The 111,630-nt window shown below is 30.7% G+C and overlaps 6 protein-coding genes and 2 pseudogenes across 12 annotated transcripts; 6 read left to right on the top strand and 2 right to left on the bottom strand.

Moving 5' to 3' along the window:
* The first annotated feature begins 12,610 nt into the window (after positions 1-12,610).
* Positions 12,611-15,102, top strand: LOC111280069 (peroxiredoxin-2F, mitochondrial-like; annotated as a pseudogene). Its single transcript, XR_016334714.1, has 5 exons — positions 12,611-12,970; positions 13,059-13,088; positions 13,912-14,068; positions 14,359-14,435; positions 14,674-15,102. The product of XR_016334714.1 is annotated as a peroxiredoxin-2F, mitochondrial-like (transcript).
* A 3,199-nt stretch (positions 15,103-18,301) lies between these two features.
* On the top strand, positions 18,302-28,914 carry LOC149511074 (uncharacterized). The gene is made up of 4 exons (XM_089756388.1): positions 18,302-18,884; positions 19,306-19,455; positions 28,563-28,654; positions 28,855-28,914. The coding sequence occupies exons 1-4, from the start codon at positions 18,302-18,304 to the stop codon at positions 28,912-28,914; spliced, it is 885 nt and encodes a 294-aa protein (XP_089612514.1).
* A 1,040-nt stretch (positions 28,915-29,954) lies between these two features.
* LOC111279549 (uncharacterized) lies at positions 29,955-55,608 on the top strand. Its single transcript, XM_022866493.2, has 7 exons — positions 29,955-30,183; positions 30,437-30,532; positions 30,609-30,689; positions 53,087-53,212; positions 53,351-53,578; positions 54,376-54,731; positions 54,815-55,608. The coding sequence occupies exons 1-7, from the start codon at positions 30,072-30,074 to the stop codon at positions 55,397-55,399; spliced, it is 1,584 nt and encodes a 527-aa protein (XP_022722228.2). The 5' UTR covers positions 29,955-30,071; the 3' UTR covers positions 55,400-55,608.
* An 18,398-nt stretch (positions 55,609-74,006) lies between these two features.
* On the top strand, positions 74,007-80,873 carry LOC111279548 (uncharacterized). Its single transcript, XM_089756387.1, has 7 exons — positions 74,007-74,694; positions 75,122-75,271; positions 77,067-77,147; positions 78,839-78,964; positions 79,104-79,352; positions 79,513-79,976; positions 80,065-80,873. The coding sequence occupies exons 1-7, from the start codon at positions 74,109-74,111 to the stop codon at positions 80,674-80,676; spliced, it is 2,268 nt and encodes a 755-aa protein (XP_089612513.1). The 5' UTR covers positions 74,007-74,108; the 3' UTR covers positions 80,677-80,873.
* Positions 80,874-81,805: 932 nt separating this feature from the next.
* LOC111279603 (zein-binding protein (Protein of unknown function, DUF593)) lies at positions 81,806-85,873 on the top strand. Its single transcript, XM_022866561.2, has 3 exons — positions 81,806-82,707; positions 83,326-84,860; positions 85,487-85,873. Exons 1-3 carry the CDS (start codon positions 82,038-82,040, stop codon positions 85,544-85,546), a joined length of 2,265 nt encoding a protein of 754 aa, XP_022722296.2. The 5' UTR covers positions 81,806-82,037; the 3' UTR covers positions 85,547-85,873.
* Positions 85,874-86,614: 741 nt separating this feature from the next.
* LOC111279890 (cytochrome P450 CYP749A22-like) lies at positions 86,615-89,537 on the bottom strand. The gene is made up of 5 exons (XM_022866952.2): positions 88,887-89,537; positions 88,520-88,743; positions 88,025-88,257; positions 87,384-87,762; positions 86,615-87,137 (listed from the first exon to the last, which is right to left on the bottom strand). Exons 1-5 carry the CDS (start codon positions 89,167-89,169, stop codon positions 86,697-86,699), a joined length of 1,560 nt encoding a protein of 519 aa, XP_022722687.2. The 5' UTR covers positions 89,170-89,537; the 3' UTR covers positions 86,615-86,696.
* Positions 89,538-98,189: 8,652 nt separating this feature from the next.
* On the top strand, positions 98,190-104,091 carry LOC111279733 (high mobility group B protein 15-like). Of its 6 annotated transcripts, none has more exons than XR_016334789.1 (8): positions 98,392-98,545; positions 99,527-99,738; positions 100,905-100,983; positions 101,720-101,882; positions 101,954-102,073; positions 102,668-103,068; positions 103,188-103,750; positions 103,853-104,091. XR_016334789.1 is itself a non-coding variant. In XM_089756572.1 (7 exons), exons 2-7 carry the CDS (start codon positions 99,569-99,571, stop codon positions 103,656-103,658), a joined length of 1,404 nt encoding a protein of 467 aa, XP_089612698.1. In that variant the 5' UTR covers positions 98,190-98,228; positions 99,527-99,568; the 3' UTR covers positions 103,659-104,091. The 6 variants fall into 6 exon arrangements, 3 of the variants coding, with proteins under 3 accessions (XP_089612698.1, XP_089612696.1, XP_089612697.1); XR_016334791.1 differs by having other exon boundaries at positions 103,835-104,091; XR_016334790.1 differs by lacking the exon at positions 98,392-98,545 and adding an exon at positions 99,479-99,497 and having other exon boundaries at positions 99,553-99,738.
* A 726-nt stretch (positions 104,092-104,817) lies between these two features.
* LOC111280096 (ethylene-responsive transcription factor ERF062-like) lies at positions 104,818-106,749 on the bottom strand (annotated as a pseudogene).
* Between the last annotated feature and the right edge of the window lie 4,881 nt (positions 106,750-111,630).

Raw genomic sequence — 111,630 nt, 5'->3', positions numbered from 1 at the left:
CAAATTTAAATGTTTGTGGGGTATTCCAAACTGTTGTGATTTTTGACTTTTGGCCACGGTTTTGGCATGGTCCCCACAAAAAATTTAATTGCAATTAATGTGATTTAAATTCTTTTTGTTTATCCTATCTCAAAAATATAATAATTTTTACATTCCACAAAAAAAAAAAAGTAGGATTAATTTTTAAGATTAAAATCAAATTTATCATTATATTACGAGTTAATGTTAAATTTTGTTATTATATTTTAATTTTTATTGATTTTTAGATAAAAGTAATTGAGAAATTTTGCACATACATCAACAGAATATTTCATTTCTGTTTTTTTTTTTTTTTTGTTAAAAAACAACAAAAAAAAATGATAGGTAAAAAATTTAGTACATTTATTATAAAAATTTTAAATATATTTCAACTAATTAAAAAAAATCACATTAGAATCACATTCAAACATTGTGATATGATACCCAATAGGCTTAAGCCTTCCTTGTAAAAAAAATGTACTTGAATATGTGGATAATGTGTGTATGATTAATAGTTCTACAATTAGATTTATATTGGTAAATTTTTTTTTTAAATACATTGGAATTAAATATTAAAAAATTGTGTAAGATTAGATAAAATAAAACCTTAGTTTGGATAAAGAAAGAAAAAAGATAAAATATAGTGATAAAAGGTTGACTTCTTGGCAACTGCAATACCATTTAAAAAATGGAAACGGTGGATAAAGGTAACTTTTAAGATTATTATAATTTAGAAGTAATCAAAAATTAATTCAATTGATTTATTTAATTATTTTTAAAAAATAATAATTAATATTTTAAAATTTAAATTTTAGTACCTTTAACTGTTTTTTTCAACCTATGGTTTTCTTAAAATATTATTTATAGATATATAGAGTTTGAAGGCATGACTTTTTTATATAATATATATATATATATATATATATATGAGATGGGACCAATTTATATAGTATAAACTTAAACAAGTTTTACATATCTTTTTAATTATTAATTTCAATAAATTTAAAAGATAAGAGAGATAAATAAAAATTAAAAAAATAATAATTTAATCTCATTTATTAGATATATTGAAATTAATAAATATATGAAAAGAGATCAGCTAAAAAAGTATCTCATCTTTTGGATGTATTGAATTCAAATATTAGAAAAATATATAATTTTTTTTAATTTTATGCTGTATAAATTAATTTCTTCTAATATATATTATGTCTAATTATTTTTTAATTTTGAAAATTACTTATCAAGAAATTTAAATTTAAAGTACTATTGAAATTAATGTCAATTTATAAAAAAAAAATCAAATAATTAGAGATTGCAATTGAGTGAATGCTTCTTTTTTCTTCTTTGTTTGACTTGATATCATTTAATTATTTCTAATAGTCGTAATAATAAGCAATTAATCTCAGCATCTGTACTAAAATACTTCATTAGTTTGAAACTTGAATTTTTAGCTTAAAATCCCACAAAACTTTAAGCTTTTAGAAATTCAATAAGAAAGACTTCAAATTCAAGGTTCTAGGCTTTACCATTTACCAACAAAATCATTTGTTGGTTATACAAAAATATCTGCAATTAAATCTCACTTGCACCAAAGATTAGGGAGTTAGAAGGGGGATATTGAGACAAAATTGCAATTTTTTTAAAGAAAAAAATTAGGGTTTAGTTAAAATTAATGACAAAGTTCTTAGATCATTAAGTTGTGGCTGATAATTGTGTGATCTGTTAGATATGTGTTAAACTCTTAATTATAATGATTAAAATTCAATTTTTGATAATTTTAAATGTATAAAAAAAATTAAGATGTGATATGTAATTGAGAATTGCTATAAAACGGTGTGGATTATAATCTTATACAAAACATCTCGTGTGATTGTTTAGATTGGGATGCTTAATTTTATTAAGTACTGTCGCAAAAATTAAGGATTATAGAAGATAATTATTTTTTTGTACTTATGATCATCAAAAATTAAATTTTAAAAATTAAAATTAAGTTTTTTATATTTTAAATCATAGTTATCAAAATCAGACCAGATATTAAACCGTTCAAGGTTTTGGATAATCAGATTAATGATTCAATTACTGGGCTAATGAGTCAATTGTTGGTTTAATAAAAAATATTATAAAAAGTATAAATATTCTAAAAATTCAAACTTTTAATTAAAGTTCTAGTTTAATAATTCAATCATAAAACTATAAATTTTAAGGTATATCATAAACTACAAATTTTAAAATATAAATTCATAAAATAATTAATTACTAAATTATTTAACATTTTATTAAATCATATTTTATATTTTAATAGTTAGAAATAATATTTATATTTTAATAAATATAATAAATAATAAGTAATAAATAATTATAATAATAATAATTTATATTTATTAAAATATAAATATTATTTATTAATATATAATAATTAATCTTTATGTAATAAAAAAGAAATATATATAAAATTAATAAAAAGCAAATTTTTATATTTATTTCAAAATTAGTAAAAAGGAAATTAAAATCATTTTTATATTTTTTATATGAATGTAGATTTTTTTTTTTATTAATTTTACATATATACGTTTTCTTTTATTAATTATTTTCGATCATGGTCAAATAATTAATCATTTTTATTAATATTTTATTTTTTATTAATTTTATAATTATTTTTAATTATGGTATTAATTAATAAAATTTTTTGTTAGATCATCTTTTTCTGAAGATTGCTTATTTTTATACATGTATAAGTTTTTTTTATAATATTATTATCCACATGTCAAAATATGCTAATATATCATTAATATAAGGATGTAATAGTTTTGATAGTATAAAATAAGAATTGAGGGTTATTTGGATGAAACAGTAATATAAAAGTTTAATTAGATTATTTTGAATATTTAAAAGATTTTTTTCACACTTTACCTAAATTTATTAGTAAGTATTGAATTAGTACGCTTAAAAAAAAAACCATTCAATTTACTGATTTATTATGTAAACCATTGATTTATTATGTAAACTGTCAATTCACAACAGTTTTAAGTAGTTTAATTATAAAATTGATCTAACTACAAAATTAAATTAGTTTCAGCATCGATTCATTGGTTCACCCGATCAAACTGGCAATCCAGTCTGATTCTAATAATAATGTTTCAAAAAATTATCATATTATCAAATTATTATGTATTTTAATGAATCTTAATTTGTTTAAAAAAATTGTTTAAAAGTCAATTGAGTATTAATTTAAATAACATATACATTGATCAAGTTCTTAAGAATTGCAATTTTAAAAAGATTTAAATGCATAATGTCCCGATCAAGATAGGAAATTACAAAATATTGATGAGGTTAAGTTGATAAGGCAATTCTACCAAACCCTTGAAAACCTTGGAAATATTTTTTAACAACAATTTTATGATTACGAAGATGATGCTGATGATTAATGACGGCAATGCTATTTTCATTCTCTTCCAACCCTCTTTGTTACAAAATAAATAATTATTTTAAGAAACAAAATAAATAAATAAATAAATCTCAACAACTACACACTCACCAATCGAAGTTAGAAGATATATATGGGAGGGATCACATTTAAACATCAATCAAAGGAAAAAAAGGTTACCTAACCCCATCCTCACCAAAAATAGAATTATATGTAATTCATTCTAAATATTAATGCCAAAAACATTATTTTTGGTTCAATTCTTTTTAAAATGACTTATGATAAGACTAGTCATTATTATAAACATTATGATAGTGAAATTAAACTAAAAAATAAATTATAAAATTATTTATAAATTTGATTATTTGTAGATTTGATAATTTATGTATTTGTATTATATTTATTTTATCAAATACATGTAAAATATAAAAAATTATTGTATTAAAATTGGTGTTGATTCATCAAATAAAAAATATAATTTTTTATTTTTATTAAACTCACATATCAATTTTATTAAAATTTTAAATTATATATTTTTTATATTTTTTTTATATCGTGTCATTAATTATATTTAAAATTGTTAAGTTTGAAAAAATTTTATGAAAGTTTGGATTTGTATAATAAAAGCCAAAAAATTGGCAGCCGGCAGGCTATAAATCGACTGGTTTTGTTGTCTACCTTTCGTGACATATTCCTGTCACATTTATGGTCCAAGGCTTATTAAAACTTGTGCCATCGCCCATCTCAATCTAAATTACATTCTTAATTGAAATTGCCTAACTTCCCAGCTAATTGAAATCAACCCAAGAGAGCATCAGTCCATGCCCCACTCATGAATTGAAATTAATAAGACAAAAACTAAAAACAGCACAAAAAATTATAATCTTATGGATTAAAGATTTGATTTGATAAATCCAAATTTTAATTCAATTAATTTATAAAATTACTTTTAAGAAGTGATATCTAATAATTTTGAAATTTAAATTCTATCATTTGTAGGCTATGACTTTCTTTGTTAAAAAAAAAAAGATTTGATTTGGTAAATATGAAATTTAACTCAATCAATTTATAAAATTATTTTTAAGAGAAGGTATCTAAAAATTTTAAAATTCAAATCTTAATATCTGTAAGTTAGACTTTTTTTTTATAAAAATAAAATATTTGACTTGGTGACAAACAATTTTCTTGAATAAATGTCAAATATAAGGTATATTAAAATAAAGATAATGGCAAAAGCCAAAAGTTGGTTTTGCCAACTTGTTTGGGTTTGTGATTTATTCAACTATGAGTGTAACATTTGTTGAATTTTGGGATGATTTTGGCCAACATAAGCCAACTCCCCTGATTAATTTTCTACCTGTTTTAAACTTTAATTCTTGTTTCAGGAAAAAAAATTATTTTTAGTTCAAATCCAACCAACAAGTTTTGTTTTATTGTAAGGAATTGTATCCCTAAGAAGATGGTTTACATTTTTGAAAGGCTCCCTTTAGTTGTCACTTGTATTTATTTATTTATCTTTTTCTTTTTATAAAGTCCTGTATGAATGTTCAAAGATTAAAGTTAAAATTTTGGTTGTCATGAATTACATTTATTTAATGTGAATTCATCATTATTAGATTATAATTCTAGCTTTTTATATTTATTTTGGTGGGATATTCTAATTCTTGAGTCCAATAGAGAAATAGGCAAATAACTAGCTAGAGTCTCCATTACATAGGAATGGAATATAATACTTTTCTTTAAACCCAAATGTTGCTGTAGATTATCATATAATTTTTTATATGAAATATTATAATACACTTTTCCTATAATACAATAATTATTAAAAAATTATACAAAGTTAGTTAATGCCTTCAAAACTTCATTTTTCAAGTAACAAGTGTGGTTGCCAAGATAAAGCACTGTATTTTTAAAAATGTAATAGTCTTCTTTGTTTTAAAAAAGGCTCTTGATAGATAATTAGGGTTGATAATTTGTATTAATATATTTGTTTTTATGTTGGGTAAAACTAAAGAAAAATAATTAGGATGTCAATTTGTGTTGATATATATATATTTTTTTTCTTCTGTAAAATTAAAGCAAAAGGAGAAAATCTATTTGTGTTGACACAACTATTACAAAAAATATAGTGTTAAAAACTCAAATTATGAACATATAATATAAACTAATTATTGCTAATGAAGGGATTTGTTATATTGGTATAATTTACCTATATAATTACATATAGTGACGATTCATCTTGTGTCTATAGACATCTCAAAATTAAAAAATAAAAAAATTAATAAAAAAATTTCATGGGATACCTTTAAAATTTTTCTTTGGACACCCTTAAAGAAGGAAAAAATATTTAGAAAATTTTCCCTCAACACCATAAAATTAATAAATTAATTAATAATTTTTTTTATATATTTTAAATAAACATCCAAAAAACCTTGAATCCACCACTAACCATATATAAAAAATAAGTGATAACAGATTTGAGTCTTACTAGTACTCCAATAGATTAAATAACTTAGTTCACTTTAATTAAGTTACCTTTATGTTTTAAGTAAAAATTATTCTGTCATTTTTTAACAATTATTATCTGTAAAATATATATATATATATATAATGGGTGCATTTCATTTGTAATTTTTTTTTTATAATTTTGCAATTATTTAATCAAAATAAAAAATTGTGTAAGAATCTATTATTTATAAGTACAAACTCTATATTAATATTTGATGGATCTTACATAATTTTAAGTTTTAATTAATTAATTGTAATACAGTTATTGTAAGTGATATGTTATCATATAAAATCATATATCTCTTTCACAAAAAGTTAATTAAAATTTATCTAAGTATTAAATTTTTTGCATACTTGATTAAGGATAATTAAAATACTATTTAAGAAAAGTCTTTTTTTTTTTTTTTTTGCATTTGATGCAATGTTTTCACTAAATTCAAGGGCATATAATATATTAATCAATTGTGTATTTCTTTTTTAAATATCGCCTTACTTAACATCATTAGATATTGCCAAGATCTCTTTGTTGATCAATATCATATTGATTAACATTTTTCATATTAAATTAATATGTGGTTAATTTCTCTTAGTTGGTCTTCTTAATAAAGATAGGTCAAAGCATGGGAGAGTCAAGGCAAATTAAATAGCATATTTTATGGGCTGACATAGCATCAAATTTTTTGTCTTTTGTTTGTTATGACAAGTCTATAATCTAACATTTAGAAAATTATAAAATAATCATGCCAATATTTGTCTAAGAAAACCAAAAAAAAAAAAAAGTTATCAGCAATGTATATCCGGAAAAAGAAGCCAATTTAATTTTGAAAATTAATTTGCAAATCAAACTTTTTAATGATATATGAATTGAGTTTTGAATCTTCATTTTCTTCTTTTCTTTTAGCTTATATCACGTAAATATGATCTTTCTAATAGATTCTAAAATGGTTTAAAAAAACAAATGAAAAAAATTGTTGCTTTCTAGGTAGTGGGTCAAAATCGAGAGGAACTGGATCCATCCTTTTGCATTTGACTGTGTCAAGGTAGATTATTTACTTTTTTAAAAAGATAGCAAAGAAAAATGAACATTGGATACCTTTGGAAAGGAGGCAAAAGTTTGTATTTCTCTTGAAAGATTTATAAGAAGTTTTTTTATGTGAAATTTATGAAGTTTTTTGTTAAAATTAATTAAATTAAAATTAAAATAAAAAATTAAAATCAATAAATCGAAAGTTTTTATTATATAAATCAAGTATGTAAATTAAAAAAAATTTTTAATAACTTTAGATATGTTTTTTAGATATACATTTTTAATAAAACTTTTAATATAATTTTTATCATTAAATAAGTATTGATTAAATTTTAATTATAAATAATATTTTTAATTTTTTACGTATTATTGATTTTTTCTTTAACTCTATCAATATATCGATTTAGATTTTTTATTAAGATTTTATGAAATCATTTTTAATAAACATCTTTACAAACTTATCTATAAATTTTGATACAAGTTCTTTCCTTTACCTTGACCTAGATCAAATAATTAATCATGGAAGTACTGATTATCAACCAATAATTAATTATTTATGAGTAAGTTTAAGATAGAAGGGTTTGAAATTTCAAACTTTAATCAAAGAGATAATAATTATTTCACAAAAGCTTGTAATCATGAGTTTGATAAGCTATCTTGAATATATTTACAAATTAATTAAAAATGTTTTAAGATATTAATATGTTTTTTGATTATGGTAATAGGGATAACCATGGTTTGATCTTTCTATATATCATTTATGTTATTCTTTTTGATGGACAATTACAAGTTTAATGTAAATTTTTGTTAAAGTTTGCAGCATATTTTGATCCTAAAATAGGGTGGTTCCACTGAAGCCAAAATTTTTTTCACAAAAAAACAAAAAAAAATGTTAATCATAAAACTATAACTAGGTAACATTTGTTGAATTATTAAGAAAATACCAAGTCAACAAAAGTCAATTCCTCCTCATATAATCATTGATTGTCCTTTTCTTCAACATTCAACATTCTATATTTGGAAGAAAACTGCATGTTTTGATCAATTCACACCATGGATTGCTACATATACCGCTACATATATCAGTATCACACCATCTTATAACTTCAAAATACATATATAAAAATATAAATTTAAAATTTAATTTGATTCATACAATAAATTTGAAGTTTAAATTTTAATACTTATAATTTTTTTTTAATTTTTAAGTTGTGATTTTTTTTAAATAGAGTTATTTTTTCGGATGACGTGAAAATATTATAAATGTATTAATAGTTCAAACAAATTTATGAAAATTTTATTTTTTGTAAGTAATTGGATGGTCAGGAAATCAAATCCTTTAACATTTTGTTTATAAAAATATATGAATCACTATATATAAAAGAAGAGATATTGTATATAATTGAAAAATAAGCAAAATTCAGTTAAAATAAAATAAAATAAAATACTTATTTGTAATCCCAAAAAAAATAAAATAAAATATTAAACAAACTAGTTACATTTAATGACTTAAAATTTATAAATTCTTATTAAAAAATCATAAATTTCTTAAAATTGTGAAATTAAACAAAAAGAAATTGACAAATGAAACCAAAAATTTGAAAAGCACAAGACTAAATGCAATGTAACTTTCTGGGGTACTGTCAGTCGTGATCCATCATTGTGGACATTAAATTCAAATATCTGAAACAGAAATGGACCATGTTTTGATCTGTTTTCTGACGTTTGAAATGCGTCCATATGTTTTCACGTGGTGCAGTTTTAATTTTAGCATGCAAAACAATTGTAATTTAACAATGGAAAACAAAAGATTTGAAGGATCATTCCACTCATAAAACTTTATAATTATTTTTTGATAAGAAATAAAAATTATCAAGAATTAAGATTTCATTTTTTATATATGGTAGGTGAAAATTTTAATTTTTTTAATAATTTTAAAGAAAATCACAAATCTCATTATATTTTATATAAATTTATTATTCCTTCCGTTTTAAAATGATTGTTTTCTATGGACCTTTTTTTTTTTTTTAATCAAAATAACTCTATTTTGATCTTTATTTTTTGAAATATTATATTAAATTGAAAATTTTTAAAAATATATTTTGAAAATTTTAAAACTTGAAGTTTAAAAATTTTATTTTAATTTTATAATTTTGTTAAAAAATATGATAAAGTTACATTCTTTTAGATAAAAAAAAAACAAGGGGCAATAATTTTTAGACAGAGCAAGTAATTTTAAAAAATATAGTCTAAGATGACATGCCACAATCTTTTAAGTTTAGTAAGAAAATTTTAAATTTTATTAATAGTGAATAAGATAAATTTTTTAAAGATTTAATATTACAAAAGATTTTAAATTATTTATGAGTAAGTTTAAGATAGAAGGATTTGAAATTTCAAACTTTAATCAAAGATATAATAATTATTGGACAAAAGCTTGTAATCATGATTTTGACAAGTTATCTTGAATATATTTACAAATTAATTAAACATGCTTTAAGATATTAATATGTTTTTTAATTATGGTAATAGGGATAACCATGCTTTGATCTTTAAAAATCATGATTACAAGTAATAACATAAATGATATATAGAAAGATCAAAGCATGGTTATCCCTATTACTTTTGATGGACAATTATAAGTTTAATGTAAATTTTTGTTAAAGTTTAGGGCATATCTTCTTCCTAAAATAGGGTAGTCTCACTGAAGCCAAAATTTTTTTCACAAAAAATAAAGTAATTTATGTTAATCATAAAAGTATAACTAGGTAACACTTGTTGAATCATTAAGAAAATACCAAGTCAACAAAAGTCAATTCCTCCTCATATAACCATTGATTGTCCTTTTCTTCAACATTCAACATTCTATATTTGGAAGAAAACTGCATGTTTTGATCAATTCAAACCATGAATTGTTACATATTCAGCTACATATATCAGTATCACACCATCTTATAAATTCAGAATACATATATAGAGATATAAATCTGAAATTTAATTTTACCAATTCATACAATAAATTTAAAATTTAAATTTTAATACTTATAATTTTTTTAATTTTTAAATTACGATTTTTTTTGTAAAAAAAAAAGATCTATTTTTTTTGGATGGCTCGAAAATATTATAAATGTAATAATAGTTCAAACAAATATATGAAAATTTTATTTTTTGTAAGTAATTGGAAGGTCAGGAAATCAAATCCTTTCACATTTTGTTTATAAAAATATATGAATCACTATATATGGAAGAAGAGATATTGTATATAATTGAAAAATAAGCAAAATTCAGTTAAAATAAAATAAAATAAAACACATATTTGTAATTAATCCCAAGAAAATAAAATAAAATCTCAAACAAGCTGGTTACGTTTGATGACTTAAAATTTATAAATTCTTATTAAAAAAAACTCATAAATTCTTTAAATTTGTGAAATTAAGTAAAAAGTAAATGATAAATGAAAGCAAAATTTTGAAAAGGACAAGACTAAATGCAATGTAACTTTCTGGAGAACTGTCGGTCGTGATCCATCATTGTGGACATTAAATTCAGATTTCTGAGACAGATCTGGACCTTCCTAAAATAGGGTGGTCTCACTGAAGCCAAAAAATTTTTCACAAAAAAATAAAGTAATTTATGTTAATCATAAAAGTATAACTAGGTAACATTTGTTGAATTATTAAGAAAATACAGAGTCATCATCGATTGTTCTTTTCTTCAACATTCAACATTCTATATTTGGAAGAAAGCTGCATGTTTTGATAAATTCATACAATGAATTGTTACATATTCAACTACTTATATCAATATAACACCAACTTATAAATTCAGAATACATAAATTTATATATTTATATTTGATGCATCTGTGTATAAATTTTATACATTGTTAGTTAATAAGATGATATTATCTTATAAATAAAATATATCAGATGATATCATCTCATTAATGAGTAAATTTTTTTTAAAAATATTACTTTTTATATATTTATTTTAAGGGCTGATATTTGTTTATTAATGATATGATCTGTTTTACTAATAGTATAGATTATAAATCTATACAATGACAGTGTATCAAATATAAATATATATATAATTATTTTAGAGTTATATTTAATATATTGTCAGTGTATAGATTTTATATTCTATTAGTAAATTAGATAATAATAATTCATTAATAAGATAAATCAAATAATAATATCTCATTAATGAGTAAGTTATTTTAATTTGTATACATTTATTTTAAGAGTTGATATTTACTCATTAATGAGTTGTCATCGTCTAATTCACTGAGAGTATTATATACTGATAATGTATCAAATATAAATTCATTATTTTATGATATATTAGAGTAACTAAAAATATAAATCTGAAGTTTAACTCAGCCAGTTCATGTAATAAATCTGAAGTTTAAATTTTAATATTTATAATATTTTTTTTATGTTTAGGCTGTGACTTTTTTTATAAAAAAAAAAAATTGAGTTGAGCTATTTTTTTCCAATGACTGAAAAATATTATAAATATAATAATAATACGAACAAATTTTTAAAATTTTATTTGTTGTAAGTAATTGGATGGTCGGGACTTTAACATTTTTTTTTTTTATAAAAATATATTGATCACTATATATAGAAGAAACGATGTATAAAATTTAAAAAAAAAGCAAAATTCAGTTAAAATAAAATAAAATAAAATAAAATACTTATTTGTAATTAATCCTAAAAAATAAAATAAAATCTTAAACAAGCTAGTTAAATTTGATGAGTTAAAATTTATAAATTCTTATTTAAAAAATCATACATATTTTAAAATTGTGAAATTAAGCAAAAAGAAATTGACAAATGAAAGCAAAAATTTGAAAAAGACAACACTGAATGCTATGTAACTTTCTGGAGAACTGTCAATCGTGATCGATCATTGTTGACATTAAGATTTCTGAGACAGATATGGACCATGTTTTCATCTGTTTTTTGACGTTTAAAATGCCACCATATGTTTTTACGTGGTGCAGTTTTAACTTTAGCATGCAAAACAATTGCAATTTAACAATCTTCCGACCGGAAAACAAATTGTCAGATTTGAATCATTCCACTCATAAAACTTTATTATTTTTTTTCGATAAGAAATAAAAATGAACAAGAATTAAGATTCCAGTTTTTATATATCATAGGTAAAATTTTTAATTTTTTAAATAATATAGTCTAATATGATATGACACAATCTTTTAAGTTTAGTAATGAAAATTTTAAATTTTATTAACAGTGAATAAAATAAATTTTTTAAATATTAATGTTAAGAAATAATTTTTAAATTATAATAAAATATTTAATGTGATTTGAATTTAAATTTTTTTTAATACTACAATCAAATTATAAAATTTTAAATTAATATTATATTTGAAAAATTATTTATTTATTATGTGTTATTATTTTAAATTAATTATTTTAAATATTATATTAAAAATTTTTAAAATTTAAATATCATATGATATATTTTATTATAATTTAATTGCTTGTAACTTATTTTTTAATTAATTTGCTAATATATACTTGACACACCATTCCAAATGAAATACCAAAATTTTTTTTTGATAAGATTGTAATTACCAAAAATTAGGCCAAGAATCAAGCTTTAGGCCCAACGAATTTGCGAGGCCATTATGGAAAATCTTGCACAAACGGCATTTCCGGCAGAACCTGTGAAGGAAACAAGCCGAACCAAACCAGAGCTAGAGCGAGCGAGCAAAGAATCCCATACCAACAACGGCAGCGTAAGCCGATGGCGTCAACAATTCTAAAGAGAGCAACCTCATCTGTTCTGAAATCAAGGGTGGAAAGTCTCCTAATCGGACCGTCAAGAAGAAGCTTCGCGTCGGTTGCAGTGGGGACAGACATAGTGTCTGCAGCACCCGATGTCAGTCTCCAGAAAGCTAGAAGCTGGGATGAAGGCGTCTCTTCCAATTTCTCTACTACTTCCCTCAAAGATATTTTCAAGGTTTGACTCTACATTTTATAATTAAAAATTATTGAAAAAATTTTATTTAATTCAATATATTAATTTTTTTTTGAATTTTGCATTTCAGGGCAAGAAAGTAGTAATCTTTGGACTGCCTGTAAGTTTTTTTATTGTTATTTTATTACGTTTTTTTTTCTCTTTATATCACTTGTTTTTGGCAATTGAGAAATGTAATTTGATTTTATGGGATTTTGTTCGAAAAATCAGAACTTGACATGTTGATTTCTATTTTTTTGGATTGTATATGAATTAATTCTGAAGGATTGTTATATAATTATTTTAAATGAGATGATAATAAGATTGGTTGGTCGCAGTACTATATACATAATTTAAATATATAATGTGATGAATTCTTACAATGAAGAAAAAATGCGGTGAGGTGAGTGACTAGTTTATGTTAAGAAGAGGAACGAAAAAAAATTTGAATGGTTTTCAGCGAAGATTTTACTAAATAGTTAATCAAAGACTGTTTACTAATTTCGAAAGTGGAATATAGATGAACTTGAGCATTTGGCTTTATGGTTGGTGCATAATCCTTCTATCTCAAAGAGCACTTGTGGACCTAGCAATTCATTTATTTGTATCATGTAAAATATTGGAAATTCCTATATTCATATCGTAATTTACACGAAAATTATATGTTACAGTTTGTGTTAATCTGAAAAATACAAAATATATTTTTTAGTTTTTGTTAAACTCTTATATGGTTTTTTTTTTTTAATTTTAACCTGAGTCATCTTTGTAATTTTTTTCATATAAATTTTGTGTCGTATTTTAATTTGTTAGGTCAAAGCCCCTATCCCAAATTAAAAAAAAAAAGAAAAGTGGAATGTGGATCTATTTGGTTTGCTATTTCTGATGTTATTGTTTAGAACCTAATTAGATGAAGTTTGGATTTATAGTGTTTTGGGATTTTATAGGGAGCATACACAGGCGTTTGTTCACAGCAGCATGTACCTAGTTACACAAAGAACGTTGATAAGTTCAAGGCTAAAGGAATTGATTCTGTCATTTGTGTTGCTGTTAATGATCCCTATGTCATGAATGCCTGGGCAGACAAACTGCAAGCTAAAGATGTGGTAAGTCATTTCAAGTAACGAACCTAATTTTAAATTATTGCATTTCCTGCAAATTTGATAGTGTAATTTTGTAAATTAAACAGACTAGTCTCCTGGTGATTAATATAATTTGAACTTGATGCTATGTTGCAAAGATTTCAGCATCAATGTTATTTGGTGTTTTTTTGCCCCTTTTTTTCTCCATTGAAGCTCATTAATGTGGCTGCAAGCAACATCTCCCAACTCGCCCCTCCCGCTTTCCAATTGCCCTTTTTTTCTCCTTCTCTGAACACTCTAAAATCTCTTTATTGATTGAATTTTATGGGGACCTTGATGGAAGCTTCCACAAGAGCCTAGAATTGGGAGCTTGGGCCTCGTTCTGAAAGGTACTTCTAGGAATATGCATTTGTCATTAGAATTTTATATAAATCAAAAGAAAAAGCTTTGGCGTTCAACTCCTAGTACAAACTAAGGAGATGCCTTGGACCAAGTTGATCTATGACTTTCTATAGGGCTTTGGTTTAGAATTTCTCTTTGTTTTTTATAATCTTCAAGACAGTGAATCCATTTCTCTATGTTTTGGATTTTTATCTGCGGCTAAGTATGTTGTTGGGTTTTATGTAGATGGTCAGCATACGTAGTTGATGGAAAGGTGAAAGCTCTTAATGTGGAGGGTGCCCCATCTGACTTCAAGGTTTCTGGTGCAGAACACATTTTGGAACAGATATAAAGAGGTTATAGAATCATTTTGCTAGTGCGCACCAGCACTTTCATAAATAATTTATATATTGGGGGATGGGGGGATTTGAACCGAGCTCTTTGAGCCGGGAAAACATGCACCATTGATTGAATCAAATGCTTGAGTGCACCGCTCCAGTACTTAATAAGTTGATATTATGCTTGTTACTTGTTGGTTTAACAATTATGTTGCTGCTACTTTCCTGAAGTTTTCAATGTTTATTCTGCTTGGGAACAAATTCTCGCTGCACATATTGTGAGAAAATTTTATTCCATTTGGTTGAGAGATCAACAAGATACATCCTCTCTTTTTGATGCTAGTTGTTATATTTGTTTAAATTCTATTCCCAAACATTTCCCTGTTCATATTTCCTACATACAATATCATATTTTTGTCCAAAGGATGATAGTTTAGGATAAGGAAAGGATTGCAGATGTTGAGATTTGAATTCTAAATCTACTAAATGTCACATCTTATGGGTGACTATAGGAACTAACTAGGTTAAGCCTCGAGTTTATATTATATGACCATTTTGAATCCTTTCAATCTTGGTACGCATGAATTTTGCTGTTAATAGTTTCATTATTGCTGCTGTTGTAGAAATGAATTGTCTTGTTCTATCTTGATATGAATGAAATTTTTATTTATTTTTGGTACATTTGAGAAAGTTCAAAGAAAAAGTTAATCTGAACAATTTGGTGTCAGCCTTTGGCAAAATAGGGTAAATGACTTGTGGAATAGAGTGGGTGAGTGACCTGAAATCTCTTTGATTTTTGTGTGTAAAAGGGAGTGAGACATGAAATGATCAATCATGGTTTGACACCCTCGGACAGGGTCGGATTTTGGGCGCAAGAAAAACTTGAATTTAACAAATTTTCTATGTTATTCCATTTTTTAACAGTCATAAAAAGTTTTCGTAATTAGAAGTTCAAGTACAAACTTAAACAAAATGATGAGTTAATATTAGATTTTGTTTTTCATTTTTTGATTTGGATTACCGATTATTTATATTTTTTTGCAATTGTAATATTTGATTTGCGATTATTTATTGATTTGTGCATGAATTTTTATCTTCCTTATTTAATCTATATATAAATTTTTTGTGGTATAAGGGATGGATGAAGATTTTAGTCTATTGATATTTCTTTTCTTTTTTTTTTGAATTCCATGTTGAATCTGCAATTATATATGAGATCAGTTTCTTTTTTTTTTTTTTTTTTTTAATTTCATATGATTGAATTTAGTTAGATCTGACCTATTAAAATATAACAAGGTAATATAATATAAAATTGAAACAAAAAAAGATGTAAATGTGATACAATTTAAAATTTTAATAAAAATTATATGTAAGTTTAAAAATAAAAAATATATTTTTTATTTTTGTATTGAGATGAATTATTATATAATTTGTGTAAAACAAAATACGAATATATAAATTATTTTTATTTTATAAGATACAAATGCACGAATTGTCAATTTTTTTAGTTGTCTTTTTTGGTTTTTTATTCCAATGAATTAGCATTAGATTTTTTAAATAAAATCTTTATTAAAATTTTACTAAAAATTATATATAAATTTAAAAATAAAAAATATATTTTTTGTTTTCGTATTGACATGAATTATGACATAATTTTTATGTAAAACATAGTACAAATATATGAATTATTTTTATTTTATATGATACAAATGCAAGAATTATCAATTTTTTTAGTTGGTGTCATTTTTTAGTTTTTTATTCCAATGCATTAGCATGAGATTTTTTTAATAAAATCTTTATTAAAATTTTAATAAAAATTATATATAAATTTAAAAATAAAAATGTATTTTTTGTTTTCAATTGACATAACTTATGACATAAGTTTTGTATAAAACATAATATAAATGTATGAATTATTTTTATTTTATATGATATAAATGCACAAATTATTAAATTTTTGTTTTTGTTTTTGTCATTGTTTAGTTTTTTATTCCAATGAATTAGCATGAGAATTTTTTTTTCAAAGACAACAGGTCACTTATTAAAAATCATGGTAATTTTAACAAATGTATATAATTAATAGTCACGAACCAGAATTCTCCCATTTCCTCTCCCATTTCGTCTTATGTAAAACCAAATTCTATAAAAGAAACAGCATTTTTCATCCTATGTATTAGATCCACAACAAATAACAATTTTCTTTCATGTATTACCAAGTTTTGAAAAAAAATTGTACAAAAAAGTCATAGTTTGGAGATAAATAAAGAAATTGTAGTTGTTATAATTTTATCTTTAGATTGTTGAATATTATTTTTAAAAATGACTGTATGAATAAATTGAAATTAAAAAAAAATTTCTATCACAATTCAAAAAGAAAAGTAAAAAGGAAAAATATGACTTTGCTGAGTTAGAGTGGTGTAGACGAGATTAATCATATAATCGAATTGCTTCTTTTGGAGGTTATCTAATAGAAAAGATTGTCTTCCTCGTTCCTAATTGGCTAATTGGTTCATCAAAGCTAGTCCATCCTTTATCATTGGATCAAATATTTGGGTTATATATATATCAAACTCGACCAAACCACAAAAAAAATTTTTTTAAATTTTAAAGTTGAGCATCTAAGGTTGCTTCTGATGTTCAGGATTTGGACAAGCTTCTTTAGCATCCATTAAATTTAAAGTGAAATTAGTTTAAAGTACTAACTAAAGACGAGCAAAGTTAAGTAGTCAAAAAGTAATTTATAATTTAGAGGTAGTCAAAAAGTACTTTCTTTTGTTGGAATATCTGGCTTACCTATCTTCTACTTGAAGTAGCAACATGCACCCTTTCACTTCATTAATATCCAACCCTTTCCATGTGTCTCTCTTCATTTACTGTGTTCATTCCATGGAAAAAACTCTTAAAATCAACTCATTTTTCCTCCCAGTGAGGGTTTAAAAAAAAATTGTAGTTGGAGAAAGAGGAAAATGGTTACAAGTATTCTAATTTAAAATTTAAATTTATTGAATGTTTCTTTTTTAAAAATTAGATGAATCAAAATTTTCATTAAAAAAAAAGCATATTTTGAATTTATAGTTAACGATGATGATACTAAAAAGAGTTAATGTGATCAATGAATTTAAATTAAAGTGAAATGTTTAATGTGTTAAATAAATTTTAAAAATTTTTAATATGATATTTAAATTAAAAATCTGTTAATTAATATATTATTTAAAAATTTATTTGTTTATAATATGTCATCATTTAAAATTAATTATATTAGAATTGAGTATCACATTAATTAACAAAATTTATAATTTAGATATCAATGTGAAAATTTTTAAAAGTAATGTATTATATTAAATATTTTACTATAGTTTAAAGACCATTAGTGACATTAACCATATTGAAAATAAAATAAATAAATATAGTAAGTGGAAGAAATATATTGGATTAAAAAAAAAAAAGAAATTAGACACTTGTAAATAAAAACGAAACACATCGACAATCATAACTCATCATTGATCAAAATAATAAGACCAAAGGAAGTTTCGGTGATGGAGCAAACGCAAAAGAACGAGATGATAGAGGAAGTTTCAGAGATGCAACCTTCAGCATACCGAAACAAAGAGAAAGAAGAAGCTTCTGCTGCTGCACTCATGGAGCTAACCGAAAGACTGTTCGCGTATGCCATGAAAGACCAGTGGGATGAAGTGTTGGCTGCCTATAAGGAGAAGCCTGAGAGTCACATGGTCAAGATCACTGCAGCTGAAGACACTGCTTTGCATTTAGCAGTCTCCGGTGGGAAGATAGATTTGGTAAATAAAATGGTGGATATCTTGGTAGAAAATGATTCAAATGCTTTGAAAGCAAAGGATAAGAGAGGGAATACACCACTTCACACAGCAGCAGCACTGGGAAAAGCAGGCATGTGCTTTTGTATAGCTTCAAAAGATCCTAATCTCATTGCTGAAGGAAACGAAAAGAACGAAACCCCATTTCACTTGGCAGCTAAATATGGCCATAAAGATGCTTTCTTTTGCCTCTGTTCTTGCTACAAAGGAAACCCCTCGGATATGTGCAGAAGGGATGCAGATGGTAATACCATTCTTCTTGCGGCCATTGCTAGAGAACACTTTGGTAAGTTCCATTGATTACTGATCTCTTTTGGATTATTTTTTTAATTTGAGAAAGGTCAGAAACAAAATCATGTTCTTTAAGCTAGAGTCGTGCACTAACTAATTGAGCCAATTGCTTAGGTGAAACGGATCTATCTTTAGAATTAGAGTATCTATAAACACCTCAAAATTTGAAAAATTAAAAATTTGAAATAATTTTTCTTTGATACTTTTGAAAATTTTTCGTAGATCCTTTTCATCAACAATTGGTAAATACATCTGGTAATTTTTTTATATATTATAAATAGACACCCTAAAAAAATTGATAAGTCCATCAGGTGTATACTCGTTTTGGATTTAATTACAATATTTTACCATCGTCTTGTTGTCTTTTTTGATGAAACTTAGTTCTTATAAGAAAATCTGTTTTTTTTCTTTGACAGATTTGGCATTTCAAATCATATGCAAATACCCTGAGCTCGTGAATTATTTCAATGCAAATGGTTTATCTCCTCTCCATATTCTAGCCACGATGACGAATGCATTTAAAAGTGGTAGTCCTCCTGGGTTTTTTGATTGGATCCTCTACCGCTGTAAGCAAATTTTTTTTCTACCAAATTTAGTTACTATTTTTAATTGGACGAAGGAGGATTTTAATTATATTTTTTAAAAATTATAATCTATTACATCAATCACTGAATAATCAAGTAAAGTTGAACCAATCAATAAATAGTGAAACTTGAGGCTAGAATCACAAAGTCCATTTTATAGCATTGATATGTCCTACCTTCAAATGCAATTCAATTAATTAGGAACTTGTATACGCTAAAGTACTTAAAAAATTATACATGAAGTGCTACAAGCAATATTACTTGCATTAGATTTTTATCTTATTCAATCTAGATGGAGTGCAAATTGCAAAAACTTAGATTATACATACTTTTACTTATATCTATTTAATAAAAAAGATATATATTTATATATTTGACATACGAAAAATATCTAAAAGAAATAAGGGGCATCGAACCATAGATTTACCACTCTTACCAAAGGTAATTTAACCAAATTTGATTTGTAAATATTTAATAACTAGTTTTTTTACCCGTGCCATGCAAGGAATTTTTCATAATTTAAAATTTTAATTCATACTAATTTTTATATTATATATAGATAAAGAAAAATATTCTTAATCATCTATATTTTATACTTTATAATTATAAAAGCTATATACATATAAATTATTATAAAAGAATTTAAATAAGCATTATAAAAGTTTTGAATTATAAAAATAAAATTACATACAAATTTCAATGAGAAAATCAATCTCTTGTTTACAATTATATATATTTTTAAAAGTATATATTATTTTAGTATGAAAACTAAAATTTACACATGTGATATGTCATGAAAGACTTTTTCATGTTTGACTTTGAAACTTTATCATTTCAAACTTTTGTAATGAAAATCTAATTATTCTATATTTTATAAAGAAAAAACTATTAATTGTGAGAAGAAATCATAAATATATATTTGATAATTATTTAATTTTAAAAAATTCTAAATTTTTAAAAATATATTTTATCCAAGTGTAATTTTTAATTAAGATAAAAGAGATTTGTATAATTTTAAATTTAGATATGTGTGTAATTTTAAATTGAGATAAAATATATTTCTCTTTTATTTTAAATTATAGAAAAATAATATTTCCAAAAAAATCATAGGAAAATAAAGAAAAAAAAATAGTAAACAATAGTGATTCAACCACAAATTTTATTTATTTAAATTTATGTGAATATTGATTTAGATAGTGTAGGATTTTTTATGATTCCTAAGATTTAGGGATTTAACCTTAAAAAATTATTTAAAATTTGTATTTCATAGATAGGGGTAAGAGTAAGGTATAAGATATGTTTTTTTAGATTTAAATTAGGATAAAATTTATATACTTTGAAAGATTTGGATAAATGTAAATTGTGAAACTTTAAAATTTTAAAAAATTGAATAAAGTTATGTAGAACTATCCTATGTGTTATTACTATGGGTTATTCAACTATGCGTCCACGTAAACAAATCTTATTAAGTTTTTATGTATGTTATAATATAATATTATATATGATATAATATCATATGATAAGTTTAAGCATTTGATTTAATGGTAAGTACAAGTATCTCTTGTTCAAAGATCTAATTTTGCTTACATTCATGTGATATGTTTAAAAAGTATTAGACTTTTAGTTTCAATGATTAGGGTTCAAAATTTGTCAATCTCAAATATATATATAAAAAAAAAGCTGGAATTTTCTTTTTCTCAAATAAAAAAAAACTTGAATATTAAAAATTTTTTGAATTAAAATTCAATTATCATCCAAAATTTTATCATTTTATTATCAAATGAACCTTTAATTGAACAAAAATTGATTAGTGGCTATCACCATCACGTGACCAATTTTCATTCAATCTAAAACTTAATTAAATAAAAATAAATATAAGAGGATCCACTTGAATAAAAATTAATACTTGAGGGTTGAATTAATTATAATAAAATAGTTAACTTAAATGATAATTTGATTTTAATTCAAAAGTTTTTATATTAAAAAAAAGAATTACATATACATCTTTTTGATAAAAAAGAAGTGAAGGCTAAAAATTAAAGAAAAATTTGTGAGTTGTGCAAATTGAAGCTCATTTAAAAGAACCTATCTTTTAAAATAAATAGATATATGATAATTAGTTTTCTTAAATAAATAAATTAAAAATACATGAATCACTTAAGATAAAATAGTACACTTTTATTTGTACTAAGCTCTGATTTTAGAGTGATCCTAGAAAGAAGAAAAGAAGGGCAGTTAGAGACAAAAGTAAGGAATGTTTCATTTATTTGCACTTCAATACACAAGTTAGAATGAATAAGGTTGGAAGGAGAGTAAAAATGAGAAATAAGAATAGTATGAACTTGCCTTAATGGTGTTTGGACCTTTATATTTATAGATAAGCAATGAGAGACCATTAGGGGATAATAAGGACCTTATTAAGCTAATGTGGCACTGGATATGTCAAATCGATTTGACATGTTAGATCAATACAAATGTCAGAATTACCCTTGGTTGTTAGCTGAAAGGTTCTAACAGGAAAAAAAATCACTATACCTTTTTGACAACTAAATGTCCCCAACATTCTCTCCCCTCATCGGACAATTTGAATATTAGACTGTTGGATGTATAATTGATGCACTTGGTGTAAGATAGGTTGGCAAAAAAGTATGACATGAAATTTGATTTTTCGAAGCCAACATCATAGAAGAGGTCGATATTAGGGGACAACTAGCCTTGAGGCATGGTCCGATCTTGTTAGGGTCTAATCTTATGCATATGTCTTAGGTTGAGTGCATAGCTTGCTTGAAAGTTGTTAAGATATTAATTGTTTGGAATGGTCTGAGATTAGTGGTGGAGTTCATTTGTAGATGTGAAACTTGTGTTTTATTTCATGAGTTTGGATTCAAGTCTCTACTTTAAACTCTGATGAACTCGGTGTTTGGTCTATCCCAAAAGGTTATCTGGTCTGGTCAATCTGACTTGAGATTTAACTAGTTTAGTCGATTTGATAGTATTATATGAGGAAAAAGGTAGTCTGACCATTAAAATTTAAAGAAAGAAGACAAAAAGATATCTTTCCATCTTTGTTTTAATACATGGCATGGTTTATATCATTCATCTGATCTGCAGTGTGGCTATGTGAAAGGCTGTTGGGGCTTTCATTTTTCACCTTTTTACTTTTTTTGCTCTTAGTTTGATCTAAATTTTTTAATCTCAAAAGATTTTTGGCCTTAAAGTTTTTTTCCACCTTCTTTAGTATGTATTTTTAACCATGTCTTTTTAATATAAGTTCTAGAGAGGTCGGGAGTTTCAGGATAGAACCTGGGGGATCAGCTTAGGTAAAATGACGATGATCTGATTCCACTAGTCATCGAGAGTCATAATTGTGAGAAAATGGCCTTTTTGGTTCAACTCAATATCTAAGAAAGGGCAATGACAAAATGAAAAAAATGCTCAAACGATAAGGAATGGGTCGTAAGCACAGAGGAATTGTGTGATCAAATAGACGTTGACCTAAAAAATCCATCATTTTTTTTCATCTTTTAGTTGGGTCTATCTTCTATCATTAATCTTCTTTCATCTTCGGTTATTCCCTTTTTTAAGGTTTAGTCTTATCAATTTGCGTCTACTTCTGCTCTTTCACCTAATGATATTCTTGTTGTCACTTTTATTTCCTGTCGGTCAATTCTTGTTGAGATCACTTCCTCTTTTAAAAGGTCTCTACTTCATTTTTCTTTCTTCGAAGTTGAGTTGTTCTCAGCCACAATTTAGCCTTGGAATCTTACTCCTGTTCAAGAGTTAGAGTCTTCTAGCAGTGAAGATTCTAGTGATGAGGAAGGTTTCAGAAAAGAATAGAAGAAAATAATGCCTCGACTGAGGAAAGTGACAATGAAAAGGGAAATCTTATGGAGCAAAACGAATTGACCGAGGTCCTTATATATATTTTCTATGACATCGATATGATCTTCAAGAATGTGTAAGTGAACTAAATGGTAGGACAAATCTTGAAAACTATCTTAATATGTGTTTAGTTTATTACATCTGCGCTTTGGTGATAACTTTTTTTCCTAAAGAGGGGTACAATATAACAATGTCAAACTCCTCAAACTAGTTCATTGATAAACTAGAGCTACATTGGCTCTATGTATATTGTGATTCCTTCGTGGTCGGTCTGAGGTTTCCATTTCATTCTTTATTTATTTCAATTTTTAATTTTTACAATTTGACTATCACTCAGGCCACTTCTAATTCTATATGGTACATAGTTGTTTTCATCATTCTTTATCAGCATCTAAATATTCTTCATTTTCTCCCTCTATTTAGAAAATTTTTTATATTAAAATGCACCCTAATGATAAGAGGTGGTATTATGTAATAGCTTGACCCAATCTGAGCTAAATAAAAAATTAAAAGTTGCCCTTCCTTTGTTTTCAAAAATAAAAATAAATAAAGATAGTACGACCAAGGTCGAGGCATAGGTAATAATAAATGTGCCTAATGCTTTTATGGATGCACCAATGGCTTTTTTTGTCTTGGATTTATTAGATCGAGATAAGATAATGGAGTACAACCGTAGGGGGGCTCGTTATTGATGCCATAGGTTGACCTGCCCTAAAGTAATAAATGGGATGAAGTACTAGGATATGTTTAAGGTAACCTCATAGGATTTTATTTTAACCTAACTTTTATCTAATTTTTAGCTCAATTTTGCAAAAATGTCCGCCAATGATGACTTTGAATTAAATTAACTTGAGAATCCATCTAAGTTTTAGGACAAATTTTTTTAGATTAGTTGGAGCATAACCTCAATGAGCATAATTTGATTCTTATATTCAAGTATAAATTACAACTTTGAGATTAGTTTATTCCAAGCTATTGATAATAAACCTTTAAATTATTCATATTTCACATCTTTCGGATGACATTGCCTTTGATATCTTATAGTTTGTAAGTCACATCATGGATAAGCTCTTTAACTACATATGGTCTCTCATAAGTTGGAGCTAATTTGCCATCTCGGTAGTCTATTCCTGAAGCTTTAACTTTTTTAAGCACCAAGTCACCTTTTTCAATGTGTTTATGTCAAACCTTTTTAGGGCTATGTCTCTCTATTCTTTGATGAGGTTAAGGTTAGCCCTAAGTGCTTTTTTATTTTTGTTTTTTGAACTTAATTTGATCCTTAAGCTCAGAAGGTCGATATCGATAAATACCATAACTTCTATTCTAAATGCCAAATGAATAGGGTTTCACCTGTTGGTATTTTTATGGTTGTCCTCAAGGCCCATAGCACTTTTGGTAGCTCGTCGACCCACTTCCTCTTGGCTACATCTAATCTTTTTTTTTAGAGTTTTTAATATTGTCTTGTTCATTGTTTCAACCTGTCTATTGGACTAAGAGTGGGCGATTGACGTGAATCTTAGGTCAATGTGAAAGTTTGAACACCACTTTTTGAGCTTCGAGTTCTTAAATTGCTTGCCATTATCTGTTATTATAGATCGAGGTGAATTGAATCTACATATTATATTCTTCCATACAAATTTCTCCATTTGGGCCTTTATGGTAGTGGCTAAGGCCTTGACTTCAAGCCATTTCATGAAGTGGTCTACTACTACTAAGATAAATCTTTTTTTACTTGTGGTCAGGGTGAACAATCCGAGGATATCCATTCTTCACTACATGAAGGCCACAGGCTAATGATAGGGGTGAGCTCGATTGAGGGGAAATATTGCACGTAAATAAACCTTTAACACTTATCACTTTTTTTTACTAGTTTGGTTGCATCCTTTTTGATGGTAGGCCAATAATACCTTTACCTAAGTATTTTGTAGGCTAATGGTCAAGGTACAAGGTGGTTTTTACATATTTTTATATAGATTTCTCTCAGGATATAGTATTCTTCTTTCTCATCAACACATCTTTAAAAAGGTAAACTAAAGGATCTTCTGTATAGCTTTCTTTGATTATTGTGTACCAAAGAGCTTTTTCATCAATGTTTTAACTTAGGTCCTATCTTCGAGTAGTGTTCCCATGGTTAGATACATTTTGATAGGTGTAATCGAGGTTTTTTTTCATGATCTATCTTACGAGCTTTTTCTCAAAACTTTTGTGTGCTAATTTCTCTACCAAGACTTAGTCTAGACTTTTCGTTATTATTCCTGAAGCCAGTTTAGATAAAGAATCTATCAGCAAGTTCGTTTATCTTAATTTTTTTTTTACCTCAGCCTTAGTAAAATCAACCACCAGGGCCAATACTTTATCAAGATATTTTTGTATTCCTTCTTTCTAAGCTTTGAACTCCCTATTAATTCGATCAACCACTAACTAAGAGTCATTATACATAGTTATATATTGAATATTCAGCTCGGTTGCCAATCTTAAACTAGCTATGAATGCCTCATACTTTTTATCATTATTAGATGTCCTGAACTTAAATCTCAAGGCGTATGGATACTGCAGTTCTTTCAAGCTAATTAGAATAAAGTTAGCTCATCCACTATGGTTTGTGACCAATCCATTAATATAAAGCTTTCATTTTTTCTTATTTAGGGTTTTATCTTTTTTCTCAGGTTATTTTTCAAGTTAGGTCGAGTTGAGCTCTACAATAAAGTCTACTAGCACTTAAAATTTCAAGACTGACCTGAGTAGTATATGCAGGTTGAACTCGCTGAGCTTTACTACCTATTTAATTAGCCTTCTTAACATTTTTGGCTTTTGCAAGACTTCTTAAGTTTCCTGACCAAGGTGACAACTGTATAAGCTAGTATTCTATGCCGTTGTAGTTAATTTTTGGCCTTATCAATACTTTGCTTATAAAATTGACTGGTCTTTATTTTTCTTCTTTTTCTTGGATTAAGACCAAGCTAACAGCCTTGTTCGTGGTGGCAATGTATAAGTATAAGATCTCATCGGATCTTGGCTTAGACAAAATAGGTGAAGAGGATAAAAACTCTTTAAACTCTTCAAAAACTTTTTGATATTGAAGGATCCACCTAAAGTCAAAAATGTTTTCAAAAGTTTTGAAGAAAGACAGGCATCATTCTATCAACCTGGACATGAATTGGCTTAGGGTTGCTATTCTTTCAGTTAATCTCTATGCTTTTTTTATGAAAGTCAGTGCCTTCATGTTTAGGATTGCCTAAACCTTTTTTGGGTTCATCTCTATCTTTCTTATTAATCATGTAATCGATAAACTTTTTCAATGTGACCTTAAAAGCATATTTGCTCAAGTTAGGTATCATATTATACCTTTTTAAGGTGTTGAAGGTCTCTCTGAGGTCTTTTAGATAGTTTATCAAGCTTTTGTTTTTAACTATCATGTCGTCCACATACACTTTCATGTTACGATCAATATGATTTTTAAACATCCTGTTTATTAACCTTTGGTAGGTATTTCTATATTTTTTAATTTGAAAGGCATTACCTTGTAACATTAAAGGCCTTTCTTGGTAATAAAAGGTCATCTTTTCCTCATCATCTTTTAGCATCTTAATTTGGTTGTAACTAGAATAGACATTCACAAAACTAAGGAGGTCATGTTAAGTATTATTGTCCACCAATTGATTTATGCTAAGGAGAGAAAAGCTATCTTTTGGACATGCTTTGTTCATATTGGTAAAGTTAAATCACATCTTCCATTTCTCACTGTGCTTTTGACCATGACTACATTAGCTACCCATTCATGGTAGTAGACTTCCTTAATGAAGCCTATTTGTAGTAACCTGTCAACCTCTTCCTCAATGGCCCTTTATCTTTCTGGGGTCAAGGTTTTTTTTTTATCGAACTAGTTTTACATAAAGATTAGTATGCAACCTATGGACTATTACTTTGGCATAAATTCCAGGCATATCAAATGGTGCCTAGGTGAACAGGTTGGCATTATCTCTTAGAAATTGAATTAACTAATTATTATGTTGAAGTTTGGTTTCTATCTATATATGTTTTTCAAGGATGCTAACCTATAACATAATTGTTATGAGATCCTTGGTTGGCTCAGGTTGAATTTTATGTGAGTCTAGTATTTAATCAATTATCTCTTTTTGTTCAATTAGGTCGAGACCATTTCTTACGAAAATGATATGATGATCAGTATGTTGTTGATGACTTGCTAAATATATAAGTAGTGAAATTTATATGTATTTTTTATTTCATACTGTATTTTAATCGACATATCAACTTGGTCTAAATGACATGTAGTTGTTTACGTCGGCTTAAGAGCTCAATCATTTTTGGGGTTACCTTAAAAAAATTTTAAAAATAGCACAAAAATTTTCTTTTTGTTAGAGCCTAAGAGCTCATAGCAACTTAAGAACGCACTTTTGTCAGATCAGTCTTACGTTATGTGTTCTTGCTTATGGCTTCTTACTTCTTGTCGACTTTCGCTATTTGTCTTTCATCAGTGCTTTTATTCTCAGTCAAACTACTAGCCTGTTTCCTAATCCTCTTTGTTATTATTGTGACATAACATTATCGTGTCGTGGACTGGTTTTTCCTGACCTTTCTAACCCCACTATGAGCATGCTTGAATTAAACTTTTTTTTGGTTGAGGTAGAGCTACCTCTAATGATCACATTAATCATCCTGACGATTGGCCTATTGTTATCAATTTGAACCTTTTCTTGAATCAACTCGTCTCCTTGAACTTCCCTTTTTTTCATTTTTTAGCCTTCTTTTTTTGCCCCTGGTGGGTTTTTTTCAATCTTATCTATAGTCTATTCTAGATTGGCTTTATCTTTGCTACTCTACAAACCTCTTCGACTACCTTCTCATTATTAGAGCTTTGTTCTTATTTTTCAGGTCGACGTATTTTTTGGTGTTACGGCCTATCTCTCTATGAAAGGTACATCTTTTGGTTGGATCCCTCCTTATATTCTGTCTCAATGGCTTTGACCATTTGAGGTGAGATTTCTTTTAATTTACATTAAAATCCTCTCTCAAGAGATATTAAGTGCAGTGTAGTTTCTTTATTCACTAGGGCTTTTATCCCTATGTTGTCTCTCTTGGGGGAGGATCATAGAAATCCTTGTCCTTTCTACGATCGAGGATGGGGGATGAACCTCTCTCACCTAGGTTCTTTTTCATTGTAGCTTTAGCATTTATATATTTCTTAGCTATTAGCAAGATATTGGCTAAAGTTTTAGGTGGTTTTAACGACAAGGTTAACTTAAAGTGGTACTCTTTGTCATTAAGTCCACTTGTCAAGGTAGTTATAGTGGTTGTTTGCTCTAGGTCTTTAACTTGTAGAGCTTTCACGTTAAAACGAATGACATAGCTCTTTAAAGATTCATTGCGACCTTGGTGGATTAAATCAAACTTAGAGTTCTTCGCTCTTTGACTACTCACAAATCTAGACAAGAAAAAATGGTTGAGCTCTTTGAACATTGTAATTAACCTTGATTCCAGGCTGCTATACTAGAACCAAGCTATGTCCTTATGAGTGGTAGCCAGGCGTTTGTACATTAAAGCTTCATTTGCACCCTGCATCCTCATGTTAGTCCTTTAAAGTTTCAAATGATTGAAAAGGTTAGAAGTACTGTCATATATTTCTAAGGTTGGCATTTTGAACCCTTTGGGAGGTATGGCTCTATCAATTAGCGAGGTTTCTAGGAACTTAAGCTCATCCTTGAATGCCACTGCCTTTGTTTTTAGTTCTTTCTCCATGGCTTGCATCTGAGCTCCCCAGTCTTTATTTGGTTGGGGTTCGGGGTTTGTTTGAATTTTTAGGTTATGGCATGTGTCGAATTATGGCTGGGATAATGGCGAATTGAAGTGTTATGCTCCTTTTCTCTGAAGGCTGAAAAGGCTTCCAACTCTTTATAACTTTGTTGTCTTACCGTGGCTCCTCTACCATGAGTGATTAAGTCGGGCACTTTCGAAACTTATGGTGGGGTTATGGTTCGCAATAGTTGTTTAAGGGCCTCTATTTGTTCGATCAAGGCTTAGAATTGTTCCATGGTCAGACCTGTCTGTGGTGGGGTAAGTCGTTATGAGTGTTGGCTATTATGCATTTTTGTTCTAGCCAAGATGGTTATTTCTCCTTTCTCTATTGTTCTCTTCCTTGGTGGCATTGTTTCGTGCTTAGCTAATAAGTGGAAAGGCCTCCTACCTAGCGTGCCAAATGTTTGTACCGAGGTTGAATCTTAGGGTGATCTTCGAAAAACAGAAAAGAAGTGTGGTTAGATGTAAAGGCATGAAGTGTTCCCTACGTTTGCATTCTGACATGTAAGTCAAAATAAGTGAGGTCAGAAAGAGAGTAATAAGAAGAAATAAGAGTAGTATACACTTGCCTTAATAGTGTCTGAACCTTCATATTTATAGATAAGTAATAGGAGACCATTAGGGGACAATAAAGACAATGCTGAGCTAATATGGCAATGGATTTGTCCGACCGATATGATATGTCAGGTTCACATAATGTAGGAATTACTATTGATTGTTTGCTGAAGGCTTTTAACAAGGAAAAAAAATCACTATACTCTTTTAATCACTAAATACCCCCAACAACTTTCATTATTTTTTAGTGGAGAAAATTAAGAAATTGAAGTTAACACTTTGTGTTTGCAGGTATAATAGTGGATGAGCTGAAGGAAAAAGAATATGACAGTGAAGATTACCTGAAAATGTTTGAAGAAAATGATAGTGGTTGTCATGGTCCTTGGTTCCCCCCAAACTACGAAACCTGCGTGAGCTTCTACCGAATGTTTTCTGGTGTGGCTTGTTTCGGCATGCCAAGTAGGTTATTCTCTCATATAACAAACATAAATGGATTTATATTTTTATTAAATTATAATTTTTTTTCTTGACATTTTGATCACTAAGATCAGAGCTACTTTTTTCGAAGGTAAATGTTATTTATTAAACAATTTGAGAAAATAAACTAAGTAAATAGGAAAAGTAAACAATAAAGAAAACCAATTTTGCTCTTTTAAGTTTTAAATTTTAAAAATAATAATTATAAATAACCAATAGGAAAAAAAAAATCCAGATTTTGTAGAGATATTTTCTTGCATTAATAACAAGATGAAGAGCAAGAGCGTAAGGGACGAAGAAAATCCCCAAGGGAAAGGCAAAATAACTCAAGGTAATTAATTAACTGAGTTTCATTATCAATTGGGAAATCATTGATTTTAATTATTAATAAGTATGGGAAATTGTAGGTGAATCTTCATCATCTCAAACAAAGCCAGAATCAAGTACTACAAATGGTGCTGTGAAAGTTTCATCAGATATAGGGAGTGGTACGTATTTACTTGATTTAACATATCAAATATTTATTTAAATTTTTTAATAAGATTAAATAATTTATTTTTTTTAAAAAAAGCAATTTTGATTAAATATTAGAATAATAATTTTTTTAATTTTAGAAAATTAATTATTTATAGTTTTTTGCTATGGTGCAAATTGGTTATAGGTTGGATATCCATTCTAAAATTTAATATGTTACTTGAGCATGAGCTGATTTTGTTCATTATTTCTTATGCAATAGGATTTTTATGCTTACGTGTGAATTCATAATATGTAATAGGTGTGAGGTTTTTAAATAAGAATGTTTGTACGAATGAAATCAGAGAAAAAGCAATAAGAATACAAGTAAATACGTAATTCAATCATAGTGGCCTGCATCTATAGAGAAAGATCCAAAAGGTTATATTGCTAATACTTTAATTTATATGAAAGAGTTCATAGATCCCCTATTTATATGGGTGGTGTAAAAAATATATAAAAAAATAATGAGAGAGTTATTAGATATTACAATTAGACATATTCAAAAATCGAGCTATCCACGAAATCCGAAGGTCTACTTAAGTTTTGATAGGGTTTGAATAAAAAATTAAAGTTTATTAAATGATTTTAAGCATAATTTTTAGATAAATTTAAATTTTGAGTTGGACCTTGAATCAAAAATTTAAAACTTGAGCCTAGTCAATTTGATCCTAATTCATATACGTATAAATTTTATATATATATATATGTGAATTATATATGAATTAATTTATTTATATATAAAAATAAAAATAAAAAATATATATTTTATTAAACTTAATTTTTACATTTATATAATTTTTATTTTTAATATATATATATGTAAATTAAATATAGTCTCATTAAACTTAATTTAATCACTTTTTTATTGTTATTATATAAATTAAGTTTAATGAGTAGGTTTAGATTTTTTTTTTAATTTAAACCAAATTTGAAAAATTTTTAAGAAAAAAAATTTTGAGTTTGACCAGACCTAAACAATTATATAAATGATTAATGTCAAATATAAACCCAACCTTGATTCCAGGCTGCTATACTAGAACCAAGCTATGTCCTTACGAGTGGTAGCCAGGCCTTTGTACATTAAAGCTTCATTTGCACCCTGCATCCTCATGTTAGTCCTTTAAAGTTTCAAATGATTGAAAAGGTTAGAAGTACTGTCATATATTTCTAAGGTTGGCATTTTGAACCCTTTGGGAGGTATGGCTCTATCAATTAGCGAGGTCTCCAGGAACTTAAGCTCATCCTTGAATGCCATTGCTTTTGTTTTTAGTTCTTTCTCCATGGCTTGCATCCGAGCTCCCCAGTCCTTATTTGGTTGGGGTTCGGGGTTTGTTTGAATTTTTGGGTTATGGCATGTGTCGAATTATGGCTGGGATAATGGCGAATTGGAGTGTTATGCTCCTTTTCTCTGAAGGCTGAAGAAGCTTCCAACTTTTTATAACTTCGTTGTCTTACCGTGGTTCCTCTACCATGAGTGATTAAGTCGGGCACTTTCGAAACTTATGGTGGGGTTATGGTTCGCAATAGTTGTTTAAGGGCCTCTATTTGTTCGATCAAGGCTTAGAATTGTTCCATGGTCAGACCTGTCTGTGGTGGGGCAAGTCGTTATGAGTGTTGGCTATTATGCATTTTTGTTCTAGCCAAGATGGTTATTTCTCCTTCCTCTATTGTTCTCTTCCTTGGTGGCATTGTTTCGTGCTTAGCTAATAAGTGGAAAGGCCTCCTACCTAACGTGCCAATGTTTGTACCGAGGTTGAATCTTAGGGTGATCTTCGAAAAATAGAAAAGAAGTGTGGTTAGATGCAAAGGCATGGAGTGTTCCCTACGTTTGCATTCTGACGTGCAAGTCAAAATAAGTGAGGTCAGAAAGAGAGTAATAAGAAGAAATAAGAGTAGTATACACTTGCCTTAATAGTGTCTAGACCTTCATATTTATAGATAAGTAATAGGAGACCATTAGGGGACAATAAAGACAATGCTGAGCTAATATGGCAATGGATTTGTCAGACCGATCTGATATGTCAGGTTCGCATAATGTAGGAATTACTATTGATTGTTTGCTGAAGGCTTTTAACAAGGAAAAAAAATCACTATACTCTTTTAATCACTAAATACCCCCAACAACTTTCATTATTTTTTAGTGGAGAAAATTAAGAAATTGAAGTTAACACTTTGTGTTTGCAAGTATAATAGTGGATGAGCTGAAGGACAAAAAATATGACAGTGAATATTACCTGAAAATGTTTGAAGAAAATGATAGCGGTCGTCATGGTCCTTGGTTCCCCCAAAACTACGAAACCTGCGTGCACTTCTACCGAATGGTTTCTGGTGTGGCTTGCTTTGTCATACCAAGTAGGTTATTCTCTCACATAACAAACATAAATGGATTTATATTTTATTAAATTTTAAATTTTTTTTCTTGACATTTTGATCACTAAGATCAGAGTTACTTTTTAGTTTTAAATTTTAAAAACAATAAATATAAATAACTGTTATAACGTCCAGATCCGAGGATCTATCACTAGACATTAACTTTTAGGAGTTGCCACCAATCTTTTTTATCTAGGTACGATTGGCCACCTATGGAATCTGTCCTTTTAGGGAACACCTAAGTTTAAGGCTCCCTAAAAGAATAGGTTTAGGTCTACTAACCGGAACAGGGTTCGAGAATTTGGTTACGTGTAAGGAAGGTTATAGCACCCTCGCAACGTCTATCAAAAGATGGTACCAGCATAATTTTGTGATATCCAATAAGCCTTAAAATTTTACCATGTAATTAACTATTGGAAATTATTCTCAATTGACTCTAATACTTTTAGCAGAAAATTGAGAAAATTCTCTCACCTCAAGAGTATGCAAGAAAAACTATTGTTTCACTTGCAGAGGCTCTGTCGTCGGATTATTTAAAGAAAAATCAAGATCAAAATCAAAATAAAAAGGAAGGAAATGATGATTGTTCTTGTGCAGGAAAATTTGATATTTTCAACTTTTTCCCAAAAATATTTTTTTGAAGATTTATTTTTAAGGAAAATTGATACTTTCAACTTTTCCTCAAAAATTGATTTTTTGAAATTTATTTTTAAGAAAAATTGATACTTTCAACTTTTCCCCAAAATATTTTTTGAAAATTTTTTTTTAAGGAAAATTGATACTTTCAACTTTTCTCCAAAAATATATTTTTTTTGAAACTTTGATTTTCAAGGAAAATTGATATTTTCAACTTTTCCTCAAAAACCCTTTTTTCGAAATTTTATTTTTAAGGAAAATTGATACTTTCAACTTTTTCCCAAAAATATTTTTTGGAAACTTTGATTTTCAAGGAAAACTGATACTTTCAACTTTTCCTTAAAAACTTTTTTTTTTGAAAATTTATTTTTAAGAAAAATTGATAATTTTAACTTTTCCTCAAAAATATTTTTTTTAAAATTTTATTTTTAAGAAAAATTGATACTTTCAACTTTTTCCCAAAAATGTTTTTTGGAAACTTTGATTTTCAAGGAAAATTGATACTTTCAACTTTTTCTCAAAAACCTTTTTTTTTTAAATTTTATTTTTAAAGAAAATAAAATAATAAAACAAAATAAAAATGAAAAAAAATAAAAATAAAAATAAAATAAATAAAGAAAAGTAAAATTAAAAATAAAATAAAGATAAAAAGAATATTAAATAAACCTAATCTAATAAATAAAAAACAAATCAAAAATATAAATAAACAAATAAATAAATAAATTCAAAAAAAAAAAACTGGAACGGCTCGGCTCAAGGAAGAGAAATGGCTCGGAGAAGCGGCTTGGGACCTCGGCTAGGCTCGGAGGGGAGAGGCACGCGTGGGTCAGGAAATGGGTCGACGCTCGGGTCGGGTCGGATCTCAGTAAAACACGCGGATCCCCTGGGTCACTTAAGGCAAAAACAGCGTCGTTTTGAGAGGGTATATAAGGCTCTTTCCTCTGTTTTTTGACAGAAAGCTTCTCCTCTCTCTCTCTTCTTCTTTTTTCCTCTCGCTTCTCTCTAAAAGGCCGAAGAACTCCGGTTGAATGTTCACAGGATTCAGGAAAATTTTGTCGGAATCCGGGTTTTTCGTCAGAAGTTCATCGAAAGTTCACCGAAAAGTTGTCGGTTTCTGGGATCCTTCGTCAAAAATTGGGCAGTTCATTGAAAACTTCAAAGTTGGTCGGAATCTTCGTCGAAAAATTCAACTTTTCGCTGGAAAAATCATCGAAATCTGGAATTTTCCAGAAATTCCCAGAAAAAAAAATCTCCAAAAATCTCCAAAAAATTTCTGCTAATTCCTAGAACACTTCTAAACCTTTCCTTAGCCTTTTATACTCTTCTATACACCTCTTTTCTCTCAAATCAGTAGCTTTGCTCACTATTTTTCTCTATATTGCTTCTGTTCCAATTCTTCTTTGGACGGGGATTCAATCTTTGAATCCAATCTGGACTCTTCTGATTGAATCCCAATCCAATCTCCAGCCAGATAAATAAAAAAAATAATAAAAAAAACCAAACGAAAATAAATCAGATAAATTAAAAAAATTAACAGATAAATTAAAATCAGATAATACATAAACATTAACAGAAAAAAATAATAATAAAGATATTTACATATTAATAAATACGTAAATACCTAAGATAAAAAAATAATAATAATAAAAGAAAAAAAATATATATACATATATAAAATAAAAATAAAATAAAAATGTAAAATATAAAAAATAAAATAAAAATAAAATGAAGAGAAAGAAAAAAGAAAAAAAAATATAGACTTACCCATTTGGACCAGGCCTAATTGATCCGGGCCTGGACCAAATTGGGTGTCTACAGCTGCCCCTCTTTGCACATTTTCTGTGAAATAGAAATTGCGCAAAGACGTAAACACCCAATCAAATCTCAACTCGACCTTCTTACTTTTTTTTTGTTCTTTTTTTTTTAATTTTTGATCAAAGCTCCTCTAAACAGAGGCTCAACGACTTTGAGAAACATAAATGGCTCCTCTAATCAGAGGTCAACGAGTTTGAAAAATAAATTGCTCCTCTAAACAGAAGCACCACGACTTTGGAAAGTAAATTGCTCCTCTAAATAGAGGCACCACGACTTTTTAGAGGCTCAACGACTTTGAGAAACATAAATGGCTCATCTAATCAGAGGTCAACGACTTTGGAAAAATAAATTGCTCCTCTAAACAGAGGCACCACGACTTTGGAAAGTAAATTGCTCCTCTAAATAGAGGCACCACGACTTTGGGAGAGTAAATTGCTCCTCTAAACAGAGGCACAACGATTTTGAAAAGTAAATTGCTCATCTAAACAGAGGCACCACGACTTTAAAAAATAAATTGCTCCTTTAAACAGAGGCACCACATCTTTGAAAAGTAAATTGCTCCTCTAAACAGAGGCACCAAGACTTTGAAAAGTAAATTGCTCCTCTAAATAGAGGCACCACGACTTTTGAAAAGTAGATTGCTCCTCTAAACAGAGGCACCATAACTTTGAAAAATAAATTGCTCTGCTAAATAGAGGCACCACGACTTTGAAAAGTAAATTGCTCATTGACAATCATGTCCAAAAGAGTTGAAAGTTGTGTTTGAAGGAATTTCAGGAGATTATGCCCAAAGGTCTTATAAATCAACCCTGATACCAAAAGATATCCTATTTCAAGGATTAGGAACTTACCTGACAAGCTTTTTCTTTTTCAATTTTGCAAAATATCTTCATATCTGTCTTCTCTATGTGGGATGTTGGAACAGCCCTGTTTCTTGAATTTATACATTATACTTTCCTGAAAGTAGTGTATGCTATGCAAATGCATATGAATTTCAATGCATGCTGTGCAAATGTTGGCCAATTAATTCCTGTTCAATGTATGGTACTCCAATTTCTCAAGCTTTTTTTGGGCATCAAGCCTTTTGATTTTTCAGAGATCCAATTACACTGTTCTTTTAAGATTGAACTAGTGTAGCTCTTAATTGTCTCTTCCACTTACATTCTTCCTGTAAAAAAAAAATCTCTTCCCAGATTCAGTGTCCTAATCAGAAACTGAACATCTCGATTCTGCCTTTATCACTCTTGATTTATTCAATGCAATGTAAAAATCTTTTTATGTTCTTATTCATTCATCGATCATTATTTCAAACTCAAAAAGTAAGGATGCATTTGCACATTTCTTCCATGGTGGGGTACTAAGAAGAAATGAATATGAATGGTTGGGAAACAGTCATAAAAAAAAGCACAAAGAATAAAATGTTTCTTATTAGCAAAATATTGGCAAACTTTGGCCAAGAAAGAATTACAAGGATATGTATGGGGATAAAACCCAAAATGAACAATCAGATAATCATGATAACACATCTCAAAGTTTTTTCTGAAAACTCAACCCTCTGATGTACTTAACAACTTGAAACTCTTCCGAATTTGCTAGCCTCCATATCAGCGAACTTTTAAATTCGATGCTGTATTCTCCTTATCTAAGCTGCCTTTTCAGGTTTTTAACTTAGACAAACCCCCTATGACTCAAACCGCCCTTTTAGGGTTTTCGCCTTGAGTCCTTCTTTTTCATTCACTTTTTTTCTTTTTTTTTCATTTTTTCATTTTTTTATTTTTCATTTTTTTTATTTTTTTATTTTTTATTTTTTTCTCTGTTTTTTTTATTTTTTTCAAGCATAGTACTTTTTCACAGCATCAGAATTTATAGGATGGGGTAAATCATTTCCATCCATCTCAGTTAGTATCAGCATTCCACCCGAAAAAGCCCGTCTCACCACATACGGTCATTCCCAATTCAGAGTTTATTTTTCTCTACTATCGTGCTGGATTGAGAGAATTCTTTTCAAAACCAACTCTCTTTCATGAAAGCAATTAGGTCAAATCTTCTTATCATGAGCCCTCATCATTCTTCTTTGATATAGCTGACCATGGCGCAGTGCAGTCAATCTCTTTTTTTCTATGAAATTTAACTGCTCATAACGTTCTCGAATCCATTCAGCTTCTTCCAACTCGACTTCTTTTAAGACTCTCAAAGAGGGGATCTCTACTTCTACTGGTAGTACAGCTTCCATCCCATAAACCAAAGAAAATGGGATTGCCCTAGTGGAGGTGCGAACTGACGTTCGATATGCATGCAATGCAAATGGTAACTTCTCATGTCAATCTTTGTAAGTCTCAGTCATCTTTTCCAAAATCTTCTTTATGTTCTTATTGGCTGCCTCAACTGCCCCATTCATCTTTGGACGGTATGGTACCGAGTTATGATGCCTGATCTTATATTGAGCATATACTTCTTGTATCATCTTGCTATTTAGATTCTTGACGTTGTCTGAAATAATTCTTTTCGAAAGTCCATATCTACAGATGATCTCTTTTTTTATGAACTTACAAACCACAGAGCGTGTCACACTTGCATATGATGCTACCTCTACCCATTTTATGAAGTAATTTATCATTACAAAAATGAATATGTGCTCGTTAGAAGCCTTCGGGGTGATTGGACCAATGACATCTATGCCCCACATTGAAAATGGCTATGATGGTGCCATAACATGTAAAGCAGACGGCGGAACATGAATCTTATCAGTATATATCTGGCATTTATGGCATTTACGAGCATAATCAATGCAATCATTCTCCATCGTCAACCAGTAATATCCCGTTCTCATGATCTGTCTTGCCATCATATGTCCACTAGTATGTGCCTCACATATTTCATTATGCACCTCTTTAATGATTTTCTTTGTTTCGATCTCATTTACACACCTCAATAATACTTGATCCTTGCTTCTTTTGTACAGGACATCCTCATCCAGGAAAAAGCTCATAGCCAATCTTCGGATGACCCTCTTATCATTTTCTGTTGCTTGTACTGGATATTGCTGATCTTTAATATACTGTAGGATGTCATAATACCAGGGCTTTCCATCTTATTCTCTTTTTACATTAGAGCAATAAGCTGGTATATCTTTAATATCTAGCTTGATGGGTTGAATGTCAGTATTGTCATTAATTTGAATCATTGCAGCCAAAGTAGCCAATGCATCAACAATCGAATTCTTTTATCAAGGTAAGTGGTCAAATTGGATATCTTCAAATTGTTTCGTCATCTCTAGAATATACTTATGATATGAAATGAGTTTTGAGTCTCTCGTCTCCCATTCTCCTTTCAACTGATATATAACTAGAGCTGAGTCTCCAAACACTTTTAGTACCTTCACTCCTCTATCTATAGCAGCTTGTAAGCCCATGACACATGCCTCATATTCAGCGATGTTATTTGTGCAATTAAAATTTAACCTCGCTGTTACAGGGCAGTATTGTTCTTCTAAAGAAATTAGAATTGCTCAAATTCCATGCCCCAAGGCATTAGCAGCTCCATCAAAGTACATTCTCTAACATTTTTCTTTATGCTCCCCTTCCTTCAGTTGAGAAACAGTCATTAAGTCTTCATCAGGGAATTCCAACTTCATCGGCTCATACTCTTCAGTAGCACGATCTGTAAAAAATTCTGCTATAGCGTCCCCTTTTATTGCCTTTTGGCTCACGTATATAATATCATATTCTGAGAGCATTACTTGCCATCTAGCGATTCTCTCAGACAAATAAGGCTTCTCGAAGATATACTTAATGGGATCCAGTTTCGCTATGAGCCACGTAGTATGATAGAGCATGTACTGTCTGAGTCTTTTGGCAGTCCACGCTAATGCACAACACATTTTCTCCAATGAAGAATACTTGGATTTATATTCTATGAACTTTTTACTCAGATAGTAAATAGCTCTCTCCTTTCGGCTAGCCTCGTCTTGCGGCCCCAGCACATCTCATTGAATTTTCACATACAGTTAAGTATAAGATTAAAGGTTTCCTTGGAACAGATGGCACCAATACTGGAGGGTTCAATAAATATTACTTAATTTTATCAAACGCCTCTTGACATTCTGTAGACACCCAATTGGGTTCAGGCCTAGAACAATTGGGCCTGGCCCAAATGGGTAAGCCCAATTCAATTTTATCTTGTATTTTTTTTTCTTTCTTCTTCTTTTGTATTTTATGTATTATATTATTTATTATTATTATTATGTATTAATATATGTATATATATATTTATTTATTTTTTGTTAATATTTATGTGTATTTTATTATTTATGTATTATTACTAATATGTATATATATTTTTTATCTTTTTTATTTTATTTATTTTTGTATTTTTGCTTATCTAATTATATATCTGATATTTTTTTATTATTATTTTTATCCTATAATATCTTTTGATTTATCTTTTCTAATTATCTAGTTTTTTTTTTTATTTTGATTTTTATTTTGGAGGGCTAGGATTGAAAGTTGAAGAATCCCATTGGGAGTGGGAATTCAATCAGAAGAGTCCAGACTAGATTCAAAGATTGAATTCCCGTCCAAAGGGGAATTGGGATTGATCAGAAACTCCTGATAAATCCCTATATAAAGCACCTCATGGAACAGAATGAAACACACAGAAAACAGTAAGCAAAGCTACTGATTTGAGAGAAAAGGAGGCGTATAGGAAGCTAAGAAAAGTTTAAGAGTGTTCTGGGAGTGAGAACAATTTTTTAGAAATTTTTGGCGAAAATTTTTTCTGGAAATTTCTGGGAAATTTCCAAATTTCGACCAAACTTGAAGTTTCCGGCGACCAACCCAGTTTCCGGCGAGGAATCCCAGAAACCGGTGATCTTTCGACCAACTTTTGGTGAAATTTCCAGATTTCGGTGACTTTTTCCAGAATCCGACGAAAATTCCACCGGTGTTCTTCAGTTTTTAGAGAGAAGGGAGAGGAAAAAGGAAGAAGAGAGAGAGAAAGAGGAGAAGGGTTCTGCCAAAAAACAGAGGAAAGTGCCTTTTATACCCTTTTAAAACGACGTCGTTTTGGCCTTAAGTAACCCAGAGGATCCGCGCGTTTTGCCGAACCCGACCCGACTCGGGCGTCGACCCGCTTTCTGACCTGCGCATGCCAGCCCCCCTCCGAGCCAAGTCGAGCCGAGCCAAGCTACCAAGCCGCTCCCCCGAGCCGTTTCCCTGCCTTGAGCCGAGCCGAGCCGAGCCGTGATCCGAGCCACTCCAGGTTTTTTTTTTTTTCTTTTCTTTGAATTTTTTTTATTTCTTTGTTTATTTGTTTATTTTATTTTTTATTTATTAGATTAGGTTTATGTAATATTCTTTTTATTTATTTTTATTTATTTTTTATTATTCTATTTTCTTTAAATAAAAATAAAAAATTCCAAAAAATATATATTTTTAGGGAAAAGTTGAAAGTATCAATTTTCCTTAGAAATAAATTTCCAAAAAATATTTTTGGGGAAAAGTTGAAAGTATCAATTTTTCTCAGAAATAAATTTCAAAAAAAAATATTTTTAGGAAAAAGTTGAAAGTATCAATTTTCCTTAAGAATAAATTTCCAAAAAATATTTTTAGGGAAAAGTTGAAAGTATCAATTTTCCTTAAAAGAAAAATAAATTTCCAAAAAAAATATTTTTAAGGAAAAGTTGAAAGTATCAATTTTTCTTAGAAATAAATTTTCAAAAAAAGGGTTTCTGAGGAAAAGTTGAAAGTATCAATTTTCCTTGAAAATCGAAATTTCCAAAAAAATATTTTTGGGGAAAAGTTGAAAGTATCAATTTTCCCTCAAAAAAAAAAATCATTCTTTCCTTCCTTTCTATCTTAATTTTGATTTTGTTTTTTTCTTTAAATAATCCGACGATGGAGCCCCTGCAAGTGAAACAGTAGTTTTTCTTGCATACTCTTGAGGTGAGGGAATTTTCTCAATTTTCTGCTAAAAGTAAAATTTTAAGGCTTATTGGATAACACAAATTTAAGCTGGTACCATTTTTTGATGGGCGTTGTGAGGGTGCTATAACCTTCCTCACACGTAACCGAACTCCCGAATCCTGTTCTGGTTAGCAGACCTGAACCTATTCTTTTAGGGACCCTTAAACTTAGGTGTTCCCTGAAAGGACAGATTCTTTAGGTGGCCAATCACACCTAGATAAAAAAAGATTGGTGGCGACTCCCCAAAAGTCAATGTCTGGCGATAGATCCCCGGATCTAGACGTTATGACACATTCTTCATTCCATTTTTCAGGATTATCTTTGTGGAGAAGCTTAAAGATGGGATCACATTTGTAAGTAAGCTGAGAGATGAACCGAGAAATGTTGTTCAATCTCTCCAGAAAACCTCGAACTTCTTTTGGTGTGCTGGGAGGTGACAAATTCTGGATGGCCCATATCTTATCGGGATCGACTTCAATTCCTCTTTCACTGACCACAAAGCCTAGCAACTTTCTTGACTTTACCCTAAAGGTGCATTTGGCTGGGTTTAATTTTAGCTAAAATTTTCTTAACCTCTCAAATAATTTTTTGAGACTAATGACATGATCTTCATCCTCACAAGACTTTGCAATCATATCATCTACATACACTTCGATCTCTTTATGCATCATGTCATGGAAGAGTGTTACCATGGCCCTTTGATATGTTGTCCCGGCATTCTTTAACCTAAAAGGCATGACTTTATAGCAGAAGGTTCCCCACATGGTCACAAAAGTAGTCTTTTCCATATCCTCCGCAGCCATTTTTATTTGATTATACCCTGAGAAACCATCCATAAAGGAAAAAATTGAATGCTTAGCCGTGTTATCTACCAGTGTGTCAATATGAGGCAAAGAAAAATTATCCTTTGGGCTAGCTTTATTCAAATCCCGATAGTCTACGCACATTCATACTTTTCCATCTTTCTTAGGAACTGGGACTATATTGGCTACCCATTCTGGATACTTAGGCACTTGTAGAAAACCTGCATCAAATTATTTCTTCACCTCTTATTTAATCCTTAGTAGCATTTCAGGCTTCATCCGTCTCAGTTTTTGCTGAACTGGCTTACATTCTGGCTTTAGAGGTAATCTGTGCTCCACTATCTCTGTGCTTAGCCCTGGCATATCCTGGTAAGATCAAGCAAATATATCTATAAATTCTCGAAGTAGGTCTGCCAATTGTTGTCTATCTCCAGATGAAAGTGAAGTACCCATTCTAACCTCTTTTTTATTTTTTTCATCTCCCAGATTCACTAAGTCCACTACCTCTTGATGAGGCTCAATTGGCTTTTTTTTTGTTCAATCATCCTCATTAGGTCCGGAGGCATAACATATTCTTCAGAATTCTCTTCATTATCAAGTTCATCAGTATTAATTGAATTCTCAAAGCTAACCTCTTCATTGTTATCATGATTATCTTCATGTTCATTTAAAGACCTAAAATTGAATGAAATGGGATATGTTGGCAAAATGTGCTTGGAAAGATGGAAATAATGAAGACACAAGAAAAAATGAATAAAAATGCATCTTTTCTATTTTTTATTAAAAATAATAAAAGACAAATGGCCCAAACAAAAAGTATCACCCCATAGCCTTGGGCAAAAGCTATTGAGATGTTACAATTATATTATATCAAAATCAAAAGTCAAAGGCATTTCGATGGCACTCCAATTGTTGAGCTCAAAACCCGACGGACAAAGGTGAACCCACTCCTCTCTATTAAGCCCCACTTCATCTTCAACAGCATTAATAGCTAACTGGGTAAAAATGTCTTCCATACTTTTTCTTGCATCCGGGTATATGAATCCTCCCGGTCTAAAGGTTTCATACAAGTGTAGGATAAACATCAATCTTGCTGTCTTCCTTGATGGCCTTCTTTACCCTGTCGCTATTGTCTATTATTGTTGGAGGTTCTTTAATTCTCTGTAAGTTTTTGCCTAGCCCAAGTCCTGGACACCAACCCTTGTTGATGACTTGGCTCACTACTATCTTTGAAAAAGGCTGACTTTGAAATCCTTCTCCTACATAATTGACCAATTCAAAAGATCGATAGGAGCATTCCAATGCTTCTTCGGTAGCCTTTACATATGGAGTGTTTAATGGTTGGGTCACTAGCATATCTTCTTCCTCAACTACCACTACTAATTGACCTTTCACATTGAACTTGATCTTTTGATGCAAAGTAAAGGGCACAGCTCCTGCCATGTGAATCCATGGTCTTTCTAACAAACAACTGTAGGATGGAAAGATATCCATCACTTGAAACTTTACATTAAAGGTGCATGGCCCAATTTGTAAGGGCATCTCAATATCCTCCAGGACTTCTCTTTTGGTCTCGTCAAAGGTTCTCACAATCATCTGATTATCTTTCATATGAGAGTAACTAATGGGTAACCTTATCAAAGTTGACATAGGCATGACATTGATGGCAGAGCCATTATCTATAAAGACTTTGGCTATGATATGGCTCTTGCACTTGACTATGATATGCAGAGCCTTGGCAATTCTTTTTCTCTCTAAAGAAATCTCATCATCGCTGAATGAAATGTGATTTGGCATGACTAGGTTTTCAGTCAGGTGGTTCACATATTCAACAGATACGTTATGTGCCACATATGCCTAATTCAACACTTTCAGTAGGGCGTTTTGGTATGACTTTGAGTTCAGCAGCAATGATAATATTGAGATTCGAGCTGGCATTTTATTCAACTATTCCACAATAGAATACTCACTATGTTTTACCAACTTCAGGAATTCGTAAACCTCTCTTTCTGATACTGGCTTTGGTTAATCTTCTTTAGGTTTTATCTCAGGATTATTCCATCTTTCTTCTTCTTTAGCTTTCTCCCTTCTAACCTTCTCTAACATTTCTGAAGTGTAACATCTTTCACTTCGAGTAATGCCTCTTACACCAGTTATGTTGGAAGCATCGACTTTGGAGACCTTTTCTTTTTGCCCCTGAACTACAGTGTCACAGTCATATCTCTAGGGTACAACTTTATCATCTTTGTATGGAAAAAAAGTCAAGACTTTAAAAGTTACCGGCCTGAGGAGGAGTTTGTTTATGACTGATTTTGGGTTTGTTCCCACACTGAATTGTCACTGGTTTTAGAAACAGCTTTACAGGCCTATCAGTCATGTACACCTCAACATTCTTCAAGTCTTCTCTTTCTTCATAAATCTCCATTTGATGTCAATCCAAGAGTCTTTGCACCTCCTGGTGAAACTGCTTACAGGTCTCAATGGAATGACCCATTGTCCCACTATGATACTTACAACTGGTGCCAGCTATATATGCTCTATGATAGCTGTGTGGACTTACCAATTGTATCATGTCTACTCTTCGTAAAATATCGAACAGTTGGCTGAGAGGTGTCTTAATATCTGCCACTTTCTTCTTCACATGGCGCCCCTGTTCTTCACCTATAACATTCACATTATGATTTGGTAAAAGATTACCACTAACATTCGGTGCAGTCATCCCTGTAGTATCAAAACAAATCATCTCATCCTTGATCAACCGTTGCACTTTATGTTTCAGGGTAGTGCAATTTTTGATAGAGTGACCAGCAATCCTATAATGGTAGTCACAGTGAGCGGTGGGATCATATCACTTGGGGTACGGTGGCTTGAGGGGTTTCAATTTACTTAGAGCAATCAAATGATTGTTGTAGAGCTCCTTATATAATTTCGTATAAGTCATTGGAATTGGGTCAAAAACAGGTTTCTCACGAGTAGTTCGTTGCTCCCGCAAGCCACCAATGGGATTAGTTGGGCGATTTTGAGGTCTTGATGTAGGTTGAATGTTAGAATTGTACACGATATTTTGGGGTCTATGAGGGGTTTGATATGTTTGGGGGTATGGTGGTTGTGTAAATGGTTGGTATGGGTGAAAGGAAGTGTTATTTACAGCGGGATGATATGACAGATATTCTGGTGGTGGGTAGGGTGAATAACCTCTAAGTTGTTGTCTATCAAAGCTTACAGCCTGAGCTTTAGTTTCTTTTTTCTTTGGGACTCTTTTGCTAGATGCTTCATTTCCTTCTAGCTTGCCATTATTGATAGCACTCTCAATGATTTCTCTTGAGATTACCATATCAGTAAAATTTTTTGTTGCATTCCCTATCATCTTTTCATAATAGGGGATTTTAAAGTGCTAACAAACAGCACTGTAGTTTTTTTCTCGATCAGAGAAGGTTGTACTTGAGAAGCAATATCTCTCCACCTTTGGGCATACTCTTTAAAAGACTCATTTACCTTTTTCTTCAAATTCTATAAAGACAAACGATCAGGGGCCAAATCGATGATATGTCGATATTGACCGATAAAGTCATGTGCCATATCGCTCCAAGAGCGAATGCGAGTTCTGTCCAGCTGAACATACCATCTGGTCATAGAGCCAGTAAGACTGTCCTGAAAAACATGCATCAATAGTTTTTCATCGTGTGCATGAGCTGCCATATTTCTGCAATACATGGTGATATGGGTTTTGGGGTACTTTGTACCGTCATATTTTTCAAATTTCGATACTTTAAACTTATGAGGAATAACCACATCAGGAACGAGGCAAAGCCCAGCAGCATCAACTGACCCATAAAAGCTAAATCCTTCCACAGCCCGTAGCCTTTGCTCTAGCATGCTAATCTTGAAACTTTCCTGAACTTTCACTCTTATCTTTTCTTTCTCCTTCTCCTTTAAATCATCTAGATTAGGAATTGGTTCTGTTGTCTTTTCAGTGAAGACAGGATTTACATAGCTATTATACTGCCCTAGGTTAGAAGCTGATGGCATTCCAGGATATGTTGGATATACGAAGTGTTGTGGTGGAACATCTTGAGCAGACTGGGCTTGAGGTGGGTCAAAACCTAGAGGGTACAAAGGGTCAGCCACTTCTTGTAATGGGGGAACTTACTGGCTTGTATTTTTTTCAACTCTTTTTCTTTTATTCATGTTATTAATAGCCTCCAGAATCTTGCTTAGCTCACTTTCAATCTTCTCTTGTGCCTTTTCTATCTTTTCAAATCTATGAGAATTTTTTTACTCCATTTGCCTTGCTCTGGATCTTATGTTGTATCGATGGGCAGGGTTCTCACTAGATGAAGCTATCCTGGAACTTTGAGTACCATATCTTAGAATTAGTAAATTTGTATGATCATCACATGATTACTTTGTTAAGTGTAATGAATAAAAATGCATGTATACGAAGAACATTTTTCTTAAAACGGTATTCAACTAAAAATTTCATTTATTCTAAAAAAACTTTGATCTACATTGAGTTTATCATCCTAGAATTATAGCCATAAAATTATTTGATCAGTTCATACTGGGCCTTAGCTTCTTCTATGAAGTTCAAGAAACGTTGTCCATGTTCTCCTATTGGGGCCACCACTTGTCTTAATGCCTCTGCCTCTTCCACCATCTCTCTTGCCTTACATACCCCTTTATGGATTTGGGTTGTTAAGTGCTCAATGTATTTCTACCTTCCTAAGTTCTCTATTTTACCACACCAAACTTGATATGATAGTTCTCTATGTTTCTTAACCAATGCAGCGATGTGATCTTTTTGTTCATCCAGCTTTTAACTTAACCTGTTCAAATAACTATTTAACATGTTAATTTTTGCCTGTGCTTCGATGCTTTCTTCTTTCAATTTGGCATACTCTTGTTTTAATCTTGTATTTTCCTCAGTCAGCTCGACAATGGTTATCTCTTTGGCTCTTTCTCTCACACATAGCCTCTTATGCTCCTGGTGTAACTTTGCTAGATCTTCAGTAGCTGTATCACGTTCTCTAGCAATCTTGTGAACTTTAACTTCATAACTTTTAGCTCTACCTTTCCACTGGGCTTTTTCTTCTTGAAGTTTTTGAATCTCTTGCTTTAACTTGCTCTTTTCAGACTCAAATTCTTTTGTTGCCAGCTCTAATTCTGATGGTGTCTCTTTAAGTTTTTCTTCTGTTGGTGGTTGAGAGATTTCATAAGTGAATACCATTTCTTGTCTTCTCTTTGTTCTCCAAACCAAGTAACATAGGGTGACTTTTTCAGTGAATGGTCTAGGACTCACTCTTTGGGAATTTTTCCATGCTTTAATCATCTCATTCATCCTTTGAAATGCTTTAGGCTCACTGTAAAAGAAATCTAACTGATGAAGCCCATAAGTCATAGGAATAAACTGTTCTCTCCCCAATTGTCTTCTCACTAGGAGTGGTGCATAATTCGTCACTCCCCATAAACCCAGAAACGAAACCATTGTACTATCCCTACATTGGTATAACATAGGCTCACGATTCATCCATGGGGCCAACCATCTCTCCCTGGCACTTTTCAACTTTTGTAAGAAAGTTATCCATTCTTGTTTAGACTTCCGCTTTGACCACCCACTTTCACAGAATTCCTTGATCGAAAAATGATTACGGATATAAAGCTTTGAGAAAGCACCATTTCCTTGTTCAAAATGGCTTTTCATCCACAAGTACAATAAATATATGCATCCTATGAAGTGCCCTCCATTTCGACGACAATAACTCAAAGATCTGATAGTATCTGCTAATATTACCGTTGAAAGATTACAGCCATTGATCACACTTTCAAAGAAATCAACCACCGCTATCTCAATATGTCCCAAAACCTTTGGAAAGATTACTAGTCCGTATATAGCCAAGGTAAATATGTCTAACCCTCGTTCTTTATTGGCATGTTACATCAGAAACTCATGAAAAAACTTCCAAGGTAGGCAACCTGTTCTTGTTTTTTCTTCGTATGAGAATCCACAATTTCCTTGTTTATCCCCATGAGTTGAGCCAGACTTTTACGAAATCCTAACTTATATTTTTTGAAATATATCTTGTCAGGAGTTTTGAGATGCAAACCCAACAAGATCGAATATTCTTCGATGGTGGGAGTCATATCAGCTTCATTAAAGATGAAACACTTGTATGCAGGATCCCAGAATTATGTTGCAGCTCTGATTAGTTGATCATCAACAACCACTGCTAAAAGGTGTGCCATATGCCCATGTTTTTGACAAAACTGCTCTTATCTTGACGAACTCATCTTCTTCCAGATATCAACCAAAGCCTCTAAATTATTCTGTTTGAAGAGGATAGATGTTTCTTGAGATAGAGTAGAATCATATCCAATTGGCAAGCAATCTCCCATCTTCAGTTGAGTCTTTTTTGACTGGGCCCTTACTTCATTAGGTGTCCCACAGGGTGCTAATACTATGAAGAACAAACTAAGCGTTCATTGGCGTCCATGAAAAAAATTTGTTGAAGACCATTTTTCAAGCAAATGTTCTTTATGCAACTTTATGATATGCGTATGAACCAATGCAAAAGAATAAGAAAAAGGTTAGTATACCCAGAAAAAGAACAAATAACTAAGTAAATTTAAACATCATACAAAGTAAAAGGGATGAATCCTATGCTTTTGGTCAATTCTAAAAGGGAAGAGTGATAGCTCTATCTATAAGTTAGGTGCTCTTAAGGTTCACTATATGCGATTTTAGGGTCAAAGTCTAAAGGTCCTCAAATTGTTCCTTACATCCTTGTCCATCACAGACTACTAAGGCACCCTAATCTTCACCCATTACAAGCTACAAGCGGAAAAGGTTCAATTTAAGTGGGAGTATTTCGCTAGCCACTACAGAGGCATTAGACCTCACGAAAGCAATAGGTACTTTACTCCCTCCTAGAGGGACGAAGCTTGGGTGTAGAGCTTATGTTATGCACATACATATGAATGACATAATTAACAAGGTAAATAAACATGAATGAATAATAACACATATATACAAAAAGGTTCAATTTTATTAGGCTTTTGGATAACACAAATTATTTGCTGGCCTGACTCTCAAAGTCCCCAACGGAGTCGCCAAGCTATCATAACGTCTAGATCCAGGGATCTATCGCTAGACATTGACTTTTAGAAGTCGCCACCAATCTTTTTTATCTAGGTACGATTAGCCACCTATGGAATCTGTCTTTTTAGGGAACACCTAAGTTTAAGGCTCCCTAAAAGAATAGGTTCAGGTCTACTAACCAGAACAGGGTTCGAGAATTCGGTTACGTGTGAGAAAGGTTATAGCACCCTCACAACGTCCATCAAAAGATGGTACCAGCATAATTTTGTGATATCCAATAAGCCTTAAAATTTTACCATGTAATTAACTATTGGAAATTATTCTCAATTGACTCTAATACTTTTAGCAAAAAATTGAAAAAATTCCCTCACCTCAAGAGTATGTAAGAAAAACTACTATTTCACTTGCAGAGGCTCCGTCGTCGGATTATTTAAAGAAAAATCAAAATCAAAATCAAAATAAAAAGGAAGAAAAGGATGATTGTTTTTGTGCAGGAAAAATTGATACTTTCAACTTTTCCTCAAAAATTGATTTTTTGAAATTTATTTTTAAGGAAAATTGATACTTTCAACTTTTCCCCAAAATATTTTTTGAAAATTTATTTTTAAGGAAAATTGATACTTTCAACTTTTCCCCAAAAATATTTTTTTTTGAAACTTTGATTTTCAAGGAAAATTGATATTTTTAACTTTTCCTCAAAAAACCTTTTTTTGAAATTTTATTTTTAAGAAAAATTGATACTTTCAACTTTTCCTTAAAAACTTTTTTTTTTGAAAATTTATTTTTAAGGAAAATTGATACTTTCAACTTTTCCTCAAAAATATATTTTTTAAAATTTTATTTTTAAGGAAAATTGATACTTTCAACTTTTCTCCAAAAATATTTTTTGAAAACTTTGATTTTCAAGGAAAATTGATACTTTCAACTTTTTTTCAAAAACCTTTTTTTTTTTAAATTTTATTTTTAAAGAAAATAAAATAATAAAACAAAATAAAAATGAAAAAAAATAAAAATAAAAATAAAATAAATAAAGAAAAGTAAAAATAAAAATAAAATAAAGATAAAAAGAATATTAAATAAACATAATCTAATAAATAAAAAACAAATAAAAAATATAAATAAACAAATAAATAAATAAATTCAAAAAAAAAAAACCTAGAGCAGCTCGGAGGGCAGCTTGGCTCGTCTTGGCTCAAGGAAGAGAAACGGCTTGGGACCTCGGCTCGGCTCGACTGTCGACTCGGAGGGGGGAGGCACGCTCGGGTCAGGAAGCGGGTCGACGCTCGGGTCGGGTCAAATCTCGATAAAATGCGCAGATCCCCTTGATCACTTAAGACAAAAACAGCGTCGTTTTGGGAGGGTATATAAGGCTCTTCCCTCTGTTTTTCGACAGAAAGCTTCTCCTCTCTCTCTCTCTTCTTTTTTTTTCCTCTCGCTTCTCTCTAAAAGGTCGAAGAACTCCGGTTGAATATTCACCGGATTCTGAAAAAATTTGTCGAAATCTGGGTTTTTCGTTGGAAGTTCACCGAAAAGTTATCGGTTTCTGGGATCTTTCACCAAAAACTGGGCAGCTCACCGAAAACTTCAAAGTTGGCTGGAACCTTCGTCGAAAAATTTAACTTTTCACCAGAAAAATCACCAGAATCTGGAATTTTTCATAAATTCCCAGAAAAAAAAATCTCTAAAAATCTCCAAAAAATTTCTGCTAATTCCTAAAACACTTTTAAACCTTTCCTTAGCCTTCTATACTCTTCTATATGTCTCTTTTCTCTCAAATCAGTAGCTTTGCTCACTGTTTTTCTCTGTATTGCTTCTGTTCCAGAGGATCCTTTTTATAGGGATTGATCAGGAGTTTCTGATTAATCTCAATTCCTCTTTGGACGGGGATTCAATCTTTGAATCCAATCTGGACTCTTCTGATTGAATCCCAATTCAATCTCCAGCCAGATAAATCAAAAAAATGAAAGAAAAAAACCAAACGAAAATAAATCAGATAAATTAAAAAAATTAACAGATAAATTAAAATCAGATAATACATAAATATTAACAAAAAAAAATAATAATAAAGATATTTACATATTAATAAATACATAAATACCTAAGATAAAAAAAATAATAATAATAAAAGAAAAAAATATATATACATATATAAAATAATAATAAAATAAAAATGTAAAATACAAAAAAAAATAAAATAAAATAAAATAAAAATAAAATGAAGAGAAAGGAAAAAGAAAAAAAATATATAGAGTTACCCATTTAGACCAGGCCCAATTGATCCGGACCTGGACCAAATTGGGTGTCTACAATAACCAATAGGAAAATCCATATTTTGTAGAGATATGTTCTTGCATTAATAACAAGAAGAGCAAGAGCAAAAGTGACGAAGAGAATCCTCAATGGACAGGCAAAATAACTCAAGGTAATTAATTAAATTCGGAAATCATTTCTACTTTAAATTATTAGTAAGTATGGGTAATACAACTCGCAATATGAAAAGATAAATAAAGGTAATATGTATGCCAATAAAAAAAAGTTCATAGAAAAGCTTGAAATATGATAGAGATGAAGAAGATAATGAGGGTCATGAAGAGTTTGCTCGGTTTGGCATTTGAGGATGGGCGTCAGCCATTAAAGAAGAAGAAGAAAATAATCATATAAGAAGAGAAAGTTACTTTGGTCATTGGAGCTTATTGACTAGGAAAAATGGGGAACCATAAAAAGATGAAAGAGAAGAATAATAATTATACTCAATGGATCTTCGTGGCTTTCATACTATGTGAAGTTTTAAATAAGAATATTTGTGTGAATGAAAATGATGAGTAAGAAAAAAGTAATAAGATAAGAACACAAATAAATACATGGTTTAACCATTGTAGCCTGCATACACGAAAAAGACTCAAACAACTACATTGTTAATATTTTAATTTATGTGAAACAGTGCATAAATTTCTATTTATATAAATAGTGTAGATAATATATGAAAAATAATAATAAAAGAGATATTAGAGATTACAATAAAATATAATTAATTTTAAAAATATTTTTTAAATCAATAATTGATTGTATACTGATTACCAAAATCATTTCATAATTGTTTTTATAGGAATCTGGAGAAAATCAATACTTTCCTAAAATAGGTCTATTGTCACCGAAGGTAAAGAGAAGTATTGAAGTGATAAAAAAAAAAAAAAGTAAATCCCACATTAGTTAAATCGAAGACATTCTGAACATATAAATATAATAAAAATCTTTTCACTGAATGTAAATTAGTTTTCCATTGAATGCCCGATTTTATATTAAATATCCATCCTAGAATTTAACAATTCTTTGGGTGAGGAGGTTAAATTGAGATAAAGATTTTAATTTCGAATCCTCTAGCAATTATATAACTATAAATACAAATTGGATTTTGGTTTATATAATAATAACTAAATTATTAAATAACTACAAGTAATTTAATTTTTTTTATCTTTTCTGATAAATTGCTACGATATATTACAAATTAGAAGGCCTACCTTCATCGACAATTTTTTAAGATATAAACTTCAATATAAAAAAAATTATGAGTTTGATCAAATTGATTAATTTGTACCCACCGACTTGCCTTTTGGGATACCATCTATAGTGAGTAATGCTCCTTTTATCTGCTACTATTCATTTTTCTTTTTTATATTTTTTTGAAGGTACTATGCCAAAGGTAAAGGAAGACAGCGAAGAGCATACACAACACTATCTTCCAGCCAATTATGCTGCATTTGTACAATTTTTCAAGTTTTTGATGAAATTCCTGATGGTCGTTTTGGGACTTGGTTAGTATTGAATTCGTTTTTACAGTAAAAATTTTAAATTCCACAAGCAGAATTAAAGAATTAACATATAAGTTCATCTCAGGTTTATATTTGTATCAGTTTAAAGTGTCGATGAATTTAAGTGTTATGGTAGCGCAGGCTTTGGAAGGATAAGAATGATGCCAAGAAAGAAGCGGAGACACAAATGGGCATATCAGGTGATGAATAAGATGATTGAGAATGCTTCTATGTATAGGTATTCTTCTGGAGGAAAAACTGGCAGGGGCTATGGTGAAATTACTGTGGACTTTCCCTTTAATCCAAGCCATATGATGAGTTCCTCGGATGAAAACTTAAACAACCAATGGGGATTTCTAAATAAAAGAGGTATGGTTTATTTTTATTTCATTTTTTCATGGATACCACAAGAATTGTCATATTACAAGAAACTAATGGCAGAATCTCCCGTAGAAGCAAATTGATTGGACTTTAAAAGATTCAAACTAAGATATCTTTAGGCATAGCACCTTATTTGACGTGGTATTAAGAACAGACCAATTACGTTTGTCCGTAATGGCCCGTTAAATTTTCTATTACTAAGTCCTAATTTAGTATTGCAGTGAAAAAATATATTTGGGGTAGAAAATCACTATATTATCTTTATATTTTTAATATTTTATTACTCTCTCTCTCTCTCTCTCTCTCTCTCTGTATATATATATTGTAAACATTTCAATTACTCACAATTAATATTTTTTCATAACAATCTACAGAACACTTAAAATTTTTAATCTTATCTTTCTTACCATAATCCAATTTTTTCCTACGGCAGCAACAATGCTAAACTAACCCTCCATCTTTTTAGACCTTAATTGAAGAATTAATGTTGTTGAGTTTTGATAAAGTTAGGATTGAAATAGCGAAGTTTAAACAGTTAAGACTAGAATTAAAAACCCATAAATTTTTATGGCTTAAAATGTAATTATTCCTGTTTGTTATTACATATTTATGAAATATTATGAACAGATAACCAAAGTAAAAATCAATTAGCAGACTCCGATTTTGATCGATAGCTACTAATTAAATATTTCCACTCCAACAGAGTTTCTAGTTTATGATATATTTTTAAAAAATTGACTTCCATGCATGTCATGCACTAGCTAAAGTTGTGATTTATCATATAGGTTCCTCAAAAGAGGGAGAGAATTATGCAATGGTGGATACTCGTAGTCCTATACTAATAGCAGCAAGTAAAGGGATAACCGAAATGGTAGACAAAATTTTGGAAAATTTTCCAGTTGCTATCCAGGACGTGGATGCCCAAAACAAAAATGTCATCCTCTTAGCAGCAGAGAATGGACATTATCATACTTTCAAATTTCTAATAGAAAGGAAAATTTTCCATGAGAGTGTTTTTCACCATTTGGACAACCAAGGAAATAATGCATTGCATCTTGCTGCAAAGTATGGACATTATCGACCCTGGATTATTCCAGGATCTGCATTGATGCAGATGCAATGGGAACTCAAATGGTATAAGGTATGATACTTGGGATCATTGATTGATTTACCCATTCTCTCCATTTTTCTTTTGTGTTACCTTGAGTTGTTCCATGAATGCAGTTTGTCAGGAAATCCATGGCAAAACATCGTCTTGCTGATTACAACAATAAACGTCAAACCCCAAAACAGGTCTTCACAGAAACACACAAAGTCCTCGTCAAAGATGCCAGAGAATGGCTCACCAAAACCTCTGAATCATGCTCCTTTATTGCAACAATTATTGCAACCGTAGCATTTGCCACTGCAACAAACGTTCCAGGAGGTTTCAATCAAGAAAGTGGTAAACCAGTTCTAGGAGATGATCCTGCATTTGGTGTATTTGCAATTTCATCTTTTGTGGCTCTCTGCTTCTCTATTATAGCCTTAGTCACTTTCCTGGCAATTATCACCTCTCGATTCGAAGAGAAAGATTTTGATTTGAAACTGCCTAGGAAACTTATTTTAGGTTTAACATCGCTATTTACATCTATAGTTGCAATGCTGGTCTCCTTTTGTGCAGGGCATTTCTTTGAACTCAAAGATAAATTAAAATTTGCAGCATTTCCAATATACACAGCAGCATGCTTGCCGATTTCCTTCTTTGCTCTTGCACAACTACCACTCTACTTCGATCTTTTCGAGGCTTTCTTCAAACAAGTGTCATAACGCAGCTACAAGGAATTTGCTTCCTAAACATCTGCTATACCGTTTTATGTTCTATATAATACATGCCTTGGTGTTCAAGTAATTTAATTGTTGTTAGATATAATATAGGATTGGCTCTGAATGAATGTGGTTGCAGTATTGTTGTTTTCCAATGATTGACGTACCTTAGTGTTATTATCTATGTGACATTAAGTTCTATTGTTGTACACTTGAATGAATTAGTAACTTCTATTATCGTTTGATGAGTATATATATTTTTTCTTTTTCTTTTGGTGATGTGGAAAAAAAGAAAGGAATTGATAATTTTAAATACAATGACACAATATAAAAAAAAGAAAGACAAATAATTTAAAATTTTAATAAAAATTATATATAAATTTGAAAAAAATAAAAAAAAAATATTTCATATGTGATATGTCAAGATAAGTTGTAATAAAAATTTTTTTATATTTTATACATATTTGACATAAAATAAATATGACAGATAAAATTAATAAATGCAAAGATAAACATATTAGCATTACCTATTAAATTTGAAAGTTATTAAACAAAAAAATTACAAATGTAAATGAATTGTAAATGAGGAGATAAACATTTTAGCATTACTTATCAAATTTGTATTATAAAATTAGGTATGTTTTGGATTAGTCGACTAATTAGACCTACAAAATTGGTCTAACTTAGGACTGAACTTTAAATAAGATTTTTTTAAAGTTAATTTAAAGTTAAAATTGATTTATCTCGAATGATTTAATATTAAATTGATTTGGTTTTAAAATTTAATAATTTAGATATAAAATAATTTATATTTATTAATCTAAATCTAAATAACTCAAATTATCAAATTCAAAATAATTTGAATTTAAAAGAATCAAATTTTATTTTGATACAAAATAATTGGATCTCAAATAATTTAACCCAAGTCCGACTGAATGGTTGAATCATAACCCGAGAGATCATATAGTCTTATATGATATACCACAATTTTTAAGTTTAGTAATGAAATTTTTAAATTTTATTAATAGTGTATAGGATAATTCTTTTTAAGGGATAATGTTATCAACAATTCTTAAATTACAATAAAATATTTAACATCATTTGAATTTTAAAAATTTTTAATGTTATAACTGAATTAGTTTAATGTTAGACATGGATATAAAGGAGTCGTCACCAATCTTTTTTTGTTAAGTGTGATTGGCTACTTGAAACTGATCTGCAAAACAAATGTTAGGTTCGAGAGTCTATTACGCATGAAAAATGTTGTAGCACCCTAAAACGTCTATCTAAGGGATGGTACCAGTTTGATTTCGAATTATCCAAGCCTTACTTATTATTGTTTACCAGATAGTAAATTTTATACTTTCCCCTTTTTTCCTTTCTTTTTCCCTTTTTTTTGTTTTTTTTTTTGTTTATTCGCTTTTTTATTTTTTTATTTTTTAGGAAAATCCATTCTTATCTTTTTTTAGAAAATTTTCTTTTCCTTTTTTCTTAAAAAAAATAGAAAAAAAATCAGAATATAAAATATGGGTAAAAATAAATAAAATAAAATAGAAATTAGAAAATAAAAAGAAAATGAAAAAAGAAAAACCTGCGATTGGGTCGGGTCGGGACACGGGTCAGTGTGCGGATCTTTGGGTCGACACGCGAATCCTAGCTTGGCAAAACGGTGTCATTCTGGAGCAGTATAAAAGGCGCCTTTCAGCATTTTTCCTCAAAACCCTAGAGCCCTTCTCTTTCTACAAATAAAATTCTCTGACCTCTCTTTAAAATCTCCACCGAAAAGTTTAATCAAAAACTGAAAATTCTATCGATTTCTGGAAACTTTGTCAAAAACTTCAATCGAAAATTGAAAAACCCACCAGATTCTGGAAACTTCATCAGAATCTAACCGAAAACTTCAACCTTCGTCAAAAAATTCAACTGAAAATTTCAAAAATTTCAAATGTTCTTCAGAAACCTAGAAAAACCCAAAAAATTCTAAAAAATTCCAAAAAAATTTCCAGATAGTCCTAACCCCTCCTAGACCTCTGACAATCTCAAATCCACCTTCAGAAACCCAAAATCACACCCAGAATCACAAATTGAACTCAAAATCCCTATCCTCGAATCCTAGAAACCCTTACTGCCAAAAATTTTCAGAGCTTCCCTAACAATTTCCCATAGGTTTTTCTTCTTCTTATTGTCTGTTTCAGTGTTAGAATCAGTTTAATTTATAGGCGATCCTAGGAGCAATTTCATGAAATGGACAGAATCAATCCCTGGCTTAAATCATGGGATTGCATTGCATTCTATCTAGCGAGATTTTCGAGTCCAAAATTTCAGACAGTCTCCTGTTGATACGATTTGGCATTGAAAGCTTGAATCAGCAGGATTCTGATTTTGATCAAGTGTGAATCAGAACAGAAAAAGAAAAAAGGGAAAAAAAAGAAAAGAAAAAGAAAAATATAATAATAATAATAATAATAATAATAATATAATGTGATATAATTGAATAGAAAAAGAAAAATAAAAAAAAGAAAATAATGATAATGATAATAACAACAAAAATAATAATAATAATAATGTAAGCATCCACTTGGACCAAAATGGGCCCTAATGGGCCTGACCCAAACAGGCCTACCTAAAATAGGCCTAGACCAAAATGGGTCTAGTCGAGTCTGGACCAGGATAGGCCCAGTTAGGCCTAGACCAAAATAGGTGTCTACAGCTGCTCCTCTTTACACATCTTTGTTATACAGAGATGTTACAAATACCTAGACACCCACTCTGATCTTGAATTCAAGAAATGACCTGGATGGAACCAAAGTCAGGTAACCGAAAATAATTCACGAGTCAAATGAAGTAACCATAACTGAGTTAAGGTTGAAAATAAATGACCGAAATGGAACTACGAGTTATAAGAAATGATCTGGACTTAGCCAAGATCAGGTGATTGGGATAAAACCATAAAGTCAAAATAAAAGCAACCAAGATCGTGTCAAGGTCGAAAATAAATGATGGGGACAAAACCACGAATCATGTGATCGGGACAAAACCACGAGTCGAAATGAGGCGACCAAGACTGAGTCGAGGTCAAAAATAAATGATTGGTACGAAACCACGAATCATGTGATCGGGATGAAACTACGAGTCAAAATAAGGTGACTAGGACCGAGTCAAGGTGAAAAATAAATGATCAAAATGAAACCACGAATCATGTGACCGGGATGAAACCACGAGTTAAAATAAAACGACTAAGACAGAGTTGAGATAAAAAAATGATCGAGATGAAACCATAAATTATGTGACCGAGATGAAACCACAGTCAAAATGAGACGACCAGGATCGAGTCGATGTCAAAAATAAATGATCGGGATAAAACCACAAATCATGTGACTGAGACAGAACCACAAGTCAAAATAGAGTGACCAAGGCCCAGTCAAGGTTAAGAATAAATTATTAGGATGAAACCACAAATCATAAGAAATGATCTAGACTGAGCCAAGATTAAAGAAGTGAGATAATACAAATGTATGCCTTATCTAGGATGCAAATGAATCATTGATTGTGGTACTAAGGCTTTTGTATTCTCATTTTAGAAGAGAAACCATCGGATATTATCCTGCATGTTCACTTTCATTGTACACTTTAACAAAGAAATTCCCATTCACATTTGACTTGAAAAGCTATCTTTCATCAATCTGGAGGTGCATCTTTGACAAAGAAACCTTATTTCATCAACCTGGAAGTATGCAAGGAAGGCATTAACCTAGAGGTATTTTGGCAAAGGAACTTTTACGTCCACATGTCTGCTTAACTAAAGAGAGCCATGGAAGTCTTTTTTTATTTTTTTTTTTATTTTTTTTTTTGGTCAGCCTTTGCCTTTATCTCTTTCAACCCTTCAAAATAACACTCTTTTTATGATTTTGTTCAATTATTGATCATTATTCCAATTTCAAAGTAGGAAGATGCAAGTTATGCATCTTTTCTACTCATGGCAAGATATAAAGAGGAAGAACAATGTGTAAGGTTAAGAGAATAACAAGATAGTTTTCATTTATTTATGAGGATCAGGTACAAGTGATGGTGTAAAAGAAACAACTGCATAAGAGTGGTTATTTTAGGGTAACAGTTCCCTAGGATAAATGATTAGATAACCATGACAGCAAATCTCGAATCTCCTTCAAGAGCTCAATTAAAATAGGATGCCCTAATACTTTAGAGATTATCGACATTTACTGATATACTTACTGATTCCACATTTTTAATCTGAACCTTTTCTTTGAACCCAAGCTACCCTTTTGGGTTTTCGACCTAAGCTCCTATTTTTTTCATTTTTTTGGGTCAAGTAAAATACTTCTTCATTGTGTCAAAATTGATAGGACCAGAAAGCTCATCTCTATTCATTTCTGACAAGATCAAAGCTCCTCCCAAGAAAGCTCTTTTTACCACATAAGGTCCTTTCCAATTCGAAGTTCATTTGTGTTGATTATCATACTGACTCGAAAGAATTCTTTTCAACACCAACTCTCTTTTTCAAAATTGATGAGGTTTGACTTTTTTGTCATGAGCTCTCATCATCCTCTTTTGATATAATTGGTTATAGCAAAGTGCCATCAGTCTCTTTTTCTTAATAAAGTTCAATTGCTTGTAGCATTCCTGAATCCATTCAGCTTCTTCTAGTTTTACTTCTCTTATAATCCTTAGAGACAGGATTTCTACTTCTACTGGTAATATAGCCTTCATCCATAAACCAAGGAGAAAGGGGTTGCTCTCGTAGAGGTGCGCACAGAAGTTCGATACGTATGTAGGGTGAAAGGCAATTTCTCATGCCAGTCTTTGTATATTTCAGTCATCTTCTCCAGAATTCGCTTGATATTCTTATTAGCAGCTTTCGCTACCTCATTCATTTTTGGGTGATATGGAGCTGAATTATGGTGTTTGATCTTGAACTGAGCATATACTTCTTGTATTATTTTACTATTAAATTCTTTGCATTGTCAGATAAGATTATTTCTAGAAGCTAGTATTTATAAATTATTTTTCTTTTGATGAATTTACAGACTACTGATCTAGTCACCACTGTGAAAGAGGTAGCTTCGACCCATTTGGTGAAATAATCAATCATCACAAAAATGAATCTATTCCCATTTAAAGCTTTTAGTATGATGAGATCAATGATATCCATGCCCCACATAGAAAATGGGCAGGGTGGCGCTATGACGTGTAAAACACTAGGTGGAGCATGAATATTGTCAGCATAAATCTGACACTTATGGCACTTCGGGCATAATTGATGCAATATTTTTCCATTATCAACCAATAATATCCAACTCACATTACTTGTTTGGCCATCATATACCTATTTGCATATGCCCCACATACACCATCGTGCACTTCTTCAATAATTTTTTTGGCTTCAGATATATTTACATAAAAGAATAACATTTGGTCCTTACCTTTTTTGTATAAAGTTTCCCCATCTAGAAAGAATCCTATGGCTAATCTTCGTAAGACCTCTTATCATTTTTTATTGCTTGATTTGGGTATTGTTAATTTTTTAAATACTGCATGATCTTATAATACCAGAGGTATCCATTTTCCTCTTCTTTTAGGTTGGCATAATGTACGGGCATATCTTTGATATCCAACTTGATAGGTTGAATATTTGCAGTGTCGTCAATTTGTACCACCACGACCATGGTACCCAAGATATCTGCAATCTGATTTTCCTCCTGAGGTAAGTGTTCAAACTAAATTATCTTGAATTATTTACACAACTCTAAGATATATCTATGATAAAAGATAAGTTTAGAATCCCTTGTCTCCTATTCACGTTTCAACTGATAAATGACGAGAGTTAAATCCTCAAACACCTTTAATATTTCAATCTTTCTGTCTAAAGTCACATGCATCCTTATGACACATGTTTCATACTTAACAACGTTATTGGTACAGTTAAAATTTAACCTTGCTGTAACAAGAAAGTAGTGCTTTGTTGGAGATATCAAAACTGCTTCAATCTCATGCCCTATGGTATTAGTGGCTCCATCGAAATACATTCACCATGTTTTTTCCTCATCATCATCTTCTTCCAATTCTGAGATGGCCATTAATTCCTCATCGAAGAAGTCAAGCTTCATAGGCTCATAACCACCAGTGACCCTATCTGTTAAGAATTTACCAACGATGCTTCTTTTGATTACTTTTTGGCTCATATATACTATATCCTATTCAGAAAGCATCACTTGCCATCTTGCGATTCTTCTTGACAGTGAAGGCTTTTCAAAGATATATTTGATGGGATCTAGTTTAGCTATGAGTAAAGTTGTATGGTACAATATGTACTACCTAAGTTTCTTAACTGTCTAAGCCAAAGCACAACAAATTTTCTCTAATGATGAATACTTGCACTCGTACTCTATGAATTTCTTGCTCAGGTAATAAATAGCTCTTTCTTTCTTACTAGATTCGTCTAGTTGGCCCAGCACACATCCTATTGAGCTTTTATGTACCATTAAATATAAAATCAATGGTTTTCCTAGAATAAGAGAGGTCAATATTTGAGGGTTTGATAAGTACTGTTTGATTTTATTGAAGGCTTTTTGACATTGTTTATTCCACTCTCCAATATTGTTCTTTCGAAGGAGTTTGAAAATTGGGTCACATTTAAGAGTGAGTTGAGAAATAATCGAGATATATAGTTCAATCTGCCCAAGAAACCTCGAACCTCCTTTTATGTGCTTGGTAGAGATAAATTTTGGATAGCCCAAATTTTATCTTGATCCACTTATATTCCTCTTTCATTGACTATAAGTCCTAGCAACTTCTCTGATCTGGCTCTGAATGTACACTTAGCTGGATTCAGTTTCAATTGAAACTTTCGTAATCTTTGGAATAATTTTTTGAGGTTGACCATGTGATCCTGTCTTTTTTGGGACTTGATAATCATGCCATCCACATATACTTCAATCTCTTTATGCATCATATCATGGAAGAGTGTCATCATACCCCTTTGATAAGTTACCCCGGCATTCTTTAGCCCAAAGGGCATAACTTTATAGCAAAAAGTTCTCCACTAAAAGAATACTGAATGTTGGGTCATATTATCCACCAAAGTATCGATGTACGGTAGAGGAAAATTATCCTTAGAGCTAGCTCTATTCAAATCTTTATAGTCTACATACATCCAAACTTTGCCATCTTTTTTGGGAACAGGTACGATATTAGCCACCCATTCGGGATACTTGACCATTTGCAAGAAGCCTGCATTGAATTACTTTTTAACTTTCTCTTTGATTTTCAACAATATCTCTAGTTTCATTCTTTTTAGCTTTTACTGTATTAGTTTGCATTTTGGCTTCAATGGTAACTTATGCTTCACTATTTCAATGCTGAGTCTAGGCATATCTTGGTAAAACCAAGCAAAGACATCTACAAATTTTTGGAGCAAATCTTTTAAATGGCGTTGGTCAATAACCAAAAGCAAAGTACCAATCTTGACTTTTTTCTTATTTTCGGATCACCCAAATTGATCGATTCGACCACTTCTTGATGAGGCTCAATAGATTTATCCTCTTATTCAATTAAACCTAGAGACACAAAATCTTCTTCAGTATCTAGCTTATCAATATTAATTGAATTTTCAAAGTTAAATCTTAGATCATTGTCATAATTATCTTCGCATTCATCTGAGAACCTGAAAGTTAATAAAATAGAAAATACTGGCAAGAGACTTTGATAGTGGAATGAATGAAATGGAAGAAATGAACAAAATGTATGCTTTTATTTTTATTAAAATAATAAAAAATAAAAGGCCCAAACATGAGATTTCATCCTAATGCTTTTGGGCATCATCGATTAGGATATATGATTACATTGAAGGAAAATAAAAAATAATAGGCATTTGGATGACCTTCCAATTCTACAATTCATATCCTGGTAGGCAAGGGTAAACCATGGCTTCCTCATTCTGGCTTCTATCATCCATCATGTGAATGGACAAATTGGTAAAAGCTTCCTCCCACTTTGGTTCCTCTTCAGCTTTTGGAAACATGTATCCTCCAAGAGTGAAAATCTCATTTAAGTGAAAAAAAATTGCCAACTCATTCCTTGTCCTACTACTAAGGCTTGGTATTCCCTCCATCCCATAACTTAATCCTGTTCTGCCACTATTATCCTTAAGCTTTAGGAATTCTCTTATCCCTTGAAAGTTCTTGCCCAGATCGAACCTAATACTTCAACCCTTGTTGACCATCTGATTAATCATAATTCGATTGAATTTAAGTTTTTCACCCACTGTATTAACAAGTTTAAAGGATCTGTATGAGCATTCCAATGATTCGTTCACCACTTCTACATATAGGGCATTTATGGGTTGGGTTACCAACAAATCTTCCTCTCTGGCCATAATCACCAATTGCCTTTCTACATTGAACTTGATTTTTTGATGTAATGAAAAAGAAACAACGCTTGCCTTATGGATCCATGGTCTTCCTAATAAGCAGTTATATGATGAAAAAAATCCATAACTTGAAATTTTATACTAAAAACACAGACCAATCTATATGGGTAGCTCGACATCTTTTAATACTTTTCGTCTAGTCCTATCAAATGCTCGGATCACCATTTAACTGTCTTAGATATGAGACATATCAAAGGGTAATTTTACCATGATGGATATAGGCATAACATTAATAGCCAATCCATTGTCAATAAGGACCTTGGCTACTATATGGCCCTTGTATTTGACGGTGATATGCAATGTCTTAGTGCTTCTTCTGCCTTCTAGTGGGATCTCATCATCACTAAAAGAGATGTGGTATGGCACTACCAGATTGCCTGCCAATGATTCACATATTCCACGGAGATATTATGTGCTACATAAGCCTAATTCAATACCTTTAATAAGTATATTACGATGTGGTTCAGAGTTTAAGAAAAGTGATAATAGAGAAATTTTGGTTGGCATCTTATTCAATTGCTCTACCACAGAGTACTCACTGTGTTTGACTAAACTTGTAAGCCTTTTTTTTTAGGCATAAGTTTTGACATATCTTTTTTTGATATTTCTGGTTCAATTTGTTTCTTTTTCTTTTTTTTAAATTTATTCAAAGTTTCTGGAGTATAACATCTTTTACTTCTAGTTATACCCCCTACTCCTATTATGTGAGTAGTTTTTAACTTTTAGCACCTCTTTTTGTTGCCCATAATCATAATTCTAGGGTATTACTTTATTATCTTTATAAGAAAATAGGTGTAGAACTTTGAGGGCTACTGGTTTGGGAACAAACTTATTCTCAATTGATTATGGTTTCTCCTTATAGCGTATAATGACAGGTTTTAGCACCCATCTGTCTGTCATAGCCACCTCGGTGTCTTTTAAAACTTTCAACTCTTTATACAACTCTATTTGATAGGAGTCAATTAGTTTCTGAACTTCACCATGAAACCATTTGCAGATGTCAATTAAATAACTTGGTGCCCCACTATGATATTTATATATTTGAGCTAGGTTAGATTTTTCCATATGAATGCATTGAGCCAGTGGTTGTATCATCCTGGCTTTATGTAAAGTTTCATATAGCTGGTCGAATGGCATCTTAAGCTCCTCTATTCTCCTTTTCACATACCTTTTATCCATGTCCAAAGCATTAATCATATGATTGGGCAAAAGGTTCTTACTGACATTAGGTGCAAAACTTCCACTTGCATCAAAGCTTACTAACCCTTTCTTAATCAAATTTTGTACCCTATATTTAAAAGTGACATAATTTTCAATAGAATGCCCTACCACTCCGAAATGATAGTCGTAATGGGCATTGGAGTTATACCACTTTGGGTAAGGAAGTTCAAGTTATTTTGCAGGGACAAAAGCTATTAAATGGTTTTTGTAGAGCTCTTGATATAGCTCCGTGTAGCTTACGGGTATGGGGTCAAAGGTTGGTCTTTCTCTGATTCATGGTTTTCTGGTATTACCTATGGTATTGACTGGGTGAGCAAAAGATTTTTGAGATGATGGATAAAATGGTCAAGTAGTTGATATAGAAGTGTGGTTTACTGTATGGTGGTATGTAGGGCAAGCAGGTCGAGTATAACTTCTAAATGACTGTCCATCAAAATTCACAGCTTGAATCTCACTCTCTTTCTTCTTAGGTGCTTTTTAGAAGAGTCACATCCTTCAAGCTTACCATTTTTTATGGCATTTTTTATGATCTCCCTTGAAATCACTATATCTGTAAAATTTTTAATCGTATTCCTAATCATCTTTTCATAATAAGGCAATTTTAGAATGCTTACAAACAACACAGTGGTTTTTTTCTGTTAAAGGGGGTTGTACCTGTACAACCACATCCCACCACCTTTGAGTGTATTGCTTGAAGGACTCAGATGCCTTTTTTTCCATTGCTTATAAGGAGAGACAGTCAGGAGCCATATTAATGTTATGTCGATATTGGTTAAAAAAAGATTTGGTCAAATCTTTCCATGTCTTGATATGAGTTTCATCTAATTGGATATACCATCTAGCCGTAGATCCAATCAAACTATCTTGAAACACATGTATGAGCAGTTTTTTATTACTAACATATACAGCCATTTTGTGGTAGTACATAATAATATACGTGATAGGACACTTGGTACCATCATACTTCTCAAATTTTGATACTTTAAATATCGGTGGCATCACTACATCTGGTACTAGATAAAGTCCTACTGCATCTATAGATTCATAGAAATCTATTCCCTTTATAGCCCTTAGTCTTTCTTCAAGCCTATTCATAGCCTGATCAATTTTAGAATTTTCTAAGGACACAACTGTCATTGGTTTTTCCTTTTCTTTCTCATCTGTAGTAAGGCGTTGGATGGGCTTAGCTATTTTCTCAGCAAAGACCAAATTATCATAACTCTGGACATTCTCATGACCTGCTGCATAGGTCATTCTTGGGTAGTTGTTCTTCGAATGAGCTACCTGTTGAGGCTCAAAAAATGGTGTGGTTTGGTTTTGAGATGGGCCAAAGCCTTGAGGGTATGCCAAATTAGTAACATCCTATGAAGTATCTTCTTCCACTTATTTTTCTCATTCATCCTTTCAAGAGCCTCCAGAATTTGGCACATTTTCACTCTAATGCTTCTTGTGCTTTTTTTTATCTTTTTGAAGTGACTGGCATTATCTTGCTCCATCTTTCTTGCTTAAGCCCTAGTATTGTACTAATAAGTAGCTATTCTCATACTTTAGTACCACAATTAAAGATTCAATGATCATGTTATAATAATAAATGCATGAATGAATATGGTGTGAATGCAAGAAATAGAAAAGAAAAGAAAAATATTTGCCTCTTAAAAAAAAAGATCCAACAAAAAAAATTTCATTTATTCCACAGAAGTCTGTTTTACATCAAACCTAATATTGTTCCTCTATAGAAATGCCTAAATTGCTCATACTGGTCTTTAGCCCCTTCAATAAAGTTTAATAGTTTCTGTCCATGCTCCTCTACTGGTATGATCAAAGCTCTCAAAGTTTTAACCTTTTTTCCCATCTAACCTGCTTGGATCATGGCCTTGCTTATCTGAGTAGTGAGGTGTTTTATGTATCTCTGTTTTTCCAACCCTTTTCTTTTGCCACACCACACTTAATAGGATAGCTCTATATGCTTTTTTGTAAGGAAACTGACACGATTTCTTTATCCACTTAACTTTGATGTCATGGTGAAAATGTAATCTGAAAGTCATTGCTTCTCTTGCTCAATCTCCATAAAAGCATTTTCTATTTGGTCACGCTCTTCTTTCAGTTCTTCATTTTCATGAACCAACTCTGTATTGTTTATTTCCTTGGCTTGTACCTGTGTGCACAATCTTTTATGCTTTTATTGTAATTCTTTTAGCTCTTTTAGGGTGTCATCCCATTTTCTAACAACTTTTTAGGCCTTATTATACTCCTTGGAAACTTTGTGGACTTGGACTTCTAGTTTCTCTGCTTTGTTTTACCATTGATCCTTTTCTTCTTGCAACTTCAAGACTTCTTGTCTGAGTTTCTCTTTTTCCATCTCATGCTCTAATTTTGAAAGCTTTTTATCAGACTCTTGACCTACTGGTAAGGGATGATCTTGAGGCCCAAATGTAATTTCCTGACTTCTCTTATTTCTCAAAACCAAATACCCTTAAGTAACTTGATTAGTGAACAGCATTGGGCTTATTCTTTTGGGCTTCTTCAAGGCTTTAATTATGCTGTCAATCTTCTGAAAGGTTCTAGGATCCCTATATGAGTAATCAAACTAGCTAAGCTTGTGAGTCATAGGAATAAACTGTTCAGCCCCATGCTACTTCCTTACCATTAATAGAGCATAACTTGTTAACCCATATAGACCTACAAGTGGGACCCTAGTCTTATCTTCACATTGGTATAGCATAGGTTCTCTATCCATCTATGGAGCCAACCATTTTATCTGACAAGCTGTAAGTCCTTGTAGCAGACATTTTCACTCCTTTTGAGTTCTTACCTCTGGCCAAGTGCTTTGACAAAATTCTCTAATTGGACTCCGAGTATGGAGATAAAGTTTAGTGAATGCACTTTTCTTGCATTTAAAATGACTTTTTATCCATACATATAATAAGGGTATGTAACCCATGAAGCGTGCTTTGTCCATCTGCCTACAAAAGCTCAGTGATCTGATAGTTTCTGCCAAGATAACTGGTAAAGGGTTACAACCTCTTTCAATCTACTCAAATAAATCTACCACTTCTATTTCAATGTGCCCTAAGACCTTGGAGAAGATGACCAACCTATATATGGCTAGAACAAATGCATTCATTCCTTGGTCATCGTCCGGATGCTTAATAATGAAATCTCGGAGGACCCCCAATGGAATACTTTTGTGGTCACCTTTCTCTCGAATGTATGAATCTATAGTCTCTTTTCCCACCCCTAGCATCTGACTCAGCTTTCTGTGACTCCTTTATTTGTATTTCTTCATGTATGTTCTATGTGGACATAATAAATGCACACCCATCAGAGTTGAGTACTCTTCAATTGTTGGTATCAAATCAACCTCATTAAAGATAAAACATCGGTAGAAAGGATCCCAAAACTGTATCATCACCCTAATTAGTGAGTAATCAACTTTCATTGACAAGAGATACGCTATATGACCAAACTTCTCACAAAAGACCTCCTGTTTTGAAGGGGTCATACCACTCCATATATCTGATAGGCTTTTCAAACTATTGTGCTTGAAGAGTAAGTGAACTTCTCCTGATAATGTGAGGACATGGCTAGATGGCAAACAATCTCCTTCTTTCAGCTATTTTTTTTTTATTCGATCTTCACCTCTAATGGAAAATCATATTTGAACAGCATAAATGAGACGCAAACTTGATGTTTTGTGGAATCCATGAGGACTTTTGCTGAAATAGTTTTAAGACAAAAATACTATGCAATCTGCAAACATGTTCATGAGTGGGTGCAAAAAGAAATAAAAGAAGACAAAAAATTAGTTAGTTATTTCAATGAAATACAAGGAAAATATAACAGTTAAGAAAATAGCATGACCTAGATTCTAGATTATCTACAGAGGATGAAAAATAAGGCTCTATCTATGGTTGGGCTTTTAAAGTCAACTATATGTAATTTGGGCCATTTCTAAGAGGTCCTCAAATTGTTCCATACATCATGGTCCATTATAGACTAGTAAGGTACCCCAATCCTCATCCATCACAAGCTTCAAGCAGAAAGGGTTCAATCTGAATGAAAGTGTTTTGCAGGCCCATGCGGAGATATGAAATCTCACGAGGGCATAGGTATTTCATTCCCTCTTAAAGGTTGAGCCCGGGTGGAGGGCTTATGTTATGCTTATGCAAGTGAATGACAGATATAACAAACATATATTTAGGTAAAATACAGATACTGAATAATATAGCAGACAACTAAATGATAAGAAAGCATATATAAGCAATGAAAAGAAACAATTTCAAATTTATTAAACAAGGCTTGGATAATAAAAATCTTTTACTGGCTTGACTCTCATAAGGTTCCCAACGAAGTCATCAAACTATTGTAATGTATAGATCCATAGTCCTACCACTAGACATGGATGTAAAAAAGTCACCAACAATCTTTTTTGGTTAGGTGTGATTGGCCACCTAAAACTGCTTTGCAAAACAAAGGCTAGGTTCGGGAGTCTATTACACATAAGAAAGGTTGTAGCACCCCCAAAATGTCCATCCAAGGGATGGTACCAATTTGATTTCGAATTATCGAAGCCTTGCTTATTATTGTTTACCATATAGTAAATTTTATACTTTCCCCTTTTTCCTTTCTTTTTTCCTTTTTTTTTCTTTTTTTTGCTTTTGTTTTTTTTTTGTTTTTATTTATTCATTTTTTTATTTTTATTTTTTAGGAAAATCCCTTCTTATCTTTTTTTTAGAAATTTTCTTTTCCTTTTTTATTTTTTTTTAAAAAATCAGAATATAAAATATGGGTAAAAATAAATAAAATAAAATAAAAATCAAAAAATAAAATAAAAATGAAAAAAGGAAAACTTGCGATCAGGTAGGGTTGAGACGTGGGTCAACGCGAGGATCTTCGAGTCGATGCACGGATCTTGGCTTAACAAAACAGCATCATTCTGGAGTGGTATAAAAGGGGCCTTTCAGCATTTTTCCTCAAAACCCCAAAGCCTTTTTTCTCTCTACAAAGAAAATCCCCTAACCTTTCTCTAAAATCTCCACCGAAAAGTTCAACCGAAAATTGAAAATCCCATTGGTTTCTAGAAATTTCATCAAAAAATTCAACCAAAAACTAGAAAACCAATCAGTTTCTAGAAAACCTATTGGATTCTAGAAACTTTGTCGGAATCTGACCAAAAACTTCAACCTTTGTCAAAAAATTCAACCAAAAAATTCAAATGTTCTTCAGAAACCCAAAAAAACCTAAAAAAATCCAAAAAAATTCCCAACTAGTCCTAACCCCTCCTAGACCTCTAATAACCTCAAATCCACCCAAAATCACACCCAGAATCACAAATCGAACCCAAAATCCCTATCCTCGAATCCCAAAAACCCTTGTTGCCAAAATTTTCTAAAGCTGCCCTAATAATTTCCTGTAAGTTTTTCTTCTTCTTATTGTCTGTTTCAGTGTTAGAATCAGTTTATAGGCAGTCCTATGAGCAATTTTAGGAAACGAACAGAATCAATCCTAAGCTTGAATCCTGGGATTCCATTCTGTCCATTGAGATTTTGAAGTCCAAAACTCCAGTTAGTCTCTTGTTGATACAATTTAGCATTTAAAGCTTGACTCAGTAGGATTTTGATTCTGATCACGTGTGAATCAGAACAGAAAAGGAAAGAAGTAAAGAAAGAAAAGAAAAAAATGAAAAAAAAATAATAATGTAAGCATCCACTTGGACCAAAATGGGCCCTAATGGGCCCGACCCAAAAAGGCTTACCCAAAATGGGCCTAGTTGGGCCCATACCAAATTTGGCCTAGTCGAGTCCAGACCAAGATGGGTCCAATTGGGCCCGGACCAAAATGGATGTCTACATCTTCAAGACAACGAATCCATTTCTCTATGTTTTGGATTTTTATCTGCGGCTAAGAATGTTGTTGGATTTTAAGAAGATGGCCAGCATACGTAGTTGATGGAAAGGTGAAAGTTCTTAATATGGAGGGTGCCCTATCTGACTTCAAGGTTTCTGGTGCAGAACACATTTTGGAACAGATATAAAGAGGTTATAGTATCATTTTGCTAGTGCGCACCAGCACTTTCATAAATATTTTATATATTGGGGGATGGGGGGATTTGAACCGAGCTCTTTGAGCCGGGAAAACATGCACCATTGATTGAATCAAATGCTTGAGTGCATCGCACCAGTACTTAACAAGTTAATATCATGTTAGTTCTTGTTGGTTTTACAATTATGTTGCTACTACTTTCCTGAAGTTTTCAATGTTTATTCTGGAGTCTACCCGTGGTTATTTTTCTTCTTGGGAACAAATTCACTGCACATATACATATTGTAAGAAAACTTTATTGCATTTGGCTAGAGATCAAGGAGATGCGTCCTCTCTTTTTGATGCTAGTAGTTATATTTGTTTAAATTCTGTTCCCCAACATTTCCCTGTTCATATTTCCTACATACCATATCATATTTTTGGTGCAAAGGATGCTGGCTTAGGATAATAAAAGGATTACAAGTGCTGAAATTTAAATTTCATACATGTTGAATGTCACTTTTTAAAGATAATTACATGAATCAATTAGATTAAGCTTCGAGTTTATATTGTATAACCATTTTGAATCCTTTCGACCTTGGTATACATGAATTTTACTGTTATTAGTTTCATTATTGCTGCTATTTTACAAATGAATTGTCTTGTTCTATGTAGATATGAATGAATTATTTATTTATTTATTTATTTTTGGTACATTTGAGAGAGTTCAAAGAAAAAGGTAATTTGAACTTTGATTTTAGCTATTGGCAAAAGAGGGTAAGTGACTTGTTTAATAAAGAAGGTGACTGACCCGAAATCTCTTTGATTTTTGCGTGTATATGGGTATGAGACATGAAATGATCAAACATGGTTTGACACCTCGGACATGGTCGGATTTGGGACTGCAAGAAAAGCTTGAATCCAACAAATCTTCTCTGGTTTGAGGCATGAATAAAAGTAATATTTTTGTTCCATTTTTTTACAGGCATGAAAAGTTTTCGTAATTAGAAGTCCAAGTACAAACTTAAGCAACATGATGAGCTACTATTAGATTTTGTTTTTCATTTTTTGATTTGGATTACCAATTATTTATAAATTTTTACAATTTTAATATTTGATTTACGGTTTTTTATTGATTTGTCCATCAATTTTTGTCTCCCTTATTTGATCTCTCTCTCTCTCTCTCTCTCTCTCTCTCTCTCTCTCTCTCTCTCTCTCTCTCTCTCTCTCTATATATATATATATATATATTTGGTGGTATAAGAGTGTGGATGGAGATTTTATCATTCTATTTATATTTCTTTTTATTTTTTTTATTGAATTCCATGTTGAATCTACAATTATATATGAGATCAGTTTCATTTTTTTAAAAAATTTCATAAAATTGGATTTTAGTTTTTGCTTTTTTCTATGTTTATTTACCTTTTTTAGTTTTTTATTCCAATGAATTAGCATGAGATTGTTTTTTTTTTTTTTAAGTCAAAGACAAAACATGTCACTTATTAAAAATCATGGTAATTTTAACAAAGTAAAATGATATAATTAATAGTCATGACGTACCCGAATTCTCCCATTTCATCTAATGTAAGACCAAATTCTATGAAAGAAACAGCATTTTTTATCCTAGGTGTTAGATCCACAACAAACAACAATTTTCTCCCATGTATTACCAAGTTCTGAGAAAAAAAGTTATACAAAAAAAATCGTAGTTTGGAAATAAAAAAAAAAGGTTACAATTACTGTGATTTAAACTTCATATAATGTCACTTTAAAAAATGATTATATGAATAAATTAAATTAAATTTTAAGTTTTTTCGAAAAACAATTTCTATCACAATGCAAAAAAAAAAAAAAAAAAGAACAATATGGTTCTACTGAGTTAGAGTGGTTCAGATAAGATTAAACAAATAAAGGAATTACTTCTGTTGGAGGTTATCTACAAGAAAAGATTGTCTTCCTCGTTACTAATTGGCTAATTGGTTCATCAAAGCTAACCCATCTTTATCATTGCATCAAATATTTCGGTTTTTTATATTAAAAAAATTCAAAGTCGAGACCAAACTATAAAAAAATTTCTTTTAAATTTTAAAGTTGAGTATCTAAGGTTGCTTCGGTTGTTTAGGATTTGGACAAGCTTCTTTAGCATCGATTAATTTTTAAGTGAATTTAGTTTAAAATATTACTAATGACAGTTGCAAAGTTAAAGTGGCAAAGAGGTAGTCAAAAAGTAAATTATAATTTACTTTCTTTTGTTGGAATATATGGCTGGCTTGTGTTCTACTTCAAGCAGCAACATGCACCCTTTTACTTCATTTCCATCTCTATCTTTCTTCATGTACTGTCTTAATTCCATGTCTTGAAAAAATTTCTCAAAATCAACTCATTTTTCTCTCAATAAGGCTTTCCTTTTTAAAAAATGTTGTAGTCGAAGAATAAAAAAAAGAATGTAAGTGTTAGAATTTAAATTTCAGACTTATTAAATATTATTTTTTAAAAATTATATGAATCAATTGAATTAAATTTTAATTAAAAAAAGTATATTTTGAATCTATAGTTAGCATTAATGATATTTTGAATCTATAGTTTTAATTAAACTCATGAATAGATCTAAATGATAGTAAAATCTTTAATATAATACTTAAATTTTAAAAATTTTTAATGTGATATTTATATTATAAATCTATTAATTAATAGAATATTTGACGGGCTTTTTGTCCGTCACGTACATTGTTTAAAACTAATTACATTAAAATTGAATAATACATAGATTAATAAATTTATAATTCAAATACCATAATAAAAATTTATAAAGTTTACATATCGTATTTAATATTTTATTATAATTTAGGGATTATTTATGATATTATCCCTATTAAAAATGAAATAAATAGATATGGTAATAGTGGAAGAAATGGATCGGATGGTTTTTTTCTTAAAGAAGTTAGACACTTAGAAATAATAACGAAACACATCCACCATCATAATTCAGCATTGATCAAAATAATAACAATAAAGAAAGTTTCGATGATGGAACAAACGCAAAAGAACGAGACAATAGAGGAAGTTTCAGAGATGCAACATTCAGCATCTCAAAACAAAGAGGCAAAGCAAGCTGCTTCACCCATGGTCATGGAGCTATCCGAAAGACTGTTCAAGTATGCCATGAAAAACCAGTGGGATGAAGTGTTGGATGCCTATAAGGAGAAGCCTGAGAGTCGTAAGGCCAAGATCACAGAAGTCGAAGACACTGCTTTGCATTTAGCAGTCTCCGGTGGGAAGTTTGTCATCGTAAAAAAAATGGTGGATACCTTGGAAAACAATGCTTCAGATGTTTTGAAAACAAAGAACAAGAGAGGAAATACGCCACTTCACATAGCAGCAGCACTGGGCAATGCACGGATGTGCCATTGCATAGCTTCAAAAGATCCTAATCTCATTGCTGAAAAAAACGTAAAGAATGAAACCCCATTGTACTTGGCAGCTAAATTTGGCCATAAAGATGCTTTCCTCTGCCTCTATTTTTGCTACGAAGGAAACCCCGGGGATCTATGCAGCAGGGCTGAAAGTGGCGATACCATTCTTCATGCTGCCATTACTGGAGAACACTTTGGTAAGTTCCATTGATTACTCATCCCTTTTGGATTTTTTCTTATTTAAGAAAGGCCAGATTCAAATCATGTTCTTCAAGCAAGAATCATGCACTAACTAATTGAGCCAAATGCTTAGGTGTTAGAGACGGATCTACCTTTAGAATTAGAGTATCTATAGACATTTCAAAAATTAAAATATAAAAAATATTTTCTTTGATACTTTCAAAATTTTTTTCATACTTCCTTTTCGACGACAATTATTAAATTCATGTGATAATTATATATATATATATATATATTATAAATACATATCTTCAAAAAAACTTATGATAAATCCAGCTGGAGTGTACTCTTTTTGGATTCAATTGCAATATTTTACCAACATTTTGTTGTGTTTTTGGATGAGAACTTAGTTCTTATAAGAAAATCGATATTTTTCTTTGACAGATTTGGCATTTCAAATCATATGCAAATACCCAGAGCTCGTGAATTTTGTCAATGAAAATGGTTCATCTCCTCTCCATGTTCTGGCCACCAAGACTAATGCATTTAAAAGTGGCAGTCGTCTTGGGTTGTTTGATCGGATCCTCTACCGCTGTAAGCATTTTTTTTCCTACCTAATTAAATTACAAATTTTTTGAGACAATATTAATTAAGAATGATTCTTGAATTTGATAATTAAATTTTAAAAATTTTTAATATGATATATGAATTATGAATATATTAATTAATGTGACACTTGAAGGATTATTTGTATGCTACTTATTATTATTTGGAACTAATTACACTATACGTAAATATCACATTAATTCATAAATTCATATTTTAAGTATCAAATTAAAGATTTTTAAAATTTAATTATCATATTAAATATTGTATTATAATTTAAAATTCATTTATAATATTAACCTTTTTTTTTAATTGGAGGAAGGAGGACTTTGATTCCATTTCGAGGAATTCTAGTTATAGTAGTTTGAACCACCGCCTTTTAACACATTAAATAAAAATTTTTGTGATTAAATTTTGTAACAAGGGGTTGGAATGGAAAGCTTGCAGTATTTAAAACAAGACCCCAACGAAATTATATGCATATTAATTATTTTTTCTCTAAAAATTATAATAAAAATTTATTACTTCTATTTAGTCATTCGCTCAAAAATATGTTTTTATTAAAATTATAAAAGAATTTAATTATTATAAAAAGAATATATCATTTATAATTATAGATCATGCACAATCGTTGATTGAATTATCAATGATCAACGAAAATATTATATGAAAATAATTCTAAATATAATGAAAATTTACTTAATTTTTTGTTGTAATTATATAATTGTAAAATTATAGTAAAAATAATTATAAGTAATATGTTGTCAATATTTTTTTACAGAAAAACCACAACATAGAGAGATTTAAAAAAAAATTACAAGCGTTGGAATTGAATGTAACATATACTAACACATACCTAAATTAATATATTTAGATAAATAAAAATCACATTTAAATAAAAAATCTAGATATAACAAAATTAGAAATAAAATTTTTTTAAAATTATTTTTTTTTGCCGAATGTCTAATTAAGGATGGCAACGGGATAGATTTTGCTTGCCTTGATTATGACCTGGCTCTCTAATGGTTTCACTCAAACTCGTCTTGACTCATTATTAAATTATTATTTTTGATATTCGATCTCAATCCAAAATATGTATGTATAATTTGCATCGACTTTGATTTAATTTAAAAGTAATTTAATAATTTTAATTTAACATAAAATTGATGATGATAACGATTGTATTTGTAGGTATAATAGTGGATGAGATGAAGGACAAAAAATATGACAGTGCAGATTACCTGAAAATGTTTGAAGAAAATGATAGTGGTGGTCATGGTCCTTGGTTCCCCCCAAACTACGAAGCCTGCGTGAGCTTCTACCGAATGTTTTCTGGTGTGGCTTGTTTCGGCATGCCAAGTAGGTTATTCTCTCATATAACAAACATAAATGGATTTATATTTTTATTAAATTATAATTTTTTTTCTTGACATTTTGATCACTAAGATCAGAGCTACTTTTTTCGAAGGTAAATGTTATTTATTAAACAATTTGAGAAAATAAACTAAGTAAATAGGAAAAGTAAACAATAAAGAAAACCAATTTTGCTCTTTTAAGTTTTAAATTTTAAAAATAATAATTATAAATAACCAATAGGAAAAAAAAATCCAGATTTTGTAGAGATATTTTCTTGCATTAATAACAAGATGAAGAGCAAGAGCGTAAGGGACGAAGAAAATCCCCAAGGGAAAGGCAAAATAACTCAAGGTAATTAATTAATTGAGTTTCATTATCAATTGGGAAATCATTGATTTTAATTATTAATAAGTATGGGAAATTGTAGGTGAATCTTCATCATCTCAAACAAAGCCAGAATCAAGTAGTACAAATGGTGCTGTGAAAGTTTCATCAGATACAGGGAGTGGTACGTATTTACTTGATTTAACATATCAAATATTTATTTAAATTTTTTAATAAGATTAAATAATTTATTTTTTTTAAAAAAAGCAATTTTCATTAAATATTAGAATAATAATTTTTTTAATTTTAGAAAATTAATTATTTATAGTTTTTTGCTATGGTGCAAATTGGTTATAGATTGGATATCCATTCTAAAATTTAATATGTTACTTGAGCATGAGCTGATTTTGTTCATTATTTCTTAAGCAATAGGATTTTTATGCTTACGTGTGAATTCATAATATGTAATAGGTATGAGGTTTTTAAATAAGAATGTTTGTACGAATAAAATCAGAGAAAAAGCAATAAGAATACAAGTAAATACGTAATTCAATCATAGTGGCCTGCATCTATACAGAAAGATCCAAAAGGTTATATTGTTAATACTTTAATTTATATAAAAGCGTACATAGATCTCCTATTTATATGGGTGGTGTAAAAAATATATAAAAAATAATAACGAGAGAGTTGTTAGAGATTATAGCTAGACATGTTCAAGAATCGAGCTATCCATGAAATTCAAAGATTCACTTAAGTTTTGATAGGGTTTGAATAAAAAATTAAAATTCATTAAATGAGTTTAGGCACAATTTTTAGACAAATTTAAGTTTTGAGTTGAACCTTGAACCAAAAATTTAAAACTCGATCTTAGTCAATCTGATCCTAATTCACATACGTATAAATTTTTTATTTATATATACATATATGTGAATTATATAAAAATTAAATCATTTATATATAAAAAAATAAAAATAAAAAATATATATTTTATTAAACTTAATTTTTATATTTATATAATTTTTATTTTTAATTTATATATATGTGAATTAAATATAGTCTCATTAAACTTAATTTAATCATTTTTTTATTTTTATTATATAAATTAAATTTAATGAGTAGGTTTAGAATTTTTTTTTAATTTAAACCAAATTTAAAAAATTTTTAAGACCTTAAAAATTTTGAGTCTGACCAGACCTAAACAATTATATAAATTATTAATATCAAATATAAACTCAACCTAACTCTATCCATAAACACCTCTAATTGTAACTGAATATAATTAATTTTAAAAATATTTTTTAAATCAATAATTGATTACTCTTTAATTACCAGAATAATTCATAATTGTCCTTATAAGAACCTTGAAAAAGTCAATGCTTTTATATAATAATGATTGGCCCGTAAAATGGAAATATTGAACTGATGAATTAGCTAAATCGAGAGCAATCTGGGCATATAAATATAATAAAAACATTTTTATTTATTATCAATTAATTTCACATTGAATGCCAACCTATTGTGATTTTAGATAAAATATCCATCTCAAAATTTAGCAATTCTTTGGGTGAGGTTAAAACGAGATAAAGATTTTAATTTCGAATCTAACAATTACATAACTATAAATACGAATTAGTAGTTAAGAGATGAGTTGAAAGTCATGTAGACGTGAGTTCGACCGCGTCATCCCCCTCTTCCATTGTAAGAGTACTAACCATTCTTTGCAACCCAAAAAAAAAAAAAAACGAATTAGATAATTATATAACTACAAATAATTTAATTTGTACCCACCGACTTACCTTTTGGGATACCATCTATATTGAGTAATGCTCCTTTTATCTGCTACAATCCATTTTTCTTGTTTATATTTTTTTGAAGGTACTGTGCCAAAGGTAAAGGAAGACAGCGAAGAGCATAAACAACACTATCTTCCAGCCAATTATGCCACACTTATACAGTTTTTCAAGTTTTTGATGAAATTCCTGATGGTCGTTTTGGGACTTGGTTAGTATATGAATTCGTTTTTACAGTAAAAATTTTAAATTCCACAAGCAGAATTAAAGAATTAACATATGAGTTCATCTTAGGTTTATATTTGTATGAGTTTAAAGTGTTGATGAATTTAAGTGTTATGGTAGCGCAGGCTTTCAAAGGATAAGAAAGATAACGACAAAGAAGCAGAGGCACACATGGGCATCTCAGGTGATGGATAACTTGATTGAGAATGCTTCTATGTATAAGTATTCTGGAGGAAAGACTGGCACTGGCAAAAGCGAAATGACTGAACACTTTCCCTTTATTCCAAGCCTGATGACGAGCTCATCTCATGAGGGTACAAAATCATGCAATGGCAAAACTTCCTCGGTTGAAACCTTAAACAACCAAGGGCAATGTCATATAAGATATCTTTAGGCATAGCCTCCGATCTTCAGGAGTGATGAAAATTTTCTATTAATGAATATGTTTAGGTTGTGATAGATTTTTAAGAAATTGACTTCCATGCATGTCATACAATATCTATAAACTAGCTAAAGTTGTGATTTCTCATATAGATTCCTCAAAAAAGGAAAGGAATGATGGAATGGTGGAGAAATTTCTTGGAGAATACCATATTACAGGCAGTGTTGATTCGAAGACTTCAAAGCATGCTGTGCAGATGAAATTCGAAAAGAAAGGAGCTAGTGAATCAACCAGAGCGGATACTCCTAGTCCTATACTAATAGCAGCAAGTAAAGGGATAACCGAAATGGTAGACAAAATTTTGGAAAAATTTCCTGTTGCAATCCAGGACGTGGATGCCCAAAACAAAAATGTCTTGCTCTTAGCAGTAGAGCATAGACAAGCTCATATTTTCCAATTCCTAATAGAAAGAGAAACTTTCCATGAAAGTGTTTTTCGCCATTTGGACAACCAAGGAAACAATGCATTGCATCTTGCTGCAACGTATGGACATTATCGACCCTGGCTTATTCCAGGACATGCATTGCAGATGCAATGGGAACGCAAATGGTACAAGGTATGATTTTTGGGCTCATTAATTGATTTACACAATCTCTTCATTTGTTTTATGTTGCCGTTTCCTTGAATTCAGTTATTCTATGCAGTTTGTCAAGAAATCCATGGAAAAACATCTTCTTGTTCATCACAACAATAAAGGTCAAACCCCAAAACAGATCTTCACAGAAACACACAAAGCCCTTGTAAAAGATGGCAGTGAATGGCTCACCAAAACCTCGGAATCATGCTCCGTCGTTGCAGCACTGATTGCAACGGTAGCATTTGCCACTGCAGCAAGCATTCCAGGAGGTACCAGTCAAGATACTGGTAAACCAGTTTTAAGAGATGAGCCTGCATTTGTTGTCTTCGTAATCACATCTCTTGTTGCTCTTTGCTTCTCCATTACAGCCTTAGTCTTTTTCCTGGCGATTCTCACATCTCGATTCGAAGAGAAAGATTTTGCTATGAAACTGCCTAGAAAACTTATTCTGGGTTTGACATCTTTATTCACATCTATAGCTGCAATGCTGTTCTCCTTTTGTGCAGGGCATTTCTTCGAACTCGGAGATAAATTAAAATTTGCAGCATTACCAATATACACAGCAACATGCTTGCCTATTTCCTTCTTTGCTCTTGCACAACTACCACTCTACTTTGATCTTTTAAAGGCTATCTTCAAAAAAGTGCCACAACGCAGCTACAAGGAATTTGCTTGCTAAACATCTGCTATGCCATTTTATGTTCTATATAATACTTGCCTCGGTGTTCAAGTAATTTAATTTTTGTTAGATATAATATAGGATTGGCTTTGTATGAATGTGGTTAAAATATTGTTGTTTTACAATGATTGATGTACCTTAGTGTTATTATCTATGTGACATTAAGTTCTATTGTTGTGCACTTGAAGGAATTACTTCTACCATGGTTTGATGAGTTTTTTTTTTTTCTTTTTCTTATGATGGCATGGGAAAAAGAAAAAATTTGATAATTATAAATACGATGATACATTATAAAAAAATAAAAGTGAAATAATTTAAAATTTTAATAAAAATTATATATAAATTTATTAAAAAATTTTATATTTTACACATGTTTGACATAAAATGAATGTGACACGAATAGATTTGAAAAATACAAATATAAATATATTAGCATTACCTATCAAATTTGAAAGTTATTAAATAAAAAAAATTACAAATGTAAATGAATTGTAAATAAAGAGATAAATATTTTAGCGTTACCTATTAAATTTTATTATAAAACTAGATGTTTTATGGTTTAGATGGCTAACTAGACCTATAGATTTGGTTTGATTTAGAATCGAACTTTGAATAAAATCTATTGTGTCGGAACTATTTTTTATAAAATTATTTTATTTAATTTTAGTTTTAAAATATATTTAAAAATATTAAATATTAATTGTTTTAATATTTTAATAATAGACACCTTTGTACAAAACGGCTTTACTTGCAATTGTTCGCAAATTTGTATAAATTCATCTAAATTGTAAATGAATTAATTTAAAATGATTTATATTCAAAATAATTTAATATTAAATTATTTTGATTTTAAAATTTAATAATTTAAATATAAAATAATTTAAATTTAATAATATAAAATTCAAATAATTCTTTAAAATATTCAAATTTAAAATAATCTAAATATAAATCAAACCAAATTTTATTTTGACGCAAAATAATTGGATTTGAAATAATTCTGACGCAAGCCGGACCGAATCCATTGAATTATTACGCGAGGGATCCATATAGGAAAGAAAACGACGCCGTCGAATCCATCTTGGAAAACGTAACCGAAGCTTTAAAATCTGAAGCGGTCAAAATCAAAAACATCAAATCAAATTGAAACAAAAATAGAAACTTTACCTAAAAAAAAAAAGTTTTCTTTCTCTTCGATTCTTCCTCGAACCTACACCGGCTCAAGGACCAAACACCGGTGAGTTTTTCAGTCTCCAAATCATTGAGTCAATCAAAACCTACACTGGGTGACTTGCCCAGATTGAAACTCTCTCTTTTTAAAACAAAATCTTTGAGCTTTTCAATTGGAATCTGTACTTTTTCCAATGGCATGCAATGTGATAAATTCATGGACATTCGCTGGCCTAGTGGGTGCTTTTCTTGATCTATCAATAGCTTATTTATTGCTTTGTGGATCAACTCTTGCTTATTTGGCTTCAAAAATCCTGGGTTTATTTGGATTCTCCTTGCCTTGTCCTTGTAATGGATTGTTTGGATACCCAGATAACAACATTTGTTTCCAAGCCATGTTAGTTAATGACCCATCTCTTAAAATATCCTCTGTTCAATCTTCTGTCAAAAAAAAGCTCCCATTTGATTCGATTTGGAGCAACCATTATGATGATGATGCTGAAGAAGAAGAACAAGAACGCCATTATAGCAAATCAAATTTGGCCAAGTGGAAAAAGAATGTTGAGATGGAAGGGGAAGCAGAAACATCTTCTGGTTCATCGAAAGCAAAGAAGAGTTTTGTTGGAGAAAAAGAGGGAAGCTTTGGGGTATTACGTAAGTGGAAGGGGTTCGGGAGTCAGAGGACTAGAGTTGGTCTTAGGCGGCGTAAGAGAGCCGGTAGTGGTCATCGTGGAAAGGTTTTGTCTTTCTCGTATGATTCTTTGGTGACGATCACTACCCCAACAGGTTTTAATTCTTCTGCTATTGTTGGTAAACTTGGGAATGATATGCCTGAAGGGAGCAACACTTCAGTTAATTCCGAAGGTGATGATCTTTTGTTATCTTTTAGTTTACTTTTATCTGTTTATTAGATTTTGATTTATGTTGGAATTTCATATTAAGGATCGTTTGGATGAAATGAATATGCCAACAATTGGTACAGGATTGCATGTTGAGGATAATAAATTACCTTACTAAATAGGTGGAGACCATTGTGAAAAGCACTCATTTAGTATTTTGATATCTATTTTGCTGAAACTGTTTTATTAGCAAAGCTTGTAAAATTAAGTGCATCAGTGGTTTTACTTATATTTCAGTGTCCGTATTGATGATTAGCATAAGATAGTTAAGATTATTAGATTTTTGAAACTTTTTAAATAAAATCTAAGGGAGTAGTGATGATTTAAACAAAAGTGTTTCGTTCTGATGTGATGGAGAAGAAGGTTTTAGTCTTGCTACCTCTAAGTTTGTATATTGTTTTTGATGTGATGGCGTCCCATTCTAAAATCTAATATGATGGTATTTTTTTCAAGAAAAATTTTGTAAATTCCCACAATACATTAGCGTAAAGGGGAATGCACATGATAAATGCTTTTGCTTTTAACTTGTATTTTCACTTGACATTTTAATGCCACATCCAATGTGCCGGTTTTGTAATTTTAGATGGCAGGGAAACTTTAAAAGAGATTGGATTGTCTAAGGGAGGTTCTCTGCGTTTTGAAATGGATGATGACCCTTTTGCTGAGAATAAACCCATAGAGAAGGAATTAACATTGGCTGAGTTTGAATGCTTGACACCCAATCAGGATTTTAATGGCAGTGATAAAAATGCAATTAGAATTTTAGAACAAGCTCTAGATGAAGAGCATGCTGCTCGAACTGCTTTGTACCTTGAGCTTGAGAAAGAGAGAAGTGCTGCTGCTACTGCTGCAGATGAGGCTATGGCAATGATACTGCGTCTACAAGAGGAGAAGGCAGCCATTGAGATGGAAGCTAGGCAATACCAGAGAATGATAGAGGAAAAATCTGCATATGATGCTGAAGAAATGAACATTCTCAAAGAGATCTTATTAAGGAGAGAAAGGGAAAAGCATTTCTTGGAGGAGGAAGTTGAAGCTTACAAGCAAATGGTTTTTGGAGAAGAGCAATTGGATACTGATATGTATGTTATAGCAGCCACACAGGAACAAAGGACTTCAATTAAGGAGCCACTGCTAATGTTGCAGCAGATCAGTGAACCCGTTGGAGAGGACAAGGCAAAAATTAACAGTGATTTTTCAAAGTATGAGATCACATCTATGGAGTCACCAAACCATACTCTTGCTTTTGGGAAGGAATTACCAGTTCCAGAACTCAATGAAGATGCTGGCTCTTTAAATTCTAGTTTTGAAAAAAATTATGCACATCTATTTAGAAGTGACGATGAGATTAATCAAGAATTTAAGGAGAAGGGAATGGCATCCAAGAACAAGAATCTCAATCATCAAGAAAGACATGTGCTGTCCAATCAGTCAACTACTCCTTGGGGATCTGATTTGCATGAGAAAGCCATTAACCCTGAGGTAGAAGAAGACGAGCAAAGCGGTGAAACCACTCTATGCCAACATTTGACACCAAAGACAACTGAGGCTAAGATAATTTTCCCATATAATAATGAAAAAATGGAGAAGCATGGAGAAGATTTTCATGGCTTAGATTCTGTTATTGATTGTCATGTTCTTGATGTTCATGTCATTAATAATGAATCTAATACGAATAATGAAGGGAGTGAAAACAAAAGTGAGAAGAAGTCAATCAGTGTTACCTCAAACTTGCCTAGAACATTGGATAATCTAACCATTGGTGGGTTAGCAATTGTTCCTGACAGGAAAAGAAACAGTTTAGACAGATCGGTTGGATTACCACCAATTGGTCCTTCACGAGTCAAGTCTTTACCTCCCATTTCGCGTAGAAATTCCATGTCTGCTTTTGATTATGAAAGGTTGAAAATTGACAATGAAGTTGGGTGGCTTAGAGAAAGGCTAAAGATTGTACAGCAGGGAAGAGAGAAACTCAACTTTCCTGCAGGGCACAGGGAAAAGGAACAAGTTCAGTTGCAAATATTGGAAAATATTGCAAGTCAACTTCGAGAGATAAGACAATTAACAGAACCTGGGAAGGCTTTGCGACAGGCATCTTTGCCGCCTCCATCCTCTAAGGTGCCATATTACTCTCTGCATGATTGAATCTATATTGTACTTTCTTTTGTTTACATTGATTACTACTTCTAGCAGTGGACATTTTTAGAATATTAAAGTTTTATATTTTTAAATAAACCTAAAATCTTGAACCAGAATGGGGTCTCTGACATAAGTGCTCTCTATTATTATTAATTATTTCTAGGAGTCATTTCTCCTTTGCTGGCCCGCAATGCCTTAATTGAGAGCTTAGCTGGTTGTGGATGATCTTTAAACCAATTTGTAGATGTCACTTTGAACCATATTCTTATTTTGATTTAAATTTTGATCTCTATAAGATATAAAATCCTTTTCCCATGTCTATACCACTCTCCTTTTAGACTATCATTTTACTTCACATTTTCAAGATTAGTTTCTCTTGTCTTCTTTATAGATTGAGCTCTGTTCTATAATAAGCAACATTTTTTTCCTTGCTAAGTTAGTATGGCATTTGGAGAAAAAGAGAATTGCGAACCTTTCTTCTAATCCTTTTTTTTTTCACACACCATTTATGTAACTTCATAAGTTTTCTTTTATTTGGATGTTTTAAGCTCGTAGACATAAAAAATAACTTGATCCTGGACAACTTGATTGATGTATGATTCCAGGTTATGTCAAAGAAAAGACATCGGCGGGCTGCTCCTTTAGGAATGTTCAGAAGCATTTAAAAGAGCAAATGGTACTTTTTAATGTTGATAAATGAGTTGGCTTCATTTGGGACCAGTTGATATCTTTTGAAGGTTTGACAGTGACTTTCCTGCAGTTGCACTAGCAAGTTATCTGCAAAACTTTTTACATGTTATGAGAAATATTAGTTGAATAATACACTAGAGATGGAAGAGAAAAATATTAGTTTCTGCTTATTGTTGTAGAATCCAATTTTGACTACTCGGTAGCTTTATAGGATTCAGACTGTAATGATCTTCTATTGATCACACTTCATGTAACTACCACTTAACATAAATTTTATATCATAAAGTTTCTTGTTCACTAAATTTTAACTTAAATCTGTTGGTTGTAGCGTCTTTTTTTTTTAATTTCTTTTACTGAATTGCACCCTACTGCAGTCTTGTGGGGGAATTTGTTAAAAAATTTTGCAAGAGAAAATTAAAGTTAAAGGATGGAATTTGTAAAACAAGCATTAATCATTTTTTTCCTTTTTGGTACTATTTAGTTAGTATACAAATAAAAGCAAAGATATTGAATAAGCTGGAGAACAATAAAGAAACTTGGAAGATTCATTTCATATTTCTCTATCATTGTTGTCTTTGAACATTTCCCTGATTTTGGATAATGAAGTATGATTTATAGCTCCTTCATAGTGTTCATAATGAAGAGTAATTTCTACTAGTTTGTGGATGTATGATATATGCTGATAAAATGTCATCTGTAAAATTCTTCAAGCAGTGGGTGTAATTTAAGGCTGCTAATTCTGTAACTTAGAAAGAAATATGGGCAAATGGCAAAGTGCAATGCACTATTTCATTGATTGTCCACTTGCAGGAACATGCAGCTAGTTACAATGCACTATTTCTTTTCAGCAGGGACTGATATAACTATGATTCTTGGTTTCTCTTGGCATTAGCTGATGGATTCAACAACCAAAAAGAAAAGGACAGTACTATTACTCTAATTAATCTTTGATTAAAACAACCAGAAGAACATAATCTTGTTTCTTTGTTGCCAACAGATGGAATCACCTACACAAGTATGACATAACTGGTAAAGACAGTAAAGTGGTTTACATTGCTAGAAACCAATACTTTTTTTTTTACTGATTGCATGTTATACCTTCTTAGAGATTAACAACTCCAAACTTTAAGCATCATTCTGCAGTGGCTGGAGTATTACTTGGATTCCATGTTGAGGCCGAAGTGTGAGAAAAGAAAATGGTGAGTGGACATATGCAGGGGAGAGGGTAATTGTGTATCGTTGTAGAATCATGGATAGAGCAGTCTTTGTTTCTATGGTAGCAAAGCTCATACCAACACAAGATCGAGGTCCCAATCCAAATGGAATAAATGCAGCCGCACTATATCTGGTAGCTTTGGCAATCCCTCCTGCGAATCTCTCTGGTTTAAAAAGGTGAGCATCATCTCCCCATAATTCAGGGTCATGATGAAGTGCCATTTTTGGGATCATAAACTCTAAATTAGCAGGCAGGACTAGCTTTCCCAATTGAACTTCTCTTCCAACTTTTCTTGTCAGGCTAATTACAGGAGCATATAATCTTAGTGTTTCATTTATGACCATGGCGACCTGTTTGCAGGATAAGAATATATTAAGTTAGATATTTTGGTACAAAAGGGGCCGTAGCCTAAGGATAGAGAAAGGGGTTGCAAGTGCTTGGATTCAAATATCTAGGATTCAAATCCCAAACCTGCTGAATTTCATCTCTTAAGGGTGGTTATATGAACCAACTGAACTAAACCTTTGGTTCATCTCAAAGTTTAATTTACTAAATGTTTGATAGAATTATCGAAATGGTTAAGAGAGTTTGCTTACAGTTTTTAGTTTGGCAATGCCTTCAGAATGTGGATTTTGGTTACCAAATATCTCAATCACCTCTCTTCTTGCTTTCTCTTGCCAATCTCTGTGGACTGCTAAAATCAGAACCGTCCAGGCAAGCAAGCAATTAGTAGTTTCCTGTCCAGCAAAGTAGAATGTTTTGCACTCATCTACCAAATCATCCATTGAAAGCCTGTTTTTCTCGTCCAAATCATGATAGGCATTTACAAGTAATCCCAGAAAATCATTGCCGAAGTTGTCAGCTTCTCCGCTAACTAATTTGTCTTCTCTTTTCTTAACAAGCTCCATCACAGACTCTTGTATTTCTTTCACAAGCTTCTCTGACTCTGTATCATCAGCCGATTTCCAGAACTTGCTGCAAAAGCAAACCAATGTCAGCAATATATATATATATATATATATATATATATATATATATATATTGATTAAGTGACAAGGGATTGTTGGGGTTTGTCCAGTATATTTCCTATTCGGATGGGTCGGGTCGGTTCAAGTAGGCTTATTTAGCTAGTTAATACAATACAAAAATCCTGACGAAGCTCCAAGATTAAGCATTTAGCTAAACTAAATCCATCAAGGCAAAACTTGAAATTAGTCATATGCTTAGAAGAACATACCTTATGACGGGAATCCTAGCCTTAAACATATTACGGGCCGCAATTATTGCCAACTTCCCCAACATGTCAAAAATCTCCTCCCCTTCCAAATAGCTGCTGCCAAAAGCTGTTCTTGATATCACTTCTGAAGTCAAGTATCTAAATTCTTGGAACACTTCGATCTCTTTGCCTTCCTGGCCTTTCCACTTCTCTAGCATTGTTTCAACACTAGCAATTACAGCTGGAGTCATGTTCTGCATGCCAAAATCTAATGTGTAAGTAACAATATAAAATTAACGGCTAGTGTAATATCAACGGATTTTTCTTTCGATAAATTTTGTCAGTAAAATAAATATCGATAAAATTAGGGTTTTTACGATGAAAAATTTTGTTTGTAAAATCCTTTTTTTCAATGGTGTCTCTAGATATATAATCCTTCTATTTTTTATTACAACTAATTCATATATCACAGCTGCTAATAATTTATAGTCCTATGGTTTTAGTTTGAGGTTTTACCTTTAAGCTCTCTCCATGAAAAACATAATCGGCCAACTTCCGCTGTTTTGCCCATTTTTCACCTTCAGTTGACAGCAAACCGTCCCCCAATAGCCTGCTGGTGTAAATTGTAAGCTTCGTTTTGGGAAAAGCATTTTCACTATTTTTCAAAACCTCTTTGATTAGTTCTGGTTCTGTAATCACCAGTTGAGCTCGAACACCGTCCCAAGAAAGATAATTCTTCCCTAATCAAACAAACAAAGGGTCAATTTTTGCTTGGAACTAGAAGTTAGAATTTATAGTGAAAAACATGCATCTTATCTAGGGATGTAAACAAGAATATATTCACGAAACGTTCTGTTCGTTTACGGCCCTAATCGTGTCTCACCATATTTGTTGATGCACGAGTAAACATGAGGCATAACTCTGGGAAATATATCATGTGTCAAGGCCATAGGTTTGCTCAAAGCTTCCTTTCTGAACTTGGCAACTTCCTTATTGTTTCCATGGATGAATTTGTATGGAGGTCCTTTAACTCCCTGTGAACGCAGTATATGCTGTATACGGAGAGGTATCCACCAGTACTCGTACAGGACCTTGAGTAGAGCTATGAGGAGGTAAAGGCAGAAAGAACTTGCGAGAAGGATTAAAAGCTTCAGCACGACATGCATTTTCTTCTCTCGACAATGAATTCAGATGTTCCTACGTTCTCCCATGTTTGATTTGGAGGATTGTATATATAATATGGTAGCAAGGGGAGTTACATTGTTTTCAAAATAACAATTGACATGTGATTCCTGTTTTAATCCCCAAACGGAGACTATGAAAAGATAATTTTTTTATCGACAGGAAAATGAGATGTATCGAACAAAACTCAAGAAATTATCACCGCTTAACCGAAAAATTTATTGGATTTTGAAGCGATTGTTGTGAATTTTGGACGATGCATCCCATATTCCATTCATTGAGTCAGAAAGACGTCCAAGGATACTGTACTTGTTTTACTTTGTTGGATTTTAAGCTTAGTACAAAAGAGTTGGTCTCCTCTTTCTTTTCGTCGTTGGAATAGCTTCAATTTTAGCTAGGACATATGCCAGACAAATCACCATAAGCCAAAATATCACCATCTATTAAGTCTTACAACTATTAAGGGGGATAAAATAATCAGAATCCTGTTCAATAATCGGTCAAATTTCTTTATTATAGTATTTGATCCTTGTTAAAAGAGTTAACCACATATTTTGTATTTGGATTTTGAAAAATTTACAAATTGGTACAAGAAATAAAATGTACAATTTGTATCATAAATTTTTAAATAATTTATCATTTTAATCCAAATTATAATACTATTAACTTATTTAGATGGTATCTAATTAGTATAAGTTTATTATATGACAGTTATTTGTCAAATAAAAATATTAAATATTTTGTAAAAATTTTATATGGATGTTACGTGGTAAATAATAATTGATTGATTTTAAAAAAATATTTTTACGGCTTTGATAAAAAAAAAATTTTTTTAATTAATATTGAAAAAGATATTGATAGTTTGTATAATGACCACATAATTTAATAATATTTGTCAAATGCCACATAAATAAGCTAATATGATTAATGTGATTAGAATTTTGGTTAATGTGATACAAAATTTAAAAATTCGAATGCAAATTGTACATTTTAATTTTTAAAATATTAATTTATATATTTTGTTTCTGACCAAAAAATTTTATATATTTTCTCAATATTCAAGTAACAAAAATGTAATTAGTTCTTGTTAAAATGAATCCTAATAATCTTTCCTTATGGTAATTGCTGGCTGTACTTATCCAAAGGGAACGAAACAGAAAGAAAATGACAGTGCTAAATGGCCTACCTCCTCTTCCAAATCTACAGCCAGCCAGCCTCATACTTTCTTGGAGCCGAGTTCAGTTCATGATGAATTTCTGGGGAGGCACGTGAAGAAATTTCAAGGCCTTAATACCATTGACCTAAAACATCCACGTTCAGACACTGCAGAAACCTCTCTATTTGGAATTTATACCGAAGACAGACGGAAATGCTGTCATTAAGTTGCCTGGATTTACATATTCATTGCTGCTGAGGTTGTTCATATGACTATCTGTGAAATAATCAAAGGTTTTATCCACCCTGGTGTTAGCGGCTTCGTGCCCCGTTTGATACAGTAATTTAGAAGTTGCCAAAAGTTAGATCGTGCAGTTTCAAATCACTTGCATGAAAGACACAGAAAGATTGAATAATAAAACTCAATTGCATTGTTTCCCTCTACACCAAAATTTTTTGGTTTGCATCAATTTCTAAGACTTCTCAGTTCCAAATACTGTATAAATGGCTAAAGGTTAAAATCATTAAAAAAAAAAAAAGTGGTGTAAAAACAATTTCCACCATTGACAAGTTAAAGCAGTCATCTACATACTTTCAAACCAGAAGTTCCATCAATTGCTTTAAGAGTTGCATCCAGAGACTACTGCATGGTAATTTGTTAGCAGTTGAAGCAACTGGTGTGATTTTTACTATTGGCTCTCCTTGCAATTTATACATTTCTGCTTCCAAGTTTTTAGTCAGTTCTCCATCTCTTTGTTGTCATGGCACAACAATTGTTTTGCTTATTTGAATTAGTATTTAATTTTTTTTTTCAGATGAGATTTTCAAAATTTAAACTCTGATTACTAAAATTAAGAATCCACCATTCTCCCAGTAAATCATGTGATCACTGGGAATTAGGACATGATTATAAGTTGCATTTCCTTCCCTCTAATTTTAGATTTTGGCCTTTTCCCACTCAACATAATGTATTACTAATAATAAATTTTGATTTAAAACAATGAATTTCTGATTTTGACAAAAATTAATCTGTTGAGATTTATACTTCTACATATGAACATGGATTTTTTATTCTTTTATTCATTAGAAGTAAAAGAAAGGAGACCTGAAAGGATGTTAGATGTTTAAATGACAGAAACTAATGGATGCTCAAGCAACTTGGAAAAATAATGGTTGTAGTTATGGACCACCAGCATGGTTAATTTCAATGGATTTAATCAATTTGCAGATTGTAAGGTTGCTTTTGAAGCCAGAAAAGCAAGTTCATTGTGCATAAGAGAGTTGATTGTGTCAGCTGCGTTGAACAAAGCTAATAAACTTTTCTGGCTTCTGCAGATAAGGTTTTGTTTATAATTCAGCCTGGGATGTGGACTGCTGAGCTGAGACTTCGTAAGCCTAAAATAAAACACAAAACCCCCATAGGTAGGCCTAGGCCTAGGCCTAGAGCAAGGTCTTCGATCGAGGTGAAGTTTTGAAATCATTATATCTCAAAATTTCCTACCAATAAAAGAAAAAAAAAATCCCAACTTCAAATTCGTATTTTATAATTTATTTTTCTTTTTTAAATTTTTTAGCATTAGATAATCATTTTGAATTTTGATTAATATAAAATTAAATTAAAAATTTTATAAGGAGATAAATTTTTTCAAAAAAATTATTTTTTTATTTATAAAATTCAAAATTAAAATTTTACTTAAAAAAATCAAATTCTTAACTATTCAGATTATACATCAATTGTTTTTCAAGTTTTATTCATGGATAGGTTTGATTCTTTATTTGTTAATTTTTTTTTTTTACATTGGTTATGCAAATGCCAATCCATGGAAGTTTATATACATACACATGTAGGTCTTTGATATTTAAATAATTTTTATTTATATTGATATCTAAATATTATTATATTTAAAAAAATAGATGGAACCTATTTTCTATTCAAAAAATAGTTAAAATTGGAACATAATTATTTAAAGAGGGGATACACGATTTATTACTAATTTCAGATAACGTTTATATCACTTGCAAGATTATTGTTTTGATATAATTACTATGATATCAATGATTTAGGATTATTATGTTTGACGTAATATTATAAATTATTAACGATTTTAAATTATTATATTTAGTAGAATATGAAAAAAATAATTATTTAAATATAAAATATTCCAAACAATTTTATAAAAAGAAAGTAAAAATTTTAATGTTTATTAAATGAACAATTTATAAATAGTAGATGTCATTTTATAAAAAATTATAAAATATAAATCAATTTTGATGAAAATAATTTTAAAAAACTTATTAACTAAATTCATTGTCTTTTTTATAATAGTTTAAAAAAGAATGCACGTAAGTCATTAAATGGATTAAGCCAATGAATTAAAATTTGATTACTCAATTCGTTAAAATTTTCAAATTTTATTTAAAAAACAATTTCATTAAATTTTTATAAATTAATATAAATTAATAAGTTTTTTCTACAAATTAAAAATTCTTAATCATATACATATATATATATATAAGATGACTTTATGTTATAATTTTAAAATTATAAAAAAAAAAAAACTCATAATATCTTAAAGGTGTGAATCATACCTTGGAGAAAATGATAAATTTCTTTACAACGAAGGTTTGCTTATAAAGACTAAATTTGGAAGGAATCATACGTTTATTCTAGCTACAATTAATGCAAATTAGTAAAAAAATATAATATCAAAAATTATTTTTTTATAATGATAAATTTTTTCATCGTTTTAGATAAAAATCAGATCACTCATCAAAAAAATTATGTTATTATCCTAATAATTTAAAATTATTATCACGTATTCATCTTTTAAAAAAAAAACCATATCACTCATCAAAAAAGTTATGTTATTATCATAATAATTTAAAATTATTATAACGTAAAATTTTTAAATCGCTATCAAATAAATAAAATGATATAATTACTAGTGCATATCACTATAATTTTTAAATTAATCATCTCTTATCAAACTCTCTAAATAATCAGGTTTATTATACCTGAATTTTTAAATAAAGAAAGACACATTTGTTGGTTATTAAGCCAAGTACTCATGATCCAGTATTAGCTAAATAAATAAAATGAAGAAACAAATTGGAAATAATATGATTAATTTGGCTATGTACCAACATGGGGTTAGCTTAGTTGGTCAAGAGAGAATTTCTTTTTGTCAACTCAAGTTCAGTTTCTGTAAGGAATATTTTATATTTAAAATTTTAAATGCATCAAATTTGTTGAAAGTCATATCTTTATTATCACAAATTTATTATTCAAATTTTTTTTTGAAATTATTTATTATTCAAATCTTAGATCCTAAAATATGGGTGACCCTTAATTAATTTACCTTAGAAAATTAAGGAAATAGAAAGAGATTTACAAAGCAATTGCTAAATTTTGAAACAATCAAATATGCTAAATCAAGTTTGTTGTGTAGGTTTTATCCTAATTTTTTTTAAGTTGCTATTACTCAATTTTTTGTGCAATTTTATCATTATTTGGATAATAAAATATTTCTTTAAAAATTTTAATTAATTCGATAGTTCTTATTATGTAAAATATATATATTTTTTAATTCGAACTAAGGATAATATGAATAATAAAATAAAAATATAGGAAATCATTGGATTCTTTTCTTAAAAATGAGAACAAGGCCACAAAGTGTCTTTTTTTTAATAATATTTTATATTTGTGCAAAAACTTGTAACTATTTTTATATTTTAACATAAAAAAACGTATATTTGTAAAAAAAAAATTATGGGAAAAATATTTATTTCTTGAAATGTCATTATTTTTTGTTTAATTTAATCTACCAATAAATTTTTTTTTTTTAACAAATGTAATGTAATTATCTTAATGGTCAACATCCATTTCCTAACAATGAAAAATAAATGTCATGTAATTTTTTATTTCGTGGTGCACATAATTTTATAATTAAAAGATTTATGAGTGGGAAAGTCAAGAAATGCATATTTTATTTAATAAATGAATGAATTGATCCGAAAAAAAGATGTAACGAATAAAATCCGAAAACTTTTAATACTAAATTAAAAAAAAAAAAGAGAAAAGTAATTAGTTCATCTTATAATTTAAGCCATAAATGTGGCAACTTATAACTTGAGAAATAAGCAAAAGTAATTGTATAGGTCGTCCTCAAAGTCAATTCAATAACCTTAATTTCCCTGCAAATTGGGAAAATAAAACAACCACAAAAGTTCACATTCTTTGTTGCCATTTTTCAAAAGCTTGGGGAAATTTGGTTCTAAAGACAATAAGACAAGTGTTTACTCTATTGCCACATACAAACCCCTTTATCATATGTTATGGACCTAACCTTATCACCATGTATCAATCTTAAGGAAATGTTTCGTGTCTTCCAAAATCCAATTAGATATTGAGCAAGAAAGAGGTTTGAGAACTTTCAAGTCTTAAATTCAATTCATTATCTATCAATTTCATCCAATTTCATAGTTGAATTTTCTTTATTTAAATGTGGTTAATAATTGTTTTTTTTTTTTTACAAAACGTAACAATTATCTTATATATGTTGAGAATTGTTTTGTTATCATTGTATTTGTTTTTGATTCATATGGGATGTAAAGGGAGGGTTTGGGGATTCAAACATTTGATTTCATTCTTTGTCATTGTAATTGTTGTTAATGCATCTAATTTAAAGCTATCAGATCAAATCTAGACAAATTATTAATGATTCATGTGTTTGTCCAAGTTCGGCTTGGTTTAATTATTTGAGTCTAAATTTTTAATCAAGTTCGTTTAATTAATAAATGATACAATTTAAATATGTCTAAATTTTTTAAAAAAATCAATATGGTATTTTTATTTAAATTTTAGTATTTTTATGGCTAAAATACTAAAAACATCCTGAATTATTTTATTTTTTTTAAATAAGTTCTTATATGTTATTATATTAAAATAAGTTCTTATTCTTTCAAACAAATATTGATTTATATTAATAGTTCTTATTCTTTCAAACAAATATTGATTTATATTAATAGTTTATTTAGGTACAAATTAAGATTAAAAGCTTATTTGAATATATATTAAAAGTTAAATTTGGATGTAAATTAAAGGTTAAAAACTTATTTAAGTATAATAAAAATAGAAGAATTTATCTAAAAAAGTGATAAAATTTAAGTTTTTTATTCTATTTTAGCCTAATATTATAAAATATAAATTTAAAACATAATTACATAGATAATCTAACTTATTTTTTAACATTTACACTATAATATTATAAGATATAAATTATATAAATATAAATATAAATATGTTATATAATTGTAGGATTAAGTTGAATTGGATTCGGACTTTAAATGTTAGAGTTAAGACTTCATGTATTTTTTCAACCGATCTTATAATTTTACTTAAGCATGTTTAATCACTTTAGGTTTTTTTAAATCCTCTCAAATATCAAAATTTTCTTTGAAATTGAAGAGTCCTTAAATAGGTCTAATATAATCTCATAATATATATATGTCATTTATTGGCTCAAATCCTTCATTTCCTTAATAGTAAGAAAAAACCATTATACGAGTCAAACTAGAAAACCTAGATGATAAATCAATAATTTAATAATCGAAACTATCATTGAACCGATAAGGGCATAAGAGTATTTGACTCTTGATTCAATCGATCCAATCAATTTTATTACCTAATTCGATAAAAATGTGTTTTATTCTTGATAAGAATTAAATATGATGAATACATAAATTAAAAAAAAATGCATTTGATTTAGTAGTTAAGATATTAATAAGGTTTCTAGAGATTAAATGTTCATAACCCCACCGTTTCAACTCCATTCGGTTAAAAAGCATATTTTGAACTAAATAGACCATTGATTCAACCAGTCCACGTTTGATTTAATTTTTTAAATATTAAATAAAATAATAAAAATAAAAATTTGAATGGATTATGAAGCAAACTACATACTTTTTTGGCACGTTTATTTGGGGGAATGGAATTGTCATTTCAAAATTTTCTTCATGAATAGTAAATCGTTAGTTTGGTTAATGTAATCCCTATTACCCCTTAACATTCAAATCTTAAAACTCAAATTTTTAGAATTAATCAAGTCAACAAATTTCAATTTAGAGATAATATGCCTTTGATTTTATTTGATTTTGATTTAGGTTTTCGGTTTCGTGAAGTTTTGGTTTTTTTTTTTTTTTTTGTGAAGTTGTTTTTTTATGAAATTGTGTGTTATGGAAACAAATTTTTGTAAATTAAAAGGGTTTTATAAAATGTTTTTTATAAATTTAAAAATATACATTTAATTTTTTATTAAGCAAAAAATTAAACATAAATATTTATAATTTTTGTAAAATAATTATTAATATTTTAATATTTTTAATAAAATAAAATAATATAATTTTTAACAAAAAATAATATATTAATAAATTATAATTAATTAGGATTAATATTATTTTTATAATAAATTATATTTAGTTTAATAAAAGGATAATATAGTCACTTAAACTTATCTCAATTATACTTTTTGAACTAACTAAATATATTAACGTTAATTTCTATTATATTCGAATCAATAATTTCTTATTTTATTCTTTTTATTTTTTATTTTCACATAATATCAATTCCTTTTTTTTTATTCATTTTGCAAACTAAGCATACCCTTTATGTTACATATAAACGTGGCTATGAATTTTTTTAGAGAAAATGTGGCTTTGATAAACCTATATAGCGATATCTCAACCACAATGGGACTTAAGTTTCTTTTGTAGTGCCACGAGAATTACTCTTGCTATTAAATTCATAGTGGGAAAGGATTTTTAGACGCAATATGATTATACACTAAGAGAATAATACAAAAATTATATAAAAAAAATATGTTTTAAAATTTTGATAAATTTGATAAAAATTTAAAAATATATTTCGTATTTAATATATCAATATAAATTATAATATAATAATTTTTATATTATATATATTTAATAAAAAATAAATAAAAAATAAATATATAAATTATTATCTTTTTCTTAAATTGTACCTTCTAGAATACATTATGCAAACAAATAATAAAATGTTCAACTCCCCTGTTTCCACGTGGACCATTTTGGAAAAAATAAATCAAAATTTAGTACTTATGAAATGGTGGGCGGTGATAATTAATTCTTAATTAGGGAAGTTATTTAAAATATTTTGTAGAGAGGACTTGTTCTTAAATTTATTTATTTTTATATTAATAGCACCATTAAATGCCAAAGAGCTGCTGTTACGGCACCAATTTAGGCATTTCTCTCCCCCTTTCAACCCTCACTTATTTTTCCATGGTCCGCTTTTATTTCTCTTACTAATTTTTTTCGGTCAAACGGGGAATTCTTCCTTTTTTTAAAAAAAAAAATTTTTTTAGATGGTGCCGTTTCAAACGGGAAGTCGATCGGACACGTTTTGTTTTTTTATTTGTAACTCTCAATCTTTTATTATTATAAATAAATAAATATCCTACTAAAATTATTATTTTTATATTTTGATATTTATAATAATTTTTTTTTAAATTTGTATATATTATACTTGTTCTTTTTATAATAAATCTTAAACCCAAAACTACCCTTTGGAGTGTAACCCAAGTGGGGGCAAAATGAGGGTGTATTTTGTCTTTTTCCCTGTGGGATAGGGCTAGTTTTTTTCTTTTTCACATTTATCACCACCATTCAAAAAAGAAAAATTATCAAAATTTAGATAATATATTTAAAAAAGCATAATTTAGGAAAAGTTAATAATATAATAATAATAATAATAACCCTTAATTTTGGTTTATAGTAAAGGGGATTATAGTTATAAGCTTCTTCCTTAATTTCATTTCATTTTGCATTTTCCATTCTCTCTCTCATTTCTAAGGTCAGTTTCTTTTTTAATTATTTTGCTTTTATATATATTTAAAACTCTGTCATCTGTTATTTCTTCATCTGGATTTCTCCATTCTTTATTCATTATTTTTTTTATAAAACATTAATATTAATAAACAATATAAAAACATATACAAACATCGTTAAAAAAGACAAGGAAAGGAATAAAAATAATGAAACAGTACTTTGCATTTTGCAAATTTTTAAGTTACCCTTTGTCCTCCATGACAGAAAGGTGGAATAAAAAGAGTTTCTTTTCTTTGATTTGAAAATTCAAGGTTAATGCTTTAATGGATTTTTTAAGCAAAGGTGAGATTTTGTTTCTTTTGTAGTTCGAAGCCTTTTTTTTTTTTTGCTTTCGTTCTAGATTGATGGAGAGGCCACAATAGCATAAGCACCTCATAAAAACCCCTTCAATGGGTAATCTTGTAAAAGCCTGATCTTTTCGGCCTGAAACAGTGTCAGATGAAAGAGAAAAAAGGAAGATATGGTTGCTGGGGACATTGTTTAATGCATGTATATATATATACATATACATATTTATATATACATTTGTGCAGTACCCATTAGATATCAGCGTATCTTAAGAATGTCAGGGAGCAAAGGTTATAGCTTAATATAGGCCTGTGGACTCTAGTGTTCTGATAAGAAAAAAAGAGAAACAAACAGGCTTTTCTTTTTGTTCTGTGGGTCTTTATTGCTGGGGTGGTCTAAAACTGTCTTCTTTTTAGCCTGTAGAGTGTGATGGAAAAAAGGCCTGAAACTTTGGTGATAGGTTATTTCTTTACTGTGCTGTTCATTCAATCCTTAGTAGTCTGAAAGGGAATTCATGGCTGTGTGACAGCTATGTTGTACCTTTTGCTTTTCTTGGACTTTGAATCTCTCCCTTGTTACTGGGAGTTATTACATCAACTGAGGTTGTTGATGTTCTCAGCAAGGTGCTGCTGCTACCTGCTGGTGCTTGTCTCATTTTCTTTTTCATTGTTATGTTTCAGTTCTGATACTGATATTGATGTGCCTTAGTGAATTAATTAATGAGTTTTATTTATTACTAGTATTCTGTTACTGTTATAAATTGATGTTACATGTTTACTTCTCTTGGATTGTCTGTTTCTCTTTGCTCTTTGGCTTTTCTTCTTCTGCATGGTTTTTTTTTTTTTTTTTGGGTTGGTGGGGGACTTCATTTCTTGTTTTTCTGCATGCTGTTAATTCAATTGTTTGTTGGTGGTTGAACAGTGAAGGACTACTCAAGGGTGGAATAGTGAGAATTGTTTGTTGGTGGTTGAACAGTGAAGGACTGGTCAAGGGTGGAATAGTGAGAAGGAATTGGCTATGGCATCAACTTCTTTTGCCAAGCAGACTCCAGTGCCCATGAAGGAACCAACATCTAACTATAATCCATATCCCCCGCCTCTTGCAAGATATGAAGATGTTGTGGCTAATTCAAAACTTTTCCTGCCTACTTTGGAGAAGCTCCATGCTACCATGGGAACTAAGTTCATGTAAGTTTTTTTTGGATTTCTAAGCTTTTGTTTCCCTAATTTTAGTATAAAATTTTCCAATACAGTCTTTGGTTTGACTTGGAAACAGATGGTATAAATAGCATTTCTCTATCCAACTTGCATATGTAATTCTTACATCCAATGCTACTATCGAGGTTCCGGATGTTTTTGTTTCCTGTAATTTGCAGTATTATGATTATATTATGTTCCTTTTTTCTTTTTCTTGATCGAGTTACTATCTTGGTGATTGATACCCACAAAACAGTATTACTTTTTGAATTTATGATTGGAGCACAGGCTATTCCTTCTGGTTAGCAGTTACATACTATGATTTATACTTCTGGTTGGAGCTTGTCTAGCCTAACTGTGGGGGCAATGACTTGTAAAATGTGGCATTTTTCGTAACGGATGAAATGATGCTTGCTGTAATGTCTTAGTTATTGCTCATGGAGTTCTTAGGTGGTTACTTTGAGTAGTAATTATAGCTATAAAAAAGGGTTTACTTGAGCACATGCATATCCTAGATTTGATTTAGACGTCATCTTTTCTTGGCCGCTTTTTTAAGTTATGATATTGTGATGATCCTGAGTTTTGGTCAAGTTTGTGAAGTTCAAAAGTAGGCAGGACATAGTTGATATAAAATCATGACCGATCATTTTATTCCATATCATTTAGTTTTATAATGCTTAGCTGATTATTCAAAAACTATTGTAGGATTAGTAACACATTCTTTGGTTTTGGCAGTAGAAAAACAGGGGTAATATTTTCTACATTCTTTGAATTACAATCTAAGTTTCTGCTGTTTTTGTGAATCATGTGCAACATTGTAGGCTAACAAATTTTCCGGCCTTTTCAGACTTGCGTTTGGTTTTATCTGGTTTTCGAAAGTGTTCATTGAAATTGATTATGAGTGGACAACAATTACCTCCATCTGCACATGTTCTTTCTTTTTTTTTGACTGAATACATGCCAAGTGGAGGAAGCTTATTGATAATTTTATGCTAAATGTCTATCTCTTTGATTTGATGATGGAGTGAACAAAGTGGAACTAAGCTTGTGTCTTTGACGCATAGCTGTTAGAATTAACCTCTTTTGACCATATGTTCAGTAATTGTGCTTGTCAACCCAAATTTTGGTAATTTCTCGTCTCCTCTACTCTGATGTAGGATTCCCATCATAGGAGGAAAGGAGTTAGATTTGCACAGGCTTTTTGTGGAGGTAACATCTCGTGGTGGTATTGAGAAGGTAAGGTGAAAATCTATACACCTGATTGTCCAAGTTTCTTCCCCTCAAGTAGAGGCATTGGAAGTCTCGCATAGTTAATGAATTCCATATATGTTCAATATGGCCATACATGTTACGCTTGTTTCCTTTCAACAAGCTTGTGGGCTTATATTATTCTGTTTACCGAGTGTCTATAGATATATGTCCTCAAATGTGAAATTGAGCACCACAAATATGTCTAGTTTAAATGGAGCAATCCCCTTGATAAATAACCAGGATATGAGTAGGGATTAGGAAGAACTAGAAAATTTTTCTCTGGAGGAGCTGTGCTAAAGCCATCTGGTGGCAGAGCATCTATCCTTGATGTGAGTCAAGTTTCTGCTTGATAACTTTGTTCAGGTTGCACATTGGTGCTGATTACTGTAATTATTATTATTGAAACATTTTCAGTTAAAAATTAGAACTTTGTAGTTGGCACCACTATTGTTCACATCCAGTCCATTCCTTGTAAATGTTCAGTATGCTCCTGAGTTAAGATGGTTGTATTCATTTAATGTTTTCTATGCTTACAAAAAAACCAGCTTTAGCAGGATATGTGCTTGATTGTGTCTAAAACATCATCGTTAATAGATCTTCATGTGCAGTACAAGCTAGGTGAACCTAATGATTACATTTTATAATTATTTTACTCACTTTGACCTGTGGATAAGCTATGTACTCTAATAGTCATTTATCATTTGTCAAATGGGGCTTGCAGATTATAAGAGAGCGGAAATGGAAGGAAGTGACTGCTATTTTTAACTTCCCCTCTACTGCTACTAATGCATCTTTTGTGCTGCGGAAGTATTATGTTTCTTTGCTTCGTCACTATGAACAAATCTACTTCTTTAAAGCCCGGGGCTGGATCCCTGTTTCTTCTGGTATGCAAATTGAGAACTCATCTCCTTGAATAAATGTCACAGTACTTCTAATATCATATTCATTTATGCAGATCCTTTTCAAAACCCATCCAATACACATATTCCTACTCATGGGGCAGTGCGGCCAGTTACAGAAATTCATGCAGCTACTGTCCAGCAACCAAGAGTAAATATAGCCGAGTTACCTGCAGGTGCCTTTAATGGTTTCTATGCTGAATGATAGTGTCTTTATATTTTCTAAAGTTGGTGGTCATTTCCCTTCTTTCCCCCCTCTTCCTTTTTGGTCTCTAAACCATTTCCAATCATTCTTTTCTGTTCTTTGATTGACCAAATAGGAAATGAATTTTGTTTCAAGAATTTACTTAAATGATTCTCTTTTTCAGTCCAGTGAGTTCTTCATTTTCTTATTCGATTATTTTAATTAATATATTAATTCTCTATAGGAAACAATTATCTCCTTTGATTCTAGCAACCGGAATTGCTATCATTAGGTGCTTTGTAACAGTTATGGGGAATATCTTGTAGATAATTTGTCAAATTTTCTTTAATCACCAAATATGTTAATTAACAATTATTTAAGATCCATACTTCTAACTTGGTCAAAGAGAAAAAGAAAAAGATTTATGCTTCTAATGTTTTGCAATTGATTATATCTCTCTCATATGATATTAATGCCGTTTTAAATCTCTATTGTTTAACTTGGTTTGAATCTTTCTAACATTTAGTCTCTTTGTAAGTTTCATGATTTGGTTCATTTTAATAATGTGTTTTACTTGGTACAACAGTGAGGCCAGCGTCAACAGCAGGCTTTCCCGTGATTGGAGTCATTGATGGGAAATTTGAGAGTGGCTATCTTGTTACTGTCACCATTGGCTCAGAGAAGCTAAAAGGCGTCCTTTATCAGGCTCCACATGATGCAGCACCCCAAGTGCCTCACCAATATGGTGTATTTGCCAGCAAGAGTGATAATTCTCATGCTTCATTGGGTGTGCAACGCCGGAGGCGCAGGAAGAAATCTGAGATAAAAAGGAGGGATCCTGCTCATCCTAAACCTAACAGGAGTGGATATAATTTCTTTTTTGCTGAGCAACATGCAAGACTGAAACCACTTCACCCTGGAAAGGATAGAGAAATTAGTAGAATGATTGGTGAATTGTGGAACAACTTAACCGAATCAGAAAAAGCAGTAAGATCAATTTTATATTCTGTAATTCATGAATGGAATATGTCTTACAACTCTATTTTCTCTTTTATAAGCTGTTTCTTAAATTCTATCTGCTTGCATGGACTTTCGTGATTGTTCAGGTTTATCAGGAGAAAGCTCTCAAAGATAAAGAAAGATATAGAATTGAGATGGAGGATTACAGGGAAAGATTAAGGACAGGTCAAGTTATCAGTGATGCAGTGCCCCTACAGCAACGGTTTCCAGAACCAGATGTAGATATGGCAGAAGGAGATCTGAAGCTTGAAGAAACTGAACCTGGTGATTCTCCTCAAACTCCAGATAATGATAGCAGCTCTGGTGGAAGTGATTTTGAAGATGATAAAATTGTAGATAAGGATTTAGATATGGAAGAATCTCCAGTTGCGGGAGTATGTGGTGAATCTATGAATGTAGATGTGGAAATTTCATCTGAGCCAGTTAATGAGCTGTTTAAGGTGGAAGAGAATATTGGAAATAATAAGATTGAGAAGTTCAGTATTGAGGGTGAAGATAACTTAGGCAAGGCTCTGTCAGAGACAACCAGAGAACCAATGCCAAGTGAAGAACACTAAATTTGCTAGTGTTAAGTTAAACTTTTTGCAATGAAGGTTGACTATCCTTGTAGTCATTGTGACTTACCTGACGATAGATGCATTCAGAGATGGTAATTCACTTTTTTTTTAGTTTATTTTTCTCCTTCATAGTTGCTTCCTTTTTATTTATAAAAATTTAGTGTTACTGTTAGCAGAAGGTTTTGTTTCCTCAGGTGGAAGAGGGCTGGATTTTTGGCTGGCTTGGGAAAGTTTTGTGGGGAGAACTTTTGCTGCAAATGTTAATTGACATTGTATGTTACATCCCAACCCCTGCCAAAAACTCTCAACTAGAATATGGTGCTATGAGAGGGCTCATCTGTAAACTGTAGTTGACAAAAAAGTGTAGAAATGCGTGAGGAAAAATTTTCTACATAATGCATAGATAATGAGATCTGAATTTCATGTTTTTGCACTTGCTTATTTGCAATGTGATAGAATTGTTGCGCAGGTTTGAAACAGGCGCACCCAATCTTTCCATATGTATTGGAAGATCAAACTCATAAACCATGTTTATTTTGAGCTGCTTGATATATGTTAAACAATTAACATCAATGCATCTGGAAGAAAGTGCCAAAGTAAATATAGGATAAAAATAGAACTTATTTTTGCTATAATGTTCATAATCATGGCTGTAGTTGCACTAATCTTTGACATGCACTTTTGAAATGGTTGGTGACGACATGTTCAGGTGGAAAGTTGCTGTCATGTGCTGGGCCTTCTGTCATGTGCTGGGCCTTCTGATATTCCTTTTGATGGCAATGCTCGTCTCCATTAAAATCCCTGATGATTACCCTTTCAAACCTCCAAAGATTATATTTATAACCAATGTTCAGCTTTCTTGTAATATGCGTCTCATTTCAAACAACTCCATTGATTTGGCAGTAAAACCCTGCTCAATATTATATGTAGTCTTGTCTCTAACGATGAACTCTATTTCCAAACAGCTACAAAACACAAAAAAAGTTTAAATTCCAACATCTTGATTCAAGCACAACATAAAAGTATTAACATCTAATCAACAAAATTAATTGCATAAGCAAAAACTCAGAATCAGAATGAAACTAGGATGAAGAAAAGAATATATATATATATATATATATATATATATATAGCAAATAAACCAAAATAGTTGGCCTGTTCTTTTCCGCTACGGAATTTTGATTAACTATATGACTATGTGCTAGTAAAAGCTGATACAAATATACCAGGTGGCAGGTGAAGATGAATAAAATAAGACTGCAAAATATGATCAGTCACATTTTTTTTTCATACAAATGTATGGAAAATTAAGGGAAAATGTCATGAATCTGAGATCAAAAAAGCATCCCAGATCATATCCATGTCCAAGGGAGGCATTCTACTTAACTGGACAGCTTCCACATCTGATGATAGAATCGCCTGAGTTTTCCTATTATTCTCATACACTTCAGACCCTGCCTTACTTTCCAGCTCAAATTGCCACTCTCTTTTTGCTGTGTTTTGATTTAAATCTTTGACTTTTGCTGGTGTTGGTGACGGGTCATTGGACTTCTTGTTAGCAGAAATACCTTGTGATGCTGCTTGCAACTTGGCTTCAAGAAGTGCCGCAGTGTTTCCATTGAAAGAATTGGCCTTGAATTGATGCTTAAGATCTGGAAATTCAAATGTGCATAGTCTCCACGCAACATGGATGCTGCTGTATCATACGCTATAGCAGCTTCTTCTGCAGTGTCAAAAGTCCCTCTTGATCTATTTCTTGGTAGCCTTATCTCTGCAACCCATTTCCCCCAATGCCTTTGCCTTACCCCTCTGAACAGCTTTCCAGGTGATGAAGCTGATGATAAAGAACCCTTTTGGTTCTGCTTCTGCAATCTGCGTCCAGTATACTTCATAGGCTGAGTCTTGGTAGTGCTAAGCCAATAGTCACTAAAACCTTTGGATGGATAACTTTTCAAGCTCTGGTTGATATTAAGCCATTCATTGCCCGGTTGAGACTGAATCTGGCCAAGTTGAGGCATGTGGTTTTGTGACAAAGTCGATGCAGGTTCACTCTTTTCACCATTGGAATCAATGACTGGTGTGGATGGAGAAGGTGGTTCTGAAACTTGAGCTTGGTTTAGTTTTGGAAAGGACTCCAAGAAGTTCACTGGAACAAAACCACCCTTAACATCAGTAACAGAATCTCCAGGCAGGTGGACAGAACCAAACCCTGAAACAAATAAACTTGAATGGTGTTCATCCACAACATCCTGTCTGACAACTCCAGGAATGTTTTTGAACAAATTGGCTCCAGAAGCCTCCTCTGCTGAAGAACTGGAATCGGAACTTAAAAGCAGCCTATCAGGTGATGATGATGTTGACTTACTTCCACTGCCACTTCCATTTTCCTGACAAGCAGTCTCAGTTAAAGCACCCCAAATGATTTGATCGTTGAAAAATTTTGGACCTGTGGCCATGCCATAAATATAAGATGGCCACTCCTTGTTCATGAAGGTTTCCATTATAGGAAACTGATCTTCCACACTCATAATTTTGGCTGAAAACAGAACAAAAATGAGAAGGAGATGGAAATGATGCAATTGAACGTACTCTGCTTTATATATTAAGCCTTAATCTGAAGGTTTCTGCTAAAGCCACGTAAAATAATATTTATGCGAAACTCCTTTATGTTTATAAAAGCAAAGTTATCGTCCCAGTCAGATCTGCTTTGCTCAATACAACAAGATCACCACCTTCCAATTTCCCTAGGCATTCGTGCTAGCCATTATCGATGTTTATAGATAAACCAATAAAAACTGGTAGATTTGATAATTTTAAATAAAAAAACATGAATTAACAACAGATAAGAAAAACATGAAAATGATACAATTTAAAATTTTAGTAAAAGTTGTATGTAGGTTTAGTAAAAATAAAATTATATATATGTTTTGTGTTTGTTCTTTTAATACGAATTATGAAATAATTATTTTCGTGTTTTACATGCGGTAAACACGAAATAAATAAACACTCTACTTTACCTATCATCTAGGTTCTTAGGATGGTTTATATTCTCTTATGACAATGACTGCAAGAATCTCAAACTCCTTGACTTCAATGGCATAATTATACTAATTTTAATCAAATGACCATGTGATTTTCTCAAATACTCAAATGACATTCTTTCCCTTTTACTGTCTGCTTTTAATTTAAAATGAAGATTAGACTTTACAATGAGACAATAATTAATTGTTGTTATAGTTATTAGAAGTGAAAACAAATTGCAGAGTAACATCCTAAATTTAAATATGATATGCTAATTGCATAGTTTCAGTCTGCATGGATGGATTGAGTTAGGTCAAAATATTCATAATTAGTTCTCAGGCTCTTGTATTACAGGTAATCAGGAGAGAAATTCATGGTTATGTCATTACCAGTGTAGACACTCAATTTGATCCAGGTTCGGATCAATTGGGTCTGATCCAAATGGATAAGTCCAATTTAATTTTTATTTTGTATTTTATATTATTTTTATTTTTATCTTTATTTATATTTTTTTCTTCCTTTGTATCTTATGTATTTATTATTTATTTATTTATTATTACTATGTATTAATATATGTATTTATTTATTTATTTATTTATTTTTTTGTTAATATTTATATGTATTTTATTTATCTAGTTATATATTTATTATTATAATTTATTTATTATTTTTTTCTTTTATTTATCTTGTAATATTTTTTATTTATCTTATTATTATTTTTAATTATCTGTTATATTTTTTTTTCTTTTTTCGTTTATCTGATTTTTTTTTTGTTTATCAGATTTTTTTTTCTTTTTTTTGGGTTGAGATTGATCTTTGAAGAATCCTATCGTGAATGAAGATTCAATTAGAATCCAGATTGGATTCAAATATTGAATCCCCATAAAAAAAAGAATAGGGATTGATCAGAAACTCTTCTGATCAATCCCTATAAATAGGTACAGAATACAGAAGCAAAAGATAGAGAAAACAGTGAGCACAAAGGCTACTGATTTAGAGAAAAAGGCGTATAGAAAATTTTTGAAAGCTAAAAGAAGGTTAAGAAGTGTTAGAATAGCTGTGAGAATCGGAAAGATTTTTTTGGAGATTTTTGGTGAAAAATTTTTTTGAAAATTTTTGAAAATTTTCCAGATTCCGGTGATTTTTCCAATGAAAATTGAATTTTTCGACAATAATTCTGGCCAACTTTGAAGTTTTCGGCGAGTTACCCAGTTTCCGGTGAAGAATCCCAAAAATCGACCAACTTTTCGATGAACTTTCGATGAAAAATCCATATTCCGACGAAAAATTTCAGAATCCGGTGAATATTCAACCGGAGTTCTTCGACCGTTTTAGAGAGAAGCGAGAGAAAAAGGAAAGAAGAGAGAGAGGGGAGAAGGTTTCTGCCGAAAAACGAAAGAAACAGCCTTATATACCATTTCAAAACAATATCGTTTTTGCCTTAAGTGACCCAGAGGATCCATGCGTTTTGCCGAGATCCGACCCGAACGTCGACCCGCTTTCGACAGGCGCGTGTCTTCTTCCCTCTGAGTCGATAGCCGAGTCGAGCCGACGTCCTGAGCCGCTTCTCCGAGTCGTTTTTCTTCTTTGAGCCGAGCAGAGCCGAGCCATTTTTCGAGTCGTTCCAGGTTTTTTTTTAAATTTTTTAATTAATTAATTAATTTATTAGATTACGTTTATTTAATGTTCTTTTATTTTTATTTTTATTTTTATTTTTGTTTTACTTTTCTTTATTATTTTTTTTATTTCTCACTTTTATTTTGTTTTATTATTTTATTTTCTGTAAATAAAATCCAAAAAAAAATATTTTTGGGGAGAAGTTGAAAGTATCAATTTTTCTTAAAAATAAATTTTCAAAAAAATTTTTTTTGAGAAAAAATTGAAAGTATCAATTTTTCTCGAAATTAAAGTTTCAAAAGAATATTTTTTGAGAAAAGTTGAAAGTATCAATTTTTCCTGCACAAAAACAATCATTCTTTTCTCCTTTTTATTTTTTTTAAATGTTAAATAATCTGACGATGGAGCATCTGCAAGTGAAACAGTAGTTTTTCTTGCATACTCTTGAGGTGAGAGAATTTTTTTAATTTTTTGCTAAAAGTATTAGAGTCAATTGAGAATAATTTTCAATAATTAATTACTTGGTAAATTTTTAAGGCTCATTGGATAATACAAATTTAAGTTGGTACCATCTTTTGATGGACGTTGTGAGAGTGCTATAACCTTCTTCATATGTAACCGAACTCTCAAATCCTGTTCTGGTTAGTAGACCTGAACCTATTTTTTTAGGGGCCCTTAAACTTAGGTGTTCCCTAAAAGGACATATTCCTTAGGTGACCAATCACACCTAGATAAAAAAGATTGGTGGCGACTCTCTTAAGTCAATGTCTAGCGATAGATCCCCGTATCTAGATGTTATGACAGCTTGACGACTCCACTGGGGATTTTGAGAGTTAGGCTAGCAACTAATTTGTGTTATCCAAAAGCCTAATAAAATTAAACTTTTTTATATATATGTGTTATTATTCATTCATGTTTATTTACCTTGTTAATTATGTCTTTCATATGTATGAGCATAACATGAGTTCTAAACCCGAGCTCTGTCCCTCTAAGAAGGAGTAAAGTACCTATGGCTTTCGTGAGGTCTAATGCCTCCGTAGTGGCTAGCGAAATACTCCCACTCAAATTGAACATTTTCCGCTTATAGCCTATAATGGGTGAGGATTAGGGTGTCTTACTAGTCTGTGATGGACAATGATGTAAGGAGTAATTTGAGGACCTTTAGACTTTGATCTTGAACCACATATAGTGAATCTTAAAAGTGTCTAACCCTAAGATAGAGCTCTTTCTACCCAATGATAGATATACCCTGAAATTAAGACACAAAAAGGGTGTTTATCTAATCATTTTGATTGTTTAACTTTGTGCATCATTATCATATGTAACATTATGCATCAGCATCACTTTCATTTCATCCATGGAACTAACTATGTTGTTTGTCTGATTGTATGCATCTGCATTATTTTCATGATCATGTTTTAACACAATCATTTGCATCCATTTTCATATTAGATTTCATTCAAAAAAATGTACATTTCATTCATACATCAAAGCATAAAAGCATAGCATAACATTTTTAATCATAATTGTGGTGCTAAAGGTTTAAGAATAGCTTCATCTAGTAAGAACCCTACCCATTGATACAACACAAGATCCAGAGCCAGAAAAATAGAGCAAGAAAATTTTCACAGATTTGAAAAGATAGAAAAAGCACAGGAAAAGATTGAAAGTGAGTTAAGTAAGATTCTGGATGCTCTTAATAGGCTGAATAAGGGAAAAAGAGTTGAAGAAGATACAAGCCAACAAGTTCCCTCGTTGCAAGAAGTGGCTGACCCTTTATATCCTTCAAGTTTTGGTTCACCTCAAGCCCAGTCTGCTCAAGAGATTCCGTCACAACACTTCACATATCCAACATATCTTGAAATACCGTCAGCTTTCAACCCAGGGCATTATAATAGCTTTGTAAATTCTGTCTTTACTGAAAAGGCAGTAGAATCAATTCTTGATCTAAATGATCTAAAAGAGAATGAGAAAGAAAAGATAAAAGTGAAAACTCAAGAAAGCTCCAAGATTAGTATGCTAGAGTAAAGGCTATGGGCTGTGGAAGGATTTGGTTTTTATGGGTTAGTTGATGCTGCTGGACTTTGCCTAATCCCTGATGTGGTCATTCCTCATAAGTTCAAAGTACCAAAATTTAAAAAATATGACGGTACGAAGTGCCTCAGAACTCACATCACCATGTATTATCGAAAGATGGCAGCTCATGCTCATAATAAAAAACTCTTAATGCATGTCTTTCAGGATAGCCTTACTGGTTCTGCGGCTAGATGGTATGTTCAGTTGGACAAAACCCGCATTCGCTCTTGGAGCGATATGGCACATGACTTCATCAATCAATATCGACATATTATCAATTTGGTCCCTGATCGTTTGTCTTTACAGAATTTGGAGAAAAAGGTAAACGAATCTTTTAAAGAGTATGTCTAGAGGTAGAGGGATGTTGCTTCTCAAATACAATCTCTTTTGACTGAGAAAGAAACTACAGTGTTATTTGTCAGCACTTTGAAGTCTCTCTATTATAAAAAGATGATATGGAATACAACAAAGAATTTTATCGACATGGTAATCTCTGAAGAAATTATTGAATGTGTCATAAAAAATGGTAAGTTGAAAGGAGGATAAACCAAGAAGGCATCAGAAAAGAAAGAAGCTTAAGCTTAAGCTGTGAGCTTTGATAGACAACAATTCAGGGGTTATCAACCCTATCCATCCTAAGATTACTCTTCATATTATCCTACTATGAATAATACCTCATCTTACCCATACCAACTAGCTCCACAACCACCTTATTCATCCACATACCGATTAATTTTTAGCCCTCAAGATCTTACATATAGCCTTAACATTCAAGCTCCTGTAAGAACCTAAATTCACCTTACTAATCCAACAAGTGGTTCACGAGAACAACGGACTACTCGAGAAAAACTTGTATTTGATCCAATCTCTATGACTTATACAGAGTTATATCGAGAACTTTATAATAGCCATTTGATTACCTCCAGCCATGTGGAGCCGCTTAAACCATCCTATCCAAAGTGATATGATCTTACAGCTCACTGTGACTATCACTATAGAATTACTGATCATTCTACTGAAAATTACACTGCTTTAAAGCATAAGGTGCAACGGTTGATCAATGATAGAATGGTAAGTTTTGATTAAGGAAAAGCAACAACACCTAATGTTAGTGTTCTGAGTGAAAGTCAAGAACAGAAAGGATCCGGAGAGTCACAATGAATTGAGGGGTAAGATGTCAATAGAGATTCTTCACTTGATCATATAGGGGGATAATTTTAAGAATGGAGATAAGGCTGGTTGAAGGTTTTTTTTATCA

This window comes from Durio zibethinus, chromosome 27 (genome assembly GCF_047325235.1).
Source record: "Durio zibethinus cultivar Kanyao isolate XHJ-2024 chromosome 27, ASM4732523v1, whole genome shotgun sequence".
NCBI lineage: Eukaryota > Viridiplantae > Streptophyta > Magnoliopsida > Malvales > Malvaceae > Durio > Durio zibethinus.
The sequence above is the reverse complement of the archived record's forward strand: the minus strand, read 5'-3'. Positions and strand labels throughout refer to the sequence as shown.

What these genes read in the sequence shown, in the direction of transcription:
- LOC149511074 (XM_089756388.1), top strand. Translation starts at nt 18,302, where the DNA reads ATGGAGCAAACGCAAAAGAACGAGATGATAGAGGAAGTTTCAGAGATG. An exon ending in TGATTGGATCCTCTACCGCT is followed by an intron (nt 19,456 to 28,562) that starts GTAAGCAAATTT and finishes TATATTTCTTAG; the next exon opens with CTATTAGCAAGATATTGGCT. An exon ending in CATTAAGTCCACTTGTCAAG is followed by an intron (nt 28,655 to 28,854) that starts GTAGTTATAGTG and finishes CCTTGATTCCAG; the next exon opens with GCTGCTATACTAGAACCAAG.
- LOC111279549 (XM_022866493.2), top strand. Translation starts at nt 30,072, where the DNA reads ATGTTTGAAGAAAATGATAGTGGTTGTCATGGTCCTTGGTTCCCCCCA. An exon ending in GAAAGGCAAAATAACTCAAG is followed by an intron (nt 30,533 to 30,608) that starts GTAATTAATTAA and finishes GGGAAATTGTAG; the next exon opens with GTGAATCTTCATCATCTCAA. An exon ending in GATGGTCGTTTTGGGACTTG is followed by an intron (nt 53,213 to 53,350) that starts GTTAGTATTGAA and finishes ATGGTAGCGCAG; the next exon opens with GCTTTGGAAGGATAAGAATG.
- LOC111279548 (XM_089756387.1), top strand. Translation starts at nt 74,109, where the DNA reads ATGATGGAACAAACGCAAAAGAACGAGACAATAGAGGAAGTTTCAGAG. An exon ending in GATGGTCGTTTTGGGACTTG is followed by an intron (nt 78,965 to 79,103) that starts GTTAGTATATGA and finishes ATGGTAGCGCAG; the next exon opens with GCTTTCAAAGGATAAGAAAG. An exon ending in GGGAACGCAAATGGTACAAG is followed by an intron (nt 79,977 to 80,064) that starts GTATGATTTTTG and finishes TATTCTATGCAG; the next exon opens with TTTGTCAAGAAATCCATGGA.
- LOC111279603 (XM_022866561.2), top strand. Translation starts at nt 82,038, where the DNA reads ATGGCATGCAATGTGATAAATTCATGGACATTCGCTGGCCTAGTGGGT. An exon ending in CACTTCAGTTAATTCCGAAG is followed by an intron (nt 82,708 to 83,325) that starts GTGATGATCTTT and finishes TTGTAATTTTAG; the next exon opens with ATGGCAGGGAAACTTTAAAA. An exon ending in TGCCGCCTCCATCCTCTAAG is followed by an intron (nt 84,861 to 85,486) that starts GTGCCATATTAC and finishes GTATGATTCCAG; the next exon opens with GTTATGTCAAAGAAAAGACA.
- LOC111279890 (XM_022866952.2), bottom strand. Translation starts at nt 89,169, where the DNA reads ATGCATGTCGTGCTGAAGCTTTTAATCCTTCTCGCAAGTTCTTTCTGC. An exon ending in GCTAGGATTCCCGTCATAAG is followed by an intron (nt 87,763 to 88,024) that starts GTATGTTCTTCT and finishes TTGCTTTTGCAG; the next exon opens with CAAGTTCTGGAAATCGGCTG. An exon ending in GCATTGCCAAACTAAAAACT is followed by an intron (nt 87,138 to 87,383) that starts GTAAGCAAACTC and finishes TCCTGCAAACAG; the next exon opens with GTCGCCATGGTCATAAATGA.
- LOC111279733 (XM_089756572.1), top strand. Translation starts at nt 99,569, where the DNA reads ATGGCATCAACTTCTTTTGCCAAGCAGACTCCAGTGCCCATGAAGGAA. An exon ending in ACCATGGGAACTAAGTTCAT is followed by an intron (nt 99,739 to 100,904) that starts GTAAGTTTTTTT and finishes ACTCTGATGTAG; the next exon opens with GATTCCCATCATAGGAGGAA. An exon ending in TAACCGAATCAGAAAAAGCA is followed by an intron (nt 103,069 to 103,187) that starts GTAAGATCAATT and finishes GTGATTGTTCAG; the next exon opens with GTTTATCAGGAGAAAGCTCT.